Source organism: Mytilus californianus, unplaced genomic scaffold, assembly GCF_021869535.1.
Source record: "Mytilus californianus isolate M0D057914Y unplaced genomic scaffold, xbMytCali1.0.p SCAF_7, whole genome shotgun sequence".
Taxonomy (NCBI): domain Eukaryota; kingdom Metazoa; phylum Mollusca; class Bivalvia; order Mytilida; family Mytilidae; genus Mytilus; species Mytilus californianus.
Window position 1 is genome coordinate 12,889,104 of NW_026262723.1, and position 144,179 is coordinate 13,033,282.

Below are 144,179 nucleotides of genomic sequence, written 5' to 3' on the forward strand. Positions count from 1 at the left end.
AACAGTAAAATGCACCAATTATTGCATTCATTTATTATAATATTTTTAAAAGTATCTGACCAAATTAGAGATTTATTTATGCTAATAAAGGAAAAGCTCTTCCAAATTCTGATTTCAGAATGCAAGTTCTTATCATTGAGATACTCAACCAATCTCAACATTCAAATGCTTTCAAAAACTTCTGTCACATACATGTAATTCCTGAATTTACAATTTTCAGATTATTCAGAGTCTTCTTATATTTATCATGTCTTATTATTTTACATGTATCTGTCATTCAGGTTTTGTATATCTGTTCTTGAGGTTCAAACATGGCTATAAAATTTCCCAACAAATAGAGACTAAGTTGTCATCCTTCACTTCAGAAATATTGGTCAGTTTGAAGGCACGCTATTTACTTATGTCCATTTGCTACAAACATTTTGATCTTCCTACTCAAGTGCGCAATATTGGCATCACAATATGTTGAGCCTCATTGAACTGTAGTTGAATCTTTTAATCATCAATCCTGCAATCATATGAAATTTCAGTAAAAATCAAAATAAATATAATAGCAATTCATTTACAGTTCATGTTGTTAATTTCAAGTTCAATATATCACTTTGGTTGAATGAAATGTAAATGATTGAAGTTTAAAAAAGGAACACTAAGGAAACGACCATTAATTTTAGTACATGTATGTGAACAAGCGGACCAATATATAAATTTATGTGCAAGTCCCAGGTGGAACATTGTTTGTTTTTTTTTTTTGCTTACCAGTGATTTTGCAATCACTTGTCATTTTTCCCTTTAGAAATGTCAAAAGTATTTCTCTAAAATATAGTAAAAGTTTAAAAAATAAACTTGACACAGTCTATATGTTAATTTGGTAGAAAATATTAAATGATGAAATCAAATAGTTATACTCTGAAATGTTTAAATATGCCAAATATTCAAAGTGAATGAACCCTTACTAAAAATGTCAGTAGAAGTATAAGAAATGCCATCAATGCTAAATACAACTGTATACCAAATAAGAGGGTGGTAATGGGGGTACCAGTCTATCATTAAGATTAAGGGTAAGAATTCTTGCCAAAGGGCGCTAACGGTAATTTTTGGTCTATGACGATAAAATGTACACTTTCTTTTTAACTGTAAAGAAATCGACTGATTTTGACGAATCATGTTAACTTTTTCTCCAAAATTAACAGTGAGGATAAATTTTTGAGGTCTCTGACGAATCACAATAACTTTAGGATATTTTGACAAATCACGGTAAAATTTTAACCAATTTGACGCTTACGGTAGCCTTAAATGACCGTTTGACGCCTGACAATACAGGGCATTCCTACCCTCAAATAAAACTAACTTATCATAAGTGGTTCTTTGTTAACTGATTTACATGAAATCACACACTTTAAAATGAAAACTAGTTGCTAAAATGATAAAATCAATAGACCATGACCAAGGGTCGAAGTAAGGGCCAAGGGGGCAGGGCCAAATAATCTCCATAGATATAAGATGCATCAAATTGAATGCTTATACAACTTTATATATCAAATATTATTTATTTACCATTAGTAGTTCCACTTAAACTGACCTAATTAAAAAATTTTAAACACCAATATGTTTTTGAGTAGGGAAAGGAAATGCATGATTTTTTTACAAGTAAAAAGACTCTTGATGTTGTTGACAATACATGTGTAGGTGATCTCTGCATAATTCTTGTTTAGCATTGTCAATATTTTACCCAAGTAGCACCACCAGAAAATGTACATGTAGGTCATATTGACCTAGTTCTTGTTGTGACATATATACATGTATATCTATATAATAAGATGAATTAACCACTTGCTCAAAACAGAACCAGCAAAAATCATTTTGTTAATCAGCATTTGCATACTGACGGGAAAATCTATGATAATGAACTGTCCCGTTGTGGATGGGTATGACAAAAACATCTTGTAGCTGAAGTAATTCTCATTTATTTCTTAAATCACAAAATCGTTTAAAAAAAATATTTCACCGAAAAAAATGGGCCCACTAGCATGACTAGTGGAGATGGGTTGAAGTAAACATTCTATCACTCAAATTTACTGGTATACATAAAAAATATCTAAATTCAAATAATTTGTACCTGTGCAATTCAATAGTCTTCTGTAAACAGTTCTTTCAAATATCAAAGGTATGTGTCTTAACAAATCACCTTTGCAATTCAGCAAATCCCTGAAGATAAAGTTCAAATTTGTCAATAAGTCTGATAAAAATATATATACATGTACATGAATATGAATGAAGGAATGAATTTATTTATACAATACAAATTTCTTTGTAGCTCTTACTTCAGACCAATCTAATAAGTTGCAAATAACATTAACTAAGAAAATTATTTCCATAAGTACAAGTTATGCAGAATATGTTTTAACCCCTGAAAGCTAGCTATATATAGAGTTTCAAGGGTTCTGGATTAAAACATTTTAGTAGATCAAAAATTATAAGTAAGGTAATGGGCCTAAGGCAGACCAAAAATATGTATGTGTTTAAAGTACTAAAAATACTGACCCTATATTTTATGATTAAACATGCCTAAAGTACACTGGAAAGTTTTTCTTAGTCATTTTTTAATAGCCTGATAAAAACAACATATTCCTTACATTAAGCCGATAAGGTACAGTTATATCATCAAAATAGTTCCGTAAATTGTTGAAGGCCTATTTGAGAAAAAAATAGTTGTTCCTTTGATAACCTTACCTATACATAAACATTTCTGTAAGTTTTTAACGAGCCCTATTTATATTGCGTCAAATTATTTCCCCTTTTTAAACCAGTCAAAAACTTAAAAAAAAAAAATCATTTTCGTACCTATCTAACCTAATAATTTTCAGTTGTAAGTCTATTTTTTTTAGGTCTAATTGCATCATTATCAGGGTTGGCAAAAACCCGGGTTTTATGAGTATTGCCAAGCCCAGTGGGAAATACTGGGAAAACCCGGGTTTAACCGGGTAATACTGGGTAATATGAAATACTGGCCTGAATTTCAAAGAGGATTCAGTGATTATTCACAAATGCAATACATTAAAGTTGAAGAATTCAATTTGTTTTTTTTAAATAAATATAACTAATATTAAGAATTAACAATTCTATCTAAGGAAAATTACTTTTAAACATGTTTTGTTCATTACTAAATATGCTTACTAAGTTTTAGCAATTGTTTATGTACATCACTAATCAATAAGTAATTATTCAGATTATAATACAGATTTGCTTATTTAACAATAATCAGCCTTTTGATTTCTATAAGTGTTCATGGCCTGTCCCCTTCAGGTGTTTATTAAGCAATATGATTGTATAACAATTAAAATTTACAATTCACTTAAACACTGCAAGAAAATGCATTTTTTCAACTTGGATTTAATATTGAAACAAAGCTTGGAAATTAACAAGGTATCCTGAAATGTCCAAAACTTGTATTCTGCCTACATAGAATTAGTGGAGAAAAGGAAGAAATTGAATTTTCAATCATCAGGAATGACTCGCAATGGTTATCTGTATAAAATGTATATATTTAGCTTTAAACCATTGTCGTGACGTCAGCCTATTCATTTACCGTGGATTCTTTTTCTAGAATCAACGCTTCCTAAACCTGTCGCTGAAATGGACTCACCAAATTATATTCAATTGTTTCCTTTGTGTGCCTAATTTCATTAAGTTTGAATTGGCTAATTTACTGATTTCTGTTCACTAATGGAATTAATTTAAAAACTTACTTGTAATTTTTGTAATTTCTAGATGCCTTCGCTGGGAATGGAACCCGTCCTTGAAATCTGTTATGTGAGACTGACATCAACATATCGACGAAACCTCTCGGCTACCAATGGGTTACAATTTAAATGTCTATTATATGTATATAAATGAACATATGAAACACATCGGTACAACGGACACACAGGACTTGTACCTTTATATATACATAATAGGCAATCGTATAGTATAAGTTGGTAGCCGCGAGGTTAGCATGGTTAAGATCAATGACTTGTCGATTAAGGTTCGAATCCCTGTATTCTCTTTGTTGTCCCTATTCTTAAGTTTTCTTGTTTTTTTTTTCCTTCTTTTTTTTTTGTATGTTATTGTGGATATTTTTGTAATAATAGCAAGTTTTACCGTTTATTTTTGGATTATTATTTGCTATTTCACATATTAGAAACGAAAATAATTACATTCTATTTGTCCATTTTTGTTTTATGAATATAGTATGATTTCATCTGTTTTACTACATAATTTTACAAATTTTTATTCGCAAATTCCTATGCGATAAAATCGTGATGTGCCTAGAATTATGCTTCTTGCTAGAAATTTCGGTAACATACTTATTATATATACTTTATATATGCTCTTTGGTCGGGTTGTTGTCTCTTTGACACATTCCCCATTTCCATTCTCAATTTTATTAGAAATAAGTTCGAATATGTCTTGTTTTGTAAAAACAGATAATATTCAGATGCCTGATAATATAAAGATCTTTAAAGGCAGACGTGTTGTGTTATATTTGTATTTTTTAACCAATTAATTGTGATCTTAGATTTATCAATGCATCATTGGACACGATAGCATGGTTATTTAAACTCACTTACAATACCTTCTAATTAAGAAAAGGCTTTAATTTTGAAAAGACATTAACACAATAGTTTAAGTTATAGATACAATGGATAAGCGTTGATTCATGAAAAACAAACCATTCGCCCTCCGGGCTCATGGTTTCTTTTTCAAGAATCAACGCTTATCCATTGTATCTATATAACATAATACTATTAAACTACAACAAGTCTTTACTATTTTGTGTATAAGCTTGAAAAATCATATTACCCAGTATTGTCCAGAATTACCCGTTTCTAGGAGTATTGCCCAGCCCGGGAAAACCCGGGTTTTCCCGCCCGGGTAATACTTTGCCAACCCTGGTCATTATGTACATGTATGAAACTTAAACATTAATTTTGTTATAGAAATACATGTGCACCTTTCTTTGGAAGGGCAATAGTACATTTTGCAGGGCCAGGGGTCTCCTTCAGTTTAGAACAAACTCATATTTTTGGCATTATCACCATTTTTTTTTATACATTCTTTATAAAATGTGAGAAAAAAAAAGTTTACTTCTTTTCAATCTTTAATTATCTAACAGAAAAAAATCTGCCAAAAACAAAAAATATGAGTCTGATAATGAGCCCCCCTTTTATATTCATGTTGAACCTAAACCATTTTCAATATTTTACAGTAAAATATATAATGGGGGAGGAGAATGGTGTATGACCAAAATTATCTTTTGAATATATAATAATATGTAAATAGTGTACCTTGTGTTTAGAACCTAGAAAAAGGCCCTGCTCATCTGGATTGGCACTGCTCTGCCTGGCTTTGATCTTTCCTTTGTGAGACGGTTGTGCAAAACCAACATTCCTTCTCTTAATCTCATGCATATTCCTAGGGTTTGTTGGTGTTTTGGACAAACAAAGTATGAATGTTCATGTAAGTGGGAAAAGATCCCAATATAATTTGTAAAAAGTCAATTTTCCCTCCGACTTGATTTTTGTCTAATTTTGAATATTTTAATCCTAGGGAAGTGGTTCAACAATTCTATTACATTGTCCAATAACCGTGTTGTCTTTTCATCCTTAGAATACTGTGAATTCCCTCATTCATCGTCAGATAAGATTGAAAAACTACAGTTCAACATCATGCATGCATGACATCAGTATTGTTTACATCAAAAGAGTTCTGTTAGGGGAAGTAACTCTGTAAATTGTGTTCTTTCATGAACAAAGCAACAGAATCTTTGGAATGGAATTTTGACCAGTAGACAAAAAAACCCACCAGACGAAGGCTTAAACCTGAAATTTCTATTTGCTTGGTATTTATATTTGCAATCATTGTGATTGTACGGGTCTGGTAATAAAAAATATTTTGAATTGAAATTGCCTGAATTTACATAGGTTAATAGTAAAACATATAGAACTTCGAAGTGCTAATACATAATACTGCAATTGATTTTCTAAAATTTGATTATACAGTTCTATTTGGATTAACTAAAGGTAACATATTTTGCATATGAGATGAATATTTGAAATATGTCATGTTTTGATTTTTTTAGAATTTGCCTGATTCTTAGACAGACTGGCACTTAAGACTTGATTATGAGAAAGGAGTCAACATAACCAACCAAGATAAATCTTCTAAAACAGTTGACTACTGTAAATTCAGATATTATTGCGTGCATTTATTATTGCGATTTTGCCAATTTAGACCAAAGTGCGATTATTATTTGGGTACCTGTAAAGTGCGAAACGAAATAGAAACGGAACGGAACAAAACAAAACGAATCGAAACGAAACGAAATAGCGCAAAACGAAACGAAATAAATATTTTTTTTAGAATTTCAACTTAAATGTCCCCGCTTAATGTCTTTATATGTACCAATTTGTCTTTATATGTACCAATTTATACAGAAAGACAGTGTGAACTGATATATATGGGTCCGAAAAGTGGGATTATCGGGATATGATCGAGTGGTTTGAATGTTTTTCTGTGGACTGTTTTTGTGTGAGCAGGTTTACACTCGGCTTATATTTACATGTAAAGAACATTACACATAGTAATATTGGTTTATTTGTTGTCGTGAACATGAAATATTGGCTCTCTGGTTGATTTTAAGCCGCGAGTCACCCATATCGAACGAAAGCTTTAATAATAGATCATTGTTTACGCTTTATTTCGCTGTCAGGTCTAGGTATGGAAGTGTAAACCTAGGTTGGTTACAAGTGTTGGCTGTCTTCTCAGGTGAATTGGAGGTTGGGGGATAACTACAGTTTGTTTATGTGAGGAAAATTCTGGGCATTTTTGTGAGTTTCAAGAAATTTCGGGTTGGCATTGGTCTTTCGGATCTGCAATGGTCTTGAAAGCAGATTTCGGGTAGCCTTTTTGTCAGAATGTCAGATTTCGGGTACGTGTTTTGTAATTCTATGCAAATTCCCTTTTGTCACATTTTTGTCCAAGTAAAATTGTATTGGATTTATGTCAACTTAAATTTGGATAATTTAGGGTATGATCTGTTTATTTTCTTGATACTTAAGGGTCTCTTGAATATGCAAATGCTGGATAATTTCTGATCTTTTTAGTGAACTCAATCGGAGAATTTCGGGTCGGGTTTTACAATTTCAATCAATTAAGGATTTTACTGTATGCCATGGATGCTATCCTCAGTGAGATCAACTTCTCCGCTATGCACGTGAAAATAAGCAGAAATTGCTAAAATTCCGAAAAAAATAAAGCCCATTGAAGTGGAATTCATCTTGGGTTTAATCTCCTTTCCTCCGCCGAGTGTGCGTACACTTAGAATTCTTACTGAATATAGCTATTGTACAGTCAGTTGGTGAAAAAATGCGGTTTAGGAACATGTGAGTAGCCATAATCAACATTTTGTAACCATTTAACTGCATACTTTTCTTTGCTCTTAAAAGAATGGTTACATTTTAATGAAATTTCATGTTGCATTTCTGTGATGTATATAATATACACCATTTAGCAACGTGTCGACCACACTAACATACTTTTCAGTGATATTTTTCAACTTAGTAAGGCAATAACGAGCAGGTCATCTATACATATTCCATAGTTGATACAACCTCGGAGTTAAGTAAGATAGTAACTTTATAAGTGGTTGTTCTTTTGTTTTTGGCTCAGACTGCTAAATACGAATATAACTTTGTAAAGGAGATAGATGCACCAGATAAGTTTTATGAGAATTCTTCAGGTATTTCCTGTCTTTTTGTATTACGACTTTAATATTGGTACGGATATTTCATTGTTTTCTAGCAATGAGCAATTTAATATGCATGTCCTATACTTTAATTCTCAATATTTTGGGGGTGAAACCGTAGATTTTTTTATAAGGTCAAATTCAATTATTTATTTTCATTCTGTGTTTAATTTGGGTGCAACAGTACGTGAATGTAAATTCTTGGGTGGAAGGGCAAAGAGAAGGGGGATTATAAGTGGCACGATCATATCTATTTATATCCCAGGTAAATCCGCAAATGATAAAAAAAACTTCCCCAACGTTTAGCCCAAAACTATTAATTTTCAATAATATTAGGATTGAAATAGTTTGCTTCAAATCTTTCAAGCTACTCTCATTGAATGAAGGTTATTTCTCAATCACGGGGACTGGGGGTCGATCTATACCTGGGATTTTGAGTATTGTAGTGCAGCTGGGAAAACACCCAAATTTTATAAATTAAAACCTTGAGAAAAAATCACGACACTTAATATGTTTCCGATGGCAAAATCATGACCCATTCATAGATTTCTCAGTAAAAACATATTATACAATAAAAATAAGAAGATGTGGTATGAGTGCCAATGAGACAACTCTCCATCCAAGTACAAGATCTGATATCTTAATTTGAATAAAAAACGATAAAACAGCATTTAAACAAATCTATTGTAATTCAGAGGATAAAAATTACTGACCCATTGATATTTGACCTTAGTGAAATTCAGTGTATGGCATTAATATAATTTAATTATAAAAAGGAGACCCATTCCAGCGGCTTGTCTGTGTATACCTTCCTTTTGTCATATATATAGAACCCCAAAGCAAGATTGAGACCCACGTCAGTGTCCTCAATATCCCAGTTCTGAAATATAGCCCCATTTATATTATTTATCTCAGCCCTTTTTCTTTCTAGGGTAATATTTTACTGTAAAAATTTTATTCATTCAAAACGACGTGTGAAAACTTAACACTAAGGCAGTAAGCACCGGTATGTACGATTGTTGCGATTACAACCCTGTCGCATTTTTCGCAATAATTTCCGAATTTACAGTAATTAATTCTTTGAACACAAAAGATTCTCGGTGTTACAAGATATTTTTATTCATGGTAGATCCAAATTCATATAAGATTGAGCTGAAATTAAATTGCTCCAATATTGAATTTGTGAAGATTGCATAGTGTTGTACCATATCTGTCGAGCATATTTTGAACAGCAAATGCATATTGTGCGTCTTTACACTGCTGGAACATGGAAACACAGTTTTTTAGGCTGTCCACAAACCTGTAATTCAAAATGAAGAATTCCCAGTACATTTAATCAGATCATATAATATATGTCTCTGTTTAGGTTTTATCGGTTTGTCATGCAGCCATCAATGATGAAAGAAAATTTTTAATATCAAATTTGCAGACTACTATTGATTTTTGTTTCGCTTGATTTTCGTAGGGGTTAGAATTAAATTAAATCTCAGTAGAAGAGACACGAGCTCCCAAAAGAATATCGTACTGTTTCAGATTATGAGGAATTTCTCTTTGGTTTAGACATATGACCATACTAATCATTGGTAAACTCCACATGGACATCCACGGTAGCGGACGTTAATCTTAAACAAACTAACATTATAACAAAAATAGAATAGTGCTATTATGAAAATTGGAAAATACAATTACGGATCCTAAAGCGTTTTTAAAAACTGAAGAAAAATTATCTACCACAAAATATGTCATTAATTTACAAATATTTAAAAAAAAGATTGACAACAAATGGCAAACATTTCTATGAAAGGAATTGTTGAAATACAAATTTAATCGTAAATCATTGATAGAATACACTAGTAAAACTTACCCACACGTATTTGGACTATAGCCTGTAAAAGAACCTTGGACACATTTCACGAATTTTGTTCTGAACTCTGGGTCATTGTAGCATGGTGTTAAAACTTGAATGTCTGAAATGTTCAAATCATTGTTTGTATAGAATAAACTCATTGCTAGATGCTTTATAATATATAGTAGAAAATATAAGTTTCATGACCTTCACATTTCAATGTCATATGATTATACACGGCTTAAGCAGTCAGGATTCTTTTTCCCCATTTCGCCACCTAATTTTTATAATCGTAAAATTTTAACTGTAACATAGACTATTTCAATTTTATACGATTATCTAATGCAAGTGATATACTTACATCTTTTATACTGAACACAAACAGCTGTTTCTATTTCAGCCATCATGTCAATAACAAAATGCATATCTTTACACTTATCCGCCTCCTTACAAATGGTTTTTGTCTTCAAATGTCTGCAATGCAATATACAATATTAACGTATAAATCTATAGAATATGAGAGCGCAATGATTCTGTAAATCATTTTTTTTTGCGGATACTTCATTTCGGGTTTAGCCCTTTCTATCCGACTTCACGGATATTTATTTTTCGCGATTTTCTTATTCCATTGAAGATCCAAGTTTTAAACATTCGCTTTATTGTCCTATTCACGAATGTCACGAACAAAAATCGCTCTCGAAAATTAGTTGTTTCACAGTAGTTGTAATCTTCTACTTCCATATCTGTCTGTGGTTGAAAACTGTAATACTATGTTAACCTAGAGGTCAATTTTTTATTGTTGTTTGGGCGCTTACTCATTTACGTATACCGCACATATCCTTTAATTTATTAACTTTTTCATCCGGTGTTAAGGTAATATTTTGCACTGATATTGGTATTTACAATTATTTCAATATTCTCCTAAATCTAATCCACAGAAAAAAGATCTAGTATTGACAAAAAACATGTTTTAATTGTTCTTTTTAACATTCAATGGAATGCTTGTAAAACATTATTTTAAGTTTAAATACGCAGATTAACATTTTAGTCTATTTTACCAAAGTTTCATTAGTTTCGTTATATACCGATGGTTTACAATTTGTGACAAGACCTAGGTATATATATATATGTATTTATACTATTTAATTACAGAAACATTCACATACTGACATAGCTTGTCAACTGTTTCTACGCTGACATCTTTTAAAGTATCGCCATCATAAAAGAAGCTTCCAACATCTAGAAATCTGCGAGAACAACTAAACACTGGATAGCATTCTTCCGGAACAATCCTTAATGTACCTGCAACTATAACAATGTTTTGTCAGAAAATTCACTAGCCTATCAACACTGAGGTTATGAGGTCGAATTCCGCACGTGGTAGGTGCGCTCGTGCTCGTCTCCTATCTTAATTGACTAGGATTGTCAGTTTTCCTACAGAAGGTCGGTGGTTCTCATAGGGCACTCCGGCTTCCTCCCAATATAAACTGACTGCCACGAAATAGCACAATATCGTGCTGAAAGTGGCGTTAAACACCAATCAACCATGATGGTAAACTCTAACTTGTTAATGTAGGATTTTTAATGACGATGTTTATAAATTATCTGACATGCCTACAATGTAAAAACTCATCAAGAATACCAGGCTTATAATTTGTTACACGAGACTCGTATAATCAACAGCAGACTCATCAGTAAATCTCGAATCAAAATAGTTGTAAAGCCTTATCAAAAACGATGTTGAAGGGCATTACAACCTCAAAAATACAAAAGTTGTGCCAAATATGACCAATAACTTGTGGTAGAAAACCCTTGTATTACGAGAAATTGAACATTTTATAAACAGTTAATTTAGAGAAAAAGAGCATATAAATGATATTTTATGTCAGCAGAAAAATGCGGACTACTTGGCTGATTTTGTTACGTCTTTATTTAAATTTTGTTCTGAAGTTGGAAACTCGTCTTCATTCATCATATTTTGAATATAACACATCTTAAATACGAAATTACAATCCGCAATTGGTGTGCTAGAAAAAAATTCATAATTTATTTGAAGATGACTCAAATTAAGCTTGTTACCACCGTTATTTTTCATGAAATTCCGGTTGTTATTTGCCAATTAATTTACTCCGTTTAGTCGAGCGTTCTACGCGACCTGTGTTCCAGTCATTTTAATTATAATACAAGCCTTGAGTGATGAAAGGTACATAACTTGAGTTAAGTATTATCTTTATCATACATGTATATATATTTAGTAAAAACTAACAAAAATACGTGGTGATATGACTAGATGTTTATTGTTGCCATAGAAACTATTCGTTATCGATGCGGAATATGCAATATTGTTTGTGATTAAGGTTTAGTCACGTTTCTTCAACATTTGATAATTAGACATTAGGACTGGCATCTTGATATATACCCGTTATTCACCTATATCAGCTCTAAAATATTTAAAAAGGCCATATTGTTTAAAGATATATATTAAACTTACACACACGTTATTTTTACAATAATTGAATTACAAAATAAAAAAGTTATTCAACAAAAAAATCCATGAATAAAAAAGGAAAATTCAAATCAAATCAATCTGAAAATTTCATAAAAGTGATCAACATGATCAAGAAATAATCTCAAAATGATTTTTTTTTAAATGATTTTTTATTGAAAATAACATGAAGCTTTGGTACTTTTATATAAGCTTAATGACTCAAGCTATTATAAACTGTTAATAGTTCTCAGAATATAAAATGTTTATTTTTATTCAAGATCGCAACATTGTTATCAATAATACATTATTGTGGAAAACAGAGGAGAAAAATATGAAAACAAAGTAAAATAAAAATTAACATGACTGTGCTAGATTATATCGACTTTGAAAAAAATAATATATGAGTAACCAATTATTGTAAAAAAAAATAATTTTGTTAATGTTTTTTAATGTATATCTTTAAAAAAAAAATACCCTTTTTTAACAATATTTTAGTAAAGAACAGGTGAATTAAAGGTAAATATCAAGATGCCAGTCCTTAAGAGGACCCCCTAATCCCTATATATAATGTTGTTTTAGTCTAACTATCAAATGCGGCGTTTTGCATTTGCGCCGATCTGCATTTCACTTGCGCCGATTTTGTCTTTCACTTGCGCCGATTTTGTCTTTCGTATGCGCCGATTGTGCAGGTGAATGTTATTGTTAATTTATCATTACAAACCTCTTCCGTTAGCCAGTTGTACATATGCATGAAGATCAATTTTTTTTTAAATCGGCGCAAATGTCATACGCCCATCAAATGTTGGAGAAATGAGATCTCACCGTGCTAAATATTAGACAAGTACTTAAAATAAAAGATTAAACTTACCCAAGGCAAAACCGACGTTAAAGAGTACCAAAGCCAACATAGTCAGTGTAGTACTTGTTGAAACGAGTTTGATCTAAATGTGTTGTGCTGAATATAGAAATGTCATTTATATTTATATGTGAGCGCGAAATAAGTACAATATTCATAGAGATAATTGACGAATTATGATGTGTTTATTACATAATAAGTTCAATATTTATGGAGATATTTAACAATTAAATGTGTTCATTTGTTTAATATTGTATGGTAAACAAGCTGTTATTTTTATAAATGCCTGCACGTTTTTTATCTACTTTTGTCAAATTTGTTTAAATGCCAAGGTTTTCCAATAAAACTTATCTTGCTTGAGTTTACTGATAACAATGCTTTAAATTTGATATAATGTTATTTTGTTTTGTCAAGATTTTCCTAAAAGAGTGTAAAAATAGTTTTCTCAATTGGTTCTTTCAGGGCTTGAAAAGTTCATAGCTAAATATACTATTTATGCCTGGTATGCTTGACATTTACGAATTTGGAAGTTAGCAAGAGTTTGATATGTAGTCTTGAAGGTCATACTTACATACTTGTCTGTGCTATTTATTTTGTCCAAACTACATGTCTGGCTCTACCTCTGCTGCTAACCTTATGAAGTTTTGTACCTTACACATTAATTGATATTACAGAAATCTTTCGTAAAATCCTTAAACGCAGATTTAGCAAGAAGTAGAACATGTGTATGAATCTTTATGATTACATCGAAATCGTATGCAAAAGAGCGAATTCCATTTTATCCATTTTTTTCTTTCGTCTCTTATGGTATGCAAAAATGTATTAAAAAATAAATCAACAAAAGTAAGTGCCGTTTGGGTTAAAAGTAAAATACGTATTCATAAAAATATAAGAAGATGTGGTATGATTACCAATGACACGACCAATTGACACAGAAATGAAAAACGATAGGTCACCGTACGGCCTTCAACAATGCGTAAAAAAAAAGATATTAAAAAAAAAAATAAATAAGAACATTCTGGATAGAACCAAACTTTGATTATGTGACACATTTATGGTCAGTCAGCTAGATACGGGGTTAAACATGAATCTAAAAGAGATTGTATAGATTAAATACCATTGGAGAATTGTTGTGCATATCCAAAGTCAGGAACCTCGTCAGCTGCTATTGTCGTATTTCATGTCATAATATTAATGATTTTCGTTATTTTGTAGAAGTAAGTATTAATGGCAAATATGTGATTTTTTTTTCTGTTAAATGAATTGTCAGAGTAAACTATGTACGGTTTAAATGTGTATATATTTTAAAGACCCTCGTCTATTGTTGCAGACTATTCATGCCCGTCATATGACTTTTGATTATTTTTGTCGTATGTTGGTATCTCATTGATGTATACCCCACATTTCTTTGTATACTCGTAAATCAATTGATTATATTTTAACATCGGTAAACTATTGTTGCCTAAATTGTCAACAACAATGACTACATTACGTGACAAGAATACAGTACAAATAAACGCAAGAACACTCAGGACAAAGAAATACATTATTAAATAATATAATAGTACATTATATGTACACTGCAGAATAACAACGGACACCTCACATGAATTTACGGCAGTTCACCAGGACACCACAAATGAAGTATAAACTGCGCGTCACACGAATGTATCAACGCCACAAAAGAGTGACGTATTATTTTGACGTTTATATTATCACTGGTAAATTTCTCTAAATAAAATAGATTTGTTTTATCTATAGAAACGTACAAGAATATAACATTTGGATTGTGTTTGTAATGGTGTTTGTAATGGTGTTTGTAATGATGTTATTTGTGTTATTTGTATAAACAAAAAAATCCTGTGCATATAGTTGCTTTAAACTTAAAATCATATAAATGAAATGGCTGATTTTTTATCTTAACTTTTACATACATAAAGAAAATAAAAATAAAATAATTGTAATATAAAGCAAGATCATGTAAGACCAAACAGTAAACACACTTCAAAACAAACAACATTAAAAAAAAAACACTGCAGACGAACCACGAGTAAATCGACTGTACTGACATATAAAACATATGTGAAATGTACCGAAAAAAACAGAATTCAAACCATAAACGACAAGACATAACTCAATATCGAACTGGACTTACAAAAGAAACATCATAACTAAATACATGAATAAAACATATATATTTCCATTCTCAATTTTATTTACATGTATATGTAATAATTCAAATTGGAATCCAGTACGATCCAGAAACCCCTAGGTCAAATTGGAATTCTAATATCTATGACCTTTAATGTATTTTAGTTATGATAAGAATCGCAAGTTAAATAATCAGCAACAAGTAAAATAACAGAAATATCGAACACCGAGAAAAATTCTAAACGGAAAGTCCCTAAGCAAATGGCAAAATCAAAGGCTCAAACACATCAAGCTAATGAATAACAACTGTCATATTCCTGACTTTGTACAGGCATATTCTTATGTAGAAAATGGTGGATTAAACCTGGTTTTAAAGCTAGCTAAACCTCTCACTTGTATGACAGTCACACGAAATTCCATTATATTGACAACAATGTGTGAACAAAACAAACAGACATAATAGGTATTTTTAAGATATTTTTAAGATATAGTCACCTTTTTGAACACCATGTATAGTAAAATCAACCAGAATACAATCAATGCGACAAATTTATTAACAGATTAAAATGTTCTAACAGATATCTTGAAAATAATTGCTTTAAAGAGGAAATAATGGCTACAATTGAACAAAAATTGGAAAATATAGATAGTCTTTAAAAAACGTTTACTGATATAAAAAGATTCTTAAATGAAATAAGAATATACAAATGGAGAACAATGTGGAAGGTTTGAGTACTGTTTTAGATTGTGCCATAAATCGTTGTGCATGAAACGGGGAGGAAATTGAAGAAATGAAAGACAAAATATGGAAAATTAAGTCTGATATAAATAAATCGCATATAACAGACAACTCGGAACACATAAAACGCCTGGAAGAGTATGTTGGTGATCTTTAGTGTAGGTCAATGAGAAATAACCTGATATTTTCGGCCTTGAATATCAAAGAAAAGAACAAGTGCAGCAAAGAAATTATTATGTTTTTTTATTATCAACCTCAGATTGATCACAAAATACAGAGTTCGGAAATAGTCACAGATTTGGAAAACTAGGTCTAAATAACGTGATACTGATTGTAGCACGATCTATCTATCGTAAAGATCTCCAAGCAGTTCTTAATAGTTCATACCAGTTAAAAAGGAAACAATTCGGTATTAAGGAGAGTTGCCAGACGAAGTCGAGACACGACGGAAGAAATTGTATCCCGTCATGAAAAAAGCAAGGCAAGATGAGAAAGGAAAGGATTTTAATCCCATTGTTTTCAGATGTTTTAATTTACAGTTAGTTTTTCAATCATAGCTCATGCAATTGATAATGAAAAATGACATGGTTACAAAAAGACTAAACATGAGACGGACAAGTAACGGGAAAACAAAGTTTATAGAACGCGTAATAGTAATTGGAGCACATACTATTAGAAATATAGAAACTACGTTGGACGAGGTGCTTTTGAAACTAAATTTATGGCAATCTGATATTGATACAGTTGTGAATAATTTTGTGATGTGTTTTAAAAATCATCTGATAATGTATTTGGTATGACATGTAAAATTTATACATATGATACAAAATGTAAGAAATTTGAAACAACCCTTGATATAATACAAAATGTGAATCTGAAAGAAAGATTTTTCACAGAGACAAACGATAGAAAATATAAGTATTTTAAAATTCAGCTTAAAATACCTCAATGAAGAAGGCAAGTACAGAGTATTAACGATAGATGAACAAGTATGTACAAGATGTTCAGATACATACTGCTAATACATGAAATAATCCCATAAAAATATTAGACTGATCTTTAAAGGGGCACTAGCTACGAGATACGTATATAAAAAATTTAAAATAAGATTGTTTTTTGTTCAATCATTAATGAAAGAGAAATAGTGAAATAATTCGCTTTTAGCAGCCAGTATGGTTCAATTTTGTCAAAATAAGCTAAGAAACATCGATGATGAATTATTCACTTGCTAGAGACGGATTACGCACTAATTATGAGTGTTCAGTTATTAAAAGGAAAAGAATGTCAACATTGAAAGTGAAACAATTAAAGGTAAATCATTTGATTGACTGATTCGATCCACAAATACTCATTCTTATTAAGTAAAAACGATGATCAACATATATTTTTTTTACCTATAATATGAAATTAAACAGACCTAGTAAAATCCAATTGCACGCGTTCGCTATCTATCTATATCTATATTTATGTTTATATCGCTTATATGACCGTCGGCAGTCTTTGGAGGTCAAATCGATAGTTAATCATAGTAGATGGCGTCTAGACTAAAATACACACGAAACGATGAATTTGACAGCAAATGCCCCTTTAAGGATTATGGAAAATAACAAACAAAATTAAAAAAATCCAGTGTAGTTCTAATGACAAGTTGAGGCTGTTGATAGAGATAAAGATCTTGATATTGTTTAAAAAAATCTTCCAGAGAATATTGAAAATACTCTAAATTCGTCAATAGTCGATAACCGAGGAAGAAATTCTGACTAAAAAGCAATAAAGCCTCCGGGTATTAGAAATACAGTTCATGTGATGTAGCTAATATACTGCAAACTGTTTAATATAATATTACATTCTAGATAAATATGAACTGAACTCCCACATAAAATCTTAAACACAGTTTTATCTCGTCATCAAGCGCAAGGTAATTTTAAAATGTACAGATAAACACAACTTGCTTACGAAGCAATATTTTTAATCAATAACATATACACTTACCGAAATGTCATCCTGCTTATTAAAATGACATTAAATGAATATATTAATTTATTAGAATTCCAACAGTTATATTTATATAGAATAGAGGGGGACTTGGTGGCTGTGTGGTCTAAGTAGTCGATATACTGTATCACTAGCCTGTCAACACTGAGGTTGATAGTTTGAATCCGGCACGTGGAAAGTTCGCTCGACTCCACTCTCAATTGACTAGGATTGTCAGTTTTCCTACCGAAGGTCAGTGGTTCTCTCCGGGCACTCCGCCTTCCTCAACCAATAAAAACTGACCACAACGAAATAACACAATAGTGTTGAAAGTGGCGTTAAACACCAATCAATCTATCAATATATATATATATATATATATATATAGAATAGACTACAAAACGGAAGTCTTATACTGATACTGCGTAAAATATGTAAAATTAATGTTTCTACAAAACATATGTGGGTAACGTTTTTGTTTACCTTTGTTGAGAAAATGTATTGGAAAACAAAACTAGCTAATTTAAGCTAATGTTCATATGGTAAGTAAATTGATTTGAAAGTATTTAATGGATGTTTTTAGACAAAATGTAGGCATACAAAGTCTGTTTAAGTTCTACAAATTTTAAAAAGTACATGATAACAAATCCAAGTTTCATATGTTGTTTAGAATCATTAATAAAATCCTGACCATTTCCTGCGATGGTCTATTCATTCTTTCTATTACATTTCGGTTCATTGTTCAGAAAGTTTTAACCTGAGACCAAACGGACATCTTTACATTCTATGGGGTTTCGCTAGATCTCTGTTTCTTTTTTTCGCTTAAAGTTTTTCAGTAAACTTAAATAAGTTTTTTAAGTCTGTTTGCCGCAGAATAGAGTTCCTGGATTGCAGGTTCTTTGTGAATAAATATAATTTGAAGAAATTGAAAATAGAAAACAAATATTATTTTTTTCTTCAGTCGATGCTTAATTTCAAACACACTTTTTTTTTAAATTTTAATAGACGAACTCATTTGCAACGATAACTAACTCATATGAAGTCAACCCTTCTTTGGAATACAAAAGAAAGATACAGAAAGAGAAACAATCATATTTTTTCTTGGTGAAAAACTGAAATATCAACTTGAACAAGACGTCGTTGAATATTTACAGTTGAATTAATAAAGATTACATATGGTTCTGCAAATAAGACAGAATTTTTCTACTATAATATCAATGAAGTGCGATAACTCTGAGATGAGATGTAGCCGAGAAACTTTTAATGCATGAAAGACCTAAGATAGTCTGTTTAACGCAATCACTCAATGCAATGTCAATGAAAGTAGCATTGCTTATGATGAACAGATCTCAGTCAAGGGACATGAGATGGACATTATCACACAGAAAGATCATAGGAAAGATTATGAAATATCCTTATATTTAACTTACATGTTTTAGATAGAATATGGAAATATGAAAAAAAAAGAATGTTTCTATATTCAGAAAAATCTTTAAAAGGCAACAAAAGAGAGGTGAAGGACACCAACAAACAATCAAACAAATAGGTCAAAATCAAATCGACAAAGTCATGGCAAAAAATAAATACGTTTCAAAAGCCAAACAACATTCTGAAAAACACAACACAGAAAAACTTAATACTGAGCAACATGAACCCCACCAAAAACTGGAGGGACCTCATGTGCTCCGGAATGGTAAGCAGATCCTGCTCTACATCTGGCACACATAAGTGCAGACCTGGTCATTAGTCTTATTCTGTATGTCACTTTTGAGAAAAGAAGACAGGAGTGTGGTTACGACAATTGGAACATACACAAAGAACTGACATTCGATCACTTTATTTGAATTTCACTCAAAACGATATCACATGAACCAACACAAAATTTCAAGTTAAAATGTTTTAAAATGAGGTTGTATTTAATCAAAGATTGACCTGTAGGAAATTTGATCTATCAAACGGCTATCAACAAATTTACGATAAACGCCCAGGCATTCCATTAGATGATATGAATTCGGTCCTAATTTGCATTGTCAGCCATTGTTATGATAAGCGCATGCACAGTATTATTTGATCGAAATATTTTTGCAAATTTCGAGGTCGGTATTGGTGTCGAAGTCTTTTATTTGGCCCTTTTAACTTCTTTTGATTCGAGCGTCACTGATAAGTTTTGTAGACGAAACGCGCGTCTGGCGCAAATACAAAATTTCAATTCTGGTATCTATGATGAGTTTATTTACTTTAATGGAAGTTTGTAAGAAGCTGATTGGTAAACAAACAACCCAAAAGTTTTAACTTGATCACATATCTCCCCCTTTACATAACTATACCTGTAAGCCTTGGTGTTGAAAGATGTAAAAAATGTAACTGTTTTAAAAAAATATTTTCAGTGTTTTAAGTCTATTAACAACAGTAAAAAATAAAATGTAGGGTGAGCAATACGGTGTATTATTTATTTTTACAAGCCTTTTTAAATCTATCGACGACGCTCCTAGATTAGTTCAAAAGTAAGCGCCACAGGAACGTAAAGCTATGTTCCAAAGGAAGAACACTCCAGGACTATAAATTTGTTAGCATGTTCCAATAATTGTACTATCCTTGCGACGTATACCATGTTTACCTTTATTCGTACTAATTAGACGTCATGCAGTGGTTTCTAAAGAAAAAACGAAAAGCTAGCCTTTAATACTTCATGCCACGTCTATTCACTAATTTCCAGGAATATGTGTAACCACAGCTTAAACAGGGGTCTATTCATGATTGAATTGATTACTTAGTATTCAGTTGGAAAGAAAACTAATTGAACCTGTCTGTGTCCATTAAAAGCAGAATGAGAGGAAAACTTAGAAAAGGAGTTTATTTCAATAGTTCACCTCTTACAACTTACATGTATAATCAACGAGTTTTTTCTTTCACAAATGTTTCATCCATGCAAATCCGACCAGGGCTAGTACATACATATATATATATTGTATGCGAGGAAAACTAAAAGTATGATAACATCGCCCCTTGTATTTATCTTTATTTACACAATATTAACATTTACCTCGTTGATGAACATTCAAACCTTGTATTTTCCCTTACTGTCATACAAGGAAAGAGCTGGAGTAACATTTAAGACTATTCAATGGATTGCATATCTTCTGATAGAAGTATAGATTTTTTTAATTATCTATAGACTCTAAAGAATCTCTGGATAATCTTTCTCTGAAATAAGTTCTATCAAAACTGTTGATTTTTCAACCCTTTGTACCATCAGGGGATGTGAAATTGAAAAATTGTCTAAAAGAAGTAACCCACAATGCTTTTCAACATAACAATGGTCGCATACGCTATAAATTTATTACTTTGGGATACCATACGGCATATCTTGTTAAAAGTGAACAAAACGATAAAACATGCTACACAGAGGAACAAGTGATGCTAGAGTTTCTTATTGACAACATATTTTTTGAATTTGGAGGTAGATTTTTTCAACAAATTGTCGGCATTCCTACATTTAATTAATTTCACATTTAGATATATTGATGATGTTCTTTCCATTAACAATCCAAACTTTTCTGATTGGGTTCCATATATATATCCTCCAGAACTAGAAATTAAAGAAACAACAGACACAACTTCCGCTGCCTCATTTTTAGACTTATACCTCAAATTTGACAACTCAGTACCAGAATCTATGACGATTTTAATTTTGAAATTATAAATTTTCTCCACCTTAGTAGCAATATACCAACTTCACCTGCATATGGGATATACATTTCCCAACTCATTCGGTATTCAAGAGCTTACAGCTGCTACTCAGACTTTATAAAACGCACCAGTGTCTGAGCAAAAAGTTGATGAACCAGGGTTATGTCAAAGAACGTCTTGTCTTTTTTCTAAAAAAGTTCATCGGAAGATACCAAGACCTTGTTGATAAATATTCCGTATCAACTTCACAAATAATACACGATGATAATGAAGTATAGATTCTAAGTACTGACGTTGTTTATCATCTTAATTACGTGTTATAGTGTTCTTTTATTTGTCTTTGTTAAATATTACCTTAAGTTTACTGTTAACGTTTAGTCTATTTTTGGTAATATCCATTTGGCGATGCTCGGTACTTATACATCCCGTCATTGTGTTATTGTGCTATGGTAATTGTTCGTATTTTTGTCTTTCTTTTTTGCTTATGTACTTTGTCTATATGCCTTTGTGTTTTTCTTTGTTGACATCTTTGCTTGTTTCTATAGTGATTAAGATTATAACACATTGTTGACTACTGTACCCCTATTTGTGACATTTTTGTCTGTTATGTCTGTTTGTTTTGTTCACACATTGTTGTCAATATAATGGAATTATATGCGACTGTCATACAAGTGAGAGGTTTAACTAGCTATAATCAAGTTTTAATCCACTGTTTTCTACATAAGAAAATGCCTGTACCAAGTCAGGAATATGACAGTTGTTATCCATTTGTTTGATGTGTTTGAGCCTTTGATTTTGCCATTTGATTAGGAACTTTCAGTTTTGAACTCTCCTCGAAGTTCGATATTTTTGTTATTTTACTTTTTGTATTGCTCATAAAACAGGTAACATAACGAACCAATGCTATCCTTCAGAGTAAAACGGTGGAAAAAAAATAAAAATAAATATATCTATGATAGATCAAAAAAGTTTTATTTATTTAAAGTTTACAAATCTCACATAGGAGCTCCAATATTAAATTTGTGATGATTGCATATTGTTTTACTATATTCTTCGACCATAGTGTCTACAGCAGATGCTTGCTGCTCTTTGTTACAATGATGAAACATCGAAGCACAGTTTTTCAGACGGTCCACAAACCTGTAATTGAAACAAACAAGTTCAATGACTTGCTTTTAAATTGGTTTATAATCAGACGGAAATCACTTAAACATGACAAATGAAATAAAGCTTGTGAATGTGTTTCGTTTAAAGCTCCATTTGCAGTTTTGATTATCGTAATACTTGTTTTGATTTTGTTGATCTAATAAAAAATCAAACTCAATTTTTAAAGAAAAGACTTATGATGAAAAGCAAAATATGTTCATTGCTGTTCCACCAGTATTTAAGAACTAATGTCTTTGTTAGATATGATACCTTACAATAGGCAACATACATGGCCTTGCAAGCTACATTAAAAACGACCTATATCAATATTTCGAGTGTTAAGTTTGAAAATTGACAATCGAAGCTTTAACGAGCATTTTAAATTTGAAAATTTAGCTATCGACAACAAATATTGCTTTTAACGGGGTCAAGTGGTAGGATGAGTTTCTCTATTACTTAAAGAAAAAAAATGCCAATTGCAAAATTTCCAAATGGATATGATGGGAAATAAAACGAGCAAAATGTAATCAACGGTTGTCACACTAACCTATTATATCTGTTTTGGTTCCTCACCCAATCTTTTCAATATAAATAAACTATAAACAACTGTTACGCAAGTGGAAGGTCTAGCTTACCATAAAACCAGGTTTAACCAACCATTTAATTTTTTTGAAAATGCAAATTTTTCATTTGTTCCGTTGATTGATAACGTTTGATTTGGTAAGTTTTTATGTGTTTCCCCTTTTGGATTTACCTTGAAGTTCGGTATTTTTGTTATACTTTATTAACTAAAGTGCACGCTTTGGGGAATGGAAAATTTAAAGCCGAAAATTGATAAAAGTAAGGGGAAACCGTTCTGTCCCAAATAAGTGCTAAAAGGTTCCACCTATTATAAAAAAAATGTTTTGTTGCAATAAAAAGATATCAAGAAGTGCTGAGCTACAAGTACCAATATTATTTTTTATAGGTTTATAGATAACATGGATTTAAAAAAGTACAACTTACACACACGTATTTTGGTCATACCCTACAAAGGAATTCTGGACACATCTCACGAATGCTGATCGGAATTCTGGATCGTTGTAGCATGGTAATAAATCCAGAAAGTCTGAAATGTTAATGTTAGGATTTGTTTTGGATTTATTGATGGATGCTTAATGTCCAGAAAATATTTCATGGATTTTCAGAATGATAATATTGTTATATAAAGATGGGAAGATGTGGTTTGATTGCCAAAAAGACCATCAACCTAATGACGAAAAAGTTAGCAACTATTTGTCACCGTACAGCTTTCAACGATGAGCAAAACTGCATAGTAAGCAGTATGATATATAGAAACACAGACAACCACTGAATGTGGTGGGATTAGACATATTTGCTGGCGTCAAAACCCTTCCGCTAATCGTTGATAGTGGTGTTACAGTACAACATAAGAACAAAGAACAAACTATAAAAAATCAATTGAAGAGGCATCAGATCAATGCAAAGAACCAACAAAAAAAAAAAAAAAAAATAAAACACAAAAGACACAAAATACAGATCTGAGAATTCAAATGAATAGAATATAATTAATTATAGGCCACAATGTATACGGCATTCAACAATGAGAAAAAGACATACTGGAAAGTCGGATATCAAAGACCCCGACATGAAAAATTGGAAACAATTCAAACGAAATACGGCCTAATTTGTAACAAAACAATTTACGAAAAACAAAATATGAGAGACATGGACAATTGACAACCACTGAACAACTGGTTCCTGACTTCGGACAGTCACATAATGAATGTGGAAGGCTTACCATGCTAGTGAACACTCAACCCTCCCGTAACTTGTAACAGTGGTGTGACAGCACAAGATTAGAGCAACACACAATATCACACACCTATATCCCCCTCCAAAAAAAAAAATTTGACCCCCAAAAAATTACCCTCATTTCAAGTAAAAGAGCCCTAAATTTTCATAAAAAAAAAGCAAAAAAAAACGCAAAAACACCAAAATTTTCTTACTCCCAAAAAAATTTTTTTTTTACTTTGGAAAAAAACGTTATTAAAAACACCCAAAAAACAACAAAAAAATTCCAAAAAAAAAATAAATAAAAAAACCGGGAGAACAGGCGAAGAAAGAATTCTGTGGGATTTAAGAGAAAAAATAATTTCCCCAGTGCGCCCCAACCTTGATTTTTAATTAATTTTATCAATATAGTCTAGTAATAAAACGGATCAATACGACTACCACTTCAATTGCTTTTTACATTTGTGAAGTGTTATAAACTAAATCGATCATTGAAAATATTTACATGGTTGTCAAGAGTATGTTTACATGTTGCCTAGATAACGTTGTCATCACATGTAAACATATAGCAGACTGGTGCGGTCTTTCGTTTCAAATTAACAGTGGTGAGAAGACGTGAATTAATGTTTCAAGAAAGTAATTCTACAAAAGAAATACAAATGGAAATTCAAGAGTGTCAGGCGCAGCCTCAACCACAGAACTGGCCATGGAGTTTAGAAGAAAGTAACATTTTGATAGAAAATATTTATTACTATCAGATAATGATTGAGACAATCGAAAGAGCTAAGAGTTTGGGACCGGTTAAACTTCCAAAAGCTCCGAAAAGAAAGGTGCAGGACTTATTTAAAGAAAAACTGGGAAAGAAAAAAAAGCAAACTATCCCGACGACCCCTGAAGAACTTCACACCTTTCTAAGAAGCAGAAAGGCGGATTTATCAAAGACAATTTCGAGGCAGAAGTTTATTTTTAATAGGGAAAAAGACCCTGTTAAACAGTTACAAGAAGCATACAAACACTTGGGAAGACATAACGCCCAAGGTATGCTGTTTAACATTACTTTCGGTGATTTCCTTAATGATTTGAGAGACTGGTTTCTTTTGACAAAGGTCAATACAACGTGGGACACATGGTTATCATCTAAGATAGATATATCTATACCTCATGCTCGGAAATTAAGACAACTTGCTAATCTACTTAAAGGATTTAAAGGTTTTCTGAACATTAATGTTTCAATCAATGATATTCTTTCAAAACAAGAACTTATCAAACAAATGTTAGCAATTGATCAGTTTGCCACCTTTTGGAGACAGGTAGACTATATTCCAGCAGATGATGAACTTACTCCGTCACAAGAAGTTTGATATGTATGTGATATTGTATTCCATATAAGGAGTGATCATACATGATCAGTAGGTAGGACAACTCTTTACTATTGATTTTCTTATTCCATATAAGGAGTGATCATACATGATCAGTAGGTGGGACATAGTAACGGTTATTCATAACCGGGTAACTTTTAGTGGATGTGACAGTTCTAACTTTGAACAGTGATATTATGTTTATAGTGTTTGATTTGTATGTATTCATTGCACTTTTGTTTTCAAATTAAAATTTTGAAACTGATTATTGTTTTGGTAATAAATTAACCGTAAGTAAAGGAGGAGCGAAAAACCAAAGGGACGTTATATCTCATAAGTAAAAAGTAAATCGACAAAGCCATGGCTAAAAAGAAACAGACAAACAGGCAAACAACAGAACACAAAATACAACACAGAAAAAAAAACCTAAAGACTGAGAAACACGAACCCCACCAAAAACCGGGGGTGATCTCAGGTGCTCTGGAAGGGTAAGCGGACCCTGTTCCACATGTGGTACCTTTCATTTAGAAAGATTTAAAACTTAGTCATCATTAATTCTTGTTTATAGAAAGCACCTGTTATTTCGTCGCCTTTTAAATCAATTATTTTATAAGTAAAAGGAATTGTATTTAAAACTTTTTCAATTACAAATATTTCTTTAGTCCAACGAGTAGTATAACCCTTTTCAAATTTACCCTTCTTTTTTGTTATTCTTACTCTAGTACCTACTTCGAATTTAGGTTTTTTAATTTTCTCTTCTTTTTCTGGATATAAATTTTTATACACTGTTAATTCATTTTTTAATTTACTTGCTTCAACAGGTGTCATTTTAATTGAAGAATGTACTGTATTATTATAATTTTTAACTAATTTATCTAATATATCATAATATTTTAAAGTTTCATTAGCAGTAAAGTATTTATACATATGTTGTTTCATTGTTCCTATCCATCGTTCCACTACACTGGATTTTTCTTCATTCTCAGTTGAATATAACTTTATGTTATTATCTTTTAACAATTCTTTTACTTGTCGATTATAAAATTCGGATCCTTTATCTGACCAAATATATATTGGTTTTCTTTCTTTAAATAATGTTTTAAATGCTTCACTCACTGCTACTCCTGTTTTATTTTTCAATGGAATCAACCAACCATATTTACTAAAAACATCTATAACTGCTAATAAATATTTATAGTGTTTATTTTGTTTTGAATATTGTTGTATATCTATCAAATCAACTGCCCATGTTTGATCTATTGAATTAACATAAACACGTCTTTTAGGAAAAGATTTTATAACTCTATGATGTAATTCATCTGCTAATTTATTTGTTAGATTTGTTTTAGACATTTTTAAGTAACTAAAATGTTTTCTTAAAAAATGGAGGCAAAAAAGGATAAAATTTTATCCAAGCGAGAAGATTCATATAAACTTGTTTTGACAAAAGAATATAAACATAAAGCAAGTATTTATGTATTTAATTATAAAATTAGTCTAAAGGATGAAAAACAAGAAACATTTACAAATGCTTTTGACCACATGGTAGACTATTCCATAAAAGATTACCCTAATGGAAGAATTAAAATAGTACCTATTCATGAAATCATAATTACTAAACATAAAAGCTGGCCTATAAGAACATATAATACAGTTAAAAAGTTATTCATGGATCAAATGGAAAGATTATTAAATAGTGCTGAAGAATTAAATTTAGAAGAAGTTATTTTTGAAGTTACTATTATACCCAATAAAAGAGGAAAAGGTAAAGCTTTAAAAATATTAGATGTCATAAATAAAAGAAGTATTATCAAAATAAAAAATGATGATACAATATGTTTATCAAGGGCAATTGTAACTTTTTTGGCTTCAAATAAGTTATTAAAAGATTTTACAGATTCTCAATTAAAACACATTAAAGAGGGTAGACCATTACAAAAAAGATTAGCTGAAGATTTGCATGAACAATCAGGAGTAGAAATAAAAGAAGAAGGAAATGATTTTGAAGATTTAAAAGTTTTTGAAAATTATCTTAATATTAGGATAATTGTTTTTACATCAAATAGTGCAGAATATATTTTATATAGTGGCAATGAAGAATATAATAAACAAATATATTTATATTATCATTATGAACACTTTGACACTATAACAAATATAACAGGATTTTTAGCTAAACGTAGGTTTTGTAAAGTATGTTTAATTGGTTATACTGAACAACATACATGCAAAGATAATACAGTAACAACTATCAGAAAACAACATATTTGTGATAAATGTAACAAAACATATACAGGTAAAAATCACAAATGTGGTGAAAAAATATGTTTAATATGTTATGAAAAATACACGGAAAGTAATGAAGAACACTTATGTTATATGAAACCATCAGTATCAAAACAAGTAAAAAATAATAAATATATATATTTTGATTTTGAAGCAAATCAAGAAACAGGAATACATATAATGAATTTTTGTATAGCTTACGATTTAGAAAATATTTATTGTTTTAAAAATAACTATGTAAAAGTATTTAAATGTGATTTCAATATTGATAATTTAAACTTGTTAGAATTAGACATAGATGATTGTTTTAGTGATGTAGAAAAAATTAAATATGAAACAAATTCTGTAATAGACAACTTTTGTAAATATTTCATAAGAGATAAATTTAAAGACTACACTTTTATTTCACATTATGGAAAAGGTTATGATATGCAACCGATTTTAGGATACATTGTAAAAAATAAAATTGAACATAACATAATTTCTTCTGGACTAAAATTAACAGCTATATTTATTAAAGGAATAAATTTAAGATTCATAGATTCTATAAATTTTACATTATGTGGATTAGCTGCTTTCCCAAAAACATTTGGATTTGTGGGTAACAAAGGTTATTTTCCACATTATTTTAATACAACAGAAAACCAAAAATATAAGGGAATTTATCCTGATAAAGAATATTTTGGTTATAATACTATGACAATTAAAAATAAAGAATTATTTGATGAATGGTATAATAAAGTTAAAGAAAAAGAATTTAAATTCTATAAAGAAATATTTTATTATTGTCTATTGGATGTTTTAATTCTTGCCAAAGGTTGTACCTTATATAGAAAATTATTTTTAAATATAACCAATAATTGTATCGATCCATTTCAATATATTACAATTGCTCAATGTTGTACAAAAATATTTAAAACATTAATGTTGACAAATGAAACAATTGGAATTCACAAAAAGATGACAATTAAAGAAGTACATTCACAAAAATCAATACAATGGTTAGAGTATATTTCTTTAGAATATAATATAATGATTCAACATGCTAAAAGGGGAGGTGAAAAGAAATTATTCATTAATAATAAATGTTATAAAGTCGATGGTTATTATTATGATAGAGAAAATAAAATGCGTAATGTTTATGAATTTTTTGGATGTTATTGGCATGGATGTACAAAATGTTATAGTCCTGAAGAAATATGTAAAAAAGATAGAAATAAAAAAACTATGAAAGAGTTATATGACCAAACTGAAGAAAGACTTAAAACTATTGAAGATTATCTAAAACCAAATGTAAAAATTCATACAATATGGGAATGTGAGTTTGATCAACAAAAATATCCTGAAGTTGATCCACATTTAAAACCTATTGATAAAAGAGATGCATTTTATGGAGGAAGAACAGAAACTATTCAATTATACAATAATCTTTCTGATTTAAAAGGTAGATATGTAGATTTTTGTTCTCTGTATCCATCAGTAAATAAATATTGTAAATATCCTATAGGGCATCCTATTACATCTACAGAAATATCTGTAGATGATTATATAAAAAATAATTATTTCGGAATAATGAAATGTAAAATATTACCACCTAAAGGATTGTATCACCCTGTTTTACCTTATAAACAATTAACTAGTGATAATACACATAAATTACTTTTTGGATTATGTAGAACATGTATGAATAAAATATCTTTTAAATGTAAACACATAGATTATCCTACTTTAAATAAACATGATAAAATACATGAAATAAAAAGATGTAAAGAATGTAAAAATATTAAAAATGAAAAATGTATACATTCTGATGAGGAAAGAGTTATAGTAGGTACATGGTCTACAATAGAAATAGATAAAGCAATAGAAAAAGGTTATGAATTACAAAAAATATATGAACTAGAACATTTTGAAAAAACATCTACAGATATATTTAAACTTTATGTAGATACGTTTATGAAATATAAACAAGAAGCTTCAGGATGTAAATGTGATCCTAAATATTGTAAAAATGATTGTAAAAACGATAAAGAATGTAAAACAAAAATACAATACATTATAGATAATACTGCTTATGATCTAGATATTGACAAAGTTAAGTACAATTCAGGATTAAGATTTATAGCTAAAATATGTTTAAATAATTTATGGGGACATTTTGGTATGAGAGATAATTTTACACAAAAAGAATATTGTTTTACTTTAGAACATATAACTAAAATAGTATTTAATGAAAAATATAAAGATATAAGTACTATGATATTAGATGAAGATATTGTTTTAACAGAATATAAAAATAAAGAAGAATACTCTAAACCTAATCCAAGTGTAAATGTTTATATAGCTTTGTTTACAACAGCACATGCTAGATTAAAATTATACGAACTATTGGATATTCTTCAAGAAAGAGTTTTATACATGGATACAGATTCTTGTATTTATAATGATGATGGTTCTGAAGCTTGTAAAAAAATAGAAAGTATGATGGGAAATAAATTAGGAGATTTAACAGATGAAATTGTTTCAAAACATAACGCTAATCATATAAAACAATTTATATCTGCTGGTCCAAAAGATTATTCTATGAAACTAGATACAGAAAAACTAGTTAGCTGTTGTAAAGGTTTTAGATTAAATGCTGAAGTAGAAAAAAAGATTACATTAGATAAAAAAATAAAAATAGTTACTGATGAAAATGAAAAATATGAAACTGTTAAATATGACAACATAAAAATAGGAAAAGATCATCAACTTAAAACAGTTAAACAAGTTAAAGCTTATGATTATATGTTTGATAAAAGAATGGCATATTGTGAAAATGAAAATCTAATTAGAAGTTTTCCTTATGGATATTAAAAAATATATAATTTAAATTTTTATTTTAAAAAATAGAAGACTAAAAAATGATTGAAGCTTATACTGAGAAAGATGATCCACATGCTAAAGTTATATTAGGTAAAATAAAATTATCAAATTATCAGATATGTTGTTTAAGAGATGATGGAGAATGTCCTTTAACTTCAAAACAAATGGAAGTAATGGATAAGTATGAAGGTAAAAAGTTATCTAAGTTTCCTCCTGGTTGGGATGCTTTTATTAGACCAGATAAAGTTTATGAATATGTTTTTGAAAAACCATGTCCTGAAATTTAATTTTTTATTTTATTTTATTATTTCTCTATACCCCTTAAAACAAAAAAAGTACATAAATTAGAGACTCTAATTTTTATCAATTTTTTCTTATTTTTCCAATTTTTCATACAAACGTAAATTGTATTTATTTTTTATTTTAATTTCCAAACAATAAAACCAGTTAATACCATACCACCAACAACAAATGCAATCTCTCTATTTTTCTGGTATTCTGATGGAGTATAAAAATCACTTAATGTAGGTTTAGGTGATAATGAAGTTAATTTTTTATTCGTGACACGATAGTATAGTTTCATTGCTTGGTCAACATCATCAAAAGTCTGAACCGCATGATGTTCCTTTTGTAATTGTTCATTTATAAAATCTAATCTTTGTATTCTTTTTTTATTCCATTCTGATTGTGCTTTTTCTAATTTTTCTATAGCTTTATCATGTCTTATTTTCTCTTCATTTGCATTACTACCCATATGTGAAAATAAATAATTACTCCCTGAAAATGCAAAAGCATTTGTTATTGCCCCACCAAGCATCATTGTTAAAGCACTTGCCATTTTATAAAAACAAAAATTACTTCATGATATCAGCAGGTATAATACCTTGCTTAATCAACATATCTTTTGTTGCTATCGCAAGTAATATATCAATGGATAACATTACAACATCATTCATATTAAAATCCACTTTTGGTGCTGGCCTCCTTAATACCTTTTTACCTATTTCTGCATATCCAACTGTTAACAATGTTTCCACTCCAGCATGATATAACATATTTGCTATTTGTTTTCCGTCTTTTTGAGTTGTCATTTTAATGTACTAAATTTAATTAAATTCAAAAGGATCAATTTCTTTCTTTTGTTTTTCTGGTTTTGTTATTTCTTTAATCATTCTTTCTGGTTTCTTACTTTGGTTGTAAAAAAACAATCCCAATCCAACAATACTTATAGGAAAAAGTACAAATTTGTAATCAACTAGGGAACTGGAGTGTTTTTTGACAGAAGGGATATGTTCGTTTGATTCATAATCTGTTTCTGTATCAGAATCTTTTGTTATTTGTTTGATTTTTGAATTTTCTTTTTTTAATTTTTCCACTTCTTTTTTTCTCAATTCTGCATTTCTTATTCTTACTTCTGCACCTTTCTTACCAGCAGCTACTCTTTTTGGGTCTTTTGGTTTGGGTTTTTTAAATACTTCTTTTTTTTCTTCTTTGTTTTCTTTTTGTTCAGGATTTTCATTCATCATTTTTTATGTCATTATTTTCATCTTTTTTTCGGAAATCGAGCGAAGCGAGTGGTTCAATATGTCTTGCTGTTGTTAATATTGCAGTAAAAGGAGCAAGATACATTCCATATCTATAGTACAGTTCACAACATGTATTAGTTAAAGCATTATTGATAAAAGGATCTTCCTCTAAGTCTTGTATTAAAATTGGTGGATTAACAACTTTGAAAAACTTTGATACACCCATGACATATAAATTTATAAAAGAGTTTCCTAATGTCTTGGTCATACTAGCTCCCAATCTTGCTTCATATTTACAGTATAGTTTGTTTATTTGTTCTGTTGTCATTTTATCAATATCTGACAGTTGTAATTCTTTACCCAGATATTGTTTACTACTCCCACCAGCAACAACGGATGATAATCTTTCGCGTTTTTTTTCTTGAAGGGAACCGTTCACTTCGCTCGCTTCATCATCAATATTTATGTTTTCCACAATTTGCTCGCTTAATAATTCTTCAGCATTCATTTTATACGTTTCAAAAAACGGATATAATTTATTTTTAACTTTAAAAAAATTAAATACAACATATCCAACCAATGATAAAACTGCAGTGTTTGTTGCAATTGTTAGTATTTCCAACAGCATTGCTTTTTTTTATTGCTTATTTTGGTTAAATTACTTAAGAATTACTTATTTTGGTTAAATTACTTAAGAATTACTTAAGCATTACTTAAGCATTATTTTGCTTATTTTGGTTAAATTACTTAAGAATTACTTATTTTGGTTAAATTACTTAAGAATTACTTAAGCATTACTTAAGCATTACTTAAGCATTACTTAAGCATTACTTGAGAATTGCTAAAAAAATCAACTAAGTAACCAATAATCAGTAGGTTGATCTGTCTTTAATATTAATTTACGATGTTTCTTTTTTTTAAGTTCTTCCTTTATTCTTTGTCTTTCTTCCAAAGTAGGAATAACATCATTTTCTCTTAGGCAATTATCAAAACTATCTCTATCTTTTGTGTAGAACATGCATAACCATTTTGTTTGTTCTCTTAAATCTTTTAAAACAGAGTTGTATCTCTGTGAAATGACCCACACTGATTGTTCCGCATGTCTTCCTGAAAATGCAAGCTCGGACAGCATATCTTTTTTCTTTGTTAGTTCTTTTGTTGCACTGCAGTCATCAATGATATATAATGTTGGATGACCAGCATATTTTTTAAAGAACATTCTTAGTAGTTCTTGTAGCTTCTCTTCTTCATAAAGGGAACCGTTCGCTTCTCTCACTTCAACAATAGGATTAACAATTATTAGATTTTTTGTTTTTGGTTTTCTAACATCACCAATCCACCCACGATTTTTGTATGCTTTGTTCCATTGGATGGTTGGACAAAGTATGACTATATATTTGAAAACTCCACTATATTCTCCTTCTAATAAATCAAGAACAAACTCTGTTTTTCCACATCCTGTTTGTCCACATATAATAGCACAATGGGGATATTTTGGTAATTCATAAAGGGAATCGGAGTGTATCTCGCTCCGCTCGTTTGTTTCCATTTTTTAAGGGGAACCGCTAGTAATTAACTTCTTTAAATCTTCCATCTTCAAAATTAATTTGTGCATCTTGTATAACAAACAGATAAACATTTATTAATTTATTTGCTCCTGCTGTTTTAGTTATTTGGATAGTAATACCTTCAGAAGCATTTTCAATTCTTCTACCTGAACCGTGTAATGAGTTGTCATCTGTTGAACGTAAATCTAACCATAATGCATAATTAGTTGTAAGATATTTTTCTAATGTTGTATAGGATAAATTTAAATCCTTTAAAACTTCTTCTGTTGTTTTATTTCTTTTTGAATTTAAAGCAAAGAATTTATTTATTTCATCCCATTGTTGATATGCTTTCATTCCTTGACTGTATAGTTGATTTGGAACACCTTCTATTGTCATTTCTACTTTTGTTATGTTAGGATTATAATAAGTTTCGGTACTTGTTCTTTCAGGATCTTCGAACAACATTAGAATTCCTTTCATACTTCTAGCTGGAACATTTAAATTTATATTCCACAATGTATCAGATTTGTTTTTGGTTATTTTTCTATGTCTTAGTATTCTATCGTACAAAATAACCATCTTACCATTAACTTGTTGTCTTATCTGTCTTGCTAATTCTGCATCAGTAACCATATCAAATTCTAAACAAATGTTTTTGATTGTATAACTTGCAGATGTATCTGTTGATTTAATAACATTGCTATAATTATTAAATGTAAGTTCATATTCAAGTCTATCACCAAGACCTGCTTGATAAAAAGGCATATGAGTTTCTAATAGTTCAAAATCAAGTGGGATACAAAATCTTGCACCATATGCAGTTGCAATTGCTTCATCACCTATGTCTGATGCTTTATTATCTGCACCAACTCTGTGTTTTAACATGTTTGTTTCACCAATTCCTTGGTATGCCATATTTAAACGTTCAGATGTAGATTTCCATAAATCAACATAACAATGATAAATATCACTATCATCAATTGACATAATTTCATTTCCACTTATACGAATTGTTGTTTTTTTAACTATTGTTCTTCCTATGTTTTGATATATAGTTGCATTGTCGTCTGTAGATGTGAGTTCTATTTCAAATGCCAATCTGGTTGTTCCAGGAACAATAACATCATTATTGCTTAGATTGGGGAATCTCACTAATAGCTGTTGATTTTGATCAATAGTTGAAGGATTATTTGTTATTGATACACTTTGACGAATACCTTTCACACCACGGGGTTCTCTTATTTTTCTGTAAGGATTTAATTTGTTTCCGTATGCCGACATTTTTAAGGATTAAATTTGTTATAAAAATAATTCAATTATCACTGATACTAGAGTATTGATACATGTATAATTATTAGTCATACTAATAAAACTTATTAAATCTCCAGCCTTAACTTCAAAAGGTGTATAAAAGTTATTAAAACCGTGTGTGACACCCTTATCCAAACTCATTTTGTAAATAGTTGACTTATCATTAACAATCATCTTAATGGCTATAATATCTGTGCTTGTTCTTAAACTTACTAAACTAATACCCAATATTTGTCCTGGAAAGTTCATTACATAATAACCACCACCAACACCAAAATTAAACTTTTTATTTCCATGTATTGGACCATCAATTCCAGCATATATACTTATTATTTTTCTGTCTGGTTTATTTTTAATATTATCAACTATATTTTCAACATTTAAAACTCTGATGCTTAGGGCAGCGACACTCCGATGTAAATTTTTATCCTTAGTATCCATTGTTTGAAGCTCACTCTTCATATTTAATATTTCTTTTTCTACGTTTTTTTTTTTGACACCAAGTATGCTCATTTTATTAAATAAATTATATAACTTCTAAAACACAATTAATTGGTAAATGATTAATTATCTTGTTATTATTTTCATCTCTTATTTCTAATTTCAATTCTGTTATAACATCATTTACTAAACACTTATATTCCGGATGCTCAAATCTCGCTGTTATAACTTCACCAAACTCTTTATTTTCAACTGGAATAACAGCTAATAATTTACTTGGCTTACCATCAAGATAATTATAAGAAGTGCTAACTTGTTCCAAATGGATATATAATGATTTATGGATAGCAAAATCCACAAATTTGTTTCCATAATGTAATTCATTAGGTTCGAATTTACGTTTATTATTAAACCCTAACATATTTCCCAAACCCTTACTTATCCTTAACTCAGTAGTAGTGTTTAATGAAGCGATACCATTTGCTTCATTTACGGATAATACAATATTTTCTTTTTGAAATTCATCCACTATTTGTTGAAAACTATAATAACCATTCATAATCCTTTGCTGTTCCTCTCCGGTTTTTGTTATAAACCCATGATAAACATTATACCAACCTATGCTGTATCTTATAAATTTCAAACCAATACGTTTATTTCCATTTCTGTTATTTATGTATTGTTCTAAGTTTATTGTATTATCAATATTTGAAATAGTATGAAACATTTTTAATATAAAAAAATGATAACAAAAGAATTTAAATATAATCCTAATGTTTCATATAATCCAGGTATTAAATATTCTGAAAAAGATCATCAATTAAAAACAAATCTTGTAAATCAAACGATATTTGTAAATCAAAAAGAGAACTTTAAAACAGCTTTTCCTGATTTATTTCAAAACTATCAAAACCCATCAATACACACTAACGAACCATGGAATGCCTGGATTCATTCTTCATTTGATTGGTGGCAATGTCAGTTAAATTTTGCAGTTTGGTGTGCAAGTACAGGATGTGGTGTTTCTTATAATGATCATATACAAAATACTTCAAATCTTACAAAGTCTTTTTATATGTTTCATTTATATTATTGTATTGCCAGAATTTTAAAAGAACTTAAATCACCTTTACCAACAGATTCTTCTTTCTGTTATTACAAGAACCCATATGACAAAGCTGCATATCAGAAATTATGTGATGAATTTAATATTTCTCCAAATACAAATTGGAGACAAAAACTAGAATCATCATGTCAAGGATTAGGAAGTTTTGAGCAATATTATAAACCAAGTGGAGAATATAGACAAAGAAATAAAATTAAAGGACCTTTCTTTAGTACTCATGATACTATTAAGCATGAAAAAGATATAAGTATGGCTTGGACAACATTTATTTTAGATAACTCTAATGGGTTTACACAAGCAGGTATTGAACGTATTAATGAAAGTATTAAAATTTATGTATGGGCTTTGTTAGGTGCACAATCTCAAACAAAAACAAAAATTTTAAAAGTAGGAACAGGATTTGATGCACAAAAACAATTCTTAGCAAATGTACAAGATGTAATAAATAGTCCTATTGATTTACCCACCCAGATATCGAATTATGAAAATGTTTTAAAATATGCAAGAAGTAAAGTTGATTATGCTTATGGACTTGGTTTATATATGTCTCCCAGTGATATGGTTTTACAAATTGGAAGTATTGTTGGTTATAATAATAAAATTATAATTGCAACAGAAAATCAAACACTTGGGTTAAATGATGATTTAAATAATAAAAATTTTGATCATGTTGATTTTAAACCAAAAGAACCTGTAAAACCACAAGAACCTATAAAACCTGAAAAGCCTAAAGAACCAAAAATAGATCCAATAAAAAAAATTGAACATGAAGATCATGAAGATAATAAACAAGCAATAATATTTGTAAGTATTGTAATAGGATTTACAGCACTTTATTTTTTCAAATAATCTCTAGCAGCAGTAAACAATAAACTAACAACTAAAATAAGCAATGCCCATAAGTTGTTTGCAAACCAATTTACTACGTCTTTTGTTGCAGACAATAACCAAGAAACAATAGAACCTATAATACCTGGTAATGCAGCTGCTAATTTTCCTGCAAGAAAAGATAATAATTTTCCAAGATTTTTTAATTGTTTTTTTATCCAGTCTTGTACACCACCACCTTTTGATGGAGGAGAAGGAGAAGGAGAAGGAGAAGTAGTTCCACCAGTAAATGCTTCAACAATAACACCAATAATCATTCCAAAAGCAGTTAAAACACTAACTATTGTTATTCCTTGTTCTCTGAATAATGTTCTTATTCTTTCACCTAATGTTTTGTCTTCGTTTAACATTTTATGTATTGTTTGTTTAAATCTGTTTACTTGACTACGTAGTTTTTCTTTATTAATATTAATTACTTCTAGTCTTGCACTTCTCTCAGATTCCAACTCTCTTATTCGACTACTTATTCTATCTATTTGAAATTCATCATTGTATTCTTTAGCTTGTTCTAATTTGGCATTTTCTTTTGCTAAGTCTTTATTTGTTTCATTCAGTTTTGCTAAATTATTTGCAATCTCATCTTCCGCTGTTGTAAATGCTTTTATTATACCATCCATCTCTCTTTTTGTCATTTTTGTTTGTGTTTCTTCATTTATTAAAGATGTTCCTTGTTCAATAAATGAAGTTTCTATTTCTTTCACATATGTTTCTGCATTACTTGCTGTTTCTAATAATTCTTGTCCTTCTTCTTGTGTAGATATTTCTTGTAATGGAATTTCTATATTATCGAGTTCATTTAACATTCTCTGAAACCCTGCTCTACCTTCTCTTAAATTATCAGATATTTTATAATCATCTACACCTAAAACATCCCTGACAAAATTAACACCGTATTCTCTTTGAAGAGTGCTAAATTTATAAAACTTTAATACTCCTTTTTGGTAATATGTTAATGCAATATCATTACCTTTTTCATCTTTTACATATAAGATTTGTCTTCCCTTATGATTTTCCCCAACAAAAAAAACCTTTTCATTACGTATAGTTTCACCATTTTTTTTATAAAATTGTTTAATCATTTTTTTTGTAGTTTCTTTTTTACGAATTTTAACATCATTTTCTGATAAATCTCTTGATATTTCAAATTCCTTATTTATATTATTTTGAAACTCTTCATCATCTTGAAAAGACGTTTCTTCTTCTTCATAATCATCATCATAATCATTATTTTTAAACTCAGGATTATCAAACTCATAACCTCCTTCAGCCATTTTATTCATCTAAAATATTAGATAATAAACAATAAAAAGAACCTGTTAAAAACAACTTAAGATAAAAATAATTAAATTTTTTATTTAACATTATTTTTACATTTTTTACTAATTTTTCTTTTGTTTCTTCATCCATTTATTTAATTAAAAATTGATTCATAGTTTGGTGGATTTCCGTTATCAACTAAAATTATTTTATTAAAGAAAATCAAAGATTTTCCATTTTTTTTTTTAATTCGTTTTTTACTCTATTTTCTGTTTCCTCAATTAGTTTTTTTCTTTCATTATCATTCATTACTGTTTGTGTTTGTTTTGTTCGTATATTTTCTTTCATTTTGTTGTATTTTTCTAATTCATCTAAAATAAGTTTAAATTCATCTGCACTTATCTGTCCGTCAGTTAAAGATTTTGATATTAAATCTTTTATGCTGTTTAACTTGCATTCTGCCATTGTTTTAATTTCATAATGTTTTTTTGATTTTGTTGTCAACTTTCTTCTAATTAATTTAACTAGACCTCCTAAACTTCCACATACAACAGCTGCAATTTGTATGGGAAGTAAGATAGGAAAAGCTATTCCTATACCAGCTAAAACAACAGATGTCGAAATTAAACTTGTATCAACACCATCAGTAACATTAACTCCGCGTTTATATTTTTTGTATAGTGATTTACGTTTATCTCTCTCATTTATTAATGTTTTTTCTATTTCTGTTATTTTTTGTAGTCTATAATTTTGTCCATCTTCTATAGGTAATTCTGGATATAAATCAGGAGCTGTAGGTTGTTTCATTTTTTAAAGTAAAAATTGATTTTTTTTTTTTTCTCTTAAATCCCACAGAATTCTTTCTTCGCCTGTTCTCCCGGTTTTTTTATTTATTTTTTTTTTGGAATTTTTTTGTTGTTTTTTGGGTGTTTTTAATAACGTTTTTTCCAAAGTAAAAAAAAAATTTTTTTGGGAGTAAGAAAATTTTGGTGTTTTTGCGTTTTTTTTTGCTTTTTTTTTATGAAAATTTAGGGCTCTTTTACTTGAAATGAGGGTAATTTTTTGGGGGTCAAATTTTTTTTTTTGGAGGGGGATATAGGTGTGTGATATTGTGTAGCAACATGTAAGAATCAGTTGCAGTTGGCTTAACTCAAATTATCGGTTCACACGAGGCACATTAACGACTAAAATTAAAACATTAGACACAAAGCACTGATATAAAAGTATTCACAATTAATGTTTCTCGGAACCTACATAGCTCACCTAACACCGAAGTAGAAATTTGTGAAGAATAATTATATAAGTATAACAGGAAATGTTTATTCAGGGCTTAAAAAAGAACTTGTTGAAAGAAATAAATGTTTGCCGTAAGAGTCCTTTTCAATGAAAAAGCCCCTTATTGATGAAAGGGGCCATTGTCTGAAAAATGGTAGAAGCAACAGTAAAATTCTGAAAGCAATGACTCCTTATAGGAGTCAACTGTCAATTTCGTCAAGACGATTCTTTTTTTTTTATCTTTTCATGCAGATAACTTTTGCTCTTTGAAGTTTCTCTCTACCTATTATAGTTTCAGGTTTTTAAGATAATATCAAAAGATCGCGGAAATTGGTAAAAAATGTCATTTAGGATCAGTTATCCCTATAAAGCTATACTTTTTTTCACTTTGACCTGATCTTGTTTTAGGGATCATGTAAGCTATTAACAGTGTCTCTCCGTCAATATAGTTCTCAAGATAATAAACAAATACGAAGAAAGGATTACATTGTTTTTTAAAGACAATAACTGCGATAAGGAGTCGACTAAAGATTGATTCATTTGTTGATTTTGGCAAGCTGATTAATGATTTTGATGTTCACAGTTGCTCTCTACATATTATATTTTAATAATGTCAAAAAGACTAAAAATGAGAAATGTTTTCTTAAAGGCTGGTGACTAATATAAGGCGAAAACGGACGATTTCGGTTTTTTGACTTCATTGTAGACCTTGTCTAGGTGTTCATAGTTTTTATAAAGTTGCTTTTTAATTATTATAATTTACAAGATTATAGTCAAAACGCAATAAACGGTTAAAATTGGATGTCATTAAAGGGTAACAACCCCAATAAGAAATTGTCTAATGATTTTTGCTTGGAAGACATATTTGTTGATCTTGGCTTATTATTGTTTTCATATTTTAATGTTTCTCTCAATATATATTCTAGTTTTCAAGAGTTTGGGTTCGAGTACCCGATGAAACAAAATCCAGAAAAGCGATTTTGACGAAATAAATAAATAAAATGTTTAAATCATAATAGCAACATTTAACCAATTGATAAAAATCGACATTTAAGGGCAAACACTCCTATAAGGAGTCATCTGAACAGAAATGATAAACTCACCATTTTTATACTCAACACAAACGGCTCTTGTCATTTCTTTCATCATATCAGTAGCGAAAGTCATCGCTTTACACTTCTTTGCCTCTTTACAAAGGGCTTTACTCATAAAATGCCTGCAATACAATAAGGGAATATCAACGTTAAACCATGAAGAAAAAAAATAAAATAAACCGGAATATGTGCACCCCCTAGTACATCATGTCTGGCTAGTACTATCAAATAGTGTGTTCACATGTTCAAACATGTAAAGCACACTGCGATATCAAGTTCAAAACCAAATTTGACTTATATTAAAAAATCACATCACAGTGAACATGTGTAATAAAAGTCATATTGATGTGACAACAACTACTCGTTAGTATAAAGTACAGTTAACTCTCGTTGTCTCGAACTCGGTTGACTCGAAATTTCGGATGAGTCGAAGTTTTCACGTGGTCCCGAACTTTGTTCCATATAAATGTATGTAATTCGACTCCTGATGAGTCGAAATTGGATGAGTCGAAATTTCGGTTGAGTCGAACTAAATTTACGATCCCAAGGTTAACAAAAGCATTCAAAATTCATTATTTATCTCGAACTAATACACATATGTCAAAACATGACCTCCGGCATTTAAATGGATTGAAGAGTTAATCTGACAATACACGTGTAATTAAATTTCCAGTCACTGACCACTGTATTGATTTATGACATGCTATTTCCACGAGTGTTTACCTAAGATTATCTTTAATAGAATTTTTATAAATAATTAGTGATGCATTGTTAATGTTCATGAAAAAGTATTTAAAATGTTTACATAACAATTAATTGTGATTTACACTAATGAGCTTGGGTGTGTATAAAGTAAGGATTATGACATCCATTGATGATCACCTAAAAACTACTCAATCGGCGTCTTTAATCTTGTTGTATTTTCTTTTGAAAAGAAAGAGTGAGATAAAACAAAATGAAGAGAAATCTAAATTTTCTAAAATTTTTTGTATCCGAGAATAAACAACCCATTTTGTCAACTATAAACGACCTGAATAACGAAACTATCGATTGGAAATTACTCTCTCGGATAAAAGCCAGAGGAAAAAAATTGTAACTGAAACAATTGAATAAGTAAAAATAATGTTATTATAATAATGAAAGACCATGACATACAAATACATCGATCTGATACCAGAATATCGATCCCCTTCCCTTATTCACTCGGATTTATTTTAGCTTTACCAAGTTAAGCAAGAGTTGTGTCCCTTGTTCTGTCAAACTTCCGGTTTTCGTTTGAGTCGAACTACGTGTATCTCGAAATATTTCTCTGGTCCGGCTGACTTCGAGATAACGAGAGTCGACTGTACTACTGTAACCAAAAACCTGAACATGCTACTGGGCACACGGAAGACCGGACAGAGGCCAGAAAACATAACGAATCTCATACTATCGTTGGTGGGGCATAACAAGTAAACGCATCATAGATAACAGGATTGAAATTTTGTACCCCAAACGGACGTTTCGTCTCAAAAAGACTCATCAGTGACGCTCGATTAAAAAAAGTTGAAAAGGCCAAACATAGAACGAAGTTGAAAATTATTGATGTGCAAAATATCCTAAAAGTTTTGGCAAGTACAGCCAAGCTAATCTATTCCTGGGGTATAAAATCCTTAGTATTTCGAAATATTCAAAGTTCATAAACAATAAAGGACAAGGTACGAAAAGCCCCTGTTTTGGCCCCCCTATTTTCTCATTTTTCAAATTTTGTTTTGGAAAGCTACTTATCATGTTAAAATATTCCCTGATGTTTAAAGTTTGTTTGGATGATCTTCAAAACAATTAATTTCAGCAACAGGGTGAGTTGAGGGGGGTAAAAGGGCATAAAAAACGCCAAAAGTAGAAAAAATTACGATTTTAGGCCTGTGTTTCTTAAAATTTTATAGCGTGCGCCTACGTGACCCGGAGAAAATTATGGCGATTTAGACAGCAAAAACAGTGATAATGACATTGGAATAAAAAAATTCCTGGGTCACGTTGGCGCAGGCACTTAAAAAACTAAAAATTCGTTGTACGGAACACCTCCAAAGTGAATAATAATTAAAATATCTGAATAATAACGGAAAGAGACGGAAAACGTTCCGTGATTATTTTCAACATGAAGAACACACTATTAGAAAATTGCTAGAAACCATGAGCTGGGGATAATTTTACGTCAATACAGGTAATAGTTTGTTGTTTTTATTCACACTTAATTTCCCTAATTTATATCTGTTCGCAATGGCATTCGGCCAGTCGTGTATTAAAGTCAAGTAGTAATGGCGACTTCCTAATGCAGTACCGTCGTTACCGACCCCTATTTTCCTGAACAGGCTATGCAGTTTCCATCATAGACGATAGGAATAAATCGAATTCGGATGATCATTCTGAGTTAAAAAATAAAAATGTAGTGACAGACTATTTAAAAAATCACCTCTAACATAATATAACATAATGATAAAAAACGGCAGACGATATATGCGACGAAAAGAAAAACGAAGTATGAATTTTGAGAGGATTTCACGGCACGACATTGGTAAAAAAATGAAAACTTTTACAGTAATTAACCCTTAAAATCATGCGAGTAAAACGTTTTGAACATATAATTATACAATCTTTTTTGTGACTTTTGCAAGGAAGATTTATATATTAAATATTTACCCAACGTAATTGTGGCGATTCCGTGGTGCAGTGGATGCGTGCTGGAAATCCATGCGAACTAATTAGAGTTCGAATCTCAATTTTTTATTTTTATTTTGTTTTATTTTTCTTTATTTGCATTATTATATATTTCTTAATTTGCTTTTTTTCTTTGAGAAAAATCTTATTTTAATCTGTACCTAAGTAACAGTGTATATATATGTGGTATGTTGAATAACGGCTTTTTTTTTCTTTTAGCGAATTGTTTACTTAGTTTCTTATTACTACATGGTTTAACAATGCAAAATAAGTTGATTTTGTGGCGTAGCGGTGGAATGTTCGATTATCGTGTAAATTATTAACTTCAGCAAATCTCACACGAACATTATTTTTCTTTTGCATGTGAACAAGGTTATAATAATTGGGTAATTGCTAAGTCAATCAAGTATAAAAATACCCGCAGCAAAGTAAGAAGTATAATTTGTTCCATTCTATAACTTTTATTATTTTCTTAAAAGTTATATCAACATTACATGTTGGAGAGGGGCTTGACGGGGATAAGGTGAGATCATGCGAATGAGGGAGGTAAAATCTGATTAAAATCCAGACCAATCAAACTTTAATTGTACCTCATTGGAAATGAAATCATTAATCTATTTTTCAATCAGATTGAGGGAGTCGAAAACTGGAAGAAGTGATGAGGGAGGCAAACCCTAAGGAGAAGTGATTACAATCTAATTAAAATAAAATCATCTAATTGCTCCCGTTGTTTTATCTCTATATGTTTTGTCTGTGTCCTTTGAAATCAGACTTATATTGTTGGATCTCATAACTGACATACGGATGCATTATATATAAAATATGTAGAAAACTATCGCATTGGTTCAGATACGTATTTTCCAGATGAAGCTTTTATCGAATTTTTAATATTGATGATTCATGTAGATGATTACCGGTCTCACAAAATTGAAAAGGCAGTAACCAATAAATAAAATAATAGAAAAAGGTCTGCACGCAAATGACTTCTAAGTAGAATGGACTAAACCCTTCTGCGATACTGTCGTTCCATGTATGCTGGTAATCCATATAAAAACTTCTGTCATTACATTATTTTCATACATGTATAAAAACTGTAAATGCATAAGTGATGTTCATATTAAGCTCACCTTGACCAAAGGGTCATAAGAGGGTTTTGCCAGTAATCACTTTGCGTCTGTCAAATTCGGTGGCGGTGGTTTCTGTAATTTTTTTTTACATTTTGATCTTTCTCGAAAACGTTTGGCAAATTAAAGAAAAAAAATTACAGGATAGTTCAGTAGTTTTTACTTAATAGTTTTGAGTTTTGGGTGCTTATCGGAAATTCAACTTGGCTGCCATGGCCAAAAATGCGTTCTGATTGGGTGAATTTTCGTACATCTTCTAAGAAACCGCTTGGTAGATTGAAACATGTTCCTGTTCTAATTTTGAGTTTTTGATGCGGATCACTAATTAAAGATGACCGCCATAGAGGAACATAGTATAACATAATACCCATGGCAACACAAACAAATAAAGCATGTATCAAACCAATAAAGAAAACTATATTTTTTTCTCATTTATGTTTTTTAGATTGCAAAGAAATGGTTGGATCGGCCAAAAAAAATGAGATGCTAAGAATACGAAGCCATAGTTGTTTCATATGCCTAAAAACACATGTAAAAGAAAATAATAGACGACCAGTCATTAACACACAACTACAAAACTACATTGAGTCTTTGATCAAAAGGAATGTATATGAGCATGATATAATATGCTCCAAGTGTCGATCGCGAATCCGAAGAGAACTCCAATCACAAACATTAGTAGATGTTGCAACAGATGATGACGAAAATTGTGCACAGGGATTGCCGGGTCCTGCTGAAGTTATTAGCCCAAAAACAATACAACTCAGCATTTCATCTACATCGAAATCTCATCGGAGGTGTATTATCTGCAAGAAGGAAAACACTAGGAGACATCGACTAGTGGTTGTTCAAAAAGAAGCAGCAACTCAGGCGCTTATTGATAAGGGGATTTTTATATCGACAAATAGCAGATGTTGTCCAGATCATCTTATTGGCAAATATTTTAAACAAAATGCATTGAAAACTGTACAACAATCCTCATCATCATCATATTTTAACCGTACGTACATATCAGAGCTGTTGGAAAGAACTTGGGCAGTCATAAAAGATACTGGCAAGCTTAATTTTGATATTTCGTCCTCACTTTCAGATGATGACTACGTTAATTTGACTGGCCTAACACGAGAACAATTTGATGCAGTCGCTTTGCACGTAAAGGACCTACGAAACTCTGAGGTGCGTTCAGTAAGGACCTGTCTTGATATCCTTCTCGTAAAGCTTCGCACAGGCTTATCAAATTCTATTTTAAGCACTCTCTTCTCCTTAAAATCTCACCAAATACGACGAGCTGTTCATTCAACAAGAGAATCATTGATGCAGAGCTTCGTGCCCTCTTTTTTAGGCTTTAATCACATTACTCATCAAGAATTTTCTCTAAAGCATACAACACCAACAGCTAAAACCTTATTTGCAAATGACAACGATGATACAGCTATCCTTGTTCTAGATGGTACTTACTTGTATATACAAAAAAGCTCGTTTCACCAATTTCAAAAGATGACATATAGCACACATAAAGGAAGACCTTTAGTCAAACCTATGTTAATTGTTGGAGCAGATGGCTACATCTTGAATGTCATGGGACCTTACTTTGCAGATTATCATAATAATGATACTTCAATTACAAAACATTTATTTGAGACAAATGCTGAGGACATTAAAAATTGGGTTCAGGAGAATGATGTTCTTGTGGTGGATAGAGGATTCAGAGACGCTTAAAAATTCTTAGAAAATATGAATTTAAAGGTAGAGATGCCGTTTTATATAAAGAAAGGAATGAAACAACACCCCACAGAGGAGGCAAACACATATCGGCTGATAACTAAAGTAAGGTGGGTGGTAGAAAGCGCGAATGGCCGTATCAAGCAATGGCGTTTTTTCGATAAGGTTTTTTCTAACCACTATGTAACACATTGGAGATTTTGTAAGGATAGTGAGTGCCCTCATCAATTGTTTTCGTGCTCCCTTGATAAACGATTTTGGAAATGACGAGATTGGTGAACAAATGCTTCAAAGATCAAGACAATTCAATCATGTTCAACAAATTGTGGAAGATAACAATCTTATTCGAAAGAAAGCGGTGTATACCGTAGTAAATGGTACTGATAACGTGTTAGACTTTCCAAAGTTGACCTTACAAGAAATCAGAGACATTACCATGGGTGTGTATCAGCTGAAGCTTGCTCCACGGTATACGGAGAGTCACATAAACGATGACAATTACACACTTCAAATATGCAAGGACCGACCAAACTTACTCCGTGTTAAGTTATCATCAAGACACTCGTCATCGAAAGCCTACAGTCTATGGATCGAGTACAGCAATGATGATATTACAGGTTGGGTCTGTACGTGTAAAGTTGGTGCCCGTGTAGTCGGATGCTGTGCCCACATCGCATCCACGATATGGTACCTTGGACATAGTCGTTGGCAATCAGAAACAATTGGCACTTGTAGATATACTGAACATATCCTAAATGCTAAAGATATTCCTTTGGAAACAGATTCTGGTTCTGACAGTGACAATGTTATTGAGGAAGAGTGACTCGGTTGTTGTTTGTTCTATCAAGTTATAACACATTTATTGATTTTCTTTCCATATGTCGACTGTTTATTTGAATATCTTATCTAACTACATTATACATAATGAATAAGTATGAATTTGCCTGAATATTTAGATTAGTTGAACGTTCAGTATTTTTAAAAATGTACTTGCAGTTACTGATTCATATGTAAACTGACATTCACAATGAAGGATAACACTTTATAAACAATTACATGTTACAAGTAACACTTATTTCTAACACAAACAGAAAACTAGTGTATCACAAAATAAATTATGGAATGTTCAATAGTATTTTTAAACGCTTTGTGTTTTTTTACATCTGCTAATTTATTCATTGTGTAAATTGTACCACCATGAGTGCCATTTAAAAGCTTTCCTTTGCAACATAATAAATTGTTGAAGTTGTTAATATGAAGAAATAACATCACTATTTCTATTGGATGGAATACTAAAAATTTATGTGAAAGTGAATGTATGAGAATGTTCATGACATAGATTAATACCAATGCTTTTATGTACCATTGTATGAATAAAATCGGAAGTAAACAAAATGACTACTTTTAATCAAAATTCTTATTTCAAATAAAAGAAAGCCCATTTGAACCGCTCTTTATCACGTACTGTTGCTAAGTTTTTGATAACTACTAAGCTTACTACTATTGTTTTTTTTTACACAGATCGGACAATAGGATTTGTATTCATGCAGTCTATTTTTTCGAGTAATGTTATTTGCAATTGTCTTTAATTTAAACATGTTGGCAGTTGCTAAGCACCATATCTGTTGTTATTCTTGATTAACTTTAATTTTAAAAAAAGAAAGCAGTAATCAAAATATGACAAATTTTATATTTTTTAAATTGCGAAATTCAAAATTGAGATAATGAAAAGCCCCTTATTCATCCGTTGCTAAGCACTATTTTTGTTGCTAAGCAGTTGAGAAACATGAGCCCTCTAAAATATGAATTGCTTTCATTTCTCACTGATAGTTATTATCATCATACACCACTCTTATTTGCTTTTATTCTTACCTGTACAATAAAATAACAAAAACATTCATTTTTGTAGTTGTCTTTAATTTAATTATATTTAGTTGTTGCTCGTCAACATTTGTGTTGCTAAGCTCAATACCAACTTCATAAAAGAAAAATGATGACGACAATATCATGCAAGACTGAAATACCATTTATGGACGCTTAATCTTTAAACATTTGCTGTATGTATACCTCAGATGGCAAAAATAAAAAAAAAATATGAACCGTTGCTATGCAATAATTGTGTTGCTCGGTCGTTGCTAGGTTGTTGCTAAGCATTTAGTAAACTGAAACTAAAGTGACTTCTCATTCTTAACTTCAAGTTATACTTACACAATCAATTCAGTAAACAATTGTGTTAATTTGCACAGTTTAAGCCATTTACAAGTGATAAAATAGCTATTTTATGAATCCATTGCTAGGCAACCATCCATTCACCGGAACATAAAAAAATCATTATTTTTTCAAGTTTTCTATTCAAAGGCTATCAATAATATGAATATTAACATATTTGGAGAGGGGGCCAAAAAAGCCCCTTATCGTACCTTGTCCTGACCATATTAATGATTAAACAATACTTATAGTTGTCTATTACCATACTTGTATCAAAACAACACACTCTTATCAGAAGTTAATGTGATCTGTATACTTAAAATAGTAATGACATTTTGCAGAGTCTCTTTAATTCCAAATATCAGCATTGTATCGTTAATTACTTTTTTATATGATGAGGTCCTACAATATCAAAATTCAGTTCCGGATTTTAATGATTTCTTTTTCATAGTGCAACGTTCCAGATTAAAGTTCAAGATATTGTATATTATTTACATGCAAGCAAGTCTTAATATCATATTTTATCCCAATGGTTCACCAGATGTGCATAGGTAGAAAGAAAAATATACATACCAACATAGGTCTTCAATTGTTTCTGCACTTACATCCTTTAAAGCATCGCCATCATAAAAGAAGTTTTCAACTTCTAGAAACAACCAAGAACAACCAAAGACTGGACTGCATTCTTTTGGAACAGCATAAGATGTGCCTGAAACTATATGATCACCTTTAATCAGATACTATTCCTGTTGATGGTTTTGTGAGATATATTTTTTTTAATTTCCTTTATGTATTTTGTCGATCACTTGTTCGTTTAAAGACGAAAACTCGATGAAGTATAATCACTCCTTGTCGATTGTACACATTTGCGGCACAACACTACAATTATGTTTATAATTGGCAAAAGATGTATGCACATCAAACGAATGCGACTAATAATATATTGATGTAGCATCATATCATTTCATTGATTGAATTTATAAAGTTTTGTTTTCATTTTTATGATTGAGTGGCACTGTGATCCCGTTCCTTACATGGATTATCATATTAACTCAACAATGCAATTAAAGTATGTATTGTTTTTAATTTATTCTAAAGTCATATCTTCATGTAATTTCCAGAATGTAAAAGCTGAACAGAAGTTAGATTTGGATATCAAATCTGTTTCACATCAATTTGACCTATTTTGATAAATGATCAAGGAGGAGTCATCGTATAAAAGATTATTTATGAGCTTGAGGTATCATTGTATGATAAATGATAAAAGAGCTGGAATTATAATGGTATGTTAAATTATCAAAGAGCTGAAGGTATCATTGTATTGTCAATTATCAAAGAGCTACAGGTATCATTGTATGATAGTTAATCAACGCGATGGAGGTTTCATTGTATGATAAATGAAAACGATCTAGAGGTATCTTTGTATGATAAATGATTAACGCGATGCAGGTAACAAAGTTTGATTAATAAACAATAAGCTGGAGGTATCATTGTATGATAAATGATCGTGGAGCTCATAAGATAATTGTAAATGATTAAATGGATTTGAGGTATTATCGTTTAATCAATAAATAATGAGCTCGAGGTATCATGTTTTAAAAAGATCACTGGGCTCCAGATATCATTGTGTGATCAATGATAAATGACCTCGAGGTATCATTGCATTCTAGTTGATGAATTAGCTTGAGGTATCATATTTTGATAATGATGCCAGAAGACGAATGGGCTCGAGGTTTCTTCGTATGATAAATGATCTATGGATTCGATATATCATTATATAATATATGTTTAATGAGTTCGATATATCGATGTATCATTATATGTTAAATTATAGATTACCTCAAGATAAAAAAAATAATGAATATTTTGCCTGCTGACCCCTACTTTTCGTTTCATTATTTTATTACAAATAGTACAAAAAAACACTTTTGAAAATCTTCTAAAATCCTTGTTATTTTTTCTCAGTTTTTAAAAGAAAAAAGGTGCCAATATTAAGTGCATGAAAAATCTACAGAGAATCATTTCCCAATTTCAATTGATTATGTCTCAAAACCAAGGACACAGACCTGTCATTATTTTTTTCCCTTTTTTAAGTTCCGTTATTTATATACTATCAATTATAACAGTCTTTGAAAAAGCTTGTTATTTTGAAACAGAGGAGCGAACATCCTTAACATTTGATAGATACTATGCCTATGTTCATTAATTGAGAAACTAGTTAGACTAATAATAAAAAAACATGATATGACGTGTATTGCAAAACAGATTATTCAATAAAGTCTTCGGTAACTATGATATTGAAACAAGAAGAAAAAAGACTATACAGAAAAAGATTTACTTACCATAAGCAAAGCTAACAATTAAAATCACCAAAGCCAACATAATTTTTGTAATTGCACTGAATCAATGCACTGGATCAATGCTGAATATAAAAATGTCCTTTATGACTGCTATTTATAAGCTGGAGAACGACAAATGAGAACAATATTTAAGAACAAGGGGTAATTGGCAAATTGGAAGTTAATTTGATAAAATGTTATTATCTACACGAAACACATCCTGTAATTACTACACTTTTCATATATTATTCTAAGTCTATTTTCAAACATATTTTAAAATTTAAAATCTTCACTTACAATGTATTCTAAAGTGAGATACTGAGAAAAACGCTGTTCATTTGACATATAGTCATAGCCAACAGTGAGTTGTCCACTAAAGTTGTATTGATCAAATTCAAAGAGCACCTCTAACGTATATGATAGCTGATATTTCCCTGTTATCATCTTACTATATGGTATTGGTTTTGTTCAATATTGAAGGTCGTAGGTGTAAGATTTGAATCATAACATATTTCCTTCTTTTTATATTTGAGTAAAAAATGTTACAAGTGGTAATTGAACATATATCAGTATTGCACAAATAGCATTGGGAATGTATGACGAGGAATATGTAAATAGTGGTGTTAAGCCAATATAGTATCAGAATAGAGAATGGAAACAGGAAATGTGTCAAAAGGACAACAACCCAACAAAAGAGCAGAAAACAATAATGTAAACTAGTACAGCGAAATGGGTTCAACGGAAAACGTCTTTACGTAACTCGTAAATAGTATTGTAAATATTATCATCCTTTACCTTAGATCACCCCCGGTTGTTAGTGGGGTTCGTGTTGCTCTGTCGTTAGTTTTCTATGTTGTGTTTTGTTTACTACTTTTTTTCTTTTGGTTGTCTATTTTTGCATTGGATTGTCAGTTTATTTTCAACTTATGAGTTTGAATGTCCCTTTGATATCTTTTGCCACCTTTCAGATGTACTGGGTTCGATACACGCGACAAGGCAATCTAATTAAAATTAAATCTCCGCACTTGCTCCTCGTTGTTTATATGTCGCGCGTGGGAGATCTAACAACAGCCGCTTGAGGGTCATGTCTAGGGTCAAATTTGGTGAACTTTGACCGACCAATCAGCGTGCAGAAAATCAATTTCGATTAACCAATCAGCGACGGGCTTGTATACCATTATCGGATCGTTAAAAAACATGGATGCGCCCAGTTTGGACAACGTTTTGACAAAAGTTTTGCCAAAATTTGGTATAAATGATATAAAGAAGGAGCAAAAGGAAATTTTAGAGTGTTTAGTTAACAAGAAGAAGTGCGTGGCTGTACTCCCGACTGGTTTTGGCAAGTCACTGCCGTTTCAACTGTACCTTCCAGTTGTCCGGGCGGTTATTGAAAACAGTTCTGACTGAAAAGTTTTAGTCTGTTGTCCCTTAGTAGCTCTGATGCAGGACCAGGTGGAAAAACTCTCGCACATTGGAAATATTACTGCTGCATACAAAGGTTAGTATAACTTTAAGCATGCAGTGGTAGTAAGGCTTCAATAAATGGAATAGTCTATACTATAGTATTTAATGCCATTAAACACCTAATTTATATTATAATTATTATGTTGGCAGTGTTGTATAATAAAGATGTTTATAACACATGAGAAATCAGTTAGGGGGTGGCATGTTATCCCCCTGTACAGTGGCGGATCCAGAACTTTTTGTAAGGGGGGCCCACTGACTGACCTAAGAGGGGGCCCGCTCCAGTCATGCTTCAGTGATTCCCTATATAATCAACTAAATTTTTCCCACAAAAGGGGAGCCCAGGCCCCCTGGATCCGCCTATGCTGTTGGAGCTACTTATATAAATAATGCAATGCCTCTATCTTACAAAAATGTCTTAAGACGTTGTTCCCACACCTTATGGTGTCTAGATGCAGGGCCCCCTTTTCCATAGTCCTGGATCCGCATCTGACCAGGCAAAGATGTACATGTATGCCTTATCAAATAAAATAAAATTTATTTGCAGGAACAAACATTTAAACTTCAGTATATCAACACATACACATGACTAACAGTAACAAAGCAGTAATATGAAACTTAGATATACATGAGCAAATTTAAAAAAAAACTGCAGAAGCAGTTCATCATAGCCATGGTAGCACATAAATTTGTCTCATTTCACCGAGAACAGATTGTATCGGTCATATTGCCAGTATTTTACAGTCGTTTTGGCCATAATGCTAGTTCTTCATACTTTGTATAAAGATATATACTACATGTTGTATTAATGAAGCACCAGAGTCCAAGGGAAGTGTTGTTAAATTACATGTACTAATAATCTATCTCAAAACAAATATACATGCATATAAGAATAAGAAGATGTCGTGCATGTACAAGACTTGAAGTAAAATTGCCAACTCAACTCTCCTACAGACAACACATGACAAAGTTTACAACTATAGGTCACCATCTGACCTTCAACAATGAGCAAAATGATACAGCATAATTAGCTTTACATGGCTCAGAAACGTGCGGGAAACTTAATTTTTAAATTAGATTGTTATTTGTCATGTTTGTGTTCAGGTGTTAAACAATGAAAAAATTAAAAAAAAATATGAAAAAGTGCAGTCTAAAAGACCTTGTTGGATGGCCAAACAGATACATTGGCAGAAACATCTCAAAATCGAGAAAATATGCCATGCATTCATTGAAATCTCAGCTATATTCATTTCTGTATTGGACTTTACAACAATAAGAATTATTTCATTGGATTTCAATCTTTAATCAAACGCAGTGAAATGGAGAAAGGGTATTTGCACAGTGTACATTTAAATTATAGAAGTTATCATAGAAATATGTCTTTTTGGAGACTGCCCACCTACATTTTTTTTTGCATTTTAGGATCATCTTCCCCAGAGTGACGATCAAATCAAAGAGGGGTTGATAGATGTCATTTTTGCATCTCCAGAAACATTGGTTGGTGATCCCTATTAGAGAACTTGTTTAAAGAAGTTGAACATTAAGTTGGTTGTAATTGATGAGTTTCACACAATAGCAATTTGGTAAGTGGATACAATGTTTATTCCCCATGTTCATTTCTATTCGCACATTTACAGGACGTATTATGGTATACCGTTGTCTATATAAAAAAGAATAGTGGTAGGATTGCCAATGAGACAACTCTCCACAAGTGACCAAATGACACAGAAATAAACAACTATAGGTCACCGTACGGCCTTCAACAATGAGCAAAGCCCATACCGCATAGTCAGCTATCAAAGGCCCCGAAATGACAATGTAAAACAATTCAAACGAGAAAACAAACGGCCTAATTTATGCATAAAAAATGAACGAAAAACAAATACAAATGTATGTAACACATAAACAAATGACAACTACTGAATTACAGACTCCTGACTTGGGACAGGCACTATACAGAATGTGGCAGGGTTAAACATGTAAGCGGGATCCCAACCCTCCCCTAACCTGTGACTGTCTGTCAATCGTCAACCTGTCAGACAGTAACTCAAAAACTATTCAACTAATTTGCATGAAACTTTGATGAATTGTTTCTATATATTGATGTGTACTCCCTTCCCATTTTTATGAATTTAGATTTTCAAAAATATAGAAGTAAAAAATTAAGACCACTGGTACAGAACTGTACAGCTTTCAGAACGAGATAACCTAATACTAAAAAGTAAGCTCTTTTAAGACCACTACTTGCAAAATGATGAACCATTACAATGTAATTATAAGAATGTATGAAAAATAAAACCCTAAACAAATGTGATAGACAGCAACCAACAACAACCACTGAATGATAGGCTGTTACATAACAATATGGACAAGCACATACATGTATTTAATTTTGTTTTGCCATAAGAATTAACAATCTAGGCAAGAGGTGCTGATATTTACCTTTTATAAAAGTTTTTATAGAAGTACTTATTTCTATTTTTCTTTCAGGGGCCAAGATGAAGGAGACAGAAAAAAAAGGCTTTTCGAAAATGGTTTTCAAATGTAGGTGAATTAAGATCCCTCTTTTCCGATGCTACAGTATTGGCTTTAAGTGCAACTTGCACTGTAAGCTTTAGGAAAAAAGTCATGAAAATATTGCAGCTAGCAGAGGACACAATAGAAATTAATTTATCACCAAACAAGTCTAATATTAAACTAGTATCTTCCAAAATTAAAAATTAAATTGAAATGGGAATGACATGGTTAGTAGATGCATTAGAGGAAAAAAGTCAGGACTTCCCACGTACACTTTTGTATTGTTCATCGATAAATGACACTTCCAAACTTTATAAATACATTGTAACAGAATTGCCACATTGTGCCAAGTATATTGAGATGTTCCATTCTGAAACTCCAGATGTTAACAAAAACATCATAATTAATGCATTGAAGGAGGAAAGTAGTGTTTTGAGACTTATTTTGTCAACCAATGCCCTGGGAATGGGTTTAGATGTAAAAAAGTGTAGTGGAGTGGTATTATTTGGACCTCCAAATAATCTGGTAGATTTGCTGCAAGAAACAGGGCGAGTGGGGAGGGATGGAAATCCATCAGTTGCCATTATCCTATACAATGGATACCACTTGCAGAAGTTGAAACCGGAAGCTAAGGCAATTCTTAAAGCTAAAGATTGTAGGAGAAAGGATCTGATGTGTAATTTCCTCAGAAATTCAGACTTGGATGATTTGATGAAGAAAGAAAGCAGGAAACATTCATGCTGTGACTTGTGTACTAAGTCTTGTAATTGTGAATCCTGTGATATGTTACCTCTTGAGAAGTTGTTTCTGTCAGAACAAGTTGTTGAGGAGCTTGAGGAGCAAGAAGATTCTGCTGTTTCAGATAGCGATACTGAAGACTACAATTTGTCGGCCTATGAATACTTCGAAGATCTTGATATGGCTTTATTAGAAATACAAGATGATTAAAACAGTTGATATTTATTTGTTTAATTTTTCAGTATCTGGTTTCTGTAACTTATTCAACTTTAGACTCTTCAATTTTTTTTACTTTTAACCCCCTTATAATTGCTGTATTGCCACTCTAGATCTGGGTTCATGTCATGCCTGCAGCTGTCAATGTGACTAAAAAGAGATGTAGCGTATAAAAACAAATGAGACAGTAACTGATTGACACACATCATAAGATATTTACTTGTTTTCATCTTAAAAATAAAGAGATGCGGTATGATTGCCAATCAGACAACTACCCTCCAGACTTTTCAATAACTTGATATAAGCAATTGTAGAACAACGAGAAAAACCCATGCCTTTAGTCGGCTACAAAAGGCCCCGACCAGAAAAATATGAAAAAATTCAAAAGCATATAATTATATTCGGGGTCAAGTCTGCATCTCGATTACTATAAACATGATAAACAAACAGAAAAATATATTTGGTGTGGAATTATTGTAAGATGTAAAAAAGAAGATGTGGAATGATAGCCAATGAGCATGATTAGACAACTCTCCACAAGAGACCAAATGACACAGAAAGTAACAACTATAGGTCACTGTACGGCCTTCAACAATGAGCAAAGCCGATACCGCATAGTCAGCTATAAAAGGCCCTGAAATGACAAATGTAAAACAATTCAAACAAGAAAACTAACGGCCTAATTTATGTACAAAAAATGAACGAAAAACAAATATGTAACACATAAACAAACGACAACCACTGAATTACCTAAGGCTCCTGATTTAGGACAGGCACATACATACAGAATGTGGCGGGGTTAAACATGTTAGCAGGATCCTAACCTGGGACAGTGGTGTAACAGTACAACACAGGAACGAACTATAAAAATCACTCCGGTTGGTTTCTGACCTTGACTTTTCATGGTTTATTGATCAACAAGTCAACTATCTTTGGTGTATAGAATTATTGCTATTGATGTATGTCCTTTTGTGCTAAGTTTTGGCATGGTTCATATGACATGTATGACTTTGACCTTTTTGTTCATTGTTCTTGATGATGTTATATTTGTTCTGTATAGCAAACTCATTGTATTTAACTTGGTGTAGCCAACAGTATACATAGAGGATGATTATTTTTGCTCAAAATAAACATTGACAGGTTGATTGATTATTGATTTCTTCACTTGGGTTTCAGTGGCAAATATTTCATGCATATTCAAGACAATAACATGAAGTGGGACTATATCTTACTTACAACTTTGTTCAAGACCAATGTGTTCATCAAGAAAACAGTCAAATATAGACTTAATACCACATCTTCTTTTGTATACGACCACAAAATAATTTTGCGGTCGTATATTGGTATGACGTTGGCGTCATCGTCCGAAGACACATTGGTTTTCGCATTCTTACTTTAGTTTGAGTAAATGGATCTCCATGAAATTTTACCATAAGGTTCAATACCACAAAAGTAAGATGGGGATTGATTTTGGGGGTTATGGTACCAACAGTTCAGGAATTAGGGGCCAAAAATTAGCATTTTTGTAACTTCCAGACATTACTTGTGTTAGTGTATGGATCTCTCTGACATTGTACCACAAGGTTCCATATCACAAAGGGAAGGCTGGGATTGATTTTGGGGGTAATTGCCTCAAAATTTTAGTAATTAAGGGCCAAAAAGGGGCAAAAAACAAGTATTTTTCTAGTTTCATGACAATAACTTGTGTGTAAGTGTATGGATCTTTCTGAAATTGTACTACAAGGTTCCATATCACAAAGGGAAAGCTAGGTTTGAGTTTGGGGATAATTTCCCTAAATGTTTAGGAATTTTGAACCAAAAAGGGGCCAAAAAACAAGCATTTTTCTAGTTTCCAGTCAATAACTTGTGTTTGAATAGGTAAATTAAAAATTTATAAGTTCTTAGACCACATTTATTCTGTGTCAGAAACCTATGCTGTGTCAAATATTTAATCACAATCCAAATTCAGTGCTGTATCAAGCTTGACTGTTGTGTCCATACTTGCCCCAACTGTTCAGGGTTCGACCTCTGCAGTGGTATCAAGCTGGGCCCAGCAGAGCATTTTATTATAATAAGTTACTGTGTTTAATTTGACTAAGATAGAAATTGAACCAAATAACGTGCACTAATAACTTCATCACTCAGGAAAGCACATTTAACCAACACCACCTTGTATAAGTTTTATCAACAGCTCTTTACATGTACATATAGGGTAAATATCTGCATGCTGGTCGCCTTGTGAACAAATCTGTAAAAGTTTGGTTTTTATCTCATTGTTGTTTTGTACAAACGTGCTTGATGTTTTCATAAAGTCATCTCGGGTCTTTGTACAGCTTGCTATAGGTTTTACTCAAAGTCAGAGGTGGAACTGTGAACTTTAATACAGAAAAATAAGTTGGTCCCTTTTGAATAGTTGTCTCATTAGAAATCAGGCCACATTTTTATAAACATGTTTTTGTAGGTAGTTATGCTGCCTAATCAAAATGACCATGATATTCTGCAACTAAACTGAAAGTATTTCATTACTTTGTTTGTTGGGTTGATGTCTCATTGACTTACGACACTTTAATATCAGCAACAAACTACTAAAAAAGTACCAGCTAATTAAGGTTATGACTTAAGAGAAAATTAAACCTGCACACTTTATTCACAATAATTTAATTCCAAGCAATATTTTTCAAATATGTGGATTTGAAGGCGATGGAAGGGGACTGTTGGTTGATGTCACGGCGATGAATCAATGTACGAAGTCCTATAAATGCACTGTCAAATGGGTTTTTGTCTTTTTTTTAGCTCCTTGCACTTAATTGTTATTATTCTTGAAGTTTTATATGTTACATGTAGTACATTTTCTTGTAGTAGGTCTTTTGCAATTTTCTGAACATCAGCTTGGTATGACCGTATATGGTGGAACCCCTTCTTTCCTGTTAAATTGGTAATGTTATCAAAATGGCTTGCAAAATTAACTAGGTGAGGATACTCTTTAGAGTGTTGAAGGATACTTTCCTTTGTCTGATGTCCCGAACATGTTACTTTTGTATCCTTGTTCAAGATCTCTCAAGTATTCATCTAAGCTTATATTATTGTTTGTTCCACCTTGCAGATTAACAAATCTATTAGCAATTAATCTTTCTGATTGGTCAGGTGGTAAGACACCCGAAGTTAGTCACTTAGTTCTTCTTGAATTTTTAATGCATCTTTCTTTAATTTGATTGACTGTTGGACTTTTCTAAAACATTTAATACAGACGCCATTGTCATTGTCTACTTCGGCGTTTACTTCAAAACCAGTAACAACACTAGAAATCATTGCGATTCTCTCTGAGTTCTGCTGAAGTTTCAGTTTGAACAGTTTTTTTTTCAACACGTTCTCCCGTTGAGGAGATTTCTATCTGGATGAAAGAAAAACCGCATAAAACACAAATGTTTGTTCATACTGATATTTTCCTTGGGGTGCATACTTCACTTGATGCCATTTTAACCTCGGAAGGCAATAATACAAACTATTATTACAGTTGTATGTTACGAAACGTTTTTCGCATGGGGGCTGCCATTTTTGTTTATATACATTCGGAAGACCTCTAGACGCTACTAAGACTCCTATGCCAGTCCAATACCCTAACACTTTGTAGCACCTTCGCTGATTGGCTACAGCAAATTTGACCCTAGACATGACCCTCAAGCGGCTGTTGTTAGATCTCCCACGCGCGACATATAAACAACGAGGAGCAAGTGCGGAGATTTAATTTTAATTAGATTGGCGACAAGGATCCATGCCAGAGTATACCATGTGTTAGGTTAGATACAGCCTTCAAGGATCCATGCCACACTATATGATGTACTGTTAGATACAGCCGACAAGATCCCATGCCATACTATATGATGTACCGAGTAAGAAACAGCCGACAAGGATCCATGCCAGAGTATATGATGTACTGAGTTAGATGCAGCCGACAAGGATCCATGCCACAATATATGATTTACTGGGTTGTATACAGCCGACAAAGATACATGCCATACTATATGATGTACTGAGTTAGATACAGCCGACAAGGATTAATGCCAGAGTATATGATTTACTGGACAAGGATTCATGCCACTCTATATAAAATACTGGGTTAGATACAGCCGACAAGGGTCCATGCCATACTAAATGATGTACTAGGTTAGATTAAGCCGACAAGGATACATGCCTAAGTATATTATGCACAGGGTAAGATACAGACGACAAGGATCCATGCCAGAGTATAGGATGTACTGGGTTAGATACTGCCGACAAGGATCCATGCCACTCTATATGATGTACTGGGTTAGATACAGCCTACAAGGATCCATACCACTCTATATGATTTACTAGGTGAAATACAGCAGACAAGGATCCATGCCACAGTATATGATTTACTGGGTTTGATACAGCCGACAAGGATCCATGACACAGTATATGATGTACTGGGTTTGATACAGCCGACAAGGATCCATGCTATGCTATATGATGTACTGGGTTAGATAAAGCTGACAAGAATCCATGACATACTATATGATGTGGTGATTTAGATACATCCGACAAAGATACATGCCAGATTATATGATGCACTGGGTAAGATACAGCTGACAAGGATTCATACCACTCTATATGAAATACTGGGTTAGATACAGCCGACAAGGATCCATGCCATACTATATGATGTACTGGTTTAGATACAGCCGACAAAGATACATGCCAGAATGTATAATGCACTGGGTAAGATACAGCATGAAAAGGATCCATGCCATACTATATGATTTACTGGAATAGATACAGCTGACAACGATCCATGCCACAGTATATGATTTACTGGGTTAGATACAGCCGACAAGCATCCATGTCAGAGTATATGATGTACTGGGTTGGATACAGCCGACAAAGATCCATGCCACATCATATACAGTGGCATAGATCCAGTATAATGTGCTGAGTTAGATACAGCCGACAAGGATCAATGCCATACTATATGATGTACTTAGTTAGAAACAGCGGACAAGGATCCATGCCAGAGTATATGATGTACTGAGTAAATAGTGATGTTAAGCCAATATAGTATCAGAATAGAGAATGGAAACGGGGAATGTGTCAAAAGGACAACAACCCGACAAAAGAGCAGAAAACAGCCCAACGCCTGCCGGGGGTCTTCAACGCAGCAATAAAATCCCGCTTTCTGAGGCGGGCTTCAGCTGGTCATAAACAATAATGTAAACTTGTACAGCGAAATGTGTTCGAAGGAAAACGTCTTTACGTTACTTGTAAACATCATCCTTTACCTTAGATCACCCCCGGTTGTTAGTGGGATTATTGTTGCTCTGTCTTTAGTTTTCTATGTTGTGTTTTGTATACTGCTTTTTTCCTTTTGGTCTTCTATTTTTGCATTAGATTGTCAGTTTATTTTCATCTTATGAGTTTGAATGTCCCTTTGATATCTTTTGCCACCTTTCTGATGTTCTTGGTTAGATACAGGCGACAAGGATTCATGCCAGAGTATACCATGTGCTAGGTTAGATACAGCCGTCAAGGATCCATGCCACACTATATAATTACTGAGTTAGATACATCCGACAAGTATCCATGCCATACTATATGATGTACTGAGTTAGAAACAGCCGATAAGGATCCATGCCAGAGTATATGATGTACTAAGTTAGATACAGCCGACAATGATCCGTGCCACTCTATATAAAATACTGGGTTAGATATAGCCGACAAGGATTCATGCCACCGTATATGAAATAAAAGGTTAGATACAGCCGACAAGGATCCATGCCAGAGTATATGATTTACTGGACAAGGATCCATGCCACTCTATCTGAAATACTGGGTTAGATACAACCGACAAGGATCCATGCTAGAGTATATGATTTACTGGACAAGGATCCATGCCACTCTATATGAAAAACTGGGTTAGATACAGCCGAAAAGGATCCATGCCACAGTATATGATTTACTAGGTTAGATACAGCCGACAAGAAACCATGCCAGAGTATATGATGTACTGGGTCAGATACAGCCGACAAGGATACATGCCAGAATATATGAGGCACTGGGTTAGATACAGCCGACAAGGATCGATGCCACTCTATATGTTGTACTGGGTTAGATACAGCCGATAAGGATCCATGCCACTCTATATGATGTACTGAGTTAGATACAGCCGACAAGGATCCATGCCACTCTAGATGATGTACTGGGTTGAATAAAACCGACAAGGATCCATGCCATACTATATGATGTACTGGGTTAGATACAGCCGACAAAGATCCATGACATAGTATAGTATGTACCGAGTTAAATACAGCCGACAAGGATCCGTTCCATACTATATGAAGTACTGAGCTAGATGCAGCCGACAAGGATCCATGAAATACTATATGAAATACTGGGTTAGATACAACCGACATGGATCCATGACATAGTACATGATGTACTGAGTTAGATACAGCCGACAAGGATTCATGCCACAATATATGATTTACTGATTCGGATACAGCCGACAAGGATCAATGCCGTACTATATGATGTACTGAGTTGGAGAGAGTCAACAAGGATCTATGTCACATTGTATGATGTACTTGATAATATAAAGCCGACAAGTATCCCTGCCACTCTTTATGAAAAACTGGGTTAAATACAGCCGACAAGGATCCATGTCACAATATATGATTTACTAGGTTAGATACAGCCGACAAGAATCCATGCTAGAGTATATGATGTACTGGGTCAGATACAGCCGACAAGGATACATGCCAGAATATATGATGCACTGGGTAAGATACAGCTGACAAGGATCTATGCCAGAGTATATGATATACTGGGTTAGATACAACCGACAAGGATCCATGCCACTCTATATGATGTACTGGGATAGATACATCTGACAAGGATCCATGCCACACTATTTGTTGTACTTAGTTAGATACAGCCGACAAGGATCCATGCCATACTATATGATTTTTCGGGTTGGATACAGCTGACAAGGATCCATGCCACAGTATATGATTTACTGGATTAGATACAGCCGACAAGGATCTATGTCAGAGAATATGATGTACTAGGTAAGATACAGGCGACAAGGATACATGCCAGAATATATGATGCACTTGGTAACATACAGCTGGCAAGGATCCATGCCAGAGTATATGATGTACTGGGTTTGATACAGCCGACAAGGATCCATGCTACTCTATATGATTTACTGGGTAAGATACAGCCGAACAAGGATCCATGACACAGTATATGAAATACTGAGTTAGATACAGCCGACAAGGATCCATGCCACAGTATATGATTTACTGGGTTTGATACAAGCGGCAAATATTCGTAAATTGTTTTGTTATGAATTAGGCCGTAAGTTTTCTCAATTGAATTGTTTAACATTTTTTCATGTCGGGGCCTTTTATAGCCGACTATACAGTAAGGGTTTTCTAACGGCTGAAGGCCAAACGGTTGCCTATAATTTCTTACATCCACTTCATTTGAGTTTTGGTGGATAATTGTCTTTTTGGCAATTATATCACATCTCTTTATTTTTATATATCATTTTTACCGACTCAAGTGCCATTTGAGAAATAAACAAAACGAAAAAATAAATGATAATCCTGTCACAGTCAGAGAAAATTTTCTGCATCAAATAAGAATTAGAAGTATGAGTTGTTAAACTGGAAATTAAGATCGTATCGATTGTATTAAACGCTTCTTGAACGAAGTATAAATTACCCACAGCTATTTGGATTAAAGTCTACACTTGAATTCTTGACACATCTCACGAATGATGACTGGAAATCTGGATCGCTATAGCATGGTATCAAGTTTAGAAAGTCTGAAATGTTAAGAAAAGAAAAAAAAAAACATCTATAATGTATGACAGTAGTCGGTCATATAACTGTTATGTCAAAGAATCATGAATGCCCTCATTAAATACAAATTTCGACAGATACCGCAAAAACAAACAAAAGGTCAATGAATCAATTTAAAATCAAAATTGAAAAAAACCAAATGTAAGTTCTATTCGGTTAAATTTAAATATTTTGTATTACACAAATATATCAGAAACAGTTTCCAAACCTTGTTTGTTCTCAACACAAAAAGCTCTGATCAATTTCTTTATCATATCAGTAGCGAAAGACTTCATTTCACAGGTGCCTGCCGTCTTACATTTGTTCCTTCATCATATCAGTAGGGAAAGACATCAGTTCACAGGTGCCTGACCTCTCTCATTTGTTCCTTCATCATATCAGTAACGAAAGACATCATTTCACAGGTGCCTGCCGTCTCACATTTGTTCCTTCATCATATCAGTAGCGAAGCACACCATTTCACAGGTGCCTGCCCGTCTCACATTTGTTCCATCATAATATCAGTAGCAAAAGACATCATTTCACAGGTGCCTGCCGTCTCACATTTGTTCCTTCATCATATCAGTAGCGAAAGACATCATTTCACAGGTGCCTGCTGTCTCACATTGGTTCCTTCATCCTACCAGTAGCGAGACATCATTTCACAAGTGCCTGCCGTCTCAAATTTGGCTCTATCCATAAAATTCCTGCAATTCAATCATGAAAAATCAACGTTAAATTCAGAGGATAACTGTAATACATTTTTGAAGAAATTTTGCCTTTTCCATTCTTTTATCAAAACAACAAACTGGTATCTGTTGAGGTGAATTTTATAACTGATAATGGTACAAGGCAACTTATAAATTTCGAGTTTTAAATACTTCAAAAATCGTCACATAACATTAATTTGAAAAATGTTCTTTAAAACACTGAACGGAGTCTAATTATTATAAAATAAAAATTCGGCATATCTTTTTAATTCTATTTTCAGTTTTAGTTATAAATGTAGGGAAAAAAAACGTAGACTGAACGACAAACTCATCAAAGATACCAGGGTTACAAGCTAAGTCTGTACGCCAGACACGGCAGACACGCCAGACACGCCAGACACGGCAGACACGCCAGACACGCCAGACACGCCAGACACGCCAGACTCGCCAGACACGCCAGACACGGCAGACACGCCAGACACGGCAGACACGCCAGACACGCCAGACACGCCAGACACGCCAGACACGGCAGACACGCGTTTCTTCCACAAAAGACTCATCAGTGAAGTTGGAATAAAAAAGATAATCAAAGACTGAATATCGGTTTTAGGTTGCTACAAAACAGGAACGCTTTTCTTCTATTAAGCGGTTCCTGTACTTTACTATTGAACATTGATACCAGATGATTGTTTTCTGAATTCTACAATACAAGAACGGCTTATCAATCTCGATGGTTTAAAATCTGTAGGCAGACACTTACTGACATAGCTCATCAGCTGTTTCTGTACTGACATCCTTTAAATCATAGCCATCATAGAAGAACTCTTCAACACGAAAAAAAATATGTAAGAACATTCAAACACAGGTTCGCATTCTTTTGAAATTTGCCAGGATGTGCCTGAAACTATTTGAGACACTGCCATCAGATAATATTTCTGTACCTGGTTTGTGTGAGATGTATTTTTTAATGTTTTTAGTTCATTCTTTCAGAATTTTCTAATAATTTGTCAAAATGTAGTTTATATCATGCTTTTTTTAAAAACAAATAATAAAAAGTATGGGTTACCAAGTTTTTTTCACGCTACTGGTTGTGAAAAATTGTCAGATTTTGTATAGATTATGCATGGAATTTTGTATGATAAAAAGAAATCTACACCATAGAACTTTAAAATGAAACATGAGAAGGCAGTTCTAATGATATGATTTCAGATAAGAAAAAGAAAAAACGGGGTCACCGGACTCGTTTTCTTGCTACATAATAAAATAGGTAAATTCACAACTCATTCTATTATAAAATTTACTTTATCTGAGTTATCCCCTTATATCTGAGTTATCTCCTCTCATGTTACACAGATGATATCGGATATGTTCCTTATGTCGTAACTACAATACCCTTCCCTTTTCACGAATGTGACTAACCGAATTAGACTATTTACCGGATTTGTAATAACATAATAAACTCGACGGGTGCCACATGTGGAGCAGGATCTGCTTACCCTTCCTGAGCACCTGAGATCACCCCCAGTTTTTGGTGGGGTTCGTGTTGCTTAGTCTTTAGTTTTCTATGTTGTGTCATCTGTACTATTATTTGTCTGATTGTCTTTTTATTTTTGGCCATGACGTTGTCAGTTTGTTTTCGATCTATGAGTTTGACTGTCCCTCTGGTATCTTTCGTCCCTCTTTTACAAAACTGAAAAAAAACATACAAAATTATTATGTTTTTTGTAAACTACAGCCGTAAATATGATAAAACACATTTTTTTTATAGCTACATCAAAAATCTTACACATAAATTACATACTAGTACTACTTTCAAAATTTGTACATTTCTTATTCGCTTTAACCTGAAACATTTTTATAGCGTAACTTAAACATATGGATTAGAAGATGTGGTATGAGTGCCAATGAGACAACTCTCTATCCAAGTCACAATGTATAAAAAGTTATAGGCAAAAGTACGGCTTTCAACACGGATCCTTGGCTCACACTGAACAGCAAGTTATAAAGGGCCCAAAATTACTAGTGTAAACAATTCAAACAGTAAAACCAACGGTCTAATCTATATAAAAAACGAGAAACGAGAAACACCTATGAACCACACCAACAAACGACAACCACTGAACAACAGGCTCCTGATTTAGGATAGGTGCATAAAAATGCGTTTTAATAGGCGCCAACCTTCACCCTAACATGTGACAGTAGTGTAACATTACAACATAAAAAGGCACACTATAAAATATCAATTGAAATGGCTTAACTCGATCAAAAAGACATTTAAACAAAAACAAGTAAACATACACTGATCTATGACACAATATAAATACAATATTAAAACGTAGGTGCCTATATAATATATACGTTACAAGTAGTAATAAAAAAAGATGTAGAAATTGTGTTAAATAAAACAACGTAACAGGTAAATTAAAATATAATAATTTTGTTGTTAGGAGTACGGAAGTAAGCATTTTTTACACATAAATAAATAAATTTGTTGTTGAAAGTACGAGTACAGAAGTGAAAATTTATCGTCAAACTAAATACTTATCAAAGGTGGTACATATTAAAAATAGTGAGACGAGATATAACACAAACTAAGTAAACATTCACAGATAGAAGGATCATTAAGATTATAATAAATATGTATCTTGTTGTATATAGATAAAACAATCTCTAAATAGAAAATGAACGTGGATGTGTATTTATACATCCCAAAAACCATTCGAAAAAAATACAAATTTGCTTATATTTTAATTTGTTGATGACAAAATCGATGTTAGTGCCAATGTAAACAATATTCAAAGATATTATTACAATATTAATAAGATAAGCTTTACTGATAAGTTTGTTTGAAGGCTCGATGAGTTTACATGGATCATCCGCGCTTTTAGTACAATATTACCGTGAAATTTAGGATGTGAAATACCGGTTTTAATAGTTTTCTACAGGTACAGCTACATTTACTAATCAAATTTGTATCTATGAAAGAATTTAGAAAATGTTTTAAGTGATTTATGGTAACGAAATCCCTGACTTAATAATTTACCAGTCATGCATTGATTACGTTCCTTAAAATCTATGACATCACTACACACACGGGCATAACGAACGAGTTGGGATATATAAACACCGTATGATGGAGCCAAAGAAACATCGCTGTCTAAAAAAGGAAAATCAACAAAAGGAAATGAAAATCGTCCCTTTTGTCGTAAATTTTAGTATGGAGTTTCCCTTTAGAAATTGTAATGTCTAAATCTAGAAAAGGACTACCTAATACGTGTCGATACACGAAACGCCGAAACGAAAATTAATGTTGCCTAGGAGAAGATTTAAAGCTTCAATCATATCTTCACATTTCCAGTAAGTGTATCTAGCATACTTTCCTTTTTCGTTACAGAAAAACGAGTTACAGCAAATGAATTTACAATACGATTTTTCAAAAGACTATTTAATTAAATCTGAAAACTTTATCTTGATAAGATTGTGTTGAAGTGTAGTGTAGAGAGTAGAAAATCATAACTGTCAACAGAATTAAAGGACCATCAAAAGCACGTTTTTTATATAAAACCTCTAAAAAATTTTGAACACTCCAAAATATTTAATACCATTATTTTCATAATATTTATTACAAAAGTTTATAATAAATTATTTGATAGTAGTAAGGGAGGTAGGTAGAAGCACTGACAGATTAGTAGTAGAACATTTACTAGATGCGGAGATGAAACGAAATTAAAAAGGAAGTTTATGTAATTTAGGTACTTTCAAATGTTCGGAAGAGGCTTTTAGATATGTATTGGCAGTGATATGCTTGTTTACAATTTGATTCTATGTGGAGCGTACGGACCTGAATGTAGAAGAATTTATAATTTCGTTTTGGAGAACTTTCGTATAGTATATACGTCACACCACCACTACATTATTGGCTGCTTTGTCATGAACCCTATCATTAATTTCAGAATTGTTTTTAAAATGAGATAAACGACTATTAACAGTTTTCATAATTGTATTCAAATAACTGTCTAGAGATTTGTTATAAGATTTTTCACGTTTACACCAATGTTTACAGTAGGCAGACAGAGCGTCTTTAATGACCTGACGATACTGTTTCCAATTTATAATAGATGGAAGACGATATTTAGGTCCTTTCTTAAGAAAAGTTTTGATCTCACGTTCCTCAACGATGTTGAGGTCTTCTGTTATGACATGACCATAGGGAACATAGCTAAAACTAGATGTTTCATAGTCGCAAGTGGAAGGATCGTTATTTTCTATATTGACGTCTGATGTTACTGACGCATAATTAAAATTAAAACTTCTGCTGTTTTTTTTTGTACGAATACGAAATGATAGGTGATTCTGTATTATCAAAATATGGAGGTATTTGGCTATGGATGGTAGAGTCATTGAATCTACTAGATAAGTTAATAAAATCAATACCTCTATTTATATATTTTAATTTAAGAAAATGCCGTTGATGATTTTCAGGTTTATCGATACTAGTAAACAGCCTGTGATGACAAAAGGCTGTAATAATACGGGTGTATTTATACAACGGGCTGAAACATGAAATTTGATCACACTCCAGAAAAAAAATCATATAGTTTACTTATTGTTATATGACCAATTTTGCATAATAATTGATGTCTACCATTATTTTTTATTATAGATAACTGATCAGCAAGTATATAATTTATACGATGTTTTATACGTAAATTACAGTTCAGTGTTTCTGTTGTTCCGTTGTTTTCCTCTTATAGTTGATGTTTTTCCCTTGGTTTTGGTTTGTGACCCCGATTTGTTTCAGTTAAATCGATTTATGACTATTGAACAGCGGAATACTACTGCTGCCTTTATTTACGTTTACCATGAGAACTATTATTTCTTAGCCGTTTATCGACAATATTCATGTCATCGATAGAAGTTTTAGATATATTCCCCTATCCCAATATTTTGTCATTGAGACCGAGAGGATAAGATGTTTGAAGTCTTTTCATCCAAATTAGTTCGCGAACTTCACAGGATTTTTCAGATTGTTTGTGTGATTGTTCTGGTTGTTTCTGAACGGTTGGAATTTTATAAATTTTGGATTGTGATTATGCTTATCTAAATGTTGGTATATCAAACATTTGAATGTTTTAGGTCTTCGAAAGCGGTAAAGGTGCTCTTGATTTCTTCTGTAATATTCTCGTCCCGTCTGTCCCACATGTAGAATACCACACTTAGGCTGGGTTCAAGTTACCATATAAATAAGGTTTTGGGTTTTCAGGTAATATCACAGGAAAAGGAGAGCGAAGAAGCTCTCTCGTTCACTGTTGACCTAACAGTATTGTGAGAAGTTAATCTGAAACAGATCAGTCATTTTCTGGCATTGCACGGGAACATTTGTGGATATCCATGTGCATTTTTGTTTAACAATCTTGCTGCAGAGGCATTGCCTCCTTTGACACAACTGTTCACAGTGCTAAATGTACTAGGATAATTTTGATAGGCTGCTGTAGAATTTATACTAGAAATTCGACTTTTAAGCACGTGGATATCCTAGAAGTAGGATTGTGTTTCAATTTCTTTCCATTGCGGAATAACATGATTATATAAATAGGGGTATAGGGAAAATAAAAAAGACCAGAGGTTGTAACATTGAATAAGGATCCCAATTACGGAATAAGAAATAATAGGCAAAGCAGTAAAAGAATTCTTACAAAAACTGTTATAAATTGCACAACAAAAAAACTGATGTAATACAAAACAGACATATAACAAACACAGGGCAAAACAGAGATTATAAGAAATCTAAGAAAAACCACAGAAAGGGGCATTAATAAGAAAAGCAAGCATGGTTGAGTATTTATACATCCCAACACCATTATATTGAATTAACAAATAAAGATATAATAAACATGTGAAAGCTCTCTCATAGGCAAACAACCCATAATTGTTAAATATAAGGGTATACACAACAAGCACGGGGACACATTCTACTGCATCCACACAGCACGAGCAACATTCCCTGCAGTAAATATAAATAAGAAGATGTGGAATGAGTGCCAATGAGACAACTCTCTATCCAAGTCATAATTTGTAAAAGTAAACCATAATAGGTCAAAGTACGGCCTTCAACGTGGAGCCTTGGCTGACACCAAACAGCAAGCTATGAAGGGCCCAAAAAATGATTAGTGTAAAACAATTCAAGCAGGAAAACCAACGGTCTATATTAATAACAAGTCACTGTATCTGATTCAATACTTGTGTCTAATGTATAGGAGGAACTGCTTATATAAACAGAATTTATTCTCGGGTTTTAGCGGGGTTCGTGTTGTCAATCTTCAATTTTTCGTCGTTAATATTTTTGGGTATGATGTTGTCAGTTTTATTGGAGTTGTGAACCATACTGCCTCTTGGTATCTTCTTTCTTCTTGTGTATCTTCTCTCTCTCTTTGTATCAGACCAACTAGTACGGTCAACATATCAATGGAAAAACATAAGTTTACAATTAAATTAAAAAACGGCCTTTGAAACAGTACAAGAACTTTGAAAAGTCGATTGCATCTTCTACTTAACACATTTGTTGTTAGAACTAGTGTCCTGGTATAAACAGCACTGCACGTTACCAAGTGCTCCACGAAACCTCCTTCTAAATCATTAACATTGATTGTATCAGCAATCAATGCCGGGTTTCAAAGGTGTTGTGAAACTGCATATTCTAGGGGCGGCGTGAATCCGATGTGGATACTAAAAAATCCAAGTATCTGTTAGAGTACATACAATCTAAGACTCTTGCACTAGTTTCAAATCTTTCATGTTTTACCCTTTCCACAAGTATCCCCCCTTCCCTTGCAAACTAAATGACATATTGAAAGAATTGGTCCTGCCTTTTATCATATAAATGATTGACAAACGTAGATACATGTAAATTAGTATAGTATGTTCAGAGATAATAGGCATATTTTGAAGCTAATTTGATAAAAAAAGTTACAATGCATTCAAAAACATCCTGTCATTACTTTATTTTGCATAAATTGTATCATTATCATAAATAAAGGCAACAGTAGTATACCGCTGTTCATAACACATTTTTAAATGTCAAAATAGTCACATAAAAATGAGTATACTAATAATTTTCGTTTGATTTATGTGAACTTTTGCAAGACTTTACTTAATGGTGTTTAAAAATATATAATCATAATGTTTCTAATTTTATTGTGGTAATTGCTCAACATTTATGATATAGTATCCTTTTTTTAAAATTCACTTTAGATGATGTTGTCTTCGTAGTGACCATGTATTATACGTGGCTGAACTTCTCACCCTGTTACATGCTTATATGCACTTATGCCCTACAGTAGAGTTTCTTAAAGAAGTTTTCAAAATAGGTAGAGACGGGACAAAATATTTCAATATTGATAATTGAAACCGCTATGTTTTGAAAAATCATTTTTTGTGTTTATATTGTTTCATAGATCAAATTAATTCGTTCAGTGTATGTTCACTTGTTTTTGTTTATATGTCTTTTGATTAAGTTAAGCCATTTCAATTAATATGTTATAGTGTGTCTTTCTATGTTGTGATGTTACACTATTGTTTCAGTACGGTGAAGGTTGGCGCCTATTAAAACGTTTAAACCCGCTGCATTTGTTTGCCCCTGTCCTAAGTCAGGAACCTGATGGTCAGTGGTTGTCGTTTGTTGATGTGGTTCATAAGTGTTTCTCGTTGTTTTTGTATAGATTAGACCGTTGGTTTGCCTGTTTGAATGGTTTTCCACTAGTCATTTTTGGGTCCCTTTATAGCTTGCTGTTCGGTGTAAGCCAAGGCTCCGTGTTGAAGGCCGTACTTTGACCTATAATGGTTTACTTTTACAAATTGTGTCTTGGATGGCGCGTTGTCTTATTAGCACTCATACCACATTTTCCTATACCTATTGTATGTTTTTTTAATTTTAGTTCTATTATGTAAGAGAGGGACGAAAGATACCAAAGGGACAGTCAAACTCACAGATCGAAAACAAACTGACAACACCATGGCCAAAAATAAAAAGACAAATAGACAAACAATAGTACAGATGACACAACATAGAAAACTAAAGACTAAGCAACACGAACCCCATCAAAAACCGGGGTTGATCTCAGGTGCTCCAGAATGTGTTTCGGATTTTAGTGTGACGTCTATTTTCACTGAACTAGTATACACTTTTGTTTAGGGGCCAGCTGAAGCCCGCCAACGGGTCCGGAATTTCTCGCTGTATTGTGGACCCATTGGTGGCCTTGGGCTGTTTTCTGCTCTTCCGTCGGGTTGTTGTCTCTTTGACTCATTCCCCATTTCCATTCTGAATTGAATTTATTGAAAAGATCTAAATGTTAGTTTTTTCTTTTTTTTTATAAAGATAACAGGATGTGGTATGATTGCCAATACGACAACTCACCACAAGAGACCAAATGATGTAAAAGGACACAACTATAGGTCACCGTACGGTTCCCACTTGGGACAAGTACACACAGATTGTTGCGGGGTTAAACATGTTTGCCGATGCCCAAAACCTCAACCTAACCTGATGCAGTGGTGTGAGAGTACAACATAAGAACAAACTATTTTTGCAGAGTTCATTAGACGAAAGAAATTCTTATTAACAAAGCTAATGATTTTAACAAAATTAAACTATACGCTCTTATATATGCAGATAAAGTCTTGTGAATATCTAAATGATGCTATTTGACAGATTTAAAACTATGTACGTTTTGTTATCAAATTGACATGGCCCATAATGCGGCCTTCTGATACGGCTCTATTGTCTTTTACAACATGTCACAACAATATGTACCTATGGTTAATAAGTCAGCACCAAACCGACACAAATATCTAAAACACAATGAGAACTTTACATACAGTATTCACCAATAGACGGATTTATTAACAATAAACAGGGAAGTTTCACTCACGTGAAAAGATTTCACGTGAGTTTCACGCGAATCTCATGTGAAACTCATGTGAATTAAACGTGTAAATCACATGAAATTTTTTACGTGAAATATACGTGCATTTTAGAAATAACATCAACATTTTCAAAAAAAAGTAAAATAACAAAAAAACAGAACTCCAAGAAAAATTCAAATCGGAAAGTCCCTTATCAAATGGCAAAATCAAAAGCTTAAACACATCATCCAATGAATAGCAACTGTCATACTCCTTACTTGGTATAGGCATTTCCTCTTTGTAGAAAATGGTGGATTAAATCAAATTTTATAAAAATCATGAAAAATACCATTTTTTCGGGATGTAAATATCATATGAAATTTACGTGAAAATTTCTTATGTGAGATTCACGTGAGTTTCATATATAAGCTCGTTTGAGGTGAATTTCACATGACATTTTTCACGTGATTTTTACGTGAGATTGATGTAAATTTCACGTATTACTAAGCAAAATTTGCCTATGTATGCTGATTTAAAAAAAGTATGTTTATTGATTGAACACTTGTCAATACATTCTCTTTAAAAAAAGATGATTGAATCTGTCAAACTAATTATAGCACACCTTATTTAAAATCTATTCTTTTTGGACACACATTTAAAAAAGTGATACGCCAAAATATCCCAAATTTAAGTGAACAGTTTGATTTGGTCTAACATAGCTTTTTGCAATCATGCAGTTCATCTTATTTGTAAGTTTCTATTATTTGTTCATCAATGGTAGGTTAAAAATGTAAAAAACAAGAAGTCAATTTTTATACCGTCGACAGTGTCACAAGAAATTTTCAACAAATGGAGAAGATTTTTCTGAAGTTGTCTGATATGTTTGTTCTCCTTTCATCGGAATTGCACATCCAGCTGTGTTTATTTTCTGAGATCTATTTTTTTTTGTATCGTCTCCTTTTTAATGAATTTTCACGGGAGCTGTATATCCATATTTGTTTCGTTTAAGTTCTGAAGTATCTTTGTTTTGATTAAACTTTTTAACGACAGTGACAATGCTATTGCAATAAGTATGTGGCTTTAGATATCCAAAATCGTCTTCATCGGAGTTCGTTCGTCTGAGTGCCTTTTTATTGGCAAACCGTGGAGTTTCGTATGCAACGTCATCAAGACTGTGAGAAACGTCAGCAAGACTTTGAGAATCATCCAAGTCTGTAATTTCATCATAGTGATGTGTCTGAATTTCAGGGTAAATCTGTGCTTGGTCACGTATGGAAGAAGTGTTAGGGTTTTTTCGTTGCCTTCGCTGGATGCAAAACCTAAAATTATTCAAATAATATCGGTGGATGGAGCAAAATAGAAAATATCTCTTCTGAACATTGAAGTAAAATGTCAATATTTTGTGTATAATTCCTAAATTTGTCATTCGAAATCACATTATAATAGAATCTTAAAAATCTTAATACTTAGAGCTATTATTTAATTATTTCATAGATACAAAAATTTGGTTAGGAAGTTTTTCTGTACCTTCTTATTACAAACGGGATATCAAATCCCATTTTTTAATGTGATGTTGTTTATAAAGCCCGTAAGTCAATATCAATACATTGATTAATCCTTCGACTAAATTCATATTTTACGGATATCTATTAAAGACCGTAGGTATTTTTTTTTTTAGTTTTGTTTCATCGGTACAAATACTTTTGTTTTTAATAAATTTAAACATAGATACATCTTTATGCTACATAAAAGAGGGACGAAAGATACCAGAGGGACAGTCAAACTCATAGATCGAAAACAAACTGACAACGCCATGGCCAAAAATAAAAAAGACAAACAGACAAATACTAGTACAGATGACACAACATAGAAAACCAAAGACTAAGCAACACGAACCCCACCAAAAACTGGGGTGATCTCAGGTGCTCCAGAAGGGTAAGCAGATCCTGCTCCACATGTGGCACCCGTCGTGTTACTTATGTTATTACAAATCCGGTAAATAGTCTAATTCGGTAAGTCACATTCGTGAAAAGGGAGGGTATTGTAGTTACGACATAAGGAACATATCCGATATCATCTGTGAAACGGTTATTCCATAACGGTCAACCAACTCGTGATGGCGTCCGTAACATACGAGTTTTTTTTCTTTTTTTCTCCAACAAGATAGCTTTTCATGCACCCCCTCTGTACATTGAAATTGAAACTTTTGATTTTAATATATGTGGTGTCTGTGTAAATAATACGATTTATAAATAGCTCTGTTACGTTAAAAATCACTACAAGAGAATCTATTTTCAAAATTAGGAAATAAAATATTAATGTCTAAAAGCTTCAGTTTAGAATCCTTTCAAAAAGCTTAACTGTTATAAACACATCAAGGTTTTTGATGGGTGTAGTTTGATCAATAATATTTTTATGTTTTCAATGTAGTTTAGCGTGAATTGTTTGTTTTTTGTCATTTCTAAATTCTCTGTTACAAAATTTTGGAAATTTGTTTCAAATTAAAGTATATATTTCCATCATGCAATGCTCTGATTCCTTGGCTGGCTCTGGCTTTAGTTTTATTCCTGTTTAGTTTATAGGATCTTCATTTTTATAACACGTTTTGGGTTTTCAAATATTTTGACCTCGAGCATCACTAAAGAGACATTCATTGTCGAATTGAGCATCCAGTACAGTAAAATTGGTACTGTTAATATTATTATATATCATGGTCATGTTCTTTTTCAAAATTATTCATATATTGTTATCAATTGGTAACTTTGTCATTTTTTCCTTTTACGTTTTTGGTCAAGTTTTTTCTCATTGTCGAAGTCCGTATGGTGATCAATAATTCCGTTTATCTTCATCATTTGAACTCTGGCGGATAGTTTTCTCATTGGCAGTCATATCACATCTCCTTTTGTTATCATTTTTCTAATATGCAAAAGATCATGATAAATCATTATATACAATTAGTAAATGATTCATTCGTTATTAAACATTCAATAAACAATATAGTCGAAAATATTCACTAGTTTCTTTTAGTTATAAAATAATAAAATTGTTAAACATGATTTAATAACCTTACATAGATAAAATCATACTTTTATACCAAGAATACATGCACTATATCCTTACGTTATAGTTCAATTATATATAATTTGAAGCAATTGCAGTAAGGAATAGACTTCCGAATGTGATCCTTCCTTTCATACATAATGATACTAATGGTTAGTATATGCGTTTTAAAAAGAATGTTTTATGCCGTTAATTATTTTGTTTCTGCTGGATGATTGTGTTCCATTTCTGCTTATTTGATTTTGTTGATACCCTTTTTGTAATTGTCTATAGTAGATTGATCAGATTGATCAAGTTTAGGAATTACAGTACTGTACATCTCAGGAACATCTGAAGCAGGATAATTCTTACCAGTTTGATTTGTTTTACATGTTCTATTTCAGGATTTGTTGTATTTATGATATATCCAATTACGTTTAATCACATGTATTAGTACTTAAATAAATTAACTTACGCCAAGATCGCAAATAAAACACACAAAAAGAGAGTAATGGATACTGCCGTTAAATGTACTTTGTAGTTTTCTGAAATTTGACACAAATACATTTTAACAAAAAAGTGTCTTGAAATTTTACAAATGATGCATATTCTTATCTGATATCGAAAAAAAAAAAATATATATATTGGATTTTAAATCTTATATTCCTGAATGTTTCCTTCAACTTACGACCTTAGACGGTTGTGGCTGCGAAGTTTGCAATCTGTTTTACTTCCACACACTAATTGGACTTGCGTACCTGATAAAGGTTACTATTCGTGTATATAGTGTACAATGGTTAGGAGTATGTGTGTGTTTGTGTGATAGAGAGAGACGGAGAGTTATAATTTACGAAATGTATGATAAACCGTAGTTTGATATAAATCAATTGACTAGCTGTTGGTTTTGTCTTAATTCCTTTTGTAATCGCTATGAGAAATCATAGAACATTGATGTGCATAAAAATATAATTCCATTTGGTTTATTTGTGTATTATTTTTCTGAAATTTATCTTTTTTCAATGGAAGAATATTTGACATTTCTATTTATATCTTAACAAGGGTAAGTAAGCACTACATTTTATATGTTAAAGATATTTAAAAGCAAATTGAACAACATCATTATCATTGAGAAATTATAGTTTAACAATATAGACGTAAAGTATTTTTCACACCAGGCTATTTTATAAAGTCTTTCAATCGTCACTTAAATTCAAAGTTTCACAAAATTATGTAAACGTTTGGTTTTTAGCAACATAATGACGTATTTCTGAACGTTTAACTACATAAAAGAAACGTCTAAATATAGCTCAAAACTATAATTGTGGTCCATTTTGACAAATTCTTTATCATTGTTTAGAAAATTATTTTCAAATAATCTAAACCATAAAAAATTCTGCCTGATATTTTAAGCTTTGTCTTTCATATCTTTTAAATTAACTTTGGTTTGATTGACGATGTCATTCGATCAATCATTTTGCAAAGACCTGTAAAGATTTCATACAGTTCTGAATTGCACCCTACAGCAATATTTATAGCTGAATAAACTTTCTACTGTTTTCGAAGTATACATAAGTCCTCGAAAAATCCTGGAAAAATCTAAATATACAACTTAGACTCGGCAATGTTCAAAGTCAGCAATGTTTCAATAAATTTCCGACTGTGACTTCATGAATGAAACGAGTACATGAAAATTGACCGTAACTCCATGTCACCATATTCAGCTGATACATACAATGATTTCTGTTAGAAATTGCAATATGTACATTTCCTTTTAATGTGTACCTTTACATGATGGTGTTTCTGGACGTGCCACACGAAAACCTTTATGTTCTTTGCCATTTGTATCCACACACCAACAATCCTGCTGATTGCATTGCATTTCCTCAAAATCTCCAGTGGCTGTGCACATTGGTTCGTGTTGTGTTCTAAACTCTCTTTTTAACAGAACTGAACTGAATAAACAATTCTTCAATTTTTTCCCTTTTAAAATAATAAGAATTTTTTTTTTCAATTTGTAAATACAATGTCAAATTACCGTTTATCTTGGACGGAAACTATTCACAAACGCACATGCACAGCTTAGAAGTATTGATTTATCTATACAAATATAGAATTTGTAACATTCAGATGATAACAACATCGTTCGTCGAAATCAGAAAAAAATATCTATTTATTCACGCTGACAGTTTGTGCATATTTCACGAGTGTTGAGCAGGATAAAAAAACGATAAAAAGATTCAGTGGAAAAAAAAAAGGGTCATTATGCCTTTCTGATTTGTGTTTTTTTATAACTTAGATTTTTGTTTTCCATATTTATATTTAATAGTCTAAACATCTTCTGCTAATCGAACTCGACATCAAACTGTAAGAGTCTACACTCATCAATTAAGACGATGTGTTATTATTGTTAAACTCTAGATATTTTACACAATTTCCTCGTGCTCAATTAAATCCTGGTAGCGTGATTTCCTCAAAATCAAGAGTTCGTGGATTCAATTTCTTGCATGGGGAAGGCAAAGACTTAAAAATCGGTGTTTTGGTTATTTTCAGCTCAATAAAATATTGAAGGAGACAGTAAAAGACTTATCGATACACCATTTAGAACAATGAGTAACAACATGCCATGCGTTCATTGCTCTGGTTAAATGGTACTTAATGAAGTAACATATCTTGTGATACATGATTCATAACAGTTTTGTGGTCTGAGGAGAATTTTAAAAGTATTCGCTTAACACCTACAATCAACCGAATGACCGCCCATCCATTCATGATCCGATTCACATTGATTTTAATATGATTTAGTACTTTAGCATACATCTATTTGATTACATCATCAGGAATTTAAAAATTAGGAATAAAGTAGCAATGTTGTTTTATAAATATAAGTAAATTGTGTTGCTAATAGTCTTAGTCCTATTATGACAAGTATAATAAAACCTTTATAACAATCTGGTATATTTAAATCAACCATTTTGGTTCCGGGAATTATGTTTCCCAATAAATCGGAACACCAGCATGTCTTTACGCCATCGATAGTGTCACACTGTAAGGCTTCGAAGGCACCATTGAGAGTACATTTAGGATACTGACAATTTCCTGTTGCGCTATTGCGGATCTGTTGACAATTTGTCATGTCTTCAGTTCTTCCCTGTACCTCTTTATAAAAAAAAATTGATATGCAATATCATTTATTTACCTTTATATAACACAATTACAATGATTTGATTTGAAAAGTAATGAATCATTGTTTCTTTTGAAAAAGAGCCAACCTTCATTGTTAGTTCAACATTTTCCATTTGCATTCAAAATTGACGGCCCGTTATCCCGATAGACCTAGCAAAACCTAACTTTTGTTGTTATTCTGATTTTTTCTCGTCCTGAAAAGACATAAAACATTTGCCATCAGACGAGTAGCAAGCAACAAACAATCAGTCATATATGAGAAGCTTTCGACACTGTCATGAAATTTGCTTGTTATGTAATGGATTATAGTCATTTCGTACCCTTTCCATTTCGTACCTTATTGAATATCTATATGTATACAATTTCTTTCCTCATGTAATATTTATATTTATTATGAATGATATGAGCTAATCAGTCCTAATAAAAATAAATCAGCATGTGTAATACTGTTGGAGTCGCCCCGTTGACATAAATCATGAGTAAATATTCTTTTCTGTCCAATCCAATAGAGAAAAAGGCCAAAAAGCAATACAGGATTTTCACTTCCGGTGGCAAATTTTCACTTCCAAATAATGTTTGACATATTTTAACCTGGAATAGACGTATCTAAAAGAAATAGGAATTAAGACACAGTTTTCAATTTTAAATGACAAGAAAATTTAATTTGTAATCCGTTTTTGTTACGATTTGTGGAAACATTCCAAAACCTTTCCGAGTAGACTTTTCAATTTATTATCTTTGTTTCATTTCAGCGATCAGTATAGCAAAATGAGATACATTTCTAGTATTACATTCAAGTGATATTCAATTGGAAAGAATTTGCTGCAATCCGACCAGGACTATAATTTTTGTAAAGCGCTTAATGTTTGTGTAGCCAAAACAATTTCATCGAAAGCTTTATCTGATTTTTACACGTATTATTTAACAGAGGTTAATATTCATGAGAATCAAATGAATTATTCATAATACAAAATTATCGTTTAATCGTTGCAATGTAAGCAATGCACTACAACTGTAAAAAAGATTTAAAATGTATTTGCTGCGTTGCCGATAAGTCATGTGACCATTTTATAGGATGGGGTTTGTGCTTCGCTGAATTCGTTAATAATATTTATTTAAAATGTAACAAACTCAAATATTAAATGAAATTTACTACGGTACACACTCCTTTTGTTTTTTTTATATATGATATATGCCATCCAAAAAAATAGAAATAATGCTATACAAAGAATCAGCAATTAAATTACAAACAAGTGCATTTAAGGATGTTCGCTCCTCTGTTTCAAAATAACAAGCTTTTTAAAAGACTGTTATAAATTGAAAATATATAAATGATGGAACTTAAAAAGTAGAAAAAGGCAGGTCCGTGTCCTCGTGTTTAAGATATAATCAATTGAAAAGGAGTAGGTTCGATAAGGCCCAAAAATGGCCCCCTTATTTAGCTTAAATTTCAAATTAGGATTTATTGATCGTTATCACGATAAATCATAGCTAATACAATGACTAGATAGAAAATAAACCTTTTTGTTGAAAATTTACGTTCCTGCGTTTTATTCATGACGTCAAAAATAGTACTCATTTTGATTTTCCACGAAAAAATCAATGAAAATGGGTAAATTTGCATTAGTTATTAGACAGGAAACATAGAGCGCATACGCCAACAAATAAGATCTTTTAAAATAATGTTTGTAAAGACATTTAACATGTCTAACTTGAATATTTAGTTTGTCGACGCCTGTGCTCTATGTTTCCTGGTCCTAAATTTGGTTGAAATCCGGCCGATTTTGTCAGATTTTTCCAAAATTTCTTATCTTGACCTATTTGGGATGTAAAAATCAACGCTTTAGAATAAAACTATGACACAAATAGTTCTATTCAACTTTCTCACATGTCTTTAAGTCAACTTAAAACATTTTTATCTTGTAAAATTGATCTTTATAATCGGGGCCAAATACGGCCCTTATCGATCTTACTCCTTTGACGGGAAATGATTCTCTCTAGATTGTTCACACATTTAACATTGACACCTTTTTTTCCTAAAAAATTATGAAAAGAAAACAAGGATTTCATAAGATTTTCAAAATGGCTTTTTTTAATATACAAAATTAAAAGAAAAGTAGCGATAGTCGGGCAAAATGTTCTTTGGCACTACACAGATAAATCTAGAGAATTCCGAATATCTGATAAAAAGTCAAAAACAAGAGTAGCAAACATTTTTATTCATTTTATATGTTTATGAAATATAAAGAATTTTAATTGGACAAATACCTCTTGCAATGCATTGTTGGCCATTCAAATCCGGACATACACATTTATTCGAACGGCTATGTAATGTCAGTCTCGGGGACGGCAAGCATAAATAACGACACCCTCCATTATTGATACCACAATAATTACATCCTGATGGATACATATTAAATAAAATTATTTTATAAATGAATTATAAACAGATAGAATTATTATATAAATGAATTATAAACAGACCGATAGAACTGCATAAAAACGTTATGAAATGTTATGATAGTGAAACATTTTAAAAGAAGAAAATCCATTTATAACTGTTGCACAGTTTTAAAAGTCGCAATTGTCCACGTTTAAAGATATCTGAACATCGGTAAACTACTGATGCCTAAATTGATTTGTTATACATGCCTTGCTGTAACCATCATTAGTGTCAATTGAGACCATTAGATTGCAATGAATATTATCTATGTTTTTTCGTAAGAGAATTTTAACGAAAGAACAAAGTTGATAAAATAACTTTTGTAAACTTCGGATTTCCTAGGGAAAATATATACACAGCGTTTCGGCCGCATGTGTCATTAGTATACCTATATATGCACATGACTTATAAAATAATTAAAAGGTTAATATATAGGCACTCTTTAAGTCGTATTAAGTTAATCCGCCTTTAAAAATATATTAGTAATATCTTTGATTCATATGCGCAATGCACATCACGGATTTTATTGAACAATTATTACTGTTGTGCGTTTTACGAAGAGAATAATACGTCAACAATTACCTCTCCCAGTTGGACCAAATACTTCCAGTCCATATGGCTTATTTGTTGTTCCTAGTTGATAAGGATTAGACTGATGTTTATTTTCTGTTTTGTTGATCATCTTGAGAGAGCCCGATTTGTAATTCGCCCATATAACATGAGAACCAAATATAGCAAGCTCAAAGGAACTGTTCCTGTCTGTTTTTAAAGTTATAACAACTGTGACGTCACTTCCATCAAACTTCGACGATTTGATGTCATGAAGCTTGTCATCTACCCAATAAATCCTGTGTTGCTTTTTATCTAAAAAGATATTTAAAATAATATTGCAGCGAACCTGGTTTACACTCTATAAAATTGATAATTGTTGGCTCAGCCTAAAACACAATTGAGATTGTTTGTAAATACTAGATAACATTTAATCTTTCTAAGTCAGGCATATATACCAACAGAAATACATTATTCCAGCAAAATGAATATCACATTACATAAATAATAATAATGAACAAAACAATCATTTGATGCATTTCATAATTTGGTAATTTGGTGATTAGGAGATTTGGTGAAACTTCCCAAGCATTAGAATTATTTTCTATAGAATCTTTGAAGGAAATTGTAATTCCGATATGAAATCCTTTTTACTATAAATTGTGTTTAAATTACGACACAAACAATTTCTGAACTTTGGTTATAAATGTCGCACCATCTATAATATTTTGTGCTTTTCCAAGATTTTTTCCAAATTTGGAGACAGACCCTCTTGCACTTGCGTAGTCAAAAAAAGCGCAATTTAAATGTAGGTTCCCAGAAATTTGGATGAAATTTATTGCTTTATGTTTAACAAGTTCCGTACTATCTCACTTTGGTTCAGTAATTGCATCTGCGTAATTTGATTCTCTTTAGCTTAAAGGGTTCGTATGCTCCACTGCTTTGTTATGGCATAGGAAGCCCAGATTCTGTACAAGCTTGATTTGTATAGCAACGATCACAACGCCCCTAGATTTAGCAAGAGGAAAATGTCGTAAAGTATGGGAATAAACGAAAACAGAAGAAACGATATGGGAAAATACACCTATCGTGAATGAATTACAGCTGTATATATAACATACATACACAAGGTAATTAGACTATGTGATTGGACCATAGTTGATTTATTGATTTCCATCCCAAAATGAGTAATCTACATTCCAAAAATAGCGATCAGACAACTAGTAGAAAAATGGCAGTGAAAATAGAAATATTGTTTGCGGAACTTATATGTTTGCACGACAGAACAATATGTATTCATAATTTAATATAAATATAAATACATGATGCATTTGTTTAATAATAATATTGGAATCAACGTAGCATTTTATTTCATGTTTTTACAATGCAAGCTCTACCTTCTTAACATTCCAGTAAACCCTGTGAATATAACAAAAAGGTATAAGCTAGTATATACCTATTGTAATAGCACTTGGTGCACTTATACCAGTCTTTACAAGAACCTGTTGTTTACTTCCATCCATGCCAATACGGATGATCTTCGGAACTTCACTGGAATCGGCCAAATACATCCATCTGAATAAAATTGGAATAAAGAATAGATAAAACCCGAATAAATATCAAAAAACAAACAGATGTATTTTCTGTACATATAAATAAATTGAATCTGATATTTGCTATTTATTGTTTAAGCATTTACAGCTCCCAGGATTTACGAAAAAGCAAATTGTTCTGTATTGTATTGTGTCAGCTACAGGTTTGTTTTTTTTGTCTTCATAAAAAACTACTAATTTCGTTCCATTTTTTTTAACATTTAATTTGTTTAAGGAATTTGGCTTATCATTTTTTAATTCACGATTACCTGAATTTTGAATTGTGATCTATGATCCGCATTTTGAAGTGAATTGTTATTTTCGGCATTATGTTAGATTCCTTATGAGTAATCGGAATAACTTTTAAACCATACCGCCCAGCCTTTAAATAATTTTATATTTATCGATGATTGATATTTTGTACTTTCCTTGCATCAGACTCAGGGTCTAAACGGCAGATATTTAATTTATGTAGCCCGCCGAAACATGTATATTTTCGTTGTTATCATAATATTCATAATATATGTGTGTGTACTTGTTCTTTATATCTATGTAATGTCGTGTATGGTGAATGTTTTATGGTTTTGGTCAAATAAATGCATGAAATACATATTATTTTATTCTTTTAATGAAGCCAATAGTAATTGTCAATCAAACTAATTTACGTTCCGGACTCTTCAATTAAAGTTGAAATTTGGAATTATTTATTTTTTTAGTAAACCTGTTAAGGCCAAACTTTTATCATGTTCCACATGATCAATATTTTTCCCTAAAGAGTTAATGTGGTTAACTGTTATATAAAGCACATAAAACTAAAAATCATTTTTTATATACTATTAATGTTTGTCCACGGTAGTGCATTATATCATAAATAAAGATTATCAATGTTTATATGATATATAATTTGATATGTTCTAACTGTTGTTTTTTTTTTGGTCGACGACTTCAACTTTGTTACAAAATAAAAACATACCTTTCATAAGGATCTAAAGCTAAGTCACTCATGTGCAGAGCTTTATCTTTATACACCGTCTTGATATGAGACCCATTAAGCCTACAGACCTGGATTTTAGATCTCCCTGGATCAAGCCAGTAAAGATTCTCGTGAATCCAGTCAACTTCTATATCACCGATGGACGAAATATGGTCAACAATAACAGTTTGATTAACAAGAGTCCCCGGCAGATAACTCGCCCTACAATACGATGATGAATGTTATATTTTATTTAACTTATTAATTATTAAAATAATGTATAAATGTTTATTTATTTGTTTAAAGTCCAGCTAAGACACCATAGAAAACACAAGCTCTCAAGAGCTTATTTCCGACAGTGAAAACATAAATATCTACAGTAATACAATTCAAGCAAAGTTAGCATCAAAAACAAGATGGCGGGCACATTTTATAAAAATATTGTCTTATAATAAAAATCTCAAAGCAATATAAAATTTGTTGGTACAGGTAATTCAAAAATAGAAATAGGTAAACATATATATATATATTTTTAATTTACAACTGGCCCATTTGATGGCTGCTTAAGATTTAAAAAGTCTCTCACGTTCTCATGTGTCTAATTGTAAGGGAGGGCATCTGAGCTACACCCAGCAATGTTTTATAATCTGAAAGATAATCTTTATATTTAAATCTCAGAACCATCTTCTGAGTTTTTTTAAAATAAAAATAAAATTTGAAAGTATAAAGGTGTGAAATATAGCTAATTTTATTAGTGTAGATAAATAACTACCAACTATTTAATTTCTAAAATGTTTTTCTACATAATGTTTGGACATGAAAGTTAAGACATAAGGTTTAGCATATATTTATTCATAGAAGTTAGACAAAAACGTCACATGATATTATACCATCCTGGGTATTGAAAACAGGATATAAATTATGGGTTTTCTTACCAATAGTAATTTTTAGTTTTTTTGGAAAATATCTTTATCAGTAATCATGTTGATAAGCTTAGTTAGTTCAATAGTGTTTACAGGTTGATCAAGTTTAACAAAGATTTGTATATAATAATTCTATTGCAAATATGTATGTTCAGTAATTTAATTGCAATATTCAATTGTTTAGTTGTTGTTCGATTAAAAAACCCAGTAGCAAATATTTAATTTGTTTAGAACAAATTAACAGTAAATCCAACAAGTTAATTCTGCTAAGTTGGTAGACCGGGTTAGAGGACGATTAAATTAGAATGCCACATGAAAAAGGATACGGAAACTCGCGAAACAGTTTGGCCTAGGAAATCCAAAAATTAAGATCTACTTATAAAAAATAATTAAGTTTACATCATTATAATATGCTGTAGTCTAACCTTTTGATTTTGTAATCTTTCACACTTTCTTCTACCCAGAAAATGAAACCTTTGGAAAACAGCGAAGAAACAGCAAATGTTTGAGTATTTGAGTACAAATCACGTCTCGAAATGAAATTTGGCAGACTGAATTCTTGTAGACCACGTTCTGAGGAAACTATCAAAAAGTCTATAAAAGAAAACATACAATGGCACATAATTGATATATGGGCATTAACTATCCCTCTTTTAATTTCAAACCTTTGATAAAAATATATACTTCAATATTATACAGCAAACCCAAGGGAATACAAATTGAAACGGCATTTAATATTTTTCATGTTGAACTTTACAAAAACTAATCAATATTTTTTAAAATATTTACACGTTATTTATGGTTTTTGTTTGTCTTTTTGAGTTAAATGTTATGGTAATATGTAAATTGATATTTTGCTGTATTTAAACATTCAATCATTATCATGATTTGTGTATATATATTTATTATACAAATATGTTTATGTGTATATATTATGTCCTCTTGTACACGTATGTATCTGATGTTTGAAAATAAAGTATTGTCTATATTGTCAAGAAAACAGTATCATACATTCATAATTCAAATATGTAATTTAGGTGACAATTATTTCAAATGCCTTGAATAGAGGAAAATGTTATTTTTAAGAATAAAAAGTTATATTTTATTTTTTCTGCTATATGCATTTTTTTTCTGTTAGACTTAGGTTGACGATTTAGAGCTTAACGAATTGTTCAAACACCTGTCTGTCATTTAATACCGTATGGTAGCCTTTAACTCTCCTTTGATTTTTTTACGATAGATCGCTGTTTCATTGACGTATTATACCCTATATCTACATCTTATTTTAGTCGTATATTACATGTAACACTATATTTGTAGATTCTCATCATGAACTGACTAAAGACAAACCTCTAATTAATAATTTGCACATTGTTTTTTTTATTATTTTTCAATTTAGTTATATTATTATATATCCATGATGTATCTTTATACAATTTGGCTGCTGGGTGCCAATTATTGTCACGTTAGCCAATTATTTCTGCTTGGATTGCTTACATTGTTTTTGTCAATTAAACAGAACTATATATATATCACTGTCATACAAGTGGGATGTTTATCTAGCTGTAAAACCAGGTTTAACCCACCATTTTCTTCGGAAAATGTCTGTACCAAGTCAGTAGTATAACAGTTTTTTTTCTGTTGTTTTGTCGGTTGATATAGTCGAGTATTTTGGGTTTTTTTAAAAGTTTGTTTTATGGACTTACTCTTTTTGAAATTAAATTTGAGTTCAGAATTTTCAGTTGATATGCTTTGTGTTTGCATATTATTTATAATTACCAGTTTACAAAATGTTATGAAACCTTATCTTTTTTTCGTAAATGAGTTGTCCAGTGATAACAATTTTTTTAATCATGACATACTTTATGTCAGTTATTGTCACCTTAACCTACTATGTATGTTTGGGTTGTTTATGCAATTTTGTCAATATAACGGAACTATAAACAACTGTCATGGAAGTGGGAGGTTTAGATAGCTATTAAACCAGGTTTAAACCACAATTGTCTTCGGAATATTCTGTTGGTTGTACCAAGTCAGGATTTTGACAGTTGTCTTTCACTCGTTTCGTTGATTGATAACGTTTGATTTCTGTCGGATTTTTTTAACTTCTCTTTTTTGAATTTACCTTAGATTTTGGTATTTTTTTAACTACCTTTTAAATTAATTAATGAAAAAGCGCTTCTGGTGTTTTGTTCGACATTGTTTCTGGCGAAAATTGCCTAATTACATTACATTTTGTTTTATAATGTTATACATAAAAAGCTGAACAAATGCAAGTTATTCCCTCCTTTTGTATTTCTTATTTTGGCTGAGTGGTATAGGATCCTACGCGATATATCTTGTATTCTGTTTGACTTTTTATATTGGGCTTTTTCTATTAGGTTGGGGTTAGACTCACAGCCAGAACAGTATTATACAAATAAATATTCGATTGTTTTCCCGTGGTTGTGACAAAATATGACTGAATCACTCTCCATTGTAAATGCATCGTACTTACCTGAACAGGTAACATATCTTATAATTCCAACTAAAGCAAAACAGATAAATATCAACTGAATACAACCTTGAAATATAATAACATGCATTTTAAATTGAACTTGTCCGTAAGTAATCATAATTAATCATAAATGATTTTTTTTCAACGATAATTGTTTCCTTATTACGCAATCAATATCGTGTCAAAAAGGAAATTACTAATTAGTCGCAATTTAAGTACAATTCACCAAGTTGAACTACGGTCATTGTTTCTTTATAAAAACAATTGGTAAAGTTTCCTGTAAAAACCAAATGTTAAAACGGTACTTAATTATCATTTAGGGCAGATGTGCGCAGGAAACAAACAAAAATGTTCATATTAAGTCAAGTTATTGATGTTTTACATTTAATTAAACATTGGTATGATATTTATCTGAGAATTAATCCGTTACGAAACATATTATTAGAATTAATACGCTTAGAAAAATATATTGCTTGCTAATCCTATCAATAAAAAGAACCCAATTACTGTTTTTGAGATGTTGCACAAGAATTGTTAATCGTTTTGGCAAGGTTGATGCAAATTAAGCAGATTTAAAAATGTATATTATGTTTTTTTCATTTAAGTGACTGACTCTCAAATATATCGCTCTCTTTTTTTATCGGTATGCATTTGGAAGTAAATATGATTTAAATCAAAACTTTCATGTATAGAAGGGAGACAGATACAGTTGGTATTCTAACAAACTTTTTGCTGTGACGTTTCTGCAAAAGTAAACAAAATCGGCCAGCCTATTTTCTAATTACTTTGAATATCTGATCACCTCTACTTAGTACTTTTAACGTCTTCATATTTTCAGAGTAAAGAATATATTAAAACTGTTATCGTAAAACCTTGTAAGTACATTGGATGTTCATGGCTATGATACGTCTTAGGATTGGATGCGTTTCTATTGTTTCTGAATACATTTCGTCTGCTGGGTTTCTACGTGTTTGTATTGTTTCTCATTATAATCTGTCTAATGGGCTAGTAGCTCACAGTACATGAACATCCCATAGGTCCAACGACGCATTTCTGTTGTTTTCAGTTACAATGTGTGTGGTGGGCTTCACTGAGCTCACAGTATATGTGTGTCATATAAATTTCAAGATGTATTTCTATTGCTTTCAGTTACAATGTGTCTGGTGGGCTTCAATGAGCTGACAGTACATGTGTATCAAATAAATATACAGAAAAAGTTCTCGTTTCCTAATACAATTTGTCTGGTGGGCATCCATGAGCTCATGCTTCATGTGTATCATATAAATCTCAAGTCGTGTTTCTGTTGTTACTCAATACAATATGTCTGGAAGGCATTTCTGAGCTCACAGTACATGTGTAGCCTATAAATATAATGACGTGTTTCTGTTGTTACCGAATACAATGTGTCTGATGGGCTTATCTGAGCTCACAGTACATGTGTATCATATAAATCTAAACACCTGTTTCTGTTGTTACCCAATACAATATGTATGGTAGTCATCTCTGAGCTCACAGTACATGTGTATCATATAAATCTAAACACGCGTTTCTTTTGTTACCAATACACTGTGTCTGGTAGGCTTCTCTGAGCTCATTGTTCACATGTATCCCATAAATCCAAAGACGCGTTGTTTATTTTTACCCAATAAATGGTGTCTGGCGGGCTTCTATGAGTTCACGGAACATGTGTATAATATAAATCTTAACACGCGTTTCTATTGTTTACCAATATAATGCAGCTCAAAGGCTTGTATGAGTTCACGGTACATGTGTATCATATAAATCTTAAGATGTATTTCTATTGTTTTCAGTAACAATGTGTCAGGTGGGCTTCATAGAGCTCACAGTACATGTGTATCATATAAATCTTAAGAAAAAGTTCTCTTGTTTCCAAATAGAACGTGTCTAGTGGGCTACCCTAAGCGTTCTAGGTACTGACGTTGTTTGTCATCTTAATTACGTGTTATAGTGTTCTATTTATTTGTCTTTGTATATTTCTACCGTTTAGTCCATTTTTTGGTAATATCCTATTTATACATCCCCCCATTGTGTTATAATGCTATGGTCATCTTTTGTACTCTCGTCTTTTATTTTTTATTATGTGTTCTGTCTATAGAGTGTATACATGACTTTTTGTTTTTCTTTGTTGACATAGTTGTGTGTTTGTATAGAGATTAAGATTATAACACAATGTTGACTGCTATACCCCAATTTTTGTCATTTTTACCTATCATGTCTGTTTATTTTGCTCACACATTGTTGTCAATATGACAGAATTGTATGCGACTGTCAAACAAGTGAGAAGTTTAGCTTACTATAAAACTAGATTTAATTCACCCTTTTCTGCATAAGGAAATGCCTGTACCAAGTCAGGAATATGACAGTTGTTTTCCATTCGTGTGATATGTTTGAGCTTTTGATTTTGCAATTTGATAAGAGACTTTCCGTTTTTAATATTCCTTCGAGTTCGGTATTTTTGTTATTTTACTTTTTAGTATTCCTAAAACTGGTAACAAACTTTTTCCTATGACGTTTCTGCAAAAGTAAAACAAAATCGACCAGCTTACTAACTAATTCCTTTAAATATCTGATCACCTCTACTTTGTAATATTCTCTAATTCCTTTGAATATCTGATCACATCTAATAAGAACTATTTACGTCTTCATATTTACAGGGTAAAGAATAGATTAAAACTGTTATTGTAAATCCTTGTAAGTTCATTGGAAGTTCATGGTTATGATAAGTCTTAGGATTGGATGCGTTTCTATTGTTTCTGAATACAATTCGTCTGCTGGGTTTCTACGTGTTTGTATTGTTTATCATTATAATCTGTTTCATGGGCTAGTAGCTCACAGTACATCTGCAACTCTTAGGTCCAAAGGCGCGTTACCGAACGTGTCTTATTCCCGATTGTGACTGTTTTGCTGAGTGTGAATTTGCATTGCTATAAGACGTGTCACGGTAGTTTTCTATCCAAAATTCATGTATATAGTTTTGATGTTATATTTGTTATTCTCATCGGATTTTTTTTTCAAATGTCTTATCGCTTGTAGTTGTAAATCTTATTATTTTTTTCTGTTGTATTCGTGTGTTATGATAAAGGTAATTAATCACCCAGTTCATTAATTAGATTTTAGTTTGGGTCAACTAAATTTATACGATACATTTGGTTTACAGTTTGATTTAGAAGACACACCGACATAGCTAGATAATACTATTAATTATCTAATTACTACCACATTTTATATTAATAAGTTTTGTAATTTTCATTGTTATTCATAAATGTTATATGAGTATTATAAACCTAATCTTGAATTCTATCCTAATTCTATCCTATTTTGGGGAAATTTCAGAAATTCGAATGTGACGTCACTTTTTTGCGTTGATCTCTTTGGCTAACTCGGCTGTGAATTTTTATGTGCTGGTTTATGTTGTTTTATGTATCCGTTTTTATTCTGTAGTGAGTCACCACTTCGGTGTTATCATGTATATCTATTATATAGTCATTTTTATAAATTTACTGTTTTCAAAAGTATGAATTATTCTAAATACTAAGGATTTTCTTATCCCAGACATATAACCTTAGCCGTATTTGGCACAACTTTTTGGAAATTTTGGTCCTCAATGCTCTTCAACTTTGTACTTGTTTTGGCTTTTGTACTTTTTTGATCTGAGCGTCACTGGTTAGTCTTGTGTGGACGAAACGCGCGTCTTGCGTATTAAATTTTAAACCTGGTACCTTTTGTTAGCTATTATTCGTATGTTTCTCTGTCCTATATGTTCTCCCATTTATTTGTATTGTAGTCCTGTCATGTAATGTTGTCATTTTAATGTTATATTTAACATTGCCATAAAAGGGGGAGGTTTGGCTAGCCACAAAACCAGATTCAACCAACCATTTTTTTCTTAAAATGTCCTGTACCAAGTCAGGAAAATGGCCTTTGTTATATTATAGTTCGTTTCTGTGTGTGTTACATTTTAATGTTGTGTTTCTGTTGTGTCGTAGTTCTCCTCTTATATTTTATGTGTTTCCCTCATTTTTAGTTTGTAATCCGGATTTTTTTTTTCTCAATCGGTTTATGAATTTCGAACAGCGGTATACTACTGTTGCCTTTACTTTTCTGTTGTTTTCAGCTACGATGTGTATGATTGGCTTCTATGAGCTCACAGTACATGTGTAACCCATAAGCCCAAAGATACTTTCCGTTGTATTCAATTACAATGGGTATGATTGGCTTCTATGAGCTCAGAGTACATGTGTATCATATGAATATAATTACGTGTTTGTATTGTTTATCATTACTGTATGTCTCATGGGCTTCTATAGGCTCACAGTACATGCGTATCACATAAATCCAAAGACGCGTTTCTATTGTCAACTAATATAATATGCCTGGAAGGCTTCTCTGAATTCACGTTTCATGTGTATCACATAAATCTAAAGACGAGTTTTGTTGGTACCTAATATAACATGTCTGTAGGGCTTCTATAAGCTCTGGGTACATGTGAATCATATATATCTAAAGACCTGTTAACGTTGTTTTTAGTTACAATGTGTCTGATGGGCTTCACTGAGTTCACAGTACATGTGTATCATATAAATCTAAACACGTGTTTCTTTTGTTACCCAATACAATATGTCTGATCTGTTGTGCTTCTCCGTGCTCAGGGCACATGTGTATCATATAAATGTAAAGACGTGTTTGTATTGTTTTTCATTACAATATGTCTAATGGGCTTCTATGACCTCACAGTACATGTGTATCTCATAAGTCCAAAGACGCGTTTTTATTGTTACCCAATACAATATGTCTGGAAGGCTTCTCTGATCTCACGTTCCATGTGTATCACATAAATGTAAAGACGTTTTTTTTCTGCTTTAACCAAATGCAATATGTTTGTAGGGCTTCTATGAGTTCACTGTAGATGTGATTTATATAAATCTAAAGACGTATTTCTGTTGATGTCATTTACAATGTTCCTGACAGTACATGTGTATCATATAAATTTTAAGACGTGTTTCTATTGTTTTCAGTTACAATGTGCCTTGTGGGCTTCACTGAGCTCACAGAACATGTGTATTATATAAATGTAAAGAAAAAGTAAAGATCTCTTGTTTCCCAAATACAATGTGTCTGGTGGGCATCCCTGAGCTCATGGTTCATGTGTGTCATATAAATCTTAACACGCTTTTTTATTGCTTCCCAATACCATATGTCTAGTTGGCTTTCTGAGCTCACGGTTCATGTGTATCATATAAATCTTAAGATGCGATTGTATTGTTTTCAATACAATGTGTCTGGTAGGCATCCTTAACTCGCAGTACATGTGTATCATACAAATTTTAAGACGAGTTTGTAGTGTTTTCAATACAACGGTTCTGGTGGGCTAGCCTGAAGACATGTTTCTCTTATAACCAAGTTTAACCCTCCGTTTTATTCGGACAATGCCTGTACCAAGTATTTAAATATAGCAGTTGTTTTTCACTTGTTCCGTTTATTGATAGCGTTTGATTTTGTCAGTTTTGATTGATTTCTACTTTTTGAATTTGCCTTAGAGTTTTGTATTTATGTTATACTTTTTTCAATTACTATATGTCAAGTAGGCTTCTCTGAACTCATGGTACATGTATGTCATACAAATTTTGAGACGCGTTTGTTTTTCAATACAATGTGTCCAATAGACTTCTCTAAGCTCACAGTACGTGTATATTATATAAATTTAAAGACGTGTTTCTACAGCTCCCCAATACAATTTAAGGTATGGGCTTCTTTGAGCTCACGGTGCATACCAATTTCAACACTAGCATGTTCGGTATAATTTACATATCAAATTGGTAGTTTATAAAAAATTTGGACTTTATTTCACAATATACAAATCAGCTTTTTTCATCGAAATTGTAGATTCGTCCTACATATTTTGTTAATTTTTCATATTTAGTAAAGATTGAATATATTTTCGTATAAGTAAAACATACATGGTATTAGCTGTGTTTTAATAGATAATATGGCATTGTTTTATACTGGTAACAGTATACATGCTCGCCGTTTAAGCACTTGCATTTCGTGTATACTCTCTCTTTTAATTTAGTTGGGTATATGCATAAAAGTTTAAATGGATTTCTACCACACGTTTATTATCATCTGTATAAAAATCTTTAGACGTATTCTAAATGTTTTGTCATTTCTTCATGTTCTTGTTAAACCTGGTAAAATTGATCCCGAATTCCTATTGAAACTTGAACCCTTTTTCCAAAATCCCGGTACTATTTCATCACGAACTAATAAAAAAATCCTGACGTTTCTATTGTCTACCTCTTTTAGCATAACCGCTTAGCATTCCATGTAGATACATTGATATGGGTTCAATAAAACTATCTCTTACTTGAACCTGTCCCAGGTAAGGTATGTTTTTCTGATGTATGTGGTATGTCGTAGAATGACTATTTAACATAAATTAATCGACTCTGCAGAGGACCACATACTGACTCTGATATTGTTTCTCCTAACTTTGGAAATCAATCATCAAGGATAGTTAAGAAAAAAAAGGGTAGGTCATGTAATCGGATGCATAGCCTTATTGAAAGAGAGTTTCGACTTTTTATAACTTTTCTGAGACGCATGGTATTCTACTATCTTATTACTGTTGGGTCATTTCAGAGCCTGTTGAATTTGATACACACTTTAACAATTGTATATACAATATGCAAGGCTCAAACTTGTCTCAATTCTAAATTATATGTGTAAAGTAAAAACCGCAAATATCTAAAAGAGGGACGAAAGGTACCAGAGGGACAGTCAAACTCATAGATAGAAAACAATCTGACAACGCCATGGCCAAAAATAAAAAGACAAACAGACAAATAATAGTACAGATGACACAACATAGAAAACTAAAGACTAAGCAACACGAACCCCATCAAAAACTGGGGGTGATCTCAGGTGCTCCGGAAGGGTTAGCAGATCCTGCTCCACATGTGGCACTCGTTGTGTTGCTTATTTAATTTCAAATCCGGTAAATAGTCTAATTCGGTAAGTCACATTTGTGAAAAGGGAAGGGTATTGTAGTTACGACATAAGGAACATATCCGATATCATCTGTGAAACGGTTATTCCATAACGGTCAACCAACTCGTGATGGCGTCCGTAAAATTTACGAAGGGATGATTTCAACTTCACCATTTGGAATTCTTGGTTTAATAGCTTCCTTGTGAGCAGCAATCCTCTATCAAGGAAATCATGATAGGAAACACAAGCCCGGGAATATCGTAACAATTGGGAGATATATACTCCGTATGCAGGCGCTGCTGGAATGTTGCTACATAGAAATGGAAAGTTCACAATTGGGAAGCTGAAATCATCTCTTTTGTCGTAAAGTTTTGTTTTCAACCGACCCTCATTGTCAATTTCTAGATGTAAGACAAGATATGAGGCAGACTTAACTGTATCTGTAGTATCCTTTATCTCTAGTTTGATGAGATAGATTCGTTCAACATAGTCACCAAATTTTGAATTATTTAGTGAGAGAACATCATCGGCGGAACGTAGAGTTAAAGGATATTGCTAACTTCTTATCTTTCTTCCTAAGAAGATCCTGTATGAAGTCAGCCTCATAATAATATAAAGAAACAAATCGGCAAGAAGTGGGGCACAATTGGTTCCCATTGGAATTCCGACAATCTGTTGAAAAACACGTCCTCCAAACGTAACTAATATGTTGTCAATCAAGAAATCAAGCATCTTGATAATGTCAGTTTCAGAAAAATTTTTGTTTGAATCAGATTGATTTTTTACAAAGTAGGATTTATCTCTCCCCAAGACAAGATACTTGTATCTACGTTCGCCATTCTTTTTAATAAAACAAAGTAATACCAACTCTTTCAATTTGTCTTTTAGTTTGGAATGGGGAATACTTGTGTAAAGTGTAGAAAAGTCAAATGTTTTAATACTATTGCAAGATGAGAGTCTTAGATTGTATGTTCTCTAAAAGATCTTTGACATTTTTTAGTATCCACATCTGATTCACGCCACCTCTAGAATAGGCAGTTTCACAATAACTTTGGAGCCCGGCTGTGATTCCTGATAAAATAGATGTTAATAATTTAGAAAGAGGTTTCGTGGAGCACTTGGAAGACCCAGCAATATACCGTTGTTTTTAAGGACACTTATGTAGTTTAGGTATCCAATACAGTGATGGAAGATCCAGTTCTTCATCTTTGGTTGAAATTCCAAAGGAACATAGAACAGACCTATGATTATCCAGGATTTCCTCTTTGGTAAGTGTCGTGAGGGTATATGTTGAGTTTCCAAGTGAATTGTCAACACCTAATTCATTCATCAAGCAGTTAATGTAATGATATTTACACACCAAAACGATGATGTTTGGGGCTTTATCTGCGGGGACAACAACATATTTGTCATGGAGGTAGTTCAAGTGTTTTGCAACATTTGGGTCTTTAAAAATTGATGTAGCGTTGTATTGATATGCCCATTTAGTTTCTTAATTCGGATCTGCAATCAACCAAAGTTCTCCGAAAAGCATAAATACAAAGTAATGACTTTGAACGACTTTTGTAAAGTTTCTGACCTGGAACATGCACATGATTATGTAGTGAGGTTAAATTTGTCCGACTTTTAAGATCGTAAGCAATTTCTTATTAATAGCGATGAGTTGACTGACAAAGGGAACACTAAAGATGGATTGCTTAATAATTGATGTTTAACGCCACTATCAGCACGAATGGGTATCTCGTGGCACCCAAATGTACCGATTGTAAGCTTGATTTTACTTTAAGTTGACCGAGTACCTAGATATCCAATCACAGAGAAGCTAACCTGTCGAAAAAATACAAACTCCGGAATCAAAAAGTCGGTAATATGAAAAAAGTCTAATAAACACAGTAATATCGTATCATATAATACTAACATTTACTTTAACAAGCTCAAAGTACTTTACTTTATCAAGTCGTCCGACATAATATCATCCTCGACAGCTGAACAGGATGACAGGAAGTTATGCAATTCCACGATTGTTAAACTAAACATACATTTCAGTTTTGCTTCAACCTATTAATTAGCAAATGAATGTTTATCCCAATATTACCATCCGAAGAAATAAGACAATCAGCAGTTTAACTGTAACCTTGACGAGTAATTCTATAAAATTTAAAAGAAACAGTTACAATTGCTTTCTTGTCGGTATTAAAATAATATTAGCGTAAAAAGATGAATAATATTGCAATTATTTTCAGATTCCTGAATATAAAATCCTACTTTCATGAAAAATCTCTACAATTAGTCTGTATAACATTTAGATTCACAAGTTTCTTATGTCTATATGACTGCCGTGATTTTCAGGGGTTTAAGTATTAATTTAAGTTTAAATTATATGTAGCATTATGCAAACACGCGCATTATAGATAGAATCAACCGTGAAAAGTACACTACGTACGAAGGAGCAAACGTTACATTAACATAAATTAAATTTAACAATATGATTAGAAATATCGTCCCATTTATCATAGATTTTGGTATGAAGATAATCACGTGATTATTAAATGTAGGATTTTGACGTCATATTTTATTTAACAACTATCAAGTCATTCCTTTTAGAAAAGGGATATAATTAGGTAACGGTACACATTCCTTAAATAAAGGCAACAGTAGTATACCGCTGTTCAAAAGTCATAAATCGATTAAGAGAAAACAAATCCGGGTTACAAACTAAAACCGAGGGAAACACATCAACTATAAGAGGAAAACAACGGAACAACAGAAACACCACTGAACAGCAACAAAAACAAACGCAAACAGTGTTATCTTAGACGCAAAGTATATTAATCTTTACCTTGTTTGGTAAGACACGTACTTAAGTAGCAATAAGAAAAGATAGAGTTCTAAAAGAATTTCAAAAGTATTCATTACGAGAATGAAACCTCGGGTATATAGTATATGTTATGACTCTACGACAAATCCATCTATTAGGTCACCAGTGAAGGTGATACACGGCTGAAACACATATAGGGAAGAACAAAAATTTGCTTCCGCAAATTTGCAGATTTAACATTGTTGTGCTGATATTTAGAGTTATTTTGATTATAATATGTGTTTTCAGCCGGGTATCACCTTCACTGGTGATCCAATGGATGGATCTGTCGTAGTGTTGTCACTTGTTTAGACGTACTTATCAAATAATTATTTCTGTTACTGCATATTACGATCCTTTACGACAGATAATTTAGCTAATCTGCAACAAATTCCATCTTCATGCCTAATATATCATGTACTGTGTTACAACTCTAGATTATACTGACGAGGAAAGGTAACACTAGGCCACCGAAAGCTGAATTGTTTAGAGCGCTGGACACAGTGTAGGCGGTATTGTCACGATATCACAATAGTATGAGTTCGAATCCCGGCGAGGGAAGAACAAAATTTTGCTTCCGCAAATTTGCAGATTTAGCATTGTTGTGCTGATATTTTGAGTAATTTAGTATATGTTATAGATGTACTTGAAGTTCAATCTAATAACTTTTTTTTTTCTATAACATAGCCTATCATTAACACAAGGAAACACGCGCGACACAAGCCATTGATTGGTTAAATATAATTACAACTGTATGATTCAACACAGTTATCCATTAAAAAGACGCCCCTAATGTTTTTTTTACCAGTAATAAAAGGGTATCTGAGTTGGATAAATTTCTGTTACATATTAAGAAAAAATATCACGTGGTGTTTCGCCGGGATTTATGAATTTTAGTATCAAACTGTGATACAAAACTCTGCAGTTATAGGGACAACTTTTTGGCAACCGAAAACACAACAGCGAATCACTAAGCCCTTGAGGTATAGAACTCAAATAAATAAATAAAGTTTTCCTAAAAAATAATTTAACCAAACACCACTAAATGGCTCTATATAAAAATAAGGAGATGTGGTATGATTGCCAAAAGACAACTATCCACCAAAGGTCAAATGAAGTTGATGAAAGCAATTAAATGCAACCGTACGGCCTTTCAACAATGAGCAAAACCATACCGTATAGTCGGCTATAAAAGGCCCGACATGAAAAATATGAAACAATTCAATTGAGAAAACTAACGGCCTTATTTATAACAAAACAATTTATGAAAACCAAATATGACAGACAAAAACCAACGACAACCACTGAACTACATACTCTTGAACAGGGACAGGCACATACAAAAATGTGGCGGAGTTAAACAAGTTTGGAGGCGCCAACCCTCCCCTAACCTGGGACAGGGTTGTAACGCCACACCATAAAAATAAACTATAAAAATCAGTTGAAAATGTCATGTTTTGCTGTTTGATTAGTGTATTTTATAATTTTTTGTACTTAAGAGAATTGAAAACGACAGATATAGTAACACACACAAAGGTATCAGCGAAAAACTCGATTTATCTAATAGGAAAATCTCTGTTCAATGTTATCTGTAGAGTGTAATATACAGAGCGAGAAATCATATCTGTCAATGGAGACAAACTAACATTTAAAGATGCGTAACTGGCAAAAACAAATTCAAAGAGGTTCGACACACATTGATTTCCGCTATTAATAAAAGCTATATCACAATATAATGAGTTTCGTAAAGGTTGTAAGCACAGAAGACAGAAAAAAAAACCGTAGTCAAATATTTACTATAATGAAGATATGAACCGAAACTACATAGCTTTGAAGTAATTCTGGAAACTTAATATATAATGGAACCTTTTGGTGCTCAGTTACTGTGTTTTCGTTGGTCCTTCAAAACAATTGAGGTTGCACTTTGTAAATACAGCTGTTTCACAAACCACGCCTCTTTTGGGGAGATATATAATATTCATAGATATGCTAATTTGTTAACGTACTGGTTCCCAGATATGATCTCCGTGTTTCATCTCATAGAGACATAACTTGGGAATGTGACCAGTATAGAAAACATGGTAGCGGCTAAAATTTAATTCTTAAGAGGTCCAAAAATGGAGGTAGGGCTAGTATAGAATTTTAGTATAAGTTTAAACTCTTAGAAATTCAGGGCAAATAAATGTTGAAAATATGCCGCACAGCCCTATATTTTGACCTTGGAATAAAAAAGTAGTGCATATCAACTTTCAGTTCTGGGATATCATTTTTCACGAAACTTCACATATTTACAGAATTGCATATGGCAATTTACAACACTATTAGTAGTTAGTTAATTTATTAGTCCAGATTTCTGGGGCTTCTCGGCCGTTTTTGTTTATCTCATTTGAAGTTCTGTTTAGAATTGTTCAGAATATATTCGTTCTTGTTCAATTTGAAAAGACGGACAGATAGAGTAAGGGGCTGGTAACAAGTCCCTTACCCAGCGCCAGTATTTAGCATCTCACCATGCACTGAATTTCGAAGAATCGAACCCATTATGCATGAACTTTATTCCATATTAAAATTAATAACTACAAAGGAACAGATCATCACAATTCAATATTGAACTTTTTTCATATTCTGCATAAGCATATTTGTTAAGAGAAAGAAGAGATAATGGGGTTATGAGTCTACACATTTGCCTTGATCTTTAACTAAATTCCTTTTCCTATTTTCTTCATGAATATTAAATATGCATTATTTTTTTTTTATTTTGTATTTACATTGTATCGTAGATCAACTTTATTTGTTCAGTGTATGTTTACTGGTGTTAATATGTATTTTGATTGAGTTAAGCCATTTCAATTGATATTTTATAGTGTGTCTTTCTATGTTGTGATGTTAGACTATTGTTTCAGATAAGGGTGAAGGTTTGGTACCATTAAAACGTTTAAACTCGCTGCAATTGTTTGCACCTGTCCTACGTCAGGAATCTGATGATCAGTAGTTGTCGTTTGTTGATGTGGTCCATAAGTGTTTCTCGTTTCTCGTTTTTTATATAGATTAGACCGTTGGTTTTCCCGTTTGAATGGTTTTACACTAGTAATTTTTGGGGCCCTTTATATCTTGCTGTTCGGTGTGAGCCAAGGTTCCGTGTTGAAGACCGTACTTTGACCTATAAGGGTTTACTTTTATAAATTTGGCTCGGATGGAGAGTTGTCTCATTGGCATTCATACCACATCTTCTTATATCTAATTAATGTTTACATTGAACCAAACTGATAAGAAATGGCAAGCTAGTCAATCGTTGTTCAAAAATGAAATGGAACGGTTCCGTTTCGTTCAGTTTCTTATGAAAACAAGCCGTTTAAATATTGTTGGAAAACTTTGATAATTGTTATGTAGGGATACGCCATCATAAACTTCCTTAAAAGATAATGTTTATTTTTTTAATCAGATTATTATTTTTTAACTTTAAACTATTATTCGTTATCAAGCATCGTTATAAACGTCGGATATTTGAAAAGAGAAGATAGTTCTTGATTTAAGTCTTATTCTGTACTTTGAAAAAAGTAAAATAACAAAAATACCGAAACCAAAGGAAAATTCAAAACGGAAAGTCCCTTATCAATTGGTAAAATCATAAGCTCAAACACAACAAACGAATGAAAGAGCTAATTACATAATAATGGGTATCAACAAATACTAGAACATACGACTAATCCGTTAAATGTTGCCTATGATTGTAAAACAAAAAGGATTTTACCAAGACCTAACCACATCATCCAATGCTTTTTTAAATATTTGAAATTAAGTGTCGAGAGTGGAGAAATATCGTATTGCACGAGATATGGTGGTAGAATCTGTTTCTCTAATGGTATTTTGACTTCATGCAGACAAATTTAATCCTACTTTTCTAATGATATGCAAAGAATGTGTTCTTTCTATGTAACTTCATCAGGTATAGTCGCCTTTTTTTCGTGACTTCACAAAGGAAATTCGAAAACAAGAAAATTAAACGTCATAATTGAATTTCAACCAATGAAGTATCTAGATCAAACGAACCATACGTTGATTAAATATAAATTCTACCACTGCATCGAGTTTGATACGATATTTCTACACTCGAGATAGTTAAATTTTCAAATTTAAAACGCGAGACTCGCACAGCGTTTTAAATATTTACAGTTTAACTGTCGAGATTTATCGTATTGCACGAGATTTGATGGCAAAATCTGTTTCTTTAATGATTCTAAGACGACATGCAGAAAAACTTGATCCTTCTTGTTCAATGGTTTTAAAAAAGATTTGTTCTTTCTATACAATGTCATCAGGTATGTTCACCTTCTTTCGTGACGTCACAATAGGAAATTCAGAGGAAAGCAAGAGAATTTGACGTCAAAATTGAATTTTGACCAATAAGAAACTGAGATCAAACAAACCACACGTTGATTAAATAAAAACAATCAACAGGTCACGAAAAGATTAAATCAGCTAAGAACTGGAGAGATGAAACAATCAACAGGTCAGGAAAAGGATAAATGAGGTAAGAATTAGAGAAATATTGATATTTTTTCTCGTTATCTAATTTAAATTGTAATAATTACCTTGCCAAAGGCTCGTTTATTTTTATTTTGAAATTAAGAAACTCGATTTGATATCAAGCGACACCCATACTTATTTGAAGCTCGAATATACGTAATTATATATTTATATCTGCACGGAATTATATTTATAAGTCGAAGATTATTGTCCTTTCATTTCTTCAAAAGTCCGTTAAGGATTAATGGTAAAAGTGCATTGGGTTTACTTAATATATAATTTGTAACCATAGCACCTAAACATTTCTCATATAAACTCTGTGAAACACTATGATATTCAACACAGTAATACAAATAACTATAAACGCAGTATCATCAATTAAAATTGAAAAAAAAAAACATTAGATGAGATGGTTAGGTTTTGGCAAAATCCTATATTTTATACAAATTATAGGCAACATTTAACGGATTAAGTCGTATTTGCTGATACATGAAACATATGGACATATTAGAGTCAGACATTTCTTTAAGACTTAACATTAGCAGTGTGAACGATTACATAGACTGGTAAACTGTAATATGAATTTTACCAGTGAGGAAAAGCAGACGAGTCTTCATCAAAATTTGATATTTGCAAGAATTAATTCCGGAATTGGGTTGTTGTCGATGGTGCTTAATTTCGTAGTGATTTTAGGATTTTTAACAACCAAAATACTTAGAGAAAATCCATTCTATAGACTACTTATACCGATAATTGCAGTTCATTTCATAGGAGCAACAGGTTTTTTTGGATATAACATTGTAATCATAACATATTTCGAAAGAATCAAGTATATATGTTTTATATGTATGGCATCTGGAATGTTCATGACGGTATTATCAACAGTGCAAACCGTCGTTGTGTCTTTTGACCGTTATCAAGCATCTTTACCATTACCTACCTCGGTTATCCTGAGAAGGAGGAAGATTCTTAAGTATATTGCTACTACAGTTTGGTTATTAATATTTCTCTGTATGGTATTTATTACAGACGTAAACATTGGAGATGGAGACTGTTATGCTTTGCAATCATTTCAAACCAATCCAGAAGCTAGTATGTTCGGTTCTGTAGTCCTTTTTGTCACCCTTCTTATTGATATTATGTTTTGTATATTAACTTTTTGTAATATCAGAAAAAAATATCATTCAGTCGGTATAATGATGTTTACTATTAGGTCAAATCCAACAATAATATGCCAAAGAAGTATTAACTTATTCGCAACGCCTTCTTTGCAGGCAAAATTGAAAAATAAACACCATGCTCTAGGTGTAATTTCTTTTGTTGTTGTAACGCACGCAGTGACATATTTGGCGAGGATTGTCATAATAATATTCATTAGACTGGATCCTTTAGCAATAAACAGTATGAGTGATGTTTTCATTTTATTTCATTTCCTTACGTTCATATTTGATGCTATTTTCTGCATCATATCAATACGGCCACTGCGAGAGATATGTACACGAAATGTAATTTGAATATCGGAAATGAAAAACTTAAACTTAGGGAAACCAATGGAATTCTACTTTTCTTAAAGTAACTCATTAAATCATTCTGGAACATAATTTATTTAAAAATAAGAAAATCACACTGGAACAACTCTCTAATTTGACCTACAAGCAATGAATTTGTGCGGAACAATTCTGGAATAGAATTGGAAATCAACCTATTAAAGGTTATATCAATTGTTAGAACCAGTATGGAATACAATACAATCTAAAGAAAAACAAATGGAAAAGCCACTGAGGAATTAAAATTTATTCAAAATTAGAACAATAATTATTGGTTAAAAAGATCTTGAACAATTAATTGAATCACTCTGGAATTGAAACTTTTTTTTTTATAAAAGTGAGAACAATTGGGAGAACAGAAGTGATATTCAACAAACATATATATGAAATAATTGGAAAAATTGAATTTCAAAAAGTAAGAACAGCTTTTGAAAGCGTCTCGAAATTTAAGCTACAGAAATATATGAAATAAGGAGATGGTGTATGATTGTCAATAAGACAATTATCACTACACCACCAGGAATTTACCTAGCGTTTACATGTACTTTTAATGCCACTATATATACAGTACTGATAAAAAATTTAATCAATCAGTACATTTCTTACCCATATCTTTTCAGTACATTTAAATATATGTATGTTTTCAGTAATGTTGAGAAAAAAATGTTTTCTGTACCGAAAATTTCATTCATTTTGCAGTACTGAAAATTTCAGTCATTTTTCAGTACTGAAAATTTCGGTCATTTTACTATGCTGAAAATTTCAGTCATTTTTAAATAATGTAATTTCAGTCATATTTCAGTACTGAAAATTTCAGTCATTTTTGAAGTACTGAAAATTGTAGTCATATTCGAGACCTAATTGATAAGTTCTCTGAACATTATGCTATCACAAATATCATAAGATGGTTTTGGATAATTACAAGTATTTTCTTTTAAAACGTCATTGCTGTAATTCTCCTTTGATTTCAAGCCGTTAAGGCATTGGAGATTTTTTGATGAACTATATGGCCACATTCTTTATGTGCCTGTTTCAATCCAGGGCTTTTAGTTTTTGATTGTCGTTGTTTGTCGTCTGTTCATAAATGGTGTTATTCAATGTTTTGACGTAGATCAGGACTTTTTTTCTTGCGATAAGTTTCACTAGTTATCAAGTAGACTTTTATAGCTTTCCATGCGCTATGATTTTTTTCATTTTTGATGTGTGTGAAAAACGGGAAAGGAGAAATGTTATGAAGACCGCCAAATTCACATAAGCAACAAATACAAAACTAACATACAGTCTTCAATGTTTGGCAGTCCACACCATACAATAAGCGCTGAATGGTTCTGACAAAAATATAAAAAAGGAATACTATCCAGCTGTACAGCACAATGTCATAATATCGTTTAGTAAACTAAATATATAACTTCTCCAAGACCTATTTATGACATGAACTTGTCCGACTTGGGACCGAGGTGCATATAAATGTTGCGGGGTTAAACCGGTTTTGTCGACGTCTAACGTTAGACATTAAGGTTATACCTAGTATCCTTGTTCTGTGGTTGATAGTTGGCAATCATACCACATCTCCTTGTTTTTATAATACAATTAAAACTATAGATTAGATATGCAGTCGTCAATATTAAAACTATTGCTGTAAAAGCAACAATGCGGGGTCATAACTATTTTTGACTATGTACTTTTTGGAACACTCAAATTGCAATGAAGTCTGTAATGTAATTCACATGATTCCTCTATATATAACACTTTCCTCTGATACCATGATAATTTGTAAAATGTTCAAAATATTTTTAAAGAAACTGCACACATTTCAAGATTATTCTGTTCCACAATCAATGTTTATTACATGTTTTTATATTTATCCGGAACAAATTGAACTGGACCGATTTCTTACATCACCGTATTTATCGACTGCCTTTAATTTCTGTGACACCGTCCGCATCAATATTTCTTCACATGGAACATGGACGACATTTTAACTTTCTGAGGAAATCGAGACATACCACTGTCAAGTACGTTTGATTCATTCATAAACTGTGATAAAATTAATCTGTTTTACTCCGTTATTTTTGGATAAGTGATTTATAAAAACATACGAACTGTAAGTTATTTATTTCCGAGAAATGAACTATAAATTCTACTTTCGATTTTTGACACGATTAATAATCTTGTATTTAACGTTCATATTTCATTCGTACACATTGTAAAATATTGTATTTTTATTTCTTTCAGTTTACCAATCTACTGACTACTTGTAAACCTTTCTGGTGGAATACTATAATTACAATTTTCAAAACAAGTTGTGTTCGTTATATATTTGCCGAGATTGCGATTTCAGTCACCTGGTTAAACTAGTTGAGTCCGGCTCAGCATAGTAAATTGACAACAACTTGTCTACACATCTCCTGATCAGGAAATACAACGGAGCATCGTTCGTAGCTGTTACCTTGACACTACGCAAAACAGCTTGTGTTTTGGCAGCAAACAAACAACGTTGAGCCATCATGGATCCCAGTCAAGCGGAACAGCAAGAGGAGGTTCAGCCCCCAGAGGGAGATGTCCCTGAAGAACTTATAGAGAATCCGTCTAATACCACACATTTAGATGAAAATCCCGAGACGAGGCGAGTACGAGACCTCACGGAAAAAGGTAAAGGAGCTTTTCACCACGCCTCCTAACAAGATCCAGCAAATCTTGACAGCCCAGGATAACCTTGTTAAAGCCTGCACAAATTATCGTAGGCTCACAGATGAGTACCTGGACTTTCTGAAAAGGACCAGAACATTGGACAGTCAAAAAGACATAGACGCATGCAATCTCACATTGGATATTCGTCTGTCCAAAGTGGACCATGCCCTAGAAACATTGCACGAACATCGGCTCGACCTGACAAAGGCTAAATCTACTAAAACAAAGACCTCAAAAAGTAAGAAAACCTCACATAGTGGTAGCTCTAACGTGTCTGACATGTCAAGCCTAGCACGGAGGAAGCGTGCCAAAGCAGAGGCCGCTAAATCAAAAATAGCCTTTGTCGAACAACATGCACTTATCCTACAACAGGAGGCAATGTTAGAGGAACAAGCCCTGTTCAGACAAACTGAAATGGAACAGGGAGCAGCACAAAAAAAGGCTGAAATGGAACAGGAAGCCACACGCAAAAAGGCTGAAATGGAGCATGAAGCAGAGCAAGAGGCCATACGCAGGAAAGCACAAATTAAACAGGAGGCCGCACGTGTCAGCCGGGAAAAAACCGAGCTGAAAGCCAAGTTAAACCTTCTAGAAGCACAGAAAGAAGCTGCAGCCGCAGAAGCCGAGGCTCGTATCCTAGAGTACGATGACAGCCAAGCGCTAGACGATCTCCCTAAAGAGACGGAAGACCCGCTCCAACGTGTGCAAGACTTTGTTAATAAACATCCTGAACCAACCGCCATACAGGAAGCGACAGCCCCTCAACAGAAAAAACAAACGTCTGTTAAGATTGAGTTAAGTCATGAAGCGCCAGACTTCGTGCCCTCCGTGGCATTGAACCTGCCATCACAGACACCTGCGGTCTTGCCTACACATGCTAAGTCACCGGAAGTTAATGTATTCCCAGATCTGGGAACAATAACTGGCATAGGAAAACAGGGCGTTTCAGAAGAGATCCCTGTTGCATACCAAAAACAGGGTGTTACAGAAGAGATCCCTGTTGCACACCAGCAACAAATCAACCCTACGTCGGAGATAACCAGATTTCTCCTACGCAAGGACCTGCTGTTCTCCCGGCTAACAAGCTTTAATGACCGGGCAGAATCTTTCCATTCATGGAAAGCCAGCTTTAAAAACGTGACAGACGAGTTACAAGTTTCTGACTCGGAACATATTGATCTTCTGATCAAGTGGCTCGGTCCAGAGTCTGCTAAACATGCCATTAGCATAAGAGCGTCGAACGCCAATAACCCTACAAAAGGCATACAGAGACTATGGAAGAGGCTTGACGAGCGGTATGGTGCTCCAGAAATGTTGGAGGCCTCACTCATGAGTAAACTTGCCAAATTCCCAACCTTGACGAATAAGGACAACGCACGTCTCTATGAACTGTCTGACATTCTATCAGAAATACAATATCACAAGGAAAATCCCAAGCTGGGATGTTTGTTAGCATATTTTGACTCTTCGTCCGGGATAAATCCTATTGTTGAAAAATTACCATACGGACTCCAAGAAAAGTGGATAACAAGGGCTACAAGATACAAGTCTAAATATGAAGTTGCCTTTCCACCTTTCACAGAATTCTCTGCTTTCATCAGGGAAATTAGCAAAACAAAGAATGATCCTGGGTTCATCTTTGGGTCAAAAGCCACACCAAATACAAAAGGTGCTGCGCCAAGGTTCACGTCTCACCCCAAGACTAAAGTTGGTGCTCATAAGACAGCGGTTGAGCAGCAATCTAGAGACGCCAGCAAACAAGGTCTTTGTATTCTGCACAATACAAAGCATTCCTTAAATGAATGTCGAGCGTTCCGAGCCAAGTCAATAGAGGAACGCAAAGGGCTTTTGAAACAAAACAATGTCTGTTATAAGTGTTGCGATTCCACCACGCACAGAAGCCGGGAATGTAATGCACGCATAAGTTGTAAAGAATGTGGAAGTAAACAACACACTACCGCACTTCACATTACTAGACCACAGCAACCTGCAAGTTCTCAGTCTAGCTCGCCCAAGCAAGCCTATAGCGGGGAGCCTACAGAATCGGCTGAAACTAAGTCAACCTCAGTTAATTCTACCTGTACCGAGATTTGCAAGGATATATATAGCGGGAAATCTTGTGCTAAAATACTACCTGTGAATGTTTATCACAAGAATAACCAGGACAAAGTTATCCGGATGTACGCCATCATTGACGATCAAAGCAACCGGTCACTAGCATCGCCCGAATTCTTCAATCTTTTCGACGTAAAACACAAACCGGAGAATTATACCTTATCAACATGCTCCGGCAGAGTAGTCACTTCCGGGAAAAGAGGAAGAGGTTTTGTCATGGAATCAATAAATGGAAATGACAAATTTGACCTGCCGGTACTGATAGAATGTGATGATATTCCCAATAATAGGGACGAAATACCTACTCCTGAAGTCACAATGCATCACCCTCATTTAAAAGAACTTAGAGGTAGCATTCCACCGATAGAGGAAAATTGCCAAATTCTTCTCTTAATTGGCAGAGACCTTATAGAGGCACACCACGTCCTTGACCAGCGCATATAGTCCAGGCAATATCAGAAAAACCCTGCACAATGTGGTAAAAGCATGACACTTGGTATATAAGCTCATAATATCATTCTAGGCAAAATAAGATATGGAGCCAACCTGAAAAAAATCAACTTCCGGTTTTTTCCAAGATGGCGGACAAATTGCTAAAATTCTTAGCTAAATATCAAAGAAACCGTACACAAGGTGGTAAAACAATGAAACTTTATATATTATCTCTTTAGACCCTTCTTAACAGATAAAGATATGAAACCAATATGAAAAACTATCAACTTCCGGTTTTTTCCAAGATGGCGGCTGAAATAACAAAAAAAATAAAACAAGTCAATAGGACGTTGCAATATTTACAATAAAAATATATCAGATGAGTACAATTGAAAGTAATATATATACAGTAGCTGTATGCAATAACACGTTCATTCATCTTGTTTGTGTCGGTAAACCCTATACTCTGCAGTCCATCAGGCACAATCTCCACCACACTTGCCTAAAGCTGTATTCGGAAAGGCGGATTTGAAACCCTTGCATTGTCCTCGACAACCTTTCTTACATCCACAGTGAACAAGTACCTGTAGTGAAGAGGTTGCCTCTGTCAATATTGTCCAAAACGGGTTCTTACATGCCGTTGTCTTGCTTCTTTCAATCATACAAGTCTGGGGATGGAAGAACAGGATGTAAAAGCAAACACTGTATCCAAATCAATCCAGCTTGGTACACAGAACGTTTGGCATGTTGGTAAAGTGCCTCTCGTGTTGGTGGTACAGACTCGATTGATCTACCTTTATGTGCAAAGAGTACTTTTCTAGCTTCATTTACACTGTTGGATTCACTTGTCCGATGATACAAAAGAACACCATATCGCTCCAGCAATGGTAGAATTGAATCACGACATATTGTACTTGGTTGGTCTGTCATCTGTCTAAAATCAGCTGATACCTCGGGGAAAGTATTCCATGTATCCCATGCTGTTTTCTTTCCTCGTCCTGCAAATGAAGATACAGTGTCACAACCTGTAAAGGCGTGGAATATTGGTAAAAGCATGGATTCAAGAGGACCCAAAGATTGTGCAATATCATGAATAGGAATGTAACGGAAATGTTTCCCGGTTGCAAATGCTATCCATATCTCATCAGCTTCTGTGTCCTTACATACAGATATAGCGATCACAATTACGTCTGTATCGGCAGTTTTAATGCTGATCTTTTTAAAACCATCCCTGACTGCATCTGCAACGTGAATCATAACTATCGTATCTGCTTCTTCGTGTTTGCACGGTTGCAGTTTTGACTTGTCTATGTGTGCCTGATTTGAAATCCCATTCTCTTCAACTGAACAGATAACGTTCTTTTCAGTATTTGCTACTTCTGCCAACTTTTCCGATAGAAACTGAAACAGCTCCCTTTTATACTCATCAACGCGTAGAAAGTCATGCCAATTCTAAGGGATATTTGTTTGAGCTTGAACTCGCCTTCGAATTCCCTTCCCTCTATTTTCTCTGGTTGCACTTTTGAGGCTGTTTTCTACATATGTGTCCCATACTACATCAACGCGTCCAACATCGCTATTTCGGTTTACTATGTAGGGAACAAACACTTTTACCGCATAAAAGGAATAGCATTGGTCCAACCTGACGCTTCCAGCCTATCACCAATAGTTTTTTAAAATGGCCATCTCGATATGAAGACCTCCAAACAAAATGAAGAGTTTATCTTCGCCGTAACCAGAAGAATCCGCCATCATGAGTCAAAATGGGACCATACGTCAGTGAGATAAGTCAAATCTATCAAGAAAATGTCTTGAGCCGTTAATATCTAAAACAATAGTTAACCCCAAGTGAATGCAACAATAATTGACGGTGTAGCAGTAGTCAATATGCTCAAGCCTGGTGCAGCATATCATATCATGATTATGCGGTAAAAGTGTTCTTCACTACATAGTAAACCGAAATAGCGATGTTGGACGCGTTGATGTAGTATGGGACACATATGTAGAAAACAGCCTCAAAAGTGCAACCAGAGAAAAAAGAGGGAAGGGAATTCGAAGGCCAGTTCAAGCTCAAACAAATATCCCTAAGAACTGGCATGGCTTTCTACGCGTTGATGAGAATAAAAGGGAGCTGTTTCAGTTTCTATCGAAAAAGTTGGCAGAAGCAGCAAATACTGAAAAGAAAGTTATCTGTACAGTTAGAGAGAATGTGATTTCAAACCAGGCACACATAGACAAGTCAAAACTAAAACCGTGCAAACACGAAGAAACTGTTACGAGAGTTATGCTTCACGTTGCAGATGCATTTAGGGATGATTTTAAAAAAATCAGCATTAAAACTGTGGATACAGACGTAATTGTGATCGCTATATCTGTATTTAAGGACACAGAAGCTGATGAGATATGGATAACATGTGCAACCGGGAAACATTTCCGTTACATTCCTATTGATGATATTGCACAGTCTTTGGGTTCTCTTCAATATAGGCTTTCACCAATATTCCACGCCTTTACAGGTTGCGACATTGTATCTTCATTTGCAGGACGAGGAAAGAAACAGCATGGGATACATGGAATATTTTCCCCGAGATATCAGCTGCTTTTAGACAGATGGCAGACCAACCAAGGACAATATGCCGTGATTCAATTCTACCATTGCTGGAGCGATATGTTGTTCTTTTGTACCATCGGATAAGTGAATCAAACAGTGTAAATGAAGCTAGAAAAGTGCTCTTTGTACATAAAGGTAGATCAATCGAGTCTGTACCACAAAAACGAAAGGCACTTTTCCAAACGTTCTGTGTACCAAGCTGGATTGATTTGGATAAAGTGTTATCTTATACAGCCTGTTCTTCCATCCCAGACTTGTATGGTTGGAAAAAACAAGACAACGGCATGATAGAACCCGTTCTGGACAATATTGGCAGAGGCAACCCCTTCACTACAGTAGCTTGTTCACTGTGGATGCAAGAAAGGTTGTCGAGGACAATGCAAGGGTTTCAAATCCGCCCTTCCGAATACAACTTTAGGCAAGTGTGGTGGAGATTGTGCCTGATGGACTGCAGCGAGTATAGGGTTTACCGACACAAACAAGATGAATGAATGTATTATTGCATATAACAGCTACTGTATATATATTACTTTCAATTGTACTCATCTGATATAATTTGTTGGTATATATTGCAACTTCCTTTTGACTTGTTTTAACATTTTTGTTATTTCGTCCGCCATCTTGGAAAAAAACGGAAGTTGATAGTTTTTCATATTGGTTTCATATCTTTATTTGTTTAGAAGGGTACAAAGAGATAATATACAAAGTTTCATTGTTTTACCACAATGTGTACGGTTTCTTTGATATTTAGTTAAGAATTTTTGCAATTTTTGGAAATCTTGGAAAAAACCGGAAGTTAATTTTTTACAGGTTGGCTCCATATCTTATTTTGCTTAGAATGGTGCTAGGAGCTTATATACCAAGTTTGATGCTTTTACCACATTTTGCAGAATTCTGATGAAAAATTGGACTTAGCTGCTTGACTAATAGGACCACCCAGAACTCCATATGCACAACAATTGAAACTGGGTTGGGTAGTGATAGGAGAGACTTGCATTAAAAAGCAGCACGTGTCATATGAATTAAACGTCAAAATAACCAACATTTTACCTACAGGACAACCGTCAACTTTTCAACCATGCACAAGCAAGTTTGACATCCGGGAAATTTACACAGACCCTGTAAAGAAAGATTTACAATCGCCACTCTTTGAAAAAACAAGGGACGATGATAAGCCTGGAATGCCATATGAAGACAAAATGTTCATGAAGCAGATGGACAACGAATTTGTCAGAGACTCGGAAGGAAGCTGGGTAGCACCGTTACCGTTCCGAGTGCCAAGACAGTCTTTGCCTAGCAACAGACCACAAGCTCTTCATCATGCTAATATGTTAGACGCAAGTCTGAATAGAAACCTAGTAAAGCGGGAACACTTCCTCACATTTATGAGTAAGATCCTAGACAATAATCATGCAGAGCTCGCTCCACCGTTGGACGAACATGAAGAGTGCTGGTATTTACCATTGTTTGGTGTTTATCACCCGAAGAAACCCGATCAGATTAGGGGTGTGTTTGATTCATCCGCCAAATGTAACGGAGTTTCACTCAACAGCGTCCTGCTAACAGGTCCAGACTTGACCAATGATCTCTTGGGAGTACTGCTGCGTTTCAGAAAAGAAGTGGTCGCAGTAACTGCAGACGTTCAACACATGTTTCACAGCTTTGTAGTAAGAAAAGACCACCGAAATTATCTGAGATTTTTATGGCATAAAAACAACGACCTACAAGAGAACCTTGTCGAATTCCGCATGAGAGTTCATGTTTTTGGAAATAGTCCGTCACCTGCCGTTACTACGGTTGGACTCAGAAAGGCAGCTCAGGCATCAGAACAAGAGTTCGGCAGTCACGTGACTAGCTTTGTTACAAGAGACTTCTATGTCGACGACGGTCTTACATCATGTCCTACAAAAGAGGAAGCTGTTAAGCTCATGAAGGACACACAGCAAGCATTGGCTAAGTATGGAAACTTACGGCTTCACAAGTTCGCCTCTAATTGTGCGGAAGTTATGTCTGCGTTTCATGCCAGTGATTTGGCTTCAAATCTGAAGGATCTAGACTTAGAATCCGACAGCAAACCCCTGCAACGTAGTCTTGGGCTCAGCTGGGACGTAAACACTGACAACTTCTTATTTCAATTATCATCAGAAAACAAACCGATCACTCGGAGAGGAATTTTATCAACGATAAACAGTCTCTATGATCCTCTGGGATTTTTGGCTCCGGTGATTATACAAGGGAAACTCCTATTAAGGAAAATAGTATCAGAAACCGTCGATTGGGACCAACCTCTCTCTGATGAGACAGCAGCTGAGTGGAAATCTTGGAGAGATACTCTAATTGCTATCGAAACATTGCGCATTCCACGTACCTACGTGCCGTATCTCAGCAAAACCGCCACAAAGGAGTTACATGTCTTCTCTGATGCATCAGAAAAAGCCATAGCAGCTGTTGCATATCTACGCACGACCGACAGTAGTGGTGAACCAAACATAGGTTTCATTCTTGGGAAAGCTAAAGTTGCACCAACAAGTGGTCATACTATTCCACGACTTGAACTATCAGCTGCTGTATTAGCAGTTGAGATCACCCAAACCGTCATGGATAATTTAGATTTACATATAGACACCGTAAAATTCTACACAGACAGTAAAGTGGTTTTAGGTTACATCAGTAACGAGACAAGAAGGTTCTTTATCTACGTCGCCAATAGAGTAGAGAAAATAAGGAAATGTTGCTCTCCAAGTCAATGGAATTATGTACCAACTAACCGTAATCCCGCAGATTCGGGAACAAGGTCCGTACCGGCCCACGAAATTCATAGCAGTGAATGGTTATATGGACCAAGACTACTTCTTTCCTCAGAACAGAAGAATTCTGAGGACATATATCAGCTAATAGATCCAGAGGAAGATGGAGAAATCCGTGCAACTGTTAATGTTGCAAAAACATTTGCCACACTTGAACATAAAGGTATCGGAACTGATAGATTCAGCAGATTCTCCAACTGGACATCACTTGTGCGAGCGATAGCCTTTTTAGAACGTTTCTCCCGTTTACACGGGTCAAAACAGGCAGCACCAGTGACTTCTCTGGAAGGCTTTTCGAATGCCGAAAATTTCATCTTAATATCTGCTCAATATGAAGTTTACGGCGATGAAATAGATTGCATTAAACGTCAGGAACAAATTCATAAGCGGAGCCCGATAGCTAACCTTAATCCGTTTTTGGACGAACGAGGACTATTACGAGTAGGAGGCCGTATTGCTAAATCTGACTTAAACCTCCGTGAAAAGAAACCATTGATCGTCCCTGGACGCCATCATATAGCGACATTATTAGTCCGAGACTACCATGACAAAATAAAACATCAAGGTCGCCACCTCACAGATGGAGCGATTCGATCCGCAGGATTTTGGATCGTTGGAGCAAAACGCTTGATCTCTTCTATTATTCATAAATGTGTAACATGCCGCAAACTCAGAGGAAAAACCGAGTATCAAATCATGTCTGATTTGCCAGAGGACCGTCTTGAACCGTCACCTCCGTTTACTAACGTTGGAATAGACACCTTTGGACCCTGGACAATTGTTTCACGTAAAACACGTGGTGGATACGCCAACTCTAAACGTTGGGCAATTTTATTCACATGCTTAGTGACAAGAGCTATTCACATCGAATTAATCGAGGAAATGAGCTCTTCAGCCTTCATAAACGCCGTCAGAAGATTCGCCGCTATAAGAGGTCAAGTAAAGATTTTCCGATCTGACCGTGGAACAAACTTTATTGGCGCAATCGACGATTTAAAGATTGACTCAATCAACGTCGAAGATGGACCCTTTAAGAACTTTCTGTACAATTCTGGTACAACTTGGATCTTCAATCCGCCACATTCGTCCCACATGGGTGGAGCCTGGGAAAGAATGATTGGTATCGCAAGGAGAATACTCGACTCTATGCTTATCGACGCCGCTGGAAGGAGTCTAACGCATGACGTGCTAAATACATTCATGGCAGAAGTTTCAGCAATAATCAATTCTAGACCTCTGGTACCAGTATCGACAGATCCAGAGAATCCGCTAATCTTAACACCAGCTATGTTGTTGACACAAAAGACCGATTACATCTTCACTTCAGATCAACTTGGAGAATTCGACAAACGGGATCTATGTCTAGCCGAGTGGAGACGTGTACAGGCTCTGGCCAGTATTTTCTGGTCCCGTTGGAGGAAAGAGTACCTGCCGTTACTACAACCACGACGAAAATGGACCAAAGATCGCCGTGATCTTATCAAGGGAGACGTCATTATCCTAAAGGACAAAAACCTTTGCCGCACTCAATGGCCCATAGGAGTTATATTAAAATCGTTCAAAGGTTCCGACGAACATGTCCGAAAAGTAGAAGTACGAATAGTCGTAAATGGAAAAGCCACCGTCTACACACGACCAATCGTGGACATGATTCTTCTCATCGAGAATGACTGTGTATAATTATTATTATAGTGATACTTTGGATTTATATAATTAGATATTCAGTTAGTGATATATTTGAAATAGTGATATCAGTTAGACATCAGACGGGGAGTATTCTTTCCACAATCAATGTTTATTACATGTTTTTATATTTATCCGGAACAAATTGAACTGGACCGATTTCTTACATCACCGTATTTATCGACTGCCTTTAATTTCTGTGACACCGTCCGCATCAATATTTCTTCACATGGAACATGGACGACATTTTAACTTTCTGAGGAAATCGAGACATACCACTGTCAAGTACGTTTGATTCATTCATAAACTGTGATAAAATTAATCTGTTTTACTCCGTTATTTTTGGATAAGTGATTTATAAAAACATACGAACTGTAAGTTATTTATTTCCGAGAAATGAACTATAAATTCTACTTTCGATTTTTGACACGATTAATAATCTTGTATTTAACGTTCATATTTCATTCGTACACATTGTAAAATATTGTATTTTTATTTCTTTCAGTTTACCAATCTACTGACTACTTGTAAACCTTTCTGGTGGAATACTATAATTACAATTTTCAAAACAAGTTGTGTTCGTTATATATTTGCCGAGATTGCGATTTCAGTCACCTGGTTAAACTAGTTGAGTCCGGCTCAGCATAAAGATCTTTTTATAACATAAATCTTAGCTTAGTTTAATCAATTTTAGGATATTTCCCTTTATCTAAGTAAACCTTAGTTTTAACATATTTTATTGTCCTAAAGGACAACTGGATCAGACCCGGGTTTTTATTTCAAACTTTGCTTTTTAATGTCCTTTTTGGTCATATAGCGCTTCAACTGTTTAGGTTCTTATACATTTTTGGCTTTCAAATATTCGACCTTTAGCGTTCCTGATGAAGGTTAATCCAGAAAAGCGCTTTAAACGCATGAAATTTATAACGTGTTGTTTTCATTGTTTAGTAATAGATAACCTTTGCAGGGAAATTCCATTAAGTACTTTCTGCAGACGATACCCAAGTTGACACGAAAACCATACCGATGTAGTTATTTTTGTATGGGATGTATAAACACCCTGCCACGTCTGGTCTGTGTTTTTGTCAGATGTTTTTCTGCTCTGTATCCATCTGATGAGTTAAACATCTTTTCAACTGATTTTCATAGCTGTTCTCATGTTGTGCTGTAACACCACTGTCCCGGGTTAAGGGAGGATCGAGCGCTCGAAAACTGTTTAAACCCGGCTATCGGTTTAAACAAGAAACCAGAAAAACCAATATTGGTATTTTGTACTCAACAGCAGGAAACTAGAACCTGAACTTTGATGTGTTTCTTTTTGTTCTTTGTGTGATTTTAATATTGCATGACAATTCTGACAGCAGTCGATCTTGAATGTTGAGCTAACTAATTTTAGGGTAGTAAGGCAGAATCCATTTAAAATACATAATTTGAATTAAAGGAAATGTTAGTAAAATGTCCATGAAACAGGAACCCTTCTACCCAGGATATTTAAGTCTATTACTAATTCGGTTTTCTTCATCTTTAACGTCACTACTTATAGTGTGTTCAATTACAGCAAATCGTTGCCTTGAACTAAAGCACTTCAATCCAAAGTGATTGGTATGAAAGAATTATTTAACATACACAGACACATTTTCTATCCGTGAATTTCACGTGAAAGTAAGGTGAAAGGAGCATGCACATGAAAAATTTCATGTGGAATTATGACGAATCAAGCTTTCACATGAATTTGACAGTGACTGAACATATTTAAGATAATGTTAATGCTCATCTAGTACCATACCTTCTCTCTTTTATAATATATAAATTTTAGATAAAGATATGTCTTCTTTTTGGTATTGATCATGTGTTCATACTACCATTCTATATTTTTTGCTTGTTGTTCAAATTTCTTGGTCCTCAATAATACTAGTCAGTCCTGTAAATTCCGACCAAAAATGTCTCCAAATGCAACATATATATAAGATGCAATATTACAACAAATGTCTTTCCTGCTTTACTATTCATGAATTATTTTATGTTGATAGTCCTAAGGATAAAGTTTTAGTTCACTGTGTCACATAAACTTAACATTATCAATGATCCATTAAAATGAGTTCAAGGTCAGATAAACCAAGCCAGAAAGACAATTGAGGTCTGGAGTTGGCATGTCAGTAACTGCTAGTAGTCCTTTGTTACTTTATGTATTATTTTCATTTTGCTTAGTTTCTTTTGTTACCTATTCTGACATCGGACTTCGCCTTCTTTTAAACTGAGTTTTACTGCGCGTATTACTGTGTGTTTGTTTATTCTACATTGGCTAGAGGTATAGGAGGAGGGTTGAGATCTCACAAAACATGTTTAACCCCGCCGCATTTTTGCGCCTGACCCAAATCAGGAGCCTCTGGCCTTTGTTAGTCTTGTATGTATTTTAATTTTAGTTCATTTATATGTTTTGGAGTATAATGTGACGTCCATTTTCATTGAACTACACAAATGAAGTACACATTTTTGTTGAGGAGCCAGCTGAAGCCCGCCTCCGGGTGCGGGATTTTCTCGCTGTGTTGAAGACCCATTGGTGGCCTTGGGCTGTTTTCTGCTCTTTGGTCGGGTTGTTGTCTCTTTGACACATTTCCCATTTCCATTCTCAATTTTACGTTATAGCTGACAAACATTACATACACCTAATATGGTTTTGCTATTGCTTATATTATACTGAAACAGAGAAAACCATGAAAATTAAATATTGACCAATGAACCATGAAAAAATGAGTTCAATGTCAGATGAACCCTGCCAGACAGACATGTATGCCTTAAAATCATTTCATACACCAAATATAGTTGACCTATTGCTTATAGTATCAGAAAATCTTAACATTGACCAATGAACTGTGCAAATGAGGTCAATGTCTGATGAAACCTACCAGACGGACATGTATGTACCTTACAATCATTCCATACACCAAATATGGTTGACCTACTGCTAAAAGTATCTGAGAAATGGACCTAATTATGTAACTTTAACCTTTACCAGTGATCTTGGCAATGGGGCCCAGGTTAGGTCCTATTACTAATAAGTGAGAAATTCATATAACAAAAAAATAACTTATTTTCAAGCAGTCGCTGAACCATGAAAATGAGGTCAAGGTCAACAGACATATGACAGACCTTCGTAATATAAGGCATCTGTACACAACGCATGAAGCTTCCAGGTCAATTACCATATAAAATATAAAGCTCAATGCAAATAGTTTACGCTGCAAAATTGTTATCCTTATGTTAACATGTCGCAGGCGTAGAATGTCATGTACATCGATGACTCGAATGCTGGATGATAGTGGTATAATTGTTGATAAATTTTGAAAAAACAAATTGCCTATGGAAAAAAGTCTTACTTGCAAAACACAGAAATGAAAGATATTAATTCTTTCATGAAAGTTTTGTTAATCTTCTAATAAGTTAATCTTCTAAAAATAGTTTACTCAAATATTCAAGTGCCTATACCAAGCTAGGAAACTTCTCATTGGTTGTATCATGTCAAAACTTCGTTTTTAAAAAAAAATAATGGGGAGTGTGTCCATGGGACACAGATGATACCCCCCGCTTGCATATAACGTTGTAAAGGGACATAACTTAAGAACTGTATAAGTGACGCTACTCAAATTCGTACTTGATCTGAGCTACGACAGGGGCATTAAAATAGTTGCATTGTATCTGGAAAATTCTATGTTGATATAGTTTTTATTTATCTTATTCACAACTATTATGGACTCCTGACAATTGAGAGCATGTAACATGTATGGTGTATGGACTGCATGTTACTCTTTTGATGCTCGTTTGTTTTTTTTGTCGATGGGTTGCTGTCTGATTCATAGGTGGATTTGGAGGTGATAGGGGCACAGACACAGCCCCTCTAATGGAGCTACAACAATGGTTAATGCATAGACTTTGTGCATGTCCAACACCATGGAATGACCTCAAAATTTGTAAAAAGTCTTGTTATTTCAATGTTTTCTATTTCATTTTAAACAAAATTTTCCATTTAAAGACTTTAACATTATCTGTTATGTTCATACAATAGTTTTAATTGGAATTGTATAATATCCTGAATGAGCTTGTGGTTGAAAAAATTATACACGCATTATAAATTAATTCCAGGTTCTTTTGATCTCTTGAATACACCACTGTATGTCTGTTACATTGTAGTATTGTTTAAAAGTTCCCTCATGCATATAATTGCTATTATTGGTAACCATGGATTTCTTTATAAATTTGCATGGTATATCCTTGTAAGATATTGATTCATTGATAAAATCCTGTAATGCCTTAACCGCATCAGACTCTTGGAATACTTCATACAATTGCTATAATCTAAAAATAAAAATCAGGGTATAATTTTGTTAAATACATGTGTAATCATCAAATACTACCTTATCAATCAGGGTTCTCACTAAGGAATTTTAAAGGTGAGTTCACATACTTAGCATTTTTGGTCTCCGTAAGGGTGAGATTAAGATTGAATTGATATTAACCTTTTAAAATAATTTCCTTGTTTCATTTTATCGTGAAAATTGCAATGATAAATTATAAAGCAATAAAATTTGTTAATCTCATCCTTGCACAGGCCAAAAATGCTAAGTCTGTGGACTCACCTTTAAAAATTCCCTAGTGAGAATCCTGACAAGGCAAGTGCACGTTTACATGTACATTTGTATATGTAAAAGAGGGACGAAAGATACCAGAGGACAGTCAAACTCATAGATCGAAAACAAACTGACAACGCCATGGCCAAAAATAAAAAGACAAACCGACAAATAATAGTACAGATGACACAACATAGAAAACCAAAGACTAAGCAACACGAACCCCACCAAAAACTTGGGGTGATCTCAGGTGCTCCGGAAGGGTAAGCAGATCCTGCTCCACATGTGGCACCCGTCGTGTTACTTATGTTATTATATATCCGGTAAATAGTCTAATTCGGTAAGTCACATTCGTGAAAAGGGAGGGTATTGTAGTTACGACATAAGGAACATATCCGATATCATCTGTGAAACGGTTATTCCATAACGGTCAACCAACTCGTGATGGCGTCCGTAAAATTTACGAAGGGATGACCAACTTCACCATTTGGAACTCTTGTTTTAATAGCTTCCTTGTGAGCAGCAATCCTCTATCAAGGAAAATAATGATAGGAAACACAAGCCCGGGAATATCGTATCAATTGGGAGATATATACACCGTATGCAGGCGCTGCTGGAATGTTGCTACAGAGAAATGGAAAGTTCACAGTTGGGAAGCTGAAATCATCTCTTTTGTCGAAAGGTTTTGTTTTCAACCGACCCTCATTGTCAATTTTTAGATGTAGGTCAAGATATGAGGCAGACTTAACTGTATCTGTAGTATCCTTTATCTCTAGTTGATGGGATAGATTCGTTCAACATAGTCACCAAATTTTGTATTATTTAGTGAGAGAACATCATCTATATAGCGGAACGTAGAGTTAAAGGATATTGCTAACTTCTTATCTTTCTTCCTAAGAAGTTCCTGTTTGAAGTCAGCCTCATAATAATACAGAAACAAGTCAGCAAGAAGAGGGGCACAATTGGTTCCCATTGGAATTCCGACAGTCTGTTGAAAAACACGTCCTCAAAACGTAACAAATATGTTGTCAATCAAGAAATCAAGCATCTTCAAAATGTCAGTTTCAGAGAATTTTTTGTTTGAATCAGAGTGATTCTTTACAAAGTAGGATTTATCCCTCCCCAAAAGACTTTGATTGATTTTGGAGCATTCAAATACGAAATAGAAGATGAATTTTAGTCTGTTTTGTATCAACTCAATCTTTAAACAGTTACAGACTTTGCATATAGATTTTTTCAACCCAAAATAGGTTAACAGATGTATTAATATTCATTTCCATAGGGTCGATTACTATCCGACGCAGCTCATATATTGTCAAATTCATTTTTTTTCATGATTTTATATATTTCTCTTTATCATGCCCAAATTTGAAGTACATGAACTCCCAGAAAGTACCATTTCCGTGGATGGACCTTCATGCCAGACAAGTCCCTTTTCGTTCATGTCCTTTGAAGAAAAAAAAACAATATTAAAGACAGAATGAACAGAGATTTTAGTGATTACTTTTCATAGAAATAAGATGGTGTTCAAATATGTACATGTAAGCAGCAAACAGAAGTAGATATGTGACTGATCTTAAAATATAACCGTCATATTATTAGAGAAAATGTTTAATGTTACAAACCAAAAGCAATGTGTGAAAGATTTATGTCAATAGGTAAAGTGTAGCAAAATCTCAAATAGTGGTAAGGGGGACAACCATTGATTTTGAAAGGGGGTGGGGTGCTGGCAGATTTTGAAAATAAATATTCTGGCACCTATTTTGGAAATAAATAAACTTGACTTATCAAACTTGAAAATATGTATTCTAACCCAAAATAATGAAAACGTACAATCTTTTTTCACTTGCTCTGCTCGCCAAATGTACAAAGCATGTACATGTATACAATACATAAATATTGACAGTTGACCATAACAAAAGGGGCTTAAAATCAAAAGTCAGATTTTCTTTAACTTTTGTGAAAATTATGTTCCTTCATAGCATTTTTCTATTTACTGCTCTAAACTTAACAATTTTTAAAATGTTAATTTGAGGAGAGGCATGTTGTCTAGTGTTTAAGAAAAGTATTGAAGAAGAAAAAGAAAACAAACAAACTAAGATTTTTTTTAAATCAATTTTTCATTTTTGTAATTGATACACATTTGTATTGTTTAGTGTATATTTGTATTATTTTTAGTCCGATTGTGTGGATTTCATACTTATAAAATTAATGTTATATCTTATATCATAGAACCAAAGACACCCCCCACCCCTGGTTTGTTATGCTATTTTATTTTCATGTATTTATTTCTAATATTTATACATAAGATTTTGAAAATAAATACACCAATCTTGAGTTGTTTTTTATGAATGAATTACAACGATTATAAATGATGCCATCGGACAATCAGTTTTTACTGTGATATAACAACATATGAATTGTGACATAGAAATTATATGGAGAAGTGTACGGATTATAAAGTTGTCCATATCCTGGCCTGGCTGGTACACAGGGGTGGGGTGGGGGGTGGGGGGAAGGGGGGAGGTGTCCCAACCTACAAATTTGTGTACAGACGTCCGGTTGGGGTTTGAAAAATTTATGTGTAAATCCCTTCCCATTCATATATCATGTTTATACTTAATAAGAAAATCAAAACCCATGTATATATTATATTTCCCAGCTATCATGACATCTTATCTCAATGATATGTTAACCTGTTTACCTGTGTAACTTTGATGTCTATATAAGTTGGGGCCAGGTAATCAAAAAAGTTTATTTTCTTTTTTTGTTGTTTACTTTATTAATTTCAATTTCTACTATCTGCTAAATGATATTTTTATATGCTGTGCACACTATAGACCCCTAGCCATCGTCTGTAACCATGGTAACAAGTGCTAGCTAGCTTTTGTAATTTATATCATCTATATAAAACAATCCGTGATTCATAATATCATCTACGAGATATTACAGACACTTAAGGACTTAACAGAAGATGAACACGTCTGATCGATTGACACATACATTTCTACCCTTTCATATGTTACCTCCTAGAATTTGCAACCCATTGATATATATGTTATTAAAAAAAAGTTACCCATACATGCTAAAGCTCTGGGTATACCTTCATATAGGAAGATCCCCCCTCCCTTTTGGTAAGAGCTGAAAGAAATGATTTTGCCCAAGACAGGAGGAAAATTAATTGTCTGCAACTCAAAGTACAGGAATGAATTGTGTACACAGTAAAAATGAAACTTTGCTGCAGTAATAATTAAGCATGCGAAGCAACAGATCAAAATGTATAGTTCTATCCTTCAAAAAATCCCCCCCTGCGAATTATCAAATAGTTGTCCCTTAAAAACTAAACTAACCCTGACCGTGACCCTAAACTTACCATAACCATAAAAGAACCCTTACCCTTACAGGGTCCCCTAAAGTATAGTACAATGCAGTATAAAACTAAAAATGCCCTAAGTTTGAACACCATATTCAACTTCATGATCACCATACCATACAACCCAAATGAAATATGAACTTCTTTATTTTAAGTTGTAATTCTTTACCTAAAATCTCCAGTTTCTGTGATCTATTGACAGTTCTCAGTTCATAAGTTGTCATTAAAATGAGTAGATTTTGAAGTTGTCGTCAGCAAAAGATTAACCCGTTCTCATTGCAGGCTTCCGTTGACTTCATCGACAATTAAGCATTTGTATGAGTTGCCATTTTTATTTCATTAATTCATATGCCCTGAATTTTGTTTGTGAAGTTAAATCAACAACAAAATCATGCAAATGTATTGTTGACAATCTTCTGCCGGCGTCAAAGGCACTTGTTTCTATCCATGGGAAGATCCACCATCAACGTACGTAAATATACGTTGATAGTGGATCTTCCCATGGATGGAAACAAGTGCCTGTGGCCGACGTCCTACTCGTCTATATAATCTACATCTATGAAAATATACATATAATTAAATGTACTGAAAAGATATGGGTAAGAAATGTACTGATTGATTATATTTTTTATCAGTTCTGTATATGTAGTGGCATTAAAAGTACATGTAAACGCTAGGTGAATCCCTGGTAGTGTAGTCCCCATTCCATGTATAGTTAACAAATAAAATAAAATAACAATATTGCAAAATCTCCCCTATTGTTATTACAATTAAGTTTTATTTAATAAACCTGTATCAGTAGCTTTAGAGAAAAGATATTAAAGAAATAAAAGGATGATCAAATATTTTCTAGGGACCTATGTGGCCGAGTAGTCTAATTAGTTACAGTCCATCTACTGTATCACTAGCCTGTCAACACTGAGTTTGTGAGTTCGAACCCCGCGCGTAGTATGTGCGTTAGACTCTAATATTGTCAATTTTCCTCCGGACACTCAGTCTTCCCTCACCAATAAAAACTAACCGCCACAGTCAACTAATAAAAAAGGCGTTAAACACCAAAAATCAATAACCAATCAATCAAATATTTTCTCATTATTTGTTTCTAGTTATACATTTAAGATACAAAACTTATTGTATTTTGTATAAAATATACTTTTGAAAAGCCATGTGGAATAATTGATATTTGCTTTTGATTATCTGGAACCCACGCACCGTGGCAAGAATGCTGATTGGTCATCCTATGTACTTGAGCGGAAGTATTCAACCACAGTTGTGGCTATTTAAGCTAGTTTTATGTTGCAGCGAGCACATTTTGTATTTTTTCAGTACGTGTCGTCTTTTATTGCCTTGTTTATGTTAATAAGGGGCTATCCTTTTGTTAGCTAGACCAGAGACATATACGGTCATATAATACAGCTTGTAAATATATCACTGAGTAGCATCACCACTAGATATAGGTACCCCCGAAGCAAAGAAACATTGATAGTAAAAAGAATCTATTCTAATCCCCATACAGAAAACACTACTATTCGCTGTACAATTTATCCGCTTTATTTGCATGAATTCCTCTGTGTAAACATGCAATAGTTTATTTCGAAAAAACTGTGTAGTTCAAGCAGAAATATGACATACCTTAGGTCTACGAAAACGTAAAAGGAATAATTGAAGGATAAATGTGTTTTTATCAAGTTTGAACTCGTCACATCTTTCATGAACAGGTACCCCCTATCCGATTCTGACGATTTGATATATAGAGAGAAAGCCAATTAAGGATCATAATCAGCCCTGAATAGAAGCAATATTATTAGGACTTTATTTGTCAGCAAAACGTCGAATACAATGAAAACAAGAAGTATTTGACCTTATACTTGTCTTCACATTTGCTTTTATAACTCTTCGAAGGCTACCTATATCCGGTGGTGATGCTACACAGTGTATATGTCTCTGGCTTTATAAATCAGTTCTTGTGGTAGATTATTCTTTTTCGACATATAGTGTGGATATGCATATTGGAGTTTGTTGCCAACTGAAACCGGTTAACCAAACCACGTTTTGTGCCCATATCAATTCGGATATCTAGACGATGTTTTTTTTTTTATTGTTCTATGTTTTTGTTAGGAACGGAATTTAAATTTTGAATATATAATTGGTTCTGCAATTTTGCGCAGTCACAGTCGGTCAACTTAGACTGTCCCTCTGGTATCTTTCGCCCCTCTTTTAGAAAGTTTCCTCTTGGCTATAAACATGCATTTAAAACGTTCGCAAAAATATTTTACATTTTAAACTATGTACATCATGATGTTGCCTAGTTTATTTCAGAGCATTCCCACAAGGCAGCTTTGAATGATCCCTCAACTGTCTTGGTCGATGGTACTGATGATGGCAAACTGTTCTAATCTCAGATGGAAATAATGATTGATCGTAGTGATCAGGTTTTTTTTTTTTTTTTTTTTAATTTAAACTGCAGCTGTATGTTGAGGGGAAAACATAAAAAAATGTATCAAATCGATCATGTCAGGTTTTCGGCGAAAACGTGCTGGATTTTTAACTCAACATTTGAAAAAAAAATAATTGAGGCAATGACTGAAAAATTGTTGCAAGTCATTTTAAGAGATATGTAAACATCCAATGATGGGCTTAATGGTTTAATTTCTTTTTTATATTTACTTCTCGTGTGAAGGAAGTGGAAGTTTTCCAACACTCTTTTCTCGCAGGATACATATATGTATATGTAAGAATTCACACAGAAAACAATATTTATCCATTAAAACAATTAAATATTTGCTAATTTCCATTATTTTTGTCAGTTAATTATATAAAATTGTGGTAAGAGTTCCTTATTGGGAATATCATCCCCTTTTTCCAAAAAAAAAAAAAAAACAAAACAAAAAAAAAAACAAACAAAAACTAAAACAAAACTTAACCTTAGACAGACTAAACTAAAAATAAAACCGCAACAAAAAACAAAAAAATAAACAAACACTTATAACTGTACCCTCAGAATCGTGTTTTGACACGACCCTCCATGATGTACACGAAACGGTGACGTATTTCACATTTTGAGTCTGGATGCATACAACTTTGGTAGCATTATGTAAACATTCGTTAATCTAAACATACCAGTAGGCTTATAGATGCGTAATTTGAAAAACGGAACACTTCAGTTATGACACAGATGTGCTGTTTTTCATGCGAAAATATTTTTATCTGTTTTACTGAAAAAGTTTGCCCAGTTAAAACCAAATCCTTGTAAAACTTTTTGAACTGACCAGGGCTCAGCCTGTTTACCTCAGTTGAAGTTTGAATGTTTAATAAAATTAATTGGTTTTTTAATAGGGTAACTTGTAACTCACTTGGACTAGATACGTGATACTTCATGTCCTTCGTTAATGGTTAGTTTGATGTACAGGATCGAACACCATTTCACTTGCAGTACCAATTAGGGCTCCCCAATCTAGTCCAGATCTGTTGAGTGTAGGAAGGTGTCAAGATTAAAATAGCGTGAATACATTTTCAGGAAATACACGTGAGAATCTAGAGGCAATAAATGTTTTCCCATGAGTAAAACAAATTTTATCTGCAACTTTTTGATTGATTTTCATAGATTGATCTATTTTTTTAATCACATAGAATTATGTTAAAATTTTCAAATATATATTTAAACTCAAAATCTTCAAATGAAATATTCACATAATTACATTTTTCTAATCATTCTTTGGTAATTAAATGTAGTCCAAATAATTATGATGTCTTGATAGGCTATTTCATTATTTTGCTGTGACGCCAAAAAAAAAATCGAATAGCCTTTTTAAAAGAAGTCATTATTATTTGAACTAATGAAATACTGTCCAGGACAATATTTCATTATGAAATAGTGTCCTTGACTATGAAATTTTTTCACCTCCTTCTTGACAATATTTCACTATGAAATTCTGTCCATGACAATATTTCACTATGAAATTCTGTCCATGACAATATTTCACTACGAAATTCTGTCCATGACAATATTTCACTATGAAATACTGTCTCTTATGACATTATTTCATTGTGAAATTCTGTCCATGACACAAGAATGCAGCATGCACATTTTTAGATTTATAACTGAAATTATTTTGTAAAGTAAGTATTTTATGTTTCAAACTAATATTTATTTTATCATAAGCTAATTTCAAATTTGCATAGATACTTTATAAATGGTTAATTATAGATTAAAGAATTGTCTAATGTATGTTACATTGTACTACATTATACTGTATAAATGTAAGTAATGTACTGAAAATCACTCATTTATGTTCAAATTTGAATGTGCTAACAGTATTCGTAAATACTAGATTGACTAAAATTTTTGCGACAGTGTTTTGGAGGTACAGGAGTACAATGTAACTGAAATATTAATTTGTGTTTATTTGTTATTATCAGTCAAATAATATATCATTATCCAACATGACAAATGTTGACAATTATATAACCTCCCCCTTCATGAGACAAAATTTCAAGACAATCTGTCTATGAAATATTGTCTCAATACACACAAAATATAACATCCCTTTAACAGGACAAAATTTCATAGTATTCATCTGTGAAATATTGTCATTATACAGACAAAATTTCACATGAAAATTTGTCCTTCTCCGGACATTTGTTCATAGATGAGGACCATACTTCATGATACATGGTCATGAAATATTGTCTTGGGGACAATAATTCATAGGACAATATTTTACTTTACACTAATACATTGAAAAATGAAACAAGGGAGCCACCAGGATTAACCATTATGTTGACTGATACGACCAACAAAAAATATTCTAATACACTAGGTATAAACAAGGATTTTCATGATTTACATATTTTATATTATCTATGACATGAAATCAAACAGATCCAGAAAACTCTCATTATGAGATTACATGTGCTTGTCTGTATATTTATATTTATGTATATTTGGGGTCATTATCCATCATTATTCTTCAAGGCAATCTCAAAGGTTAATTAGATGGCATAGATGATAGAGTCTAAAAATAAATATATGAAACAATTCAATTGAGAAAACTAACGGCCTAATTTATAACAAAACAATTTACAAAAAACAAATATGACAAGAACCAAGGACAACCACTGAACTACTGGCTCCTGACTTGAGACAGGCACACAAAGAATGTGGCAAGGCAGTTTGTCATAGGTCTATTCCAGGGGAAGATAAAGGGGGTGTGGATTAGACACCTCATGATTTTTTTTCTGTGGATAACAGGAGGGAAATCAAATGCAATTCTGATACAAATAAAAAATGTGTTGTCTATAACCCGTTTTTATATTACAGAAAATGGAATGTAAAGAAAGAAAGCGACAAAAAAGACCAACTATAGGATACTACCGTATGCCTGGTTAGAAGTCAAGCCTTCAGCTATAGTTTTAGTTTAAACCCTTAGATTATTAAAGGAGAAAGTATGATTAGGCTACTTTCTTAGCCCTTGTCTTTGAAAATAAAAAAGTATATATCAATTAACACTAAATCCTAATAGCCTAGGTGGAACTCGCATATTCTAAGGTAAAGATAAGCCTAGGTGGAACTCTCATATTCTAAGGTAAAGATAAGCCAAGGTGGAACTCTCATATTCTAAGCATTGCAAAGGTAAAGATAAGCCTAGGTAGAACTCTCATATTCTAAGGTAAAGATAAGCCTAGGTAGAACTCTCATATTCTAAGGTAAAGATAAGCCTAGGTGGAATTCTCATATTCTAAAGTATAGATAAGCCTAGATGGAACTATCATATTCTTAGGTAAAGATAAGCCTAGGTGGAACTCTCATATTCTAAGGTAAAGATAAGCCTAGGTGGAACTCTCATATTCTGAGGTAAAGATAAGCCTAGGTGGAACTCTCATATTCTAAGGTAAGGATAAGCCTAGGTGGAACTCTCATATTCTAAGGTAAAATTAAGCCTGGGTGAAACTCTCATATTCTAAGGTAAAGATAAACCTAGGTGGAACTGGTATATTTTAAGGTAAAGATAAGCCTAGGTGGAACTCGTATATTCTAAGGTAAAGATAAGCCTAGGTGGAACGTTAACTCTCATATTCTAAGGTAAAGATAAGCCAAGGTGGAACTCTCATATTCTAAGGTAGAGATAAGCCTAGGTTGAACTCCCATATTCTAAGCTGAAGATAAGCCTAGGTGGAACTCTCATATTCTAAGGTAACGGTAAGTCTAGGTGGAACTCTCATATTCTAAGGTAAAGATAAGCCTAGGTGGAACTCTTATATTCTAAGGTAAAGATAAGCCTAAGTGGAACTCTCATATTCTAAGATAAAGATAAGCCTAGGTGGAACTCTTATATTCTAAGGTAAAGATAAGCCTATGTGGAACTCTCATATTCTAAGATAAAGATAAGCCTAGGTGGAACTCGTATATTCTTAGGTAAAAATAAGCCTAAGTGGAACTCGTATATTCTAAGGTAAAGTTAAGCCTAGGTTAAACTCGCATATTCTAAGGTAAAGATAACTTAAATTAAACTTTCCCATGTTAACATTTGAATTTTACAGACAAGTTTTAAGAATGGTTATTACTGTAACTGTTCGCTTTTATATTATTCATCGGACAAATTTCATTCCAGAAATAAACATGGGGAAAACCACTGTAAGACACAATAACTTTTGTGGTCGTGGTATTCAGAAGTTATCATTTTTTCGTGAATTGTTTGGTTAACTAAAACTACAATGGATATATATAGTATTTCTTGAATTCATCCAATGCAAGATTTAAGAAGAAACAATGTTCCTAACTAATGAATTTTATTTTTATTAAAATACATAGCTAAATGCAAAAACTTAAAAAAAAAGTAAGTTTAAGATTAAATAACATAAATCAGGTCGTTGGTTTTCTTGTTTGAATTATTTTACATATTTTCATGTCGAGGCCATTTATAGCTTTTTTTTGGGTATTGGTTTTGCTTATTGTTGAAGGCTGTACAGTGACCTAGCTGTAGTTGCTAACATCTCTGTTATATGATGGAAAGTTGTCTCATTGGCAATCATACCACATGTATCTTCTTATTTTATATACATCTGTAAGCAAATGTGAGTTATTTTAAGAAGGAAACTAGAATAGCTTTCTATTAAAAAGTTACTTTCACTGTATTTTGCAAAGTCATAGTGTAAATCATACAATGAAATCTAAATATGTCTATTTATAGCATCAAGATCTGGACGCACTGTTGTGTTAAAAGAGTCTGATGATAACAACAACAACATCAATGACCTGGTCATTAGAGTCAACAGAAATCTCTTTGAGAACACAAATTATAATTGTATAAATAGAAATATCAGAAAAAATCAAGATATTCCAGAAAAGCATGTTCAAAGCAGTAAGTTACATTACAGTTGACACAAGATGACTCAATAAAGCATCACTTTTGATTGAGTCAAGTATATTACTAGGATGAAACAAAGTTTCACTGGAGTGAAACCGAGTGATTGCTTGTGATTTTTTGGTGAGAACACTATGAAGTTGTAATATGATTTGTTTTAGATATACTTGAAGATATTTCAAATTGATCCTTCCAGCAGAAGAGTGATTTTTAGGTCAATAAACGTATGTACTGAATTATTATACCCCGATAGACCTCACTCTAGGTTCAGTCAGTGGTAAAGTATTTTTTAGACATCAATGACTCTGTCAATCCTTCATGTAATAGGAAACTTGGAAAAAATCTCTTTAATGGTCAAGAGAAAACATCCAGAGCAAAGTTTTTGAACACTGTTTTTTTTTCAATTTTCTGTTACAGTATTTTACTGATTAAGGAATAAAACCAATAATTCATAACTCCATTGCTTTCTACATTAAATTATGCAATTTCAAGCAGTCATAGCTATTTTGTCTTAAGTTCAGATAAAGTGACAGTCATTTTATGTCAAAACTATACCTTATACTGACTTGTGTTGAAAAATTCAATATTCCTTTAATTGTATAGTAGTATCGGATATGTTCCTTATGTCGTAACTACAATACCCTCTCTTTTCACGAATGTGACTTACCGAATTAGACTATTTACCGGATTTGTAATAACATAAGTAACACGACGGGTGCCACATGGGGAGCAGGATCTGCTTACCCTTCCGGAGCACCTGAGATCACTCCAAGTTTTAATGGGGTTCGTGTTGCTTAGTCTTTGTGTCATCTGTAATATTATTTGTCTGTTTGCCTTTTTATTTTTGGCCATGGCGTTGTCAGTTTGTTTTCGTTCTATGAGTTTGACTGTCCCTCTGGTATCTTTCGTCCCTCTTTTAGAGCTCACAATAACAGGTACTTCTGATCTGAACAACAGGGCACATATTCCCTCCTTTCCTAATTTCATACTTTTATGCCCCCGCAACTAAAAGTTGGGGGGCATATTGTTTTACCCCTGTTCGTCCGTCCTTCCGTCCTTCCGTCCGTCCGTCCGTCCCATAATGGGTGTATAGTTATTCGACATAAATCCTCCTACAGTTTGAATGCTAGGAAGTTTTCACTTTGTTGGCTGTTTGTACGTATATTAAAGATATGCATGCGGTCAGGGTTTTGATTTTTATTAATATTTGCTCTTTTAGGAGATAGTTGAACTTTGTCATTTGTGGAAAATGTACTTGCATAAGAGGTGCATAGCTATTCCAGATAACTTCTCCTACAATTTGAATGCTAGGAAGTTAACACTTTACTGGCTGTTTGTACATATATTGAAGGTGTGCATGTGGATAGGGTTTTGATTTTTATTAATATTTGTACTTTTGGGAGATAATTGAACTTTTTCATTTTTGGAGTATATACTTGCATAAGAGGCTCATAGTGTTTCCGGATAACTCCTCCTACAGTGAACCATAGACCTATGTGCTCCCATGCTCAACTTTGTGTACTTTAAAATAGCACTTAGCATCTGCAGGGACATCATTTGTGTCTCCGAGACACAATAATATCTCAAAGAAAGTCCTACATTGACTTTGTTATAATACATTTACTTTAGAGTGGAGTGCGGCGGCATCACTTTGTCTAGTTTTTTATTATTATAACAAGCTTTCATCAAGGGTTCTACAGTGAGTCAAAGTCTTTAAGCTTTCATTTCATACTAAACTTACCCAAACATTTTACTTATTGACAAAGCTACAGCTATGACAAGGAACTATTTTGTTTAAAATATTAACCACTTTCTTATATGTTCTTTCAGACCAGACCTGAATTAGTGGTTCTATATAGAAAGGGACTTAAATATTTTGCAGTTAATCTTAAGATACAGTTTTTAAACCACAGTCACTTTGACAAAACTTCATGATTTTTTTTTAGAAAACTTGGATAAAAGCTTCTTCATGATCAAGAAAAAGCCTGTTTTTTTTCTCCATCTGTCCATATCTTTTTTTAAAAAAAAAGGACTTATTTAATTTTTTACTTCTCCCTAAAAACATTCTGGAGATTAGATTGTGTGTATCAGAAAACAAATGGTTTAGGATTATAACTTGAGTATCCCTCTCTTGATTGAAATAAAACTTTTACAGATGGAAGATAAAGGGAACGAACAGAAGCCTATTGTTTTATTGTTCAATAGATCAAAGGTCAAGATCACTGTTTTCGAAAATGAAAAAAAAACCAAAATGATTTCCTGATGGAAATGTGAGTTTCCCTTACTTGATTAAATTTAAACTTATACATATTGAAGCTATATGAAAGGAGGAAATTCTTATTGATTTTGGGGTCAACAGTTCAGAGGTCAAGGTCAATGTTAATTTTGGAATAAAAAAATTCAAAATTCAGGATTGTTATTTAGATTTTCCTTACTTGATTGGAATGAAACTTATATAAATAGAATATTTAGGGAACGGGAATATGCCTATTTTGATTTTGGGGTCAATAACAAACACAAAAACGTTAGTTTATTTAGATATGCATATACATTGAATTTCTATATCCACTAGATCATAGATACATTTGAATTTAAATAAGATACTATTACAAATTCAAATTTTTAGGGTCAAATTTGGTCCTACATGACCCTACTCCTTTATTGTTGCTTCAGTACAAAAATGTATCTCCTTCGAAAATTTTAAAAGAAACAGCGTCCTTTTAATTTAAGTTTGAATAGTGTTAACACTTTTTATATAAGCACTTTGCATACAATTTGTCATTATTCTATGAATATGATTAACAAGGTGTTGATGCCACACTCTTTTGATTGCAGATAGCACCTTACAGACTGAAAAGAAGGAAATTGAAACCGGGCTAGACCAACAATAAAATTTTGATTGTTTGATGTTGCCTGCCTACCCACCTTAAAAGCAGCCTACACGAAAAATTTTATAAGAAATCATTTCAATGTTTTTTTTAAAGATATTTGCCTGCTGTAAAAATGTTTTCTTGTCTAAAACATGTAACTCATATTGTTGGCAAAAAAATCTCTACCTACCTACCCAACCCTACAAGGCATGGGTAGGCAACATCAAACAAAGTATTTTTAAAGGGTTGCTCTATGTGTTTTACTATGTATATAATCATAATACCTTCAAATATTAATAATAGAAATGTCATTAAATGCAATATAAAGATAAGGAGATGTGGTATGTTGGCCATTGAGACAAATATTCACCAGAGACCAAAGATTATTAATATGAAGAAGTACAGGTCAGTATACAACCCTCAACAATGAGCAAAACACATACTGTATATTATAGTATATAAGACCTCAGGGATCACGAAATGTGAAACAATTCAAAAGAGAAAATCAAAAGCCTGATTTATCATTGTTTATGATAAAAAGAAATGATGTCAAACAACCACCCTCAGAATAACAGGCTGCTGGCAGGCTCATGAAGAATGTGGTGTGAGAGTTTACAACTTATATTACCTTATAGTTGTTGTCACATCAACTTGAAACTTAGTCCACATGTACACTATGGTGAAAACGTTTAGAAATTGATTGATTTTTTTTAGTGCACTGATGTGATAATTTTAAAGGGGATGGTATCCTATGGGCACAAATCCTTGTTTTATATTTTATAGATAGACAACATATCAATAACCAGAGGGCAGAAAAAGACTTAGATCATACAAGTGTTTGCAACATCAGCTCCGATAAATCACCAACCAAATCATCCACACCACACAGACAGATTAGTGTTGATTTAAGTTCTTTGAAGAATGTAGTGCATAGACATATTAATGTAGAAATATTAAGTCACAGGTTACAAAGACAGATCAGGTAAATAAATTTTATCATGTCACAAACCATCAAAAGTCAGGGTGCTTTTCAAAGCTTACAGAAATCAAGGTTTGCTATTTATTTAAAGATAATATCAATAAAGTTATTATGAAATAATGTATATATGCATAAGTAAAGAATATTAACCTAAGAGAATTCAAGCTAAATAGCTATTAGATATTTCCGTATAACAAATGTTGGTCTTGTTTCTGATATGTTTGCCTTTTATTAACATGAAAATAAACATTTTAGATATAAGCAATAAATTGGGTTGGAGCTAAAACATACTTAAAATATGTTTGAAGGATTTTGATAGACATTTTGAAACATAATGTTCCTTGATGTATAATTATAGATTTTCATACTTTTGCAGCCTTTTAGAATAAAGATTGAAACCTGATTTAAAAAGATATTTGGGTAAACTTCAATAAGACCAAAATAAATTATAAACATTTTACAAAAAAGATAATTAAAAGAGAGGCGGATAAAACCAAACTCATAAGTCGATGACAAAATGACAACGTCATGGCATAAAAAGAATTACCAAAAGACAAACAACAGTATATAAAACAAGAGATAGAAAAATAAAGACTAAGCAACATGAACCCTAAAGGTCGCAGGGATTGATTTGATTAGGTCTGATGTCCTGAACTGTCGGACTTTGTGGTAAAAAAACCTCTTAATTTTCTCTCTTTTCTTCTTTTATCTATTATTTCATCAAAAATATTTAAAACAAGGATATGTTTCCATAGAACATCAGGCCCTGTCTACACTGTCACATTTTGCAGTGAACCATGAAGTTTTGGTCAAAACCCTTATTTGGAATATAAATTAAATATTTACAATTCACTTTAAAATGAACATGCATACTAAATTTCAAGTTGATGTGACTACAAACTGCTAAACCAAAACTTTAACCTATCTAATTTCCATGTTCTGTGAATCTTGAATTTGAAACTCTATATGGGACAGAAGGACAGACAGAGATACAGACTGGAAAACATAACGCCCCCCTACTATGGTAACCGGGGCATAGAAATATTGTGTCAAATCATTTAAATGCAGTGTAAAGTCTAAAAGAAAGGGCGAAAGATACCAAAGGGACCACAAGAAAAAGACAAAAAAACAAGCAACAGTACACAAAACACAACATAGAAAACTAAAGACTGAGCAACACGAGCCCCACCAAAAACCGGGGGCTGATCTCAGGTGCTACGAAAGGGTAAGCAGATCTGCTCAACATCCTTTGCTTATGTTAGTAAAAATTCGGTGATAAATCTAGTCCGGTAGGTCACATTTGGGGAAAAGGGGACGGGATATAACATATTCAGTACTAAAATCACAGCAATAATTATAGGTTTCATAACGAGTGAGAATTGGATATCACTTGATATCAACTTGAGTTATTTAATTTCAATTTAATAATAAACAAGCCTTTGGAGAGTTAATTATTACTATTTAAATTAGATAACAAGAGTTATTATCACGAGTTGTTAAACCTGATCCTCTTGGGGCCAACACTCTCATTGTGTTGAATTAAAAATTCGACGAATCATTAATCTAGTCTTTTGCACATACCAGCATGAGGCCATATGTCCTGTTCCGGCGTCAAACATTAACATCAGACCTTTTAGAACTTTCATTACACTTTACAATGTAATAAAAATTGTCAGAGAAGATTTCAAGCTGAAATGTGTGAGTGTTTTGTATATTAACATGATTATTGAAGAAATCACATATGTCTGTTACCATGGACGAAATGTACATTGTCTTAACCTTTGGAAGTTATCAATGACCTAATAAATAGCAAATGGAAAAGTAGTAATATGGTCTCATGATGCTGGATAAGCCAATCGAATTAACACAGTTTTCATTTAACTTTTTCGTATCCCACTCCGTGCAGTGTAAAAAGAGGTATATCTATTCATTCAAGAAATAGATAACAGGCCATAGCCTTAAAAGAAATGGTAAAATATTACAAAATAATTGTTATGCCCCCGCCGTGGCGGAGGGGGCATTAAGTTTTACTCTTGTCCGTCTGTACGTTCGTACGTCCGTACATCACAAAATTGGTTCCCGTTCTCTAAATTTAGTTTGATTCAACCAAATGTTATGAATTTTACACATAATGCTTATTACCACAAAACACAGATCAAGTTTGAATATTGGTGACGTCACTTTTACCGTTCTACAGTTATGCTCCTTTACAAATGGAAAAATTGCCTTATTTTTCGTTTCCGTTTTCTAACTTAAGTTTGCCTCAACCAAATGTTATGAAACTTATACACAATGCTTATTACTACAAAACACAAATCAGGTACAAATTTGTGTAGCGTCACTTTTACTGTTCTTGATTTATGTCTTTTTATAACGTTTTATGCAAGCGGGGGCATCATTAGTGTTCCATGGACACATTCCCCATTTATTGGACCAGTGTCATATGGAAAATTGAACCCCCTGAAATTTGAACCCGGGGTCAATGGAAAATTGAACCTTAGTCTGGGGTTAAAATCCCATATGGAAAATTGAACCCCCTGTATATCCTTTAAATGAATGTCAAATGTACATTAGGTTAAGCATTATAACTCTATAAAGTAGTTTGAATAGCTATCACAATTTGAAAATCTGAGGTCTAAAGAGGGGGGTTCAATTTTCCATAGCTGAATACAAAAATTTAAAAATATTTTTTAATATGTATTATTCAAACCAAGTACTTATTAATGCATTATTACTATTTAACAATTTATTACTATTTATATGACAATTTGAAAATCTGAGGTCTTTAGGAGGGGTTCAGTTTTTATGGTAGGGGGTTCAATTTTCCATGAGTATAAATGTTTAAAAATATTTTCTAACATGTTTTATTCCTACCAATTACTTATTAATGCATTATTACAATGTAACAAACCTGGAATAGCTACGACAATTTGAAAATCTGAAGTCTATAGGGTGGGGGGTTCAGTTTTCAATGGAAATTAAAGGGTTCAATTTTCCATGGCTGAGTAAAAATGTTAAAAGAAATATTTTCTAACATGTTTTATTCCTACCAAGTACTTATTAATTTTAGAAAATATTTTTAAACATTTGTACTCAGCCATGATTATTTGAACGCTCTTCCATGGAAAACTGAACCCCCCTCTATAGACCTCAGATTTTCAAATTTATATTTATTCCAGCTATGTTATATAGTTATAATGCATTAATAAGTACTTGGTTGGAATAAAACATGTTTGAAAATATTTTTAAACATTTTTACCTCCTACCAGGGAAACTGCCCCCCCCCCCCCCTAATAGACCTCAGATTTTAAAATTGTCATAGCTGTTCAAGCTATGTTATATAGTAATAATGCACTAATAAATACTTGGTATGAATAAACATATTAGAAATGTTTAACCATTTTTACTTAGCCATGGAAAATTGAACCCCCCCGATCAGAATATCAAGTTATAGCAGCATTTTAAAACAACTTATACCATTATGTTATGTTCTAATTAGTTTTTTGATTAAATAAACAAGGGGGTTCAATTTTCCATACAGAGGGGGTTTAATTTTTCCATGTGAGGTACAATTTCCCGCTTTAGAAAAATTACCCTGCGGTCAATTTTCTATATGACACAGGCTGAAAACTAAACTAGTTTTAAGGCAACAATGAAGACACTCATACCTAGTGATATGTACAGATCTCTAGTTAAACACAAAGTAGACACTTATACCTCAGTGATATGTACAGATCTCTTGTTAAACACAAAGTAGACACTCATAACTCAGTGATATGTACAGATCTCTAGTTAAACACAAAGTAAACACTTATACCTCAGTGATATGTTCAGATCTCTAGTTAAACACAAAGTAGACAGTTATACCTCAGTGATATGTATAGACCTCTTGTTAAACACAAAGTAAACACTTATACCTCAGTGATATGTATAGACCTCTTGTTAAACACAAAGAAAACACTTATATCGCAGTGATATGTACAGATCTCTAGTTAAACACAAAGTAGACACTTATACCTCAGTGATATGTACAGATCTCTAGTTAAACACAAAGTAAACTCTTATACCTCAGTGATATGTATACGTACAGATCTCTAGTTAAACACAAAGTAGACACTTATACCTCAGTGATATGTACATATCTCTAGGTAAACACAAAGTAGACACTCATAACTCAGTGATATGTACAGATCTCTAGTTAAACACAAAGTAAACACTTATACCTCAGTGATATGTTCAGATCTCTAGTTAAACACAAAGTAGACACTCATACCTCTATATATTTCTAGTTAAACACTAAGAAAGCACTCATACCTCATTGATATGTACAGATTTTCAGTTAAACACAAAGTAGATATGATTTAGATTTTTGGTGTTTTAACGCCACTTTTAAGAACCGCTATTGGGCTATATCGTGGCGGACAGTTTTATTGGTGGAGGAAGCCGGAGTGCCCGGAGAAAACCACCGACCTTCGATTGGAAAACTGACAATCCTAGTCAATTAAGATTGGAGTCGAGTGCACCCGCACTAGCGGGGTTCGAACTCACAACCTCAGTGTTGACTGGCTAGTGATTACAGTAGTAACTACTTAGACCACTCGGCCACCGAGGCCCCTAACACAAAGTAGACACTTATACCTTGGAGATATGAACAGATTTATACCTCAGTGATATGTATAGATCTCTAGTTAAACACAAAGTAGACACTTATACCTCAATAATATGTTCTGATCTCTAGTTAAACACAAAGTAAACACTAATACCTCAGTGATATGTACAGATCTCTAGTTAAACACAAAGTAAACACTTATACCTCAGTGATATGTTCAGATCTCTAGTTAAACACAAAGTAGACACTCATACCTCTATATATTTCTAGTTACACACTAAGAAAGCACTCATACCTCAGTAATATGTACAGATTTCTAGTTTAACAAAAAGTAGATTTGATTTTGATTTTTGGTGTTTTAACGCCACTTTTAAGAACCGCTATTGGGCTATATCGTGGCGGCCAGTTTTTATTGGTGGAGGCAGCCGGAGTGCCAGGAGAAAACCACCGACCTTCGATTGGAAAACTGACAATCCTAGTCAATTAAGATTGGAGTCGAGTGCACCCGCACTAGCGGGGTTCGAACTCACAACCTCAGTGTTGACTGGCTAGTGATTACAGTAGTAACTACTTAGACCACTCGGCCACCGAGGCCCCTAACACAAAGTAGACACTTATACCTTGGTGATATGAACAGATTTATACCTCAGTGATATGTATAGATCTCTAGTTAAACACAAAGTAGACACTTATACCTCAATAATATGTTCTGATCTCTAGTTAAACACAAAGTAAACACTTATACCTCAGTGATATGTATAGATCTCTAGTTAAACACAAAGTAAACACTTATACCTCAATAATATGTTCTGATCTCTAGTTAAACACAAAGTAAACACTAATACCTCAGTGATATGTACAGATCTCTAGTTAAATACAAAGTAAACACTTATACCTCAGTGATATGTACAGATCTCTAGTTAAACACAAAGTAGACACTCATACCTCAGTGATATGTACAGATCTCTAGTTAAATACAAAGTAAACACTTATACCTCAGTGATATGTACAGATCTCTAGTTATACACAAATTACATAAAACACTTTTTCATTTATAGTATTTATGTAAACATCTTACCACATTTTCACTTTTCTTTTACATTTTAGAAAGATGTTTGCAAAGAAAAGGGTGAGAGACTTTGTATGCAGACACTTCTAATTGAACTAGAAGATGTGGTCAGGGATTACACAAATCCTTTTGTCAGTGAAGAAATAAGTTGATGATTTTCTTAGTAGAACTTTTCTTTCTTATTGAGGAAGAAATCAGCATTTGTTCTCTTTATTTGCTACCATTGATATCACATGCTTTAAATATTACTTGTTTGTTTGTCAAGAGCTTTTAGGTTTAATTATTTTATTTTATTGTGTTTTTCTTAAAAAATACAAAAGTAACTTGTTTTATTCTAGTTGTAACACTGTCATTACATTTTATGTTTAAATCATGATTTTACAAATTATGAAAATCTTTCTTACTTACAAAAACACAAGAATGTTTGAACATCAAAGCATAGTGCATTACAATTTTGTCAATATTAACAATATTTGAAAATGTTCAGAATCATTATAGTAGATTTTTATAATTAAGAACCGTTTCAAGAGTCAATTTCAAAATTTTTTTTTCTATTACTTTTTAATTGTTACAAGATTCAATTTCGCGCATCATTGATTAGATTTAAAGCTTCAGAATTGATACAGTACATTAAATGTACAAAAACAAATGATGACTATTTTTTTTTAAAGTCCATTCAATAGGAAAAATGCACTCATTGTTTAAATGATCATGCTATTATGAGAATTAGTGTGAAAGCTTTGAAATTTTTTAAGGTGTCCAAAATGTGAAAGTTGAGGAAGTCTTAGTGTTGTTTATGACATTGGAAGCATAAACAAGTATTCAATTTGTAATAAGGTCACACAGGAAACATATATCTGAATGTTAGCGGTTTATTTTTGAATGCAAATTAAGCTAATATTAATTGATTATTAAACATTATACCCGAGGGTCGTAATGTGGGTACCTTCATGACGAATAACGGTAAATAAAACTGCCAAATGACGTTAACGGTAATTTTTGGTGCATGACGATAACATGTACACTTTCTTCATGACGATAAGATAGTTGACTGAATTTGACGAATCATGATAAGGATATCTTGACGAATCACGATAAGGATATCTTGACGAATCATGATAAAATTTTAACCAATTTGACGCTAACCCTAGCCGAAAATGACCGTTTGACGCCTGACGGCAAAGGGCATTCCTACCCTCTACACCTTTCATCCTACTCAGCATTGTTGTTTTAAAATTATGTAAGTTTAAACAAAAACATTTTATTTAAAAAAAAGAATAGCCATTAAAATGTCCCAACAAAAATTGATCAGGTTTAATTATTGTAAATTGGAGGTAAAGTCAGCTGAACATAACTCAGAGAAATACTATTACATAAAAAAAATATTAACAAAATACTGCTTGTTTTAATTTGTGATGCTGATTGGTTGAATTGTTGGTACTTGAAGTTTGCTGCATCACTAAAGCAGATTTGATTTTAATATCTGGTAACGGTTTGAAGATATAATTGAACTGACCAGTGAGAAAACTCCTGTCAAGGTTTGGTGTCATTAAACTGTTGATTTATAAAATACTTTAGAAATTTCTTTCTATAGAATCCACTCTAAACTACTGCGAATGTCATTTTTATCATATAATTAGAGTGCAATGAAGTACAAATTTTCAAAATTTGTCCTTTCACATAATTCTATTTAAAAAAAAAATGTTTTTTTAGATGTATTTCTGTAAAAACCCTTTATCAGTGAGAAATACACATGAGGTTTTAAAGGAAACATTGTGACATCACATGTATTATAACATCATTAAATAACGACCGATCAAAATAATGCTAATTACAGTTTGCAGTGATACATGAAGAACAGTGGCCTCAAG

At 32.8% G+C, this 144,179-nt stretch overlaps 6 protein-coding genes and 2 long non-coding RNA genes across 10 annotated transcripts; 4 read left to right on the top strand and 4 right to left on the bottom strand.

Moving 5' to 3' along the window:
• Window positions 1-246: 246 nt before the first annotated feature.
• Window positions 247-5,540, bottom strand: LOC127709097 (uncharacterized). The gene is made up of 3 exons (XR_007985495.1): window positions 5,328-5,540; window positions 2,117-2,205; window positions 247-508 (listed from the first exon to the last, which is right to left on the bottom strand). It is a non-coding gene; the product is annotated as an uncharacterized LOC127709097 (long non-coding RNA).
• A 3,404-nt stretch (window positions 5,541-8,944) lies between these two features.
• LOC127708231 (uncharacterized) lies at window positions 8,945-13,094 on the bottom strand. The gene is made up of 5 exons (XM_052213074.1): window positions 12,989-13,094; window positions 10,799-10,940; window positions 9,994-10,106; window positions 9,651-9,753; window positions 8,945-9,086 (listed from the first exon to the last, which is right to left on the bottom strand). The coding sequence occupies exons 1-5, from the start codon at window positions 13,026-13,028 to the stop codon at window positions 8,945-8,947; spliced, it is 540 nt and encodes a 179-aa protein (XP_052069034.1). The 5' UTR covers window positions 13,029-13,094.
• A 9,415-nt stretch (window positions 13,095-22,509) lies between these two features.
• Window positions 22,510-51,664, bottom strand: LOC127709088 (uncharacterized). Its single transcript, XM_052214440.1, has 5 exons — window positions 51,541-51,664; window positions 49,772-49,913; window positions 41,457-41,569; window positions 23,682-23,784; window positions 22,510-22,670 (listed from the first exon to the last, which is right to left on the bottom strand). The coding sequence occupies exons 1-5, from the start codon at window positions 51,578-51,580 to the stop codon at window positions 22,526-22,528; spliced, it is 543 nt and encodes a 180-aa protein (XP_052070400.1). The 5' UTR covers window positions 51,581-51,664; the 3' UTR covers window positions 22,510-22,525.
• An 876-nt stretch (window positions 51,665-52,540) lies between these two features.
• On the top strand, window positions 52,541-56,484 carry LOC127709087 (uncharacterized). Of its 2 annotated transcripts, XR_007985491.1 has the most exons (3): window positions 52,541-53,035; window positions 54,424-54,584; window positions 55,492-56,484. XR_007985491.1 is itself a non-coding variant. In XM_052214439.1 (2 exons), the coding sequence occupies exon 2, from the start codon at window positions 55,732-55,734 to the stop codon at window positions 56,464-56,466; it is 735 nt and encodes a 244-aa protein (XP_052070399.1). In that variant the 5' UTR covers window positions 52,541-53,035; window positions 55,492-55,731; the 3' UTR covers window positions 56,467-56,484. The 2 variants fall into 2 exon arrangements, 1 of the variants encoding a protein (XP_052070399.1); XM_052214439.1 differs by lacking the exon at window positions 54,424-54,584.
• Window positions 56,485-74,476: 17,992 nt separating this feature from the next.
• LOC127709085 (low-density lipoprotein receptor-related protein 1B-like) lies at window positions 74,477-89,264 on the bottom strand. 2 transcript variants are annotated; one of them, XM_052214436.1, is made up of 10 exons: window positions 89,145-89,264; window positions 87,073-87,241; window positions 85,725-85,946; window positions 84,616-84,734; window positions 83,193-83,474; window positions 82,436-82,567; window positions 79,922-80,140; window positions 78,767-78,964; window positions 77,460-77,529; window positions 74,477-75,264 (listed from the first exon to the last, which is right to left on the bottom strand). In XM_052214436.1, the coding sequence occupies exons 1-10, from the start codon at window positions 89,260-89,262 to the stop codon at window positions 74,907-74,909; spliced, it is 1,887 nt and encodes a 628-aa protein (XP_052070396.1). In that variant the 5' UTR covers window positions 89,263-89,264; the 3' UTR covers window positions 74,477-74,906. The 2 variants fall into 2 exon arrangements, with proteins under 2 accessions (XP_052070396.1, XP_052070397.1); XM_052214437.1 differs by lacking the exon at window positions 82,436-82,567.
• Window positions 89,265-106,906: 17,642 nt separating this feature from the next.
• LOC127709098 (uncharacterized) lies at window positions 106,907-107,382 on the top strand. Its single transcript, XR_007985496.1, has 2 exons — window positions 106,907-107,095; window positions 107,316-107,382. It is a non-coding gene; the product is annotated as an uncharacterized LOC127709098 (long non-coding RNA).
• Window positions 107,383-107,757: 375 nt separating this feature from the next.
• On the top strand, window positions 107,758-110,330 carry LOC127708232 (uncharacterized). The gene has a single exon (XM_052213075.1). The coding sequence runs from the start codon at window positions 108,051-108,053 to the stop codon at window positions 110,328-110,330; it is 2,280 nt and encodes a 759-aa protein (XP_052069035.1). The 5' UTR covers window positions 107,758-108,050.
• Window positions 110,331-113,861: 3,531 nt separating this feature from the next.
• LOC127709084 (uncharacterized) lies at window positions 113,862-117,991 on the top strand. The gene is made up of 2 exons (XM_052214434.1): window positions 113,862-117,704; window positions 117,925-117,991. Exon 1 carries the CDS (start codon window positions 114,111-114,113, stop codon window positions 117,414-117,416), a length of 3,306 nt encoding a protein of 1,101 aa, XP_052070394.1. The 5' UTR covers window positions 113,862-114,110; the 3' UTR covers window positions 117,417-117,704; window positions 117,925-117,991.
• The last annotated feature ends 26,188 nt before the right edge of the window (window positions 117,992-144,179 follow it).

Excerpts from the sequence above, each read along its gene's own strand:
- LOC127708231 (XM_052213074.1), bottom strand. The coding sequence starts at position 13,028 with ATGTTGGCTTTGGTACTCTTTAACGTCGGTTTTGCCTTGG. Across the intron at positions 10,941-12,988 it reads TAACGTCGGTTTTGCCTTGG|TTGCAGGTACATTAAGGATT; the intron begins GTAAGTTTAATC and ends ACATTGTTATAG. Across the intron at positions 9,754-9,993 it reads TTGTGTTCAGTATAAAAGAT|ACATTCAAGTTTTAACACCA; the intron begins GTAAGTATATCA and ends TGAACATTTCAG.
- LOC127709088 (XM_052214440.1), bottom strand. The coding sequence starts at position 51,580 with ATGTTGGCTTTGGTGATTTTAATTGTTAGCTTTGCTTATG. Across the intron at positions 41,570-49,771 it reads ACAATTGAAGACCTATGTTG|GCATTTTATGAGTAAAGCCC; the intron begins GTATGTATATTT and ends ATTGTATTGCAG. Across the intron at positions 23,785-41,456 it reads TTGTGTTGAGTATAAAAATG|ACTTTCTGGATTTATTACCA; the intron begins GTGAGTTTATCA and ends TTAACATTTCAG.
- LOC127709087 (XM_052214439.1), top strand. The coding sequence starts at position 55,732 with ATGGGAATGACATGGTTAGTAGATGCATTAGAGGAAAAAAGTCAGGAC.
- LOC127709085 (XM_052214436.1), bottom strand. The coding sequence starts at position 89,262 with ATGATTACTTACGGACAAGTTCAATTTAAAATGCATGTTATTATATTT. Across the intron at positions 80,141-82,435 it reads CCAACAATGCATTGCAAGAG|AGGTACAGGGAAGAACTGAA; the intron begins GTATTTGTCCAA and ends TTTTTTATAAAG. Across the intron at positions 75,265-77,459 it reads GTTTTATTTGCGATCTTGGC|GTTTTGCATCCAGCGAAGGC; the intron begins GTAAGTTAATTT and ends GAATAATTTTAG.
- LOC127708232 (XM_052213075.1), top strand. The coding sequence starts at position 108,051 with ATGTCAAGCCTAGCACGGAGGAAGCGTGCCAAAGCAGAGGCCGCTAAA.
- LOC127709084 (XM_052214434.1), top strand. The coding sequence starts at position 114,111 with ATGCCATATGAAGACAAAATGTTCATGAAGCAGATGGACAACGAATTT.